This window comes from Mustela nivalis (assembly GCF_964662115.1).
Source record: "Mustela nivalis genome assembly, chromosome: 1".
Taxonomy (NCBI): Eukaryota; Metazoa; Chordata; class Mammalia; order Carnivora; family Mustelidae; genus Mustela; species Mustela nivalis.
This window is the reverse complement of record NC_139020.1, coordinates 147146583-147290761: the sequence shown is the minus strand read 5'-3', so window position 1 is coordinate 147290761 and position 144179 is coordinate 147146583. Positions and strand designations below refer to the sequence as shown.

General features: G+C 41.7%; 2 long non-coding RNA genes across 4 annotated transcripts; both read left to right on the top strand.

Annotated features, from left to right (window-relative positions):
* Positions 1-6238: 6238 nt before the first annotated feature.
* On the top strand, positions 6239-7027 carry LOC309862007. The gene is made up of 2 exons (XR_014310277.1): positions 6239-6398; positions 6828-7027. It is a non-coding gene; the product is annotated as an uncharacterized lncRNA (long non-coding RNA).
* Positions 7028-25422: 18395 nt separating this feature from the next.
* Positions 25423-138079, top strand: LOC309861987. Of its 3 annotated transcripts, XR_014310270.1 has the most exons (5): positions 25423-25510; positions 37594-37765; positions 59359-59678; positions 70371-70525; positions 136460-138079. It is a non-coding gene; the product is annotated as an uncharacterized lncRNA (long non-coding RNA). The 3 variants fall into 3 exon arrangements; XR_014310269.1 differs by lacking the exon at positions 59359-59678; XR_014310271.1 differs by lacking the exons at positions 59359-59678; positions 136460-138079 and adding an exon at positions 87256-87553.
* The last annotated feature ends 6100 nt before the right edge of the window (positions 138080-144179 follow it).

Sequence of the window (144179 nt, the reverse complement as noted above, 5' to 3'; positions counted from 1 at the left end):
CTCCTTGCCACCCCCTATTATACTCCTTAACTGAAAAATTAAATCTCTGCCTTTAAGAATGGGCTACATAACTTTTATCTGTGTTCCCATAGCATTTGATTTTTGTTCTTATCATGAAATTTATTGCAATGACTTCCAATGATCCATTTACTTCATGATTATAAGTTCCTTGAATAGAAGGGTTAGTTTTTTGCTTGCTAAGGCATCCTGCCTGCTTCAGTGTCCAGAACAAAGAAAGATATTCAAGGTTACAGAGCTAGTGATTGACAATGCCATTCTTCAAACCCAAGTCAATGCCAACCCCATTCTAGAATAGGCTCTGTCTCTAATTATCAAAGAGATTTCTTTAGACCAGTGCTTCTCAGACTTTAACGTGTGTGCTCATCACCAGAGCATCTCATTAAAAGGTAAATTCTGATTCAGCAGGTATAAGATGGGGTGTAAGGTCTGCACTTCTAACAAGCTTCCAGGCAATGCTACTATTGCTGGGTCCCACCTAAAAGTAAGGGTCCAGTGATATAAAAACAAAATGCTTTCATAGAATATATCAGAGAGAGTCTCCCTCACCCAGTGTAAGCTCAGACCCCAAACACAATGTGAGAGGGACTGAGAAGGGGTCCCTTTGCCTTCTGTTTTCTTTCTCCAGTCTCAGAGCACCTGCTCCCTGTCAGCCATGATTCCTTCCTGTGCAGTTACACATTTCAACTCACACTGCAGTTCTTGACTGTGTTTCTCGCTCTAGGAAAGATTCCAATTTGACAGTGGAGGATGAGATAAATCCCGAGTTATCAAATTGTATTTCCTGAATCTGTCTAAACAAATTCCCTTAAAACTTGCTGAGGAAATGGTTCCACTATTTCCCCAGTAATCTGGGTAGAGTTGATGTCATTCAAAGCCCAGAGATCAGCTAGGGCCATTCCCTTCTCTTTCTTTAAGGTGCATCACTCTAAGGAGAACTTCTCGCTTTCCTCTATAAGAAATTGAAGAGACAGTGCCTGTGAGCCAACTGAGCAAGGGATCACCCCTCCACAGTGGAGAAGGCAACTGGATGTCACAGTGGGCTACCGTGTGTTGGGTATCAAAGTCACTGATTGTGGGTCACTTCTACTATGTACACCTAGCTCTCTATTTCTAATTGAATTAAACATAAGCCCTTCTTTCCAACTTAGTAGCCACCATTACGTTACTCTACTATACCTACTCAACTTTCTTAATATTACTTTAACTTATTTATGTATATCCTATCAATATACAAAAAAGGAGCACTGATGAGCTGAAAATTTAATAAAAAACAAAAACACATAGGTATGATGATGCAAATGGGAGCAATGAAAAAAGTCATTAAAACAAGAGGAAATTAACAAAAGCTAAGTCTCTAGAACCTCAGGAGACTTTAGTTTCCAAATATATTATCAATTTCTTTCTATTCCAAAGTTGTCTAGGAAAACCTAAACCATAGCCAGCTGTCTTGCAAAAATCTAAATTTGTACCAGTGCTCAAAAAGGAGACAGGAAGATATGCAAAGCTGGATTAGCTTAAACCCTCCCTTCTATCAAGAAAACCTCCCATGTGTGCTCCCTTAGTGAGGGTAGGGTCAATGACAATGTGTTTGTCACATGTGCTTGCTTTCCTTCCCAGCTAAAATGTACATTTCTGCACAAAGGTATGTGTCTCTCTTCTGAATGCAAACTTCTTATGAAAACTTCAAATATTACCACTCCCCCAGAGCACCTTAAACTCTCATTTCAATAAGCTCCACTGAGACTTTCATATAAACTCTTGCATAGAAAGTCTACAATTTTTCCCCTCTTCATATCCACGCCCCTTTCCAGTGTGGTTTAGTTGCTCTTCCAATCAAGAAGTGGAATTACTCCCCCACTCCTAAAGGCTGAGCTGGCCAAATGACTTTCTTTGACTAACACAATATGGCAGAAATAATATGTGGGAGTTTCAAACCTAGACTTCAAGAGACCTTGTATGCTTCTGCTTGCTCCCTGGGGCCCTTGGCTTCTGCCATGGGAACAAGTACAGACTAGCCAAATGGAGGATGAAAGACAACATGAGGTAGAGTCAACCCAGCTCTCCCAGCATAGGTACCAGACATATAAGGGAGAACAGCCAAGATGAGCAAAGTCAGCCCCAAGCAACCCACCAGCTGACCACAGGTATATGAGTGAGTCCACCCATGATCACCCTAGTCTGGCCAAGATAAGAAGAAATATCCAGTTGAGGTTCACAAATATTTTGATAAAACCTCAGTGTTTATATTTACCAGATTGTGTTAACTCATGGAAATAAACACAAAATTGATGGTGCATTCCCAGAAGAATTCCTTGATTTGTAAATAATATTCAATCATGTCATTTTGAAAACTTTCATGAATGTGTGGCCAGAGCCAGAGAGCTAGCTTCCCTACCTCACCACCCCTTCCATTATAAGCCATGTGGCCAACACAGAGCTAAGCACATAGTAGGACTTCAATGTAAATGGGATGAATACATACAGCTTCACATCTGTCTTACAGAAAAACTGAAATTGATCATTAAGAATCCTGCAGACCAAGATCAGCTCTAAATAAGATTACTTCTTCCTGGTCCCAGGGGGACAACTGTCCTACCTGGACAAGTTTTCCAGGTAGGAAAATGTCTATTTTTCTGGCCCAGTAGGCTAGGAGTTCTCAACTTTTTTTTTTTTTTTTCTCCTGCTCTCACACCTTGAGGGACACACACTGTCTTAGATAATGGTAGCTCACCACAGAATTGTGCCGGGCCCTTCCTCCCGTGGTGAGATGTGGTACTTATCAGAGTAACAGTGCATGTGTGTTGTTTGAAAATGCCTTCCAAGTAATTCTGATCTGCCCCCCTCCATCTACATGGAGAATCACAAGGGCTGTTATCTCAGAGTGGATAACAATCTGTTTTCAAGTCTTCCCTGAACTATATAAGCTTCTAGTCCTCTGCTGTGCAATATGGCCTCTAGGCATCTATAGCTGTTCCAATTTAAATTAATTATAATTAAATAACATGAAAACTTCAGTTCATCAATGACACATTTTAAGCACTCCACAGCCTCTTGTGAGCAGAACAACACAGAGAATATTGTCACCACAGGACCTTCTACCAGACAATGCTATTCTAGTCTGCCTGGGAACCCCCTTAGGCTCCTACAACCTCTCTGTCCCACAGTAACTCATCTTGTTGTCCAGTCCTCAGTTTCTCTGCTCCCTTTGCATTGCCTTTTTATTGATCTTTTCTACCTTTTACCCATTGTGCCCCTTCTCCCCCTGAAGTCAGGAGTCACCCAGAGCACCTTCCCCCAGGTCCTGGATGTCAGCAGCTTCAGTATTTTCCTTCCTCTAGGAGCACATTGAAAACCCACATTTACATTTAAATGAAGGTCCTACTTCAACCAGACAGAGGTATGACTCGAAATAAATCCATATATTTCAGGTAAGGGAGTTATCTTCATTCTCGTAATGTAACCTGTCTGGACTCCATTGGAAATTATTACAAACCCGCCGTTCCCAGTGCCTTCAGGAACAGAGTGCCGATGTGGTCTGTCGGCTAGGAATCCAGGTTGCAAACCTTTGCTGAGGGCTGGCTTCCACTTTTTCTTTGGCTGTGCTGTCTCTAAAATAACCGATAGCAGTTTAAAGCTGAGCAATAAGTCATGCTGCTATAATTGGACATGGAGCAGAAAAAGACCTCGAGCTGTAATGGGAGGTATGTTTGCTAAAGGTGATCCATCTTTCCCTCCTTCAGGAATCTGCTCCTGCTGGCCATTTCCAAATCTAAGAAGGATCATCTTGACCTCTTAATGATCCTGGCAATGAGAGGAATAAATAAGAGTACCCATGCTGATGTTGGGTTCCTCTGGAAGCAGATCTGGAAACAAGGATTTTAATACAAATAGTTTATGTAGGAGGTTATCCCAGGAAGCACAGTTTGGGGTGATCAGATGAGGGGGAAGGGAAGCAAGCCAATGTGGGAAGCATTGATTACAGCTATAACCAACTGTGGCTCTATCCACTAGGGTCCCCCGGAGATAGTGTAGACCATGTTTTGGTGTTGTTGAGATGGGGCATTTATTTTTCAACTACCAATTTGTTGATTTTTGTTCCTGGGGACATTAACTACCTATACCACCTATGAACACATCAAACACAATCCTGTGGTGAGAGGCAGCCCTCAGAGTAATTGCAGGGATTATCAACAAGGATGGGAATGGTAACATCAAGGGGCTACACATGGGGCACCAATGGCTCTGCTACACCCCTCTTCTTAATAGATAGGGATTTCATCCATTTTCATAAGCAAGCAGGAGGTTTGTTATTCTATCACCTGGACCATTTCAAAAACCATCTCCCCTCATGATGCATGGTGAGAACCATATCATGGTTCTTTATCCTAGAATATGGAAGTCAACCTGGACTCTGAGAAGTTATAATGGGTACCACAGATTTGCTGCATTGGCCTGCTCAGTTTTATTTTTGCCATCCTGCATGACTGTGATGGAGGGGTCTAAGGATCACAAAAACCTGCCTGCCTTCCAGCTGCAGAGGAGGACGCATGCCCAGGGCCAGGCTAATCATAGTCCTCTTATGGCTATTAAATGTTCAAAGGGCTCACCTGGGCCTCAAGCAGTGTCAATTGGAATCCTTTAGCAAGATTTCATATATGGATGCTGGGAGAGTGAGCTTCTCAAGGGCCGTGTAAGCTTGGAAGTGCCAAGGACCAACTTGCCGTCCACAGAAAGAGAATATCTGGAAAATGAAGCCATACTGGGGAAAGTGAGACCAAGGAACTGATAGACAGAGACTGAGTTATGATGACAATGTGAGCACCTGGATCCAGCTTTGCCTGAAGTCAGTCCACTCCTAACTTTCAAAGCGCACAAGTCAACAAATGTCACTAGCTATTAAGGTTAATTTTAAGCTGGGCTCCTGTCACTTAATTGAAAGAATCCTTTCCAAACAATGTGCCCCCAGAATATCATACTCTTTGTTGTTTTGAGAGCAGACTCTTCATCCATTAGACTATACAGTGAGAAGATAGGCCACTGCATTCACCACTGGGGTGTCAGCATCACCTTTGTGTGCCCTCCCTTTTCTCCAAGGTCCGTGGAGGAAGACCCACTTTGCTTGAGATTTTCTTGACTCATAGACATTGTAAGTTGTATAACTGATCAGTTTCCTTCCTCACATTGGCTGCTAAGAACACCTGAGGGAAAATGTGTTCTGTTTCTCCTCCCATCATTGCCCAAATTCTTCACATCTTTTATGCTTTGAATTATAGGTATTTTTGTACACCACCAAAAATCCATTTTATTTTTCTTTTGAATAAGAAGAATTGCAGCAGCTGTGTTCACACTATTCAACTTTAGCTTGTAGCTACAGTGGACTAATACTTGTGTGCAACAGCAACCCTACTCACTGAACTTGTTTTTTTGGTTGTTGTTGTTTTTTTGTTTTGTTTTGTTTTGTTTTTTGCCTCGGAGCTTCTCCAAAGCAACCAGGGCTTACTCAGTCCACACAAGCACCACCCAAAAGGCAAAAGGTTGGGGGATCGATATCTTCAGGAGAAACCCTCTATCGAAGGAGGATGAGGATTAGTACAAAAATGCCTCAGCTTCCTATTGGCTAAGAGGACTCTTTTGAGGTGTATTTTACACTATTCCTTAGGGACCCCTTCCCTCTCCCCCCCAAATTGTGCTCAGGTGCCCATGGAAATAACCAGCTTTTATTTGCTTTAAGAGCTCATCACTGAGGTACCTGGGTGGTTCTGACAGTTAAGCATCTTCCTTTGGCTCGAGTCATGATCTCAGGGTCCTAAGATCATGCCCTTGCTCTCTACTCAGTGGGGAGCCTGCTTCTCTCTCTTCCTCTGAGTCCTTCCTTCACTTGTTCTTTCTCTCAAATAAATAAAAAAAATCTTAAAAAAAAAAAAAGAATTCACCACTTACTAGCTTTTCTTCTTCCTATTATCTCACTCCCCCCATTTCCTTATGTTATATCCTGGAATCACCTGCAAAAAACTGCAGGCACCCTTCCACAGGTCGTTGTCAGGCTCTGTTTTCAGTAGAACCCAAACCAAAAGAGAAATAAGTAAGTTAAATTAAAATAAACAAATAAATTAGTTAACAACCTTTTTTCCCCCCACACCTCATTTGTAAAGATGCTAACTGAAACAGCAATTGTGCAAAAAATAGTGCAAATTCAATATGTTTGGCTGAAAATGGCATAGAAAGTGTCTGAGAAAGGTCCCCCCACCAAGCATGAGGATCATATTCCCTTGGCAGGGAGGGCTGTGACGAGATTCTGGAGGGAAGCCAAACAATCACAAGACTCAGTCGGACACTCCGCTGCCTGCTGGTTGCAGAATGAAAGAAAAATCACTGAGGTGAGGATCTCCTTCTAGTCTGCAGGCTTGCAGACACATTTATATATACATACCATGCCATTATACTAAAGAGAATTACACTAAAATAAATGGAAAAGAAACAAATACAAAACTTGAAACTTGAAAGAAAAATAAATTAGCTAATTATTTCCACATCTAACCATTTGGTACAAATGTCTGGCAGGATGTAACATTTCCCTCCCTTTTCTGTGAAGAAAATTTCCACAGCATTTGTTCCCAACCATGTAATGTATTTCCTGTTGTGATCTGTGAGCTGTTCACGCCAACCTGATGGCTCGCTTCTGTTAAACCTTCCCCTTACAGCAGGCAGAAGTGATGATGTTCTCTGGGATGGGAGGGGATGGCTGCCCCATAGCCTGGGGACTCCCCTGCTCTGAGACCATTCTAAATCCCTTCTCCCTGGTTTAGTCCCATGAACCTTTGAGGCTCAGCCTCAAAGAAAATTCAGCCAACACCCTGAGGCCTACTCACTACTGCATGCTGGTGTGCGAGGGACAAGGCCCTACTCCTTCGGAAGTCCAGAACATAGCTGCTACCAGGACCAAGCCCAGAATTCTCCGGAATACACAGCCAGGGCAGCTTTCCACATGAATAAAACACAAACTAAACGTAGCCAACAGAGTTTGACTCCACATCAATCTCTACAAAAACCATTAAAAAAAAAAAACCGAAACAAACAAACCAACAAAACAAAACAAAACAAGGGAAATTGGAGCTGAGAGAAAGAAGAAGGAGATGGTATGGAACCACCATGAGCTGTGCTGGAACCACAGGGTGCTGTGAGGCAGGAAGGGTCTCTCTGGCCAGCGGAGACCTGGGCTCTGTCCCGGCCTCAGTGGCTTCACCTGTCAAAGCCAGGCTTTACACCAGCTGCTTGGGGTCCTCAAGAGACCCTCCAGGCCCCAACATGTAGAGTTAGCTGAATCTAGGGTCACTGAAGGGTCTTTGATTGTGGCCCCGGGAGGTCCCAGGGCTGCTCCCCCCCACAAACCCCCATATCTCCAGGAAGCGTAGAGGAGGCCTGGTTGACCACAGGGCCCATTAGGAAGGGCCTCACTGGTGACTTTGTCTGGCAAGCCTCCCCCTGGATTCCCTTGGGGACTCTCTGACTCAGCAACCTCCCAGGAGAGCCTTGGCCTCGAAGAGATCCGAAGCAAGGATTGTAAAAATAGTGCCAAGAGACTGGGATTACAGAGGAACTGTTTCAATCCATCAAAGACTCAGGCTTTTAATGCTTCACACTGAGGCTCAGGCTTGTGTGGAATGAGAGTGGACCTGGGCCTTTGTTCCCGCCCTTGGCTGGAGCCAGGCTGGTGTCCCTGGAGGGAAACTCGAGCAGACTCCCAGACTCCTGAGCCACAGCCATTTTCCTAGCAGAAGCGACCATGCACTCCAGGCCAGGTGCAAGTGGTAGGGAGAGGGTCTTAACTTCAGGAGGGTCAGGACAGCAGTCTCAAGGGCTAGAAAATTCCCCAGCAGAAACACTTGCTAGGCCTTATAATCTGCAGCAGCTTGAGGACAGGGCAGGGTAACAAGGAGGGCTATTTAGGGGGTGAGATTTTGTTCCAGGGAACAAGGCACCATGTGGCTTGGAGTGAATGGTCTCCCGTAGAAAAAAGACAGAGAGGGCTATTGGTTCACCTGGAAACAGGAAAGGGAGGTATAAAACTCCCAGGCACTACTGTTGGTCATGCTCTGTGACCTTAGGAAAGCTGGTCGCCATTCCGGGCCCCTGAGATTTCTCACCTCCTGTCAAAGCTCAGTGAATGCATCTGAAGAAAAGGGAATGGCAGTGGACCATATGACTGCCAATGTGCAAAGGAGCCCCCCGGTACCCCAAAGATGCAGGGCAGCTGGCATGAAGGGTAGGTGGAGGAAAGGCATGGTACTCCTGCCCCCCCCCACTTCTACCCTGCAGAAGCTTCCAGCCAGCAGAGGTCACCCCCCACCCCACCATACTGCTCAGAGAAGGAGCCCAGGCCCACAGGAGGTTACACAGCCCGGTGCTCACAGGGAGCTGTTTCTCTGTAAGCGCTTGGCACCACTGCTTGTGGGCACTGGGTCTGCTCTTTTCTGGGAAAAACCAAGAAAAGAATCGAGGAGGGATCATTCTGCCCCAGAAAGAATGGCCCATTTCTCTTCCCCTCTGGGGCTGCTGAGCTCAGTGCTTAACAGCTGGGGTGCTGGGTTCAGGCTGCTGTACGTTCCAGTGCAGGCTCTGAGACAGCATCTTCCACCTCTTTCAGTCTTGTTGCCTGACTCGTCAAATAGAGGGATCAAAGGTAACAACCTTGAAGCATTAGCAGGATGATGTTCTTGTTTGTCAAAACCTAGCAAATAATAATGGGTTAATAAATGCTGGTTATTTTAACTCTTGAACTCTGAGGCACTGTTGTCCAACACATGAGAGTCTCCATAAGCCAGGTGGTAACCTCTAGGAGGCTGTTGCCCTGAGTCCTTGATGAGGGGAAAGGAAGGGACTTATGCATTAAAATTCTCCAGCTTGGGCCTCCCTCCAACCATCTGGCTTCCCTTGTGATCCAGCCTGACCAACCATGTTAGCTCAGAGGCATAAAGAGATGGCCTTCCTAGACCTAGATCTCTAGCTGCAGATGGAAGAGGAGGGGAGGGACTTCTAAAACCTTCAAAAGCAAAAAAAGATTGAGGAAATCATGACAACATTGAGACCATGGAGTTGGAACCCTAGGTTTGCAGATTTCGGTTCAATCATTTCTACCTTATGTAACCTTGAGAAATGGAGATACTCACCTTTAACTTGGGAATTACTATGAAGATTAAATGAGATCATGTATGGATAGCTCCAAGACATGTTTTTTTTTTTTTTTTTTAATTCCCACATTTTATTTATTTATTTATTTATTTATTTATTTACATTTATTTTTTTTTTAGTACTCTCTACCCTCAACGTGGGGCTCAAATTCACAACCTAGCGATCAAGAGTTGCATACTCTTCTGACGAGCCAGCCAGGCACCCTCCTCGGAAATGTCTAATAAGTGTTAGTTTCCTTTTGTTTGGAGGATAGCTCCATGAAATCTCTGTCTCATTCTCTGTTGTGTCTTGGTTCACTCTGCACGGAATCCATCACCAGACTTCTAAAGCAAAGATCCCGTTACGCTCTGTGTCAAACCCTGCTCTACGCAAAACTGCATGCTCACACATGCACATGTACACACCTGGCCCTTTGAAAAAGAAATGTACTTCTTACAACCAATCACACTCAGGAGGAATGAAGCAACTATGATAAGAACTGTGAATTCAACCTCAGTGTCCCTGTCCCTTCTCTCACCAAGTCCCTGAGCCCTCTAATGACATCTGGAGGCTTTCTGCCCAGCATTTGAACTGAAAAAACATCGTTTTGTCCCTCCCTCGGAAGGTGAAGCTTTGCAGAGCTCCTATGCACCATCCCAGTCACATTCCCTGGAAAACATCTGGGGTCACTGCCAGAGTCACACATTATGCTTTCTGGATAGAAGAGAGGTTTCCAACCTCAGGATTACAGTTACTTGAACTTCTTGGTTTACAGTCCCACATGCATGATGCAAAAATCCACCTCTAATTCCTATTTTAAGGAATAGCCAGCCATAGTCCCCCAAATCAAGACACAGACAGTCCTGTTTGAGTCAGCCCCCACATACCCATCAGTTACTCACTCAACAAACAACTCCGTTGAGCAGCTGCTCTTACCAGGTACCAGGCAAACAAGCCCTGTCAGTTCTATCATGTCTCCTCTCCATCCCAGGGTTACCACACAAACCCAAAACACCACTGTCTTGTACTGGTCCGGGACAACAGTCTCCTAACAGACCACCCACTCTGCTCTCCCTCCAGGAACAGTATTGGACTCTGTCTGGGTCTGCCTCCTATTGCAGCCTCAATTTTGGAGCTCCTGTTCATACCCTCACTGTTTCCCTGAAAGTAACTTCCTATAGTTCCCTGTTTTCTCTGCCTAGAAGGAACATCTGGTTTCCTCACCCTTCTCCCATCTGCCTGGGGAACTAGGACTTCCTGAAAGATTGACCCCAACACTCATGTCTTTTGATAACCTCCCTAATAACCCTGACAGAATGAGTCACCCTGTCTTCCAGGCTGTTTGTTGTACCTTTATCATGGTATAGTATAAACAAATCGTGTTTGCCTTCCCCACCTGACTCTGAGCAACTCAAGGCCAGAAACTCGGCCTTAGTCATCTTTACAGACTAACCCTGGCACTGAGGAAGGGCTCTGCCACAACTAAATGTTTGTGTCCCCCTCCTCCCAAAGTCTCTGTGGACCAGGAATTTGGGAGTGGCTTAGCTGAGTGGTTCTGACTTGGAGGTCTCTCAAGAAGTTGCCGTCAAGATTCCAGCCTTGACTACAACAGCCACAGGCTTGACTGGGGTTGGAGGATCCACTTCTAAGATCACTCACATGTGATTGATCATGTGATCAATCTAAGATCAATCATATGTGATTGAGTGATAAGATCACTCAATCACATGTGATTCACTCACATGGCTGCCAGTTGGAGGGTGGCTGTTGATGTCCAGAGAGTCTTCATTCATTTCCATCAGGTAGGGTGCCAGGTAAATACAGGATACTCCATTAAATTTTAATTTCAAATAAATAAAGACAAATTTTAGTATAACTATGTCACAAATATATATTTAAGATTTTTATTTATCTATTTGACAGAGAGAGAGGCAGGCAGAGTGAGAGGGAGAAGCAGGCTTCCCGCTGATCAGAGAGCTCAACATGGGGCTTGATCTCAGGATTCTAGGATTGCGATCTGAACTGAAGGCAGATGCTTAACCAATTGGCTCACCCAAGCACCTTTCAAATTATATTTTTATTTGTTAAATCTGGCTACCCTAACATCAGGGCCTCCCTACAGGATTGAATAAGAGTCCTCACATGATGGGGTCTAGCTTACCCTAGAGTGAATGATCCCAAAGCAGAAGCTGCAATACATGTTGTGACCTATCTTCAAAAGCCACACTGTATCACTTTCTCCATAATCTCCTGGTCGTATAGGCCAGACCTGATTCAGTAAGCAGGTGCCACATGAGGGCATTAATATTAATGGGGCCATCCTGGAGGTTGGCTTTTATATGGAGTAGATTCTCCAATGGCTGAATTCTATATCTAACATCTCTTGTTATTCTCAGGATGCTAATTGAAACTTCCACTACCCACCTTCCCTACACACACACCACACTGTTGTGGGAATGCAAACTGGCAAAGTCACCGTGGGAAACAGTATGGAGGTTCCTCAAAAGGTTAAAAATAGAATTACCCTACAACCCAGAAATTGCATTTCTAGAAATTCATCCAAAGGATACAAACATACTGATTTGAAGAGGCACAGGCTCCCCAATGTTTATAGCTGCAATGCCCACAATAGTTGAACTATGGAATGAGCCTAGATGTCCATTGACAGATGAATGGGTAATGAAGATGCTGTATATACAATGAAATATTACTCAGTCATCAAAAAGAATGGAATCTTGCCATTTGCAACAATATAGCTGGAACTAGAGTGTATTGTGCTAAGAGAAATAAGTCAAAGAAAGAAAAATACCATATGATTTCACTCAAATGTGGAATAAGAAACAAAACAGATGAACATAGGGGAAGGGAAGGAAAAAATACAATATGATGAAAACAGACAGGGAGACAAACCATAGGGACTCTTAACTATAGGGAACAAATAGGGTTGCTGGAGGGGTGGTGGGTGGAGGGAGTGGTAACTGGGTGATGGGCGTTAATGAGGGCACTTGATGGAATGAGTACTGGGTGTTATATGCAACTAATGAATCACTATAAATTTTACCCCCGAAAATAAATTGAATTTAAATTAAAAATTTTTTAAAAAGAAACATTTGGTTCCCCATCTTTAAAGTGGGAAGCATAGCCAGTCCTGCTGGGTGCTTCTTTTAGACCAGATCCCTGAAGATGTGAACCAGCCACTCTTAAATGTTTGCTTTAGTGGAAGGAGGTTAAAACTTGAGCAATCCCAAACCAAGTGTGTAATCTAAAAACCCTCCAGCTAAAACCCTCCCGCTACTCATATGGGAATTATAAACCTAAATACACACAACATCCTTCTCAATTCCCCTACCCCATACATTTCTCCCTTATTCCAGACTCCTCCTCTTCTACATCTAGAAGCCACCATCACTTACCAAAGGAAAGCTGACTGTATTGAAACGTATTGCAAAGTATTCAAACAATAGGATGGTCCTCATCAACTTCTGGAAAATAGATAATCCAGAATTGACTTTACCCCTGCAACAGATAAACTATAAGACTCATCCTTGGACCCACTTCAACATTTAGACCTGCCATTGCCTGTATCTGTAAGTTCTCCATGACCCTCCTGATTCCCCTTCCTGAGAACCTAGCTCCCTCCTGTCATCATTCAGGGCTCTGCTCAAATGTCACCTCCTCAGAGAGGACTTTCCTAACCAGCCTATGTAATACAAACCACCACCTTCCTAACCTGGTCAATTTCTTGCCCCTTCACATTCTTTGTTTTCTTCATACCACTCGCCACTTTATGAAGTTTAATTTTTTACTGTTTACATGTATGTCTGTTTCTTCTACTTAGAATGTAAGTGCCAAGAGGACAGGAGCTTTGTGCCCTGCTGTGTCCCCAACAAATTCAATGGTGTCTGGTACAGATTAGGCAAACAATATGGATTTGCATAATGAACAAATGAATGAATGAATGATTCTGAGCAGATGTATTGTTTATACTAGAATTTTTTCCCTTCAAGTTCATTCATTAATTCACTCATCCACTGAACAAATATATATTGTGTGCAGGTGCTATTTCATTTACAAAGTAATCAGAATAAACAAGGTCATATCCATAATCTTTTTCAAGATGAGTCTCTATAGACTTAATCATTGCTATTTTGGGTATGTAATTTGCTGTAAGCCAATGCCTTTAAAATTCCTGGAAGCCCTCACGTCTAGTTGAGTGGACTTATCAGAAACTATCTTAATTCTTTCAGCATCTCATAACTGCATCCATGATTTCATATTACCTTGATGCCATGTCTTAATTTGATCTTTTCCTTGCTCAAGAGGCTAGAGATGAAAAAGATTTTTATTTTTCAAATCAAGTATTGGTATATTCCCTCTAAAGTTGGCCTGCAAACTTTTGAGAGAGTCCATTTCTTCTTGCAGTAGGTTATCATAAACAGCTAGTTAAGAGCCAGCTGACACTTTCAACCTTCTAACTTGGAGATGCTTTGGACATGTTCAAAATTCCATTTGATACTTTTTCTGTCTTCCACATTTGCACAGATAACTGGCTGTTGGCTGATCAGAATGATCTTGGCTGGTGCAACTTGCTTTTGTACCAACTATCTTTCATTCTCCAGTAGGCTAGCCAAGGCATGTTCTCATGGCAGTCAGAGACCAAAACCGAAACCAAAACAAGAACATTAACTCACTTTTTATGTGGCTCGAAGCCATAATTTATCATTACCTCTCATTACTGGGCAGATTGGCTGGAACCAGCTGGGCAGTGCTCACTTGGGCTCTCTCATGCAGTTGTAGTCACATGGTGGCTATAGTTGAAGTCATCTGAAGACTTGATTGGGCCTACATCCAACATGGCTTACATCCTACATCCAAGATGGCTTAGTCACATGCTCAGAGACTCAGCTAGGACAACTGGAAGAGTGGGGTCTGCTCAGCATCTTTCCATAAGGCTAGTTTAGGCTTCTCCACACCATAGCAGTCTCAGACTAGCTGGAGATCTTACATGATAGCTGGCTTCTCCCAGTTGCATTCTAAGAGCTCTATATCATTTTAAAACCCTTCAAAATTACTTACACCTTTACTTCTCACTGCATTTCTCATGGGCAAAACGTTGGCCACAAGTGGAATGAGAGGGTTCCACTTGCCATCTAAAACAAAGGAACAAGTCTACCCACTGGTGGGCAGCAATTACAGGGTAAACATTCAGGTGCCTGAGAGGGTTGACATGAGCTCAGAGTGTATGAGTTCTTTGTTGATAAATGTGGACTTCTGAAGTTGGGGCCTCCTATTTTTAGAGTTTCTGGGACATCTGACTGGCAATCTCATTTGATATCAGAACATTTGACACCTTCATTGTTCTTCTGATATCAGAACAAAATCCACTTGTCTCCTTCCTATCTTATCAAAATGACTTCATGTTTTTATCTTAGCTGGAGTTTCTCTGAAAGTGGGGTCTGAGATAAGAACTTAAGAATATTTATTTGGGAGGTGACCCCAGGAGGCAGAAGGGAGAGAGTGGGAGACTGAGATTGGGGAAAGGGAAGAGCTAAGAAAGGGCATTGAGAAATGAGGCACCACTGTGCACAACTGGGCTCAGTTCCAGTGGGACCTCCAAGGAGTCATAAAAAATTTCTCCTGGAGCTATCCATCCAAAGGATGGACATTTATCCAGTCAGGCTTTTAGGCACAAGCTTACCCCTCATTGGGGGTTGCCCCTGCAGGACTCACTGTACACTCAAGCACAAGCAGAGAGAGAGTGAGCCTGGCCTGGCAGAAGCCTTAGGGCAGAAAGTGGAAGGGCCTATACTATGGCAAGACGCTGTCAGCTCAAGTGAGTCTGAGCCTGCCCAGCACTGTGTTCTGTAGCTATGCTTGACAGCTGTGAACTGGCCACTAGAGGCATCTCCAGGAGTTTCCAGCAGCCACTTTCCTCTAGCCAGAGGCAAAGGTTTTCATCTCAATGCTTGTTCTTGCAGTTCACAGGAAGCCATTTCACCAGCTTATCACCAAATGCTGAGGAAAGAGCCAGGAAATTCCCATCCTGATTCCACTCAATCACATTTGCTTTTTCCCCTGAGAGAAATATTTGTGTAGGGTTTTACCTTTTCTTTGCTTTGAGGCACACACACTGTTTTGGTAAGGTTTTTATTTCTGCATCACATTCTTCTCAGAAAAGGGTACATGAGGTACTGGGAAGCCAAAGGAATAGCTCCACATGCTCCAGGGAATGAGATTAACACTCACTCACTCAGAGGTATCATTGTTACCTGAATCCCAGCTGGCATCCGAGATCCTCTTTACACATGGAGGGCTGAGGAAATCACTTTGAAATGATATTCCTATTTCCTCCAGGCCAATTCTACCTCCACAAAGAGCCTAGAACCCTCTCCCAGACTTCTAATTCTTGGGAGTTTCTGTGCTTCTAGGTCCACTGCCTCACAGGCTCCAACTTCATGGGATATTTTATAACACGTCAATCCCAATGAGAAACACAAGTTCAGTTTCGTTCCAACAACAAACAATGGTTCACATCCAGCCTATGTGTATTTGGTGAATTTCACTAAGGACTGGGGAGACCAGATCTCAAGAAGGGGGTCTCACCCCATTTCACACAGAATTCAAACCCCTTATTGCTTCCTTCTGTCTCTTCCTCCCATGGTTTGCCACCATAAATAACTTGAAGAATGTGTGGGAACTCAAAAATATTCTCCTTCTGTTATGCTCGCTGCCCTCAGCAAACCTATCTAGCAGAGACTCTGAACATCAATGGGCTTTTAAATTTTCCCCGTGTCCTTATTAAAACTTCGTTTTGTTTTTTAACAACAAAGATAGTTCTCTAAGTAAGAGAAGTTTGGTTCCAGCTACTAAGATAATGTTACCCTATTCATTTTACTATTAATGTTCACTGATGTGTTGTTACCTGAAATTCTGGGCCAGCTGCTAAGATACTCCCACCCTCCCCACTTCCTTACTGGCTTATTTGCCAACACTCCCTCCACGTACAACCTTTGCCTGGTGATGAGAGGCCATCCATACAACTCATACCTTGGGTGTGACCTGCAGGCTGTGGTATGAGCCTGTGGTATGAAGTCATTAGTTAATTATAAGAACTTACTGGAAGAGGGGCGCCTGGGTGGCTTAGTGGGTTAAAGCCTCTGCCTTCGGCTTAGGTCATGATCCCAGGGTTCTGGGATCGAGCCCCACATTGGGCTTTCTGCTCTGTGGGGAGCCTGCATCCCCCTCTCTGCCTTTCTCTCTGCCTACTTGTGATCTCTCTGTCTGCCAAATAAATAAATAAAATCTTAAAAAAAAAAAAAAAAAGAACTTACTGGAAGAATGCTAAAGTGGCTCATGGAATCCAAGAAACCAGGGAAAGTCCTAGCTCCATGAAGACTGGAATCAGAGCTGCGTGGAGGACATAGCAGCGTAAGTCTGGAGTTTCAGGGCTATCTCTCTAAGTGTCTCCCATTAATGTGACTCTGCATGAAAGACTGCCAGTCCATATTTGTGTATGTTCCAGATTTCAAATTCCCAGGATAGAGACTCTGATTCGCTCAGCTTGGGTAAAACATCTACATGTGGACCTCTGAAGAATAGTTAAGGGCAGAAGAAGGTGAAGACGGGTAGAGACATGGCCCATTTCCACAGGCAGGGTCAGGGAGGTGACCAGGGGAGTAGGTGGGGTTATTGAACAAGGTAACTCCCCTCTCCCCCAGAAGGTCTGCTGCAGCCATTATCTCATTCATATTGGGTGGGTCCTCAGTTCTAATATCATCACCCTGAGGGCCCCAGACCCTGAAGCCTACTTGATATTGATGGCATTGATTTTTTTTTAAACAGAGTGTAAGCTCTGGACTCCGGGGAAATTCTAGGCTTTAAGGCTTTGAGGCCTCTGAAACATATTCCAGCTTTTTCTAACACTGCCAGGTGGGCTGTGATTTACCATTGGTGGTTGTATTTCATGGCTCTTGCTGTGTTTATCCTCCCTGTACTGTGCAGCCTGTTTATTGGCCTTTTCTAGAAATGCTCTACTCAACTTCTCAAACACGATCTTTCTACTTGTTGCTTTTCTGATTTTTCCTGACTCTTCCTCCTCTAACCATTCAATGAAGGCAGTCCCCTGACTTGTATTATCCACGATCCTATTTTTTCTCAGTGCAAGAAAGACATTTTATAAGGAAATCTGAATTAAAACCAGAAATAAAACCAGGTAGCTTAAGCTACAGAACCCAGATATCTATTTCTTTAGAATTTTGCATTGTCATGGGTTCCTTCAAAGTTTAGTATTATGTTGTATGGTTAAATTTACTTGTTTCAAAAATAAAATTATTTCTATTTTAAGTGGTTTGGTAAAAAAAGGATAGAAAAACATGAAGATTCTCAATCAATCAAATCAGTGATTCGAAGGGGGCCTGGGTGGCTCAGAAAGTTAAGCTTCTGCCTTCAGCTCAGGCCATATTCTCAGGGTCCTGGGATCGAGTTCTGCATCGGACTCCCTGCTCAGTGAGAAGTCTGCTTCTCCCTCTCCCTCTGCCCTACTCCACCCCACTCATGCACTCTCTCTCTCTCTCTCTCTCTCTCTCTCTCAAATAAATAAATAAATAATCTTTAAAAAATTCAAAGCAGTGTTTCTAGTCTTGCTCATTTAGACTTTGGGATTGTGACACTTCTGTCACCTACTGCAGAGTACTCAAATTGCTGGTTGAACACTATGATGTGTGCCTAATAACTGTTATTGACATTTTTCAATTATTTTCTATGTGATAAGCACTCTGTTGACTTCTCTGCATAGTGTATTAGCTTTCTTGGGCTGCCATAACAAATGACCATAAACTTGGTGGTATCAAATAATGGAATTCTATTCTCTTATGGTTTTGGAGGCCAGAAGTCCAAAACCAAGGAGTTGGCAGGGCTGTGATCCCTCCACAGGTTCTAGGGGATGATCCATCCTTGACCCTTTGAGCTTCTTGTGGCTCCTGGAGTTTCTATGCTTGTGACAACATAACACCAACCTCTGCCTCCTGGGCTTCACCTTTGTCTCTCTGTGTCTTCTCCTCTTATCAGAATATCAGTTATTGGACTTAGGGTCCAACTTAATCCAGTATGATCTTGTCCTGATTGTTAACTAATTGCCTTTTCATAGACCCTATTTCTAAGTAAGATCACATTCTGAGGTTCTGAATGGAAGTGAATTACGGAGGGGGCAGTATTCAACACATGGGGATTATTACACAATATTGTTTCCATTCTATCAGTAAGAAAGCTGAGATCCAGCAGGGGAGGCCACATACCCTGTTGCTCATCTGCCTGCTGGCAGAGCTAAGTTGTAGGCTCAGCTCAGACTGATGACAAATCCATGCTTTTTCTTTTCTTTTTAAATATTTTATTTATTTATTTATTTATTAGAGAGAGAGAGAGCAAGAATGAGAGAGCATGAGCAAGGGGAGCTGCAGGCAGAGAGAGAAGCAGACTCCCCACTGAGTAGGGATCCCAATGTGGTGCTCGATTCCAGGACCCTGAGATCATGACCTGAGCTGAAGACAGACGCTTAACCAATTGAGCCACCCAGGTGCCCCCATGCCTTTTCTACTACACCATGCTGCTTGTAGAAAACCCATCTGCAAACTCAAGCCTAGAAAGTAATGACATCAATGGTCATCTACCATTTGGCCCCCAGATTATACTACTGGAGGCGAAAGGTCAGAGGGGTCTGTGAAAATTTGGTTTTCATTTCAGGCATGATGTTAGATCTAGAAGGATGATGAACTCATCATTCTTTTAAAAGTGGAAGCAGTCATTTTGTGTACTGCATTCTGTGCAACCAAGATGGACCTATCCAACCATCACACAAGGGTGGGAATGCCAGGGTCCACTCTCCTCTGTGCTCCTAGTTGTAAGTGGCCAAGTGACCTTAAGCAGGTCCTTTTTCCAGTCCTCTGTAACAGAAGGGCCTAGCCCTGAACAACGCCTTCACTGCAGGTGTTTCTCAAGTGTATACAACATACTTGTATAGTCACAGGAAAGTGTTCTTGCCCATATATGTTAATATTTGCTGGAGTGTGGGCAGGGTAGTACAAAGAATGTACATTGACTTTTCACCCCAAAGTTAATAGTTAACTTTGTCTCTTTGTTTGACTACATTGCTTGTTAGCTTTGATCAGAAAGAAAAATTCTGAAACATGGGATGGAACTGTTTGAACATTTACCTTTCTTCACCTTTACTCAGTACAGTTTATTTTTGTTAAGTCAGGTCAGGATAGCTTTTCAAAAATATAATATTTCAAAAACATAATATACCACTATGCTATTTACCATATAAATCTTGGAACAGATGTGAAGTGTTCAGAATAGGAGAATTTTCTTTATAAGCTTGTGCTGTTTTTAAAGGTTAGAGACATCTATTGCAGCGATCTAGAAAAATCCTTCTTTGTAGGTGGCTCAGTAAAGGTCTGTGGTAGCTCTGTGTGGTATGAGCACCATGAATTTTGGGGTCACACACACCTGGGTTCAAATTCAAGTTCTGTGACCGATTAGCTATGTGACCTTGGGCAGGTCACATAACCTCCAAATCTCAGTCTTCCCCCTGACTGTGCCTTGCAACAATCACTTCATAAAATTATTATGACTTTTAAAGAAACATATGCAAAAGTCTGCACAAAGTATGAGGTCAAAAAATGTCACTCACTCTCTTCCTCCTTTCTGTCAGCTGTTCAGCTGGTTAAGGTCCGCCATTTTGAAAATGTGATTAGGACCTTACCATGAAATTCTCTTCTCTTCCAAGTTTATTAATGAAATTAAAAAGATGATCTATTTTTCTTATTCAGATTAGGCCTCAGGGCTATATTCTGGAGAAAACCCAAGCAGCATGGAACGCTTCTTTCAGGGAAGTGTCTATGTCCAAAACTGTAAGTCTAACCTGCCATTCTGCCTCACCAATGGATTTTACCTATTGAGCCCCGAAAAGAAAAGGAACACGGTGGACCCAGCAACAGGCTCACTTGATAAATCATTGTTTTAACTAGAGAGAATTTTGTTGTGGAGGTGACAAGAGACCACAGCCTGCTTTGGTGCCCGGCCCAGATAAAATGTGGCTGAAGTTCAGAATTGTTTACTGTTCAGTGATGTGGCACATTTCCTGTTGGCCCTGCACAGAAGGGACAGATGCCCATGGTCATGTACCAGAGCTTGGTCTGCCAGGGGAGCTTGTGTAGAAGTGACTAGACCATGGAGAAAAAGCCATCATGGGGATGAGGAGGAATGGGTAAGGTTGCTATGTGTAGAATCCAAGACAATGATGCCAGGAGCAAGGGAATGTGTCAAATCATCTTGGCAGGCCTTCCCAGGTCCAATGACAGGCAGGTAATAAGCCTCAGTGGACTTTCTTCATGTGCCATCCAGCCCCTGTGCCCTCCAGCTGGAGGAATGAGGAGAAATGAGAAACAGCTTCGGCTTTTGAGCTCCCCATTTAATGCAGAAGACAGCCTGGTAATCATTCAGCACAAGGAGGTAGAGCAGAGGCCCTTCCTTGGAAGAAGATGCACAGTTAGGAGCAAGGCCCCTAGAGCCCAGTGGCCTGGATTCAGATCCTGCCTGCGCCACACTTTGTTGTGTGATCTTGGGCAAGTTATCTGACCTCACTGAGCCTCAGTGGCCTCATCTGATGATAATAGTTCCTACTTGGTGGGGTTGTTAGAGGATTAAAAGAATATTTTTTAAGTGGTTGGCACATCATAGCACTTTGGGTTAAATTGCATATAATCCTTAAGGAATCCATTATGGGCTGAGACACCCCCTTTTCCAATCTGAAAATCAAGGCACTGAATATATAAGCAGATCTTTTCTGATATATAATCATAAATTCATGAAAAGTCTTACAGAAGGTGGAAACATTAAAGCATATTTGTATTTAACAGACCACCTTTCACAAAGAGAATCCAAGTGTTTGATATTAGCACAGTATCTGTTTTTGCCACTGATTCTTTCTAGCAAAGGCTTAAGGGGCCCTTTCTATCTTGGGGAAAGCTGGAAGCAGCCCCAAGTCTTCCGTATACCTCCTTAGTTGTAAGACTAGTGCAAGAAAGAACTGCATGCGATGAATCTTGGGAACAAAACAGAAAGACTTAGTGAAGCAGAGCCAGCTGGGGCAGAAACAAGTGCTTTCCCAGGCGAGCTGTCTTAGTGGTATATCTGCTTTCTGTTTCCAATAGTCCCCTGTTTTCATTCTACCCATCCTTGATCCCATCCTAGCATTGAACACACCCTGAGCATGTGTGTGTGTGTTAGCATGTACACATGCTCATGGGCACACACACACACACACAAACACACGCGTGCACACACATGACCATAGACATGCCAGAATTAGCTTTCTAATCTCTCCTGAGCTCTGACATTGCTTCTGACTGTATCTAAACAGGCCCAATAATACATCCACATAGGCCCTGCGATCTGGGAACCAGATGTGTCTTCCACACACCACTCGTCTACTGCCTGTTTGTCTTTTGACCTTGTTAGCATGTCCTTGTTTCCAGCCCAACACGCTCCTCTCTGACTTGGAAACAGAATTTGGCCATCAGGCTCCATAGGACACAGCCTGCTGTGACCTTCTGGCTCAGTCCTGGGAACTCAACCAAATCACTTCCAGTCACTGGGATCTTACCCAGTAGGATCTTAGACAGTCAGGCAGCCTTGAACACCTGTTCAGGTGAAGAGGTGTCCCTCTGTCCCTCTGCTGCTGCAGCCTCTTCCAATCCCCACATTCTACTGTTTTTCTCTGACCTAGTTTGTAAACAGCACTTTTCCCACTCTAAGGAAGCATCATGATGGAGTGCAGGGAAGAGTGAATGGACCTTGAGTCAAAGGCTGTTCTGGTTGTAATATTTGTGTATGTGCTGGGAAGGAGGTTCCCTTTTCATCTGGGCTTTGATTTCTCTCTCCCATATTTTAAGCATAGCATAAAGTTGCATAAGTGGAAACCCTGTAAATTTCTAAGGGAAACCAGCCTTTCTTCCCCTCTCTGCTTTCAGATCTGCTCTTTCCAATTTTGGCCCTCACACCACCCTCTCTGTATCAGAAACAATTTTTTTCATCATTGTCAGATTCTTTGGCCACCTTTTTCTGGCTACTGATTCCATGTGATAGATTTACATAAATAATTGAAGACTGAGAATGTGAAGACTCTGAGTTTCTCAAGAGCAAGACTTGTCCCCAGCCCAGTGCCCAATTGAGTGACTAAATGAAAGGTGAATGAAAGGTGTGATGAGTTTGCTCCTTAGAATGGAAAGATGCCCTATGCCATGCAGACCATAGACTCGATCTACTAATGTCACTACAGGATCTCATGAAGATTTGCTCCACAGTAAAGACTAACATGGTCAAAGATGGTGTGCTAATAAGTGTCCCTGCTTCTGCTCTACCCACTCTGAACTTCCCTGTCCCCATCCCAGTCAGGACTCATCCCAGAGTTCACCGGCAGAGCACCCACATGCTCCAGTCAGAACAGACGTTCAACATCTCTCTCTCCTTCTCTCTCCCACCCACCATCATTGAGTCCTGGTGATCCCACACACCCAAATTTCTCTCTCTTGACTGCAACCGCTAATCTTAGCCATCATCATTTCTTGCCTTCTTTAGTATAGAATTTTAGACCTCCTCATTTGTTCAGGCAGAGTAATCATGGTGAAAATCAGGTCATATCATCTCCTTGCTTAAAAATCCTTCAGCGGCTTTCTACTACACTTAGAGCAAAACAGAATTCAAAATAAAATTTTTAGAGTAAAATCAGAACTCCATGGCTTGACCTATACATTAGATTAATGCTAGCCGCTATAAGAAATGGAAAAAAAAAAAACCATGTAACAATTGAGAAACAATAAAAGGTCACTTCTTAGATGCATAACTGTCCAGGGTAAGGGATCTTAGGCAGCTGACGGGTGTCCTTTAGGATTTTCTAATTCCCAGCCACTAAAAGTTAAGGCGCACAAGTAACATAAAATAAAGAAATTTTCGAGACGCCTCATTCTATATTTTTGAATAAGCAAAATATAGTCTAACTCTATTGGTGTTTCAGAAAAATGCACTAGAATAATTTGCCAACCCGAAGTCACTTAAAATTAAATATTAAAATAAAAATCAACATTCATCAAGTTACATACAGGCTCTGTGAAATTCTCTGTACTTTTGTTACATTTTTTTAAATTAATTTATTTATTTTCAGAAAAAACAGTATTCATTATTTTTTCACCAGACCCAGTACATTTTAATATAAATTTTGTTTAAAAACAACACAATTCCTGGTTTGAATAGATAGCTATTGCTGCTTCACAAAGAGCAACTACCATCATTTTGTAGGTTAGTGATCAGCAAAGAGTTAAAATTTTTAACTTCAACCTAGGTTATCTGTTTACATATAATTAGATAATGTAAGAAAATGCAGGGAAGCTTGTCATTGAAAAAATGATGGCATTTGACAATAACATAATTGAATACTTTAAATTTTAATATTATACATTGTGATATTATCTTATAAAGCAAAAACTACTATAATCTATTCAAATTAGAGTCAATGTATAAATGTCTACTATCTGCTTTTGTTAACATTTTTGAATCAAGGCCTTTGTTTTAATTGAAAAGTGAATATGAATCTGTAATATAATAATATGAATTACATTTTATAAAATAGCATTGATTGAAGGACCAAAAAATAAAAAATAAAATAAAATAATATATGTGAGCCCCAGATTTAAGGCACCTGGATGCTCTCAGTTGCCCTATGTGATGGGACTTTATTTAGAGCCTTCCTGCTTCATTAAAAATGTCAGAAAAAGCAGTGTTCATTTATTTAGATCCTAGATGAATGCAGTGGGCCAACCTGAATTATTTTGCATATGTTGGTTCTAAATAGAAAAGTTAAAGATAACCCAGGAAAGAAAACGTGATTTATTTAACATTATGCTGTATATATGCATGGGAAGAGGATCTCTGCTCTTCATCATGGATGGAAGAGAAGAAAGGCCACCTTTAATTTAATTGAAAGCCTAATATGAATCTGTAAAATAAGAATATGATTATATTTTAATAGAGAGCATTGATTGAAGGACCAAAAAATTAAAAATAAAATAATACATGTGAGCCCCAGATTTAACACACGGTGACCTCAACTGTTAGGGAACACAGCCCAGCTGCTATGCTGCTCCTCTCTGGGATGTGGGACAGGAGTGCAGAGCAAGGACAAAATGAGAAGGGATACTAGAGCTTCAGGGGGCACTGCCAGTTTTAGCATGCAAGAAACTCATCCACTTAACAGTTCCAATGAGCTGTGACTTTAATAGAAAAAATGGGGCACTAAGATCCAGATCATGCTAGAACATACACATTTCTCCTTATTTGCTCATGTATATCTCCTTCTGCCAACTCTCTTCAGAATGACTGTTCTCTGTAAAGGGCACATATCTGTTGGAACGTACACCTATTTGGGGAGATTTGTGTCAGATAATATGGTTCATATTATGCAACAGCTTGGCTGGGCTATGGTGCCCAGTTGTATGGTAAAACACCCGTCTAGATGTTGCTGTGAAGGTATTTTTTAAGATGTGATTAACATTAACAATCATTTGATTTTTGAGTAAAGAGTAACACTTAAATCAATAGATCTTTCTAAAAAGATTTATTTATTTTTAGAGAGAGAGAGTGACGATGATAGACATAGGAAGAGAATCTCAAGCATAAAGTTTAATGCAGGGCTCAATCTCACAACCTTGAGATCACAACCTGAGCCAAAATCAAGAGTCATACACTTAACCAACGGAACCACTTAGGACCCCCTAAATCAGTAGACTTGAAGTAAAGTACACTATCCTCCCTAATGTAGGTGGGCTTATCCAGTTATTTGTAGACCTTACAAGGGAAGACTAAGTTTCCCTGAGAAAGAAGGCATTCCCCTTAAGACTGCACAATATAGAAATATTGCCTGTTCCCAGCCTTTGAATTCAACACTGTAACATTAACTCTTGCCTGAATTGGCAGGCTGCCAGTATAGCCTACAAAATTTGGACTTGCTAGCCCCCATAATCGTGTGAGACAATTCCTTAAAATAAACCTCTCCTCTCTCCTTCCCTCCCACTCCACATGTATATTCTATTGGTTCTGTTTCTTTGGAGAACCCTAAGACAACATTCTTCTGAAAAGGAAGTCTAGAACATCACAAACAACCGCTGTCACAATAGGACTCTAGACCAATCAAGCTGGTCAGAGTGAAGTGTGCCAACCTGACTAGAAGGTCCTGGTGCTGATTCTAGCAAGCAGAGGAAAATGGCCAAGGGTAAATTCAGCTTTCTAGGGCCCCTGGTTTACCAGCTTGTTCTGCCGAAATTCATAGACCTGTTCCTAAGCACCCATAGAAATGGCTGCTTCAGTTGAATGAGGTAGGCAGTCCAGGCGAGATTTCAGGTACTCATTGGTAAAGTCCCATTTATCTGCTGGAATTGTGATGATGAGGATAATTTGTAGTAGTTATAAGTGTTTGTCTGAAAATTGTCACAGGGCAAAAGATCACATCCACTTTTGGTCAAGGGCCCAGGACCTTCTTCTTTCTCTACCAGCAACTCCATTAGCGTAGGGCACAAATGCACTTTCTGAGCAGCTTCCTGCAGACTGTTGGCTCCAGAAAACATGCTAGTTCATCATTACCAAAGATCCTTCACCTAAAGCAAATCTTCTTTCCTCAGTAATTCCCTAACACTCAAATAGCATTATGAAACACATCCTCCAAGGGAAAGGCTCTTACTGCAATAAGAGTCATCCTGGGGACAACTCCTGGTCAACATTCTTCAGGAAAGAGCTCTAGAGGTAGCTGCAGATTTTGAGTCCTCTCATCCTTTTGTCTTTTAGTCAGTTCAGAAGCTGGAATTGAGGTTTGCAGTGGAATGCCAACCCCAAGAATTCATGTTATATTCCCTTAGAAAGGACAGCTGAAGACCAGAGACCCAGCTGAATGCTCCTGTCAATGGCCACCAAAGGTCTAAGGATTGCATTCTACAGAGAATGGCTGGACACATAGGAGTGGACACACACGGGGCACATTTTACACTTAAGAAGCTGATGGTTTCATCAGAAACTATATGCCCCATATGCCCCCTCCAGAGGGAATGTGGATATATGTCAGAATTCATTTCTTAGTTTACAAACAGGTGTCAAGTGTCAATGAAGTGCCCGACATGTCTCTGGGTGCTTGTATCCAATGCTCAGTTTCCCAGAAATCATAGTAAATGGTCTGGTTATATCACTTGTCTTCATACTCTCTGGCTACAGGAGAGATGTATGAGACTCTTGAGCTCAGCATTTGTATATGAGCCGTACTTGTGGCCACAGTGGGATAGAATACCCTTTGTTGGCCATGTTCCAGAAAATGTGTACCATAGGCCATAAGTCAGATGTCTGATCACACTCCTTGATGTAAACTCTCCCAACTTCCTCTCCTATAACCTGTCTGATGAGGAATTTGAAAAGATGAAATAGCAAAGACACAGATGTGAGCAGACCACAGCCAGGCAAAGCGGCCACCAAAGACCCTGGGAATTTTCAAACTGGATTTTTACTATAAAATATAGTTTTTTTTGTTTGTTTTTTTAAATTTTTAAAAATTTTTTTATAAACATATAATGTATTTTTATCCCCAGGGGTACATGTCTGTGAATCACCAGGTTTACATACTTCACAGCACTCACCATAGCACATACCCTCCCCAATGTCCATAACCCCAACCCCCTCTCCCAAACACCCTTTCTCCAGCAACCCTCAGTTTATTTTGTGAGATTAAGAGTGACTTATGGTTTGTCTCCCTCCCAATCCCATCTTGGTTCATTCATTCTTCATTCATTCTTCACCTACCCCCATGTTGCATCTCCACTTCCTCATATCAGGGAGATCATATGATGGTTGTCTTTCTCCGACTAACTTATTTCGCTAAGCATGATACCCTTTAGTTCCATCCACATCGTCGCAAATGGCAAGATTTTATTTCTTTTGATGGCTGCATAGTATTCCAGTGTGTATATATACACCACATCTTCTTTATCCATTCATCTGTTGATGGACATCTAGGTTTTTTCCATAGTTTGGCTATTGTAGACAGTGCTGCTATAAACATTCGGGTGCACGTGCCCCTTCGGATCACTACGTTTGTATCTTTAGGGCAAATACCCAGTGGTACAATTGCTGGGTCGTAGGGTAGTTCCATTTTCATCATTTAGAGGAACCTCCAAGCTGTTTTCCACAGTGGTTGCACCAGCCTGCATTCCCATCAACAGTGTAGGAGGGTTCCCCTTTCTCCACATCCTCGCCAGCATCTGTCATTTCCTGACTTGCTAATTTTAGCCATTCTGACTGGTGTGGGGTGATATATCATTGTGGTTTTGATTTGTATTTCCCTGATGCCGAGTGATGTAGAGTACTTTATCATGTGTCTGTTGGCCATCTGGATGTCTTCTTTGCAGAAATGTCTGTTCATATCTTCTGCCCATTTCTTGATTGGATTATTTGTTCTTTGGGTGTTGAGTTTGTTAGTTCTTTATAGATTTTGGACACTAGTCCTTTATCTGATATGTCGTTTGCAAATATCTTCTCCCATTCTGTCAGTTGTCTTTTGGTTTTGTTAACTGTTTCCTTTGCTCTGCAAAAGCTTTTGATCTTGATGAAATTCCAATAGTTCATTTTTGTCCTTGCTTCCCTTGCCTTTGGCGATGTTTCTAGGAAGATGTTGCTGCGGCTGAGATCGAAGAGGTTGCTGCCTGTGTTCTCCTCAAGGATTTTGATGAATTCCTTTCGCACATTGAGGTCCTTCATCCATTTTGAGTCTATTTTCATGTGTGGTGTAAAGAAATGGTGCAATTTCATTTTTCTGCATGTGGCTGTCCAATTTTCCCAACACCATTTATTGAAGAGACTGTCTTTGTTCCATTGGACATTCTTCCCTGCTTTGTCAAAGATTAGTTGACCATAGAGTCGAGGGTCTTTCTGGACTCTCTATTCTGTTCCATTGATCTATGTGTCTGTTTTTGTGCCAATACCATGCTGTCTTGATGATGACAGCTTTGTAATAGAGCTTGAAGTCCAGAATTGTGATGCCACCAATTTTGGCTTTCTTTTTCAATATTCCTTTGGCTATTCGAGGTCTTTTCTGGTTCCATATAAATTTTAGGGTTATTTGTTTCATTTCTTTGAAAAAAAATGGATGGTATTTTGACAGGAATTGCATTAAATATGTAGATTGCTTTAGGTAGCATAGACATTTTCACAATATTTGTTCTTCCAATCCAGGTGCATGGAACCTTTTTCCATTTCTTTGTGTCTTCCTCAATTTCTCTCATGAGTACTTTATAGTTTTCTGAGTGTAGATTCTTAGCCTCTTTGGTTAGGTTTATTCCTAGGTATCTTATAGATTTGGGTGCAATTGTAAAGGGGATTGACTCCTTAATTTATTTTTCTTCTATCTTGTTGTTGGTGTAGAGAAATGCAACTGATTTCTGTGCATTGATTTTATATCCTGACACTTTACTGAATTCCTGTATAAGTTCTAGCAGTTTTGGAGTGCAGTCTTTTGGGTTTTCCACATATAGTATCATATCATCTGCGAAGAGTGATAGTTTAACTTCTTTGCCGATTTGGATGCCTTTAATTTCTTTTTGTTGTCTGATTGCTGAGGCTAAGACTTCTAGTACTATGTTGAATAGCAGTGGTGATAATGGACATCCCTGCCATGTTCCTGCCCTTAGTGGAAAAGCTTTCAGTTTTTCTCCATTGAGAATGATATTTGCAGTGGTTTTTTTTTTAATATTTTATTTATTTGACAGAGAGAGGGAGATCACAAGTAGGCATAGAGGCAGGCAGAGAGAGAGGAAGGGAAGCAGGCTCCCTGCTGAGCAGAGAGCCGGAAGTGGGGCTTGATCCCAGGACCCTGGGATCATGACCTGAGCGGAAGGCAGAGGCTTTAACCCACTGAGCCACCCAGGCGCCCCTGCAGTGGGTTTTTCATAGATGGCTCTGATAATATTGAGGTATGTGCCCTCTATCCCTACACTTTGAAGAGTTTTGATCAGGAAGCACTGCTGTACTTTGTCAAATGCTTTTTCAGCATCTATTGAAAAAATTATATGGGTTTTGTTCTTTCTTTTATTAATATATTGTATCACATTGATTGATTTGTGGATGTTGAACCAGCCCTGGAATAAATCCCACTTGGTCATGGTGAATAATCCTTTTAATGTACTGTTGAATCCTATGGGCTAGTATTTTGGTGAGAATTTTTGCATCTGTGTTCATCAAGGATAATGGTCTGTAGTTCTCTTTTTTGATAGGATCCTTGTCTGGTTTGGGGATCAAGGTGATGCTGGCCTCATAAAATGAGTTTGGAAGTTTTCCTTCCATTTCTATTTTTTGGAACAGTTTCAGGAGAACAGGAATTAGTTCTTCTTTAAATGTTTGGTAGAATTCCCCTGAGAAGCTGTCTGACCCTAGGCTTTTGTTTGTTTGGAGATTTTTGATGACTCTTTCAATCTCCTTACTGGTTATGGGTCTGTTCAGGTTTTCTATTTCTTCCTGTTTCAGTTGTGGTAGTTTATATGTCTCTAGAAATGCATCCATTTCTTCCAGATTGTCAAATTTTTTGGTGTAGAGTTGCTCATATTATGTTCTTATAATTGTTTGTATTTCTTTGTTGTTAGTTGTGATCTCTCCTCTTTCATTTATTATTTTGTTTATTTGGGTCCTTTCTCTTTTCTTTTTGATAAGTCTGGCTAGGGGTTTATCAATCTTATTAATTCTTTCAAAGAACCAGTTCATAGTTTTGTAGATTTGTTCTATTGTTTTTTTGGTTTCTATTTCATTGATTTCTGCTCTGATCTTTATGATTTCTCTTCTCCTGCTGGGTTTAGGGTTTCTTTCTTGTTCTTTCTCCAGCTCCTTTAGGTGTAGGGTTAGGCTGTATACTTGAGACCTTTCTTGTTTCTCGAGAAAGGCTTGTACCTCTATACATTTTCCCCTCAGGAGTGCCTTTGCTGTGTCCTACAGATTTTGAACCATTGTGTTTTCATTATCATTTGTTTCCATGAATTTTTTCAGTTCTTCTTTAAATTCCTGGTTGACCCATTCATTCTTTAGAAGGATGCTGTTTAGTCTCCATGTATTTGGGTTCTTTCCAAATTTCCTTTGGTGATTGAGTTCTAGCTTCAGAGCATTATGGTCTGAATATATGCAGGGAATTATCCCAATCTTTTGATACCAGTTGAGACCTGATTTAAGACCCAGGATGTGATCTATTCTGCAGAATGTTCCATGTGCACCAGAGAAGAATGTGTATTCTGTTGCTTTGTGATGAAATGTTCTGAATATATCTGTGATGTCCATCTGGTCCAGCGTGTCATTTAAGGCCTTTATTTTCTTGTTGATCTTTTGCTTGGATGATCTGTCCATTTCAGTGAGGGGAGTGTTAAAGTCCCCTACTATTATTGTATTATTGTTGATGTGTTTCTTTGATTTTGTTATTAATTGGTTTATATAGTTGGCTGCTCCCATGTTAGGGGCATAGATATTTAAAATCATTAGATCTTCTTGTTGGACAGATCCTTTGAGCATGATATAGTGTCCTTCCTCGTCTCTTATTATAGTCTTTGGCTTAAAATATATTTGATCTGATATAAGGATTGCCACTCCTGCTTTCTTCTGATGTCCATTAGCATGGTAAATTCTTTTCCACTCCCTCACTTTAAATCTGGAAGTGTCTTCGGGTCTGAAATGAGTTTCTTGTAGGCAATATATAGATGGGTTTTGTTTTTTATCCATTCTGATACCCTGTGTCTTTTGATTGGGGGATTTATCCCATTAACATTCAGGGTAACTATTGAGAGATATGAATTTAGTGCCATGGTATTGCCTGTAAGGTGACTGTTACTGTATATGGTCTCTGTTCCTTTCTGATCTACTACTTTTAGGCTCTCTCTTTGCTTAGAGGACCCCTTTCAATATTTCCTGTAGAGCTGGTTTGGTGTTTGCAAATTCTTTCAGCTTTTGTTTGTCCTGGAAGCTTTTTATCTCTCCTTCTATTTTCAATGATAGCCCAGCTGGATATAGTATTCTTGGCTGCATGTTTTTCTCGTTTAGTGCTCTGAAAATATCATGCCAGTTCTTTCTGGCCTGCCAGGTCTCTGTGGATAAGTCAGCTGCCAATATAATATTTTTACCATTGTATGTTACAGACTTCCTGTCCTGGGCTGCTTTCAGGATTTTCTCTTTGTCACTAAGACTTGTAAATTTTACTATTAGGTGACAGGTTGTGGACTTATTCTTGTTGATTTTGAGGGGGGTTCTCTGCTCCTCCTGGATTTTGATGCTTGTTCCCTTTGCCATATTAGGGAAATTCTCTCCAATAATTCTCTCCAATATATTTTCTGCTCCCCCCTCTCTTTCTTCTTCTTCTGGAATCCCAATTATTCTAATGTTGTTTCGTCTTATGGTGTCACTTATCTCTCGAATTCTCCCCTTGTGGTCCAGTAACTGTTTGTCCCTTGCTCAGCTTCTGTATTCTCTGTCATTTGGTCTTCTATATCACTAATTCTTTCTTCTGCCTCATTTATCGTAGCAATGAGAGCCTCCATTTTTTATTGCACCTCATTAATAGCTTTTTGATTTCAACTTGGTTAGATTTTAGTTTTTTTATTTCTCCAGAAATGGCTTTTATATCTCCCAAGAGGGTTTCACTAATATCTTCCGTGCCTTTTTCGAGCCCGGCTAGAACCTTGAGACTCGTCATTCTGAACTCTAGATCTGACATATTACCAATGTCTGTATTGATTAGGTCCCTAGCCTTTGGTACTGCCTCTTGTTCTATTTTTAGTGGTGAATTTTTCTGCCTTGTCATTTTGTCCAGATAAGATATGAAGGAGCAAGTAAAATACTAAAAGGGTGGCAAAGACCCCAGGAAAATACGCTTTAATCAAATCAGAACAGACCCTAAATTGTGAGGTGGAGAAAGGGGATGAAAAGAGGTTTAAAAAATGAAAACAAATAAAGAAAAAATATAAAAAAGAAAATATATATATATTACATAAACTAGTTAAAAAAGAAAAGGGTAAAAGTTAAAAAAATTAGCTGAAGAAAAAAATTAAAAAAAAATTTAAATTAACTGCAAAGCTAATGAATCATGGGGAGAAAGCCATCAGTTCTATGCTTTGCTTTCTCCTCCTCTTGAATTCTGCTGCTCTCCTTGGTATTGAACCTGCACTCCTTGGTAGGTGAACTTGGTCCTGGCTGGATTTCTTGTTGATCTTCTGGGGCCTGTTGTAGTGATTTTCAAGTGTCTTTGCCCCAGGCAGAGTTGCACTGCCCTTACCAGGGGCCGGGCTGAGTAATCCGCTCGGGTTCACTTTTGGGAGCTTTTGTTCCCTGACCGCTTTCCGTAGAGTTCCAGAGGATGGGAATGAATATAGCAGCCTACCAGTCTCCAGCCCAGAGGAGCCGGGAGCTCAGGGCCCCACTCCTCACTGAGCCCTCAGAGAATAGCACCCAATAACTCCTGTCTCCCTGGCATCGAGCCACGCTCTGAGCTCACCCAGGCTGCAACCGGTTCAAGGTAACCCTGAGCTGAGAGCTCACTCCTCGGCTCTGTCTCTGTAGCCAGCTTCCCCATTCTAATACCTGCAAGCTCTGCAACACTCAGACACCCCCGATCCTTCTGTGGCCTTAAGGGACCTGAGGCCACCCTGACCCCACGTGGGCTTCACCCCAGTTTAGCCTCTGGAGCAATGTCCCTCAGCAGAACAGACTTTATAAGTCCCGATTTTGTGCTCCGTTGCTCCGCCACTTGCCGGACCTTCCCCCCCGGCGGTCTATCTTCCCGTTGCTTTGGATTCACTTCTCCACCAGTCCTCCCTTTCAGAAAGTCATTGATTTTCTGTTTCTAGAATTGCTGTTCTTCTTCTCTTCGATCTCCTGTTGTATTTGTAGGTGTTTGCAATGTTTAGATAAGTTCTCTAGCTGATCTCCTGCTACCTGATGTAGCCTCAGCCTGCTACTTCTCCGCCATCTTGGCTCCTCCCCTGAAATATAGTTTAATCAATTACTAGGTTAAACAGTCCAAAAAAAAATAAATAAATAAAGGAGGGCACACTCAAATGGGGTAGTTAACAAGAATGTAAAAAAGAGATATTTCTGAGAATATGGAGAGGGTGGGAAGCCAAGGGGGCAGGTGAAGTACTTGTGTCTAGCAACTATGGAATCCTGAGGTGGCAAAGGGAGAAAGAAATCATCTGCACAAGAGCTTTAGCCTTTGCAGGAGAAGCCCAGCACTCCCACACATGCCACCACATCAGCCAGTGCCTCCCATAGCTAAACAGAAAACAGGGATGCCAGGGATCCCTGACATTAGGATCTGCCTGCTGGGAAAAGCAAATATAAACTATCCAGCATAATGGCTGATGAACAACACCACCATGAAAGAAGGGGGCATCGTTGATCTCTTCCTGTGCACCAGGCACTGTGCTAGGCACTGGAAAATCCATTCCCTCTTTTTACCTTCAGATAAAATGGTTGAGTCACATGAGCTTCTCCTGACTAAGAATCAGATCTCAAAACTCTTGGAGCACCACAAACAATACCAGTGTTGTGTCCAAGGGGGGATGGGGAAGCAGAAAAAAATATCCTTGTGAAGCTCTTTGGAAAGAAAAGGAGCTTCAGAACAGAATTTGAGGGTGAGGGGAGGACACTATTAACAGCGAGGTATCCCCAAGTCCCAGGCACAACTCTGGCCCAAGTCCTGGATTCAGGGCTCCAGTCCTGTCACCAATAAATCAGACAACCTTCTGTAAATTATCTCCCTGATGCTCTAAGAGTTTCCGAACCCCCATCTCCCTGCCCACCTAAAGGAACACTCAGTTCCCAGCAGTTCATTTCTGTAGACACAGAGTGAATGGGAATGAATTACTTTTTACTTCCCAGTTTGAAGTTTCTAAAATTATCATGCTGTCACAGAACAAAATTAGTCAAAGCCCAAGTGAGCCATTAAATTAACACCCCATGAACTTACCTCTTCTTATTTGATTCATAAGGCAGTTTACAATTTCAAACACTGTTCTTACTGAGGAAAAATGAAAGGATAGCTTGTCTGGAACTTTCTAGATTGCTTCCCGGGATCACCCAACTGATCCACATATTCTGATGTTTTTAACACATTGCCCCATTCACTGACCCTATTGTCAGCTGAGCAATTTGTGGTGGAAGTGAAGGTGACTTTTAGGAGCTGGAATTCCTATGCCTACATGGTATGAGAATGTGGTTAACCAGTGCCTCTGGCACCAGGTCTTTGAAGCAGTAAAAAGCTAGAACTCAAATTCAGAGAGAGAGAGAGAAAGAGAGAGCACTCAACCTGCTCCCAGAGGCCACCAGCCTTGGGAGTTTACAACTTGTGTTAAGTGATCAGACTCCTATCCCTTGGCCCACAGACTTGCTCTCATAAGGAGTGGGTGCTGCAGGCATGGGGCTCACCAGGTAACAACTCATGAGCTAGGCAGTTGGGAGGCCAGAGGTCTGCTCCTGATCTGCTCCTGATCTGCTGTTTATCTAGTGTGCCTGATGGGGAAAGTCACTCCTGGCTTAAAGACCAATGAATGTTTCCCATTGTTCTTCAGTGGGAGTCTAGCATTCTATCTGGCTTAGCTGACCTTGCTTGGTCCCACCTTCCATTGCCCTGCTCTGTGCTGGGAATCTGGCCTTGGCTCACAGAGCCCTCCCCTGCTCTGCTCTGTGCCAGAGTATCCACCATGCCTACTCCACATACCAGGATTTCTGCCCTCCCTTTTCTGCTTTGAGTCATGTCTCTGGTGGTGACTGCGTCTTATTTGTGGGTGCAGCTCACATCTGGGCTCCGGCAACACCACCACCTTTGTTCCCCCGGCCCTAGATGATAGCAATTGCCCACTGTTGCCAATCTCAGGATGATCCCACTGTTCCCCCAGTATCATTTCAGCTTTTTCTCTTACCTCTATTCCCCTGCACCAACTTCCTGGCATGGGCTCTGTCTTCCGGTCAGCACCCCTGATACAATGGCTTTCTTTTTGTTACATAAATGGACTACGCTATTTGCTATTTCTACCATCCTCTGCTAAGATCCAAAATGCAGCTACACTTTTCACCAAGACGTCCTCCCTTCTGGGGCCTGGTCACCCCAGAGCCGCCTCTGCTTCAGATTCCTGGAGTGGGGTTTCTTTACCAAGCAGGCCAGACCCTGGAGCTTGAACTCGAGGTTGTCCGCCACTGACTCAGTTCTACCTTCTCAAATTCTGAAAAAGCCCAGAGATACCAGTGCTTGCACAAAAGGTCACTGCTCATTTTAATCAAACCACATTGCTCTGCATGGCTGGGCTGTGGCCTTCAGTCAAGATTTCCTGTGTGGCAGATTTTCTCTCCTCTTGGATAACAGTGATATTTGCTGCAAGCATCTAATAGAGCTTGAAATTACCCTGGCAAGTTGTTTACTCTTCTCCAGAGTGGCACTAGGCTCCATGCAGTGTTTATCCAGCACTGTCAATGTTTTTAAGTAAGCCCTTGCACATCCAAAGTGTGCCATAGGCTCTGTAAATATTTTATTAGCCTTTGTAATTAGTCCTTACATCTCACAGCCCTTCTGGGAAGTGGGTCAGTGTGGTAGTTCCTATTTTACAATGGGGGTGATAAAAAGTCACCCAGAGATGGGAAGGGGATCTTGAATCTGAGGCGGAGGATACAGCAAATCCTTCCAACAAAGAGCAGGGACGTTGCTTGCTCCTGTTGATGGAGATCTGAGTCCAAACAGGGAATGATGAGAATGAGGAATGGTAAGAATAACCAGCAATCACTCCCAAAATGTCTGGCATTTTGGGAGTGCTCTATAGGGCTGTGTTCAGAACTGAAGGAGAAAATAGAGAAAAGGTTGGGGGCACACAGGTGTGTCAGCACATGGTAGGCACTGGATAACACTAGTTCCCTTTGCTCCACCCCCAACTCTGCCCCTGCTCACTACCATCCTGAGGCTTGATCCATGCACCCTCCCAGGACCAGATGGGAAGGGACAAAAATGACTTCTATGAGGGGCGTAGGAATGTGGTTCCAAAATGAGACCAGTGAAGCCCCTTATTGGAGAGAGTCTGTTCTCTTTGAAGTCAAGTAAGTGTTGATTTTTAAACATGCTTTCTAGGGCAGAAAAAAAAAATTCTTGTAGAGTCTTTGCTGGTTTTGTCTTCCTCAAGGATTGTATCTTTAATAAGAAAAATATAATTCTTTTCTTCACTTAATTGTTCAGGTCTTGAATTATCTTTACATTGAAATATTACCTTTCTTGTTTTTCAATGTTTCACATTTTGCTGGTATAGCATTGAGTATTAAAATAAACATTTCCTCATTAGTATTTATTTTTAGACATGTTTCTTAGAAACTGCATGTAGATGAAAATTTCATTTTGTTTTTTTAACCCGAGGGCCTACATTTTTAAAGGAAGAATTCAGACCATTTATGATTACTGGCTTATGGGACATATTTTTAGTTCTTTTCTTTTTTTTTTATATTTTTTAACTCATTAATTGTTGGTCCTGGTTTATCTACTTTTTTCCTTGCATATGGCCTGGCCAAAATTTTTTTTTTTTCCTATATTATCTCCCTTGCCACCATTCACCTACAGCTGTTACTGTGTTCCATTCTGATGGTGGGTAAATATTATCATATTTAATCCTCTATCTTCCAGTGCTACATGAAATTAAATAATGGCCACTCCGTCTCCACAAGACATTTTACCAGCTCAGCTCCCATGATGAAGGAAACATTAGAATATTTCTTTACTTGTTATTTCCTTCCCCCTTCAACTTTGAATTTTGCTGAGACTGCCCATAATTATAGATTCCAAACCATCAGCTTTCCCTTTCAAGTATTTACCTTTGGTTTCAAAAACCCAAATTAACACTTTGCATTTCCTTGTTACATTATTATGTTCTGTATAGATATATTTTTAAAAATTAACTATTTGATTCATTTTCGTTTCTTTTGGGCTTTATTTAAGAGCTTTTAATCGGTGTTGTCCTCACTGCTGTTTGCAGGAAAGGAAAGCCTGAGACCAAGGCAAACTGGGATTTGACCCCAGGGACGGGATAAGTGACAGGAAGTGAGGCAGGGAAGGCAGGAGAGCAGTTCAAAGATCTCGGCCATGACTGCAGGTGACCAGTTTTTCTATCAGGGGGGTAACCTGGACAGCTGCAGGAATATGTCTCTGCTCTGTCCACCCATGGGAAGAAAGAGGGAAGGATGCTTCCAGCAGCTCGGGATCCGTCCCCCCACCAGCAGTTGGTCAAAGATGTGACTCAGCGGGTATTAATTCCATTCTATTTCCAGGTTGAACATCCATCAGAAGCGAGGTGGCTCTTGCCTGGGGCTTCGCAGAGAAGCCCAAGGGGGAAGAAAGAAGATACGCATGGGCCCTAGGCCAGCTACTTTCAGGCAGCACCTGCAGGAAGCTGGCCAGATTGTGTAAGACTTGGAGCTGCAGTCAAGATTTCAGTAACAGGTGAGGATGGGATCATCTGAAGCAGTGGAAGAGGGAGACAAAAAAGTAAAAGACTCTTAATCTCACAAAACAGAGGGTTTCTGGGGGGTTAGGGGAGAAGGATGGGGTGGCTGGTTATGGACATCGGGGAGGGTATGTGCTATGGTGAGTGCTGTGAATTGTGTAAGACTGATGATTCATAGACCTGTACCTCAGAAGCAAATAATACATTATATGTTAATGAAAATAATTTAAAAAAAAGAAAGTGTAGCACGGGCAAATCATCTCACAATTACATTGTGACAATAGATTTAGAAGACTAGCCCCCCACAATCCCAACCCTTCTTCAAGCCTGCTCCCAGTATCTTGAACTGCTTTCTCCCAATATTAGCCTGGAGGTTTCTAAATATTTTCATATCCCTATGTCCTAATTCCCCAGTTTTTAGAACTTATCTATTAATATCCTATTAAAATGAGCCAAAATTTCATTGTGATGCCCCCAAAACCCACTTCCCAGCTCCTATCCTTCCAAAAACGTTTATAGAATTATTTTTTGTATTGTTGGGTAGCAGTCAGTATTTACATATTGTGGCTATAAAAATAATGCTCATTGGGGTGGCAAGGAGGTGGTTTTATTTTTTCCCTGCACAATTTTTTTTTCATTTTTCTGAAATTAGTGGTTGCCTGGTTTTTATGGACCTGAATCTTACCCAAACACAGAATCTGATCTACCAAAAGGCAAGCAGTGTTTTCTTTTGTAGTGCTCCTTCGTATCAGATAAACTTCCTGTAAACAGTTCCCTTCATTCTCTTTGTTTGGCTTTCTCTGTTGGAGCCTGTGTTCTCTAATCCAGCTCCCGTGACCTGCTACAAATTCTTCAGCCAGAGATTCTTCTGGATTGGAGCACATTTCTTAGGCCCTATGCTACGCCTTCCTCTTCTTTGGTTTACTCCTTTAATTTGCTGGTGCTCATCCATTAGCCGTTTCCCAGGAAAGTGTGATTTGCAGGGTGTTTTTTAGTCCATGTATTTATTTTCTCCTTTATACCTGAATAAGACTTGGGCTGGCAATAGACTCCTAGGCGGTTTACTTTCTCTCAGATTCATGAAGGTGATCCTCCCGCATCTCAAAACCAAAGTTGCTCTTCAGAAGACCCATGCCAGTCTGACTTTTAATCTCTCTGACTTTGTTTCCCGGAAGAGTTTGAGAGCTCTGAAAAATCATGTTTTGCTTTTGGTAGGCTCTTTTTTCACTTTTGCTTCATGTAGTCTTTAAATAAGGAAACTCAGGTCTTTACATGTTTGAGAATTTTCATTGAAGTATTCTTTTACATTTTAGCTTCAATGATTTTTTCTCTTTCTGGAACTCATCATTTTGATGCTGAATGTCTTAAACTGATCCTTTAGGTCTCATCTTTTATTCTATTTTTTCTTATCATCTCTTTTCACAGTGTTCTATTCTTGTTTTGTAGCTATAACATTTTATTTTATCTCTTATCCAGTTTTTCATAGTAGCCTTTTAAAAGGCACCCTATAGATATTGGTAAATGAATGCACCTCTGGGGATAATATAATTATTTGAATTATTTTGAGTTTTTGTCCATTCCTGGCACTATTTTTGATCTCCAGATTCCTGTTTATTTGTTGGTTTCATTTGGTATCTTTCTTCAAGTTGAGTCAGTTAGAATTGGGCTTGACTGAAAGCAACAGAAAGCCACCTGTGGTCATTTAATTAAATAAGGATTATTCTCTCACAAGAAAGTCTAAGGGCTTGTAACTTCTCCATAAGATGATCAAGCATCCAGCCTCCTTCTAACTGCTTGCCCTACCTTACTAGGCTGCAAGATGTCTCCTTCATCCCTGGGCATCACATCCACATTCCAGAAAGAGCTAGAACAGAGGAAAAATTAAACGGCAAAATGTGGATGTAGTTTAGTATACTCTCAAAGACCTTTCTTAGAAACCCCATGCAGGAAAATATGGTGTTATATCTCATTTACTAAGCATGTGCCACATGACCAACTCTATCTGCAGGAAGTCTGGGAAGGGAAGTGTAGGTACATGGCTACCCAAACAGAACCTACTTATCAAAGAAGGGAGAATGGGTGGTAGCAACTGGCAAGGTCTAGTGATCATTTGCTGACTTTATATTTAGAAATAAAACACTAAAAGTCTGATTATCCATGTGCAGGATTGTTCACTAGAGAGTTTCCCTATAGATCAGTTGGATAACCTGATGATTCTGACAAAATCTGCCAAACATTACGTTTTCTAGTGTCCTCAAGAATGGCTTTTTTTTTTTTTAGATTTATTTATTTATTTGAGAGAGAGATAGAGCACTCTAGCACATAGAGGGGAGGGGTAGAGGGACGGGGAGAGAAAGAATCTCAAGCAGACTCTGTGCTGAAAGTAGAGCCAGACTTGGGGCTCAATCTCATGACACTGAGATCATGACTTGAGCTGAAATCAAGAGTCAGATGCTTAACTGACTAAGTCACCCAGGTGTTCAAGAATGGCTTTATTCATAGAAAATATCACTTAGAGATTTTTCATTTTTGTTAAGAATTTTGTTTTCATTTTTGTTAAATACCTAGTAGTGTCATTACTGGATCATAAAGTAGGTCCATTTTTTAGTTTTTTGAGGAATCTTCATACTGTCTTCCCCAGTGGTTGCATCAGTTTGCAATTCCAGAACCACTCTAACCCTTGTGGTTTTGATTTTAACCATTCTGACAAGTTTGAGGTGATATCTCATTGCAGTTTTGATTTGCATTTCCATAATGATCAGTGATGTTGAACATCTTTTCATGTTTCTGTTGGCCGTCTGGATGTCTTTTTTGGAGAAATGTCTCTTCATGTCTTCTGCCCATTTTTTAATTGGATTATTTGTGGGGTTTTGGTGTTGAGTTGTATAAGTTCTTTATATATTTTGGATACTAACCCTTTATCAGATAGTCATTTGCAAATATATTCTCCCATTCAGTAGGTTGTATTTTGGCTTTGTTGATTGTTTTCCTTGCTGTGCAGAAGCTTTTTATTTTGATGCAGTCCCAATAGTTCATCTTTGCTTTTGTTTCCTTTGCCTTAGGAGACATATCTAGAAAAATGTTGCTATAGATGGCATCAGAGAAATTGCTCAACTCAGAGAGTTGACAGATGTATTGGCAGGAGACTGGTAAGGACTCCCTACCAGAAGGTCTCCTCCTTCAAGGACAGCTGTCCACCATCAGGCCCATGTCTAAAGTTCTGTTCCTTTGTTCATCCTCTGCCCTCTATTCTCCACATATGCAGCAGCATCTGTTACTTCCACAGTGGACCTTGAAGAGCTATTAAGACCACATCTCAGATCATCAGTAAACAAAAATAATTTTCTCCCTTCCTAGAGGACAGGGAGGGCTCTATCATCAAACACTCCACGGAGATGAAAAGAAATAGATTGCTCAATGACTTCTAGAATAGACTTCATTGAACCTTCGGAATATAGACACACATTCTTAATAAGAAGGGGGAAGAAAAGAAACATTAGCATTTCCTCATTAGAAATGTTGAAGATGCATGCCCTGCTGCAACTCCCTTACCTGTAACCTACTCTCGAGGTGTCTACCTGAATGGCACTGTGGCTGGGAGACAGAGCCCCAGAAAATTAACCACAATAGCTGCAGGCCTCCCATACTCACATAGCCAAAATTCACAGTTGTGACATGGCACAGAGAGGGGCAGGCTTCCCCAGGGCACAGGCATACCAAATACTCCTGGTAGAGTAAGTGTATCTGTATATTTAACTTGTTCTTTGTGTCTATATGTATCTTCTTAAAGAAATTTGGAAGCCCTTGGAAGCAGAGATATTGTTGATACTGCTAGGTATCAACTAGCAGGTGATCTGCTGATTTGTTGCAGATCTGTTGATCTGCTAGGTATCCCACAGTGCCCTGCATGATTTAGTGACCAGTAAATCTTTTCTGAACTGAGTGAGTAAAAGTCAATAGAAAGGAAGCACAAATAATGTGATACCATATAGTTGAAAAGTAAGAAGAGTGCATAAGGTCAAACTTGTATAAGCCTAAAGATTTTGGGAAACTAGACATAATATTATGTGTAAAATCATCTTTCTCACATGAATCTTCAGCTAGGGCATTCTGTGAGGGGTGATGGTCATTGTCGAATATGAATATGATGACCTTCTCTAGATTGCTCTTAGATTCTGGCATGGATTTTAAGTCTCTGACACACTCAGAACTGTTCAATTTTGACCAAGTAAATCTGCAAGAAAAGAGGAGCATTTGTGAATACAGAATGCTATACTAAAAGACAACAAGAAATGCAATCAACAAACACATTTGTGTTTCTCATATTGAGATTCTGATTAAAACAAAACAAAAAACAGCACACAAGTGCTGGGTGCCTGGGTGACTCAGTTGGTTAAGCAACTGTCTTTGGCTAAAGTCATGATCCTGGAGTCTCAGGATTGAGTCCGCCATTGGGCTTCCTGCTCAGTGGGAAGTCTGCTTCTCCTTCTGACTTCTCCATTCTCATGCCATTCTCTCTCTCTAAAATAAATACATGAAAATTTTTTAAAAACCACACAAGTGCTCAGGAAACTGGGATGCAGTCCTCAGACTACATAGTCATTAAAACAACTGTTGTTCCTACTTCATTATATTCTGCTTGGAGAGATGGAGACTTCTTGAGAGCAGATGTGTGGAAAAGTGGAGACAGGAGTGCTGGTGTGAGTAGGGAGGTATGGTCCCCGCATGGAATGCTGCTGGTGGGAATGGTGACTGGGATGGAAGGGGGTTGTGTTTCATGTACGCTATCTCTCCATAGTCTTGGCTCAGGCCCCACCCCAACAAATTCTGTGTTGGGGATGGACATCAACATGTTTTAATCTTCCTAGGTAGATGAGGGTAAACATAGCTTGTGGTCAAGGTTGAGAACCACTAATTTATGAGTTGTCATTATTAACCCACTGCCAGATTTCAGGTCTGAGGAGACTAGAGGAATGGGACAGAAAGACAAAATCAAGCACTGTGGAATATAAGATCAATTATCGGGAGAGCAAGCCTGAGAAGTTGTCTCGTGAGGTTCAGAAATGACCTTTGAGGTTGGAGTTGGTATAAATCTCAGTATTCTTACTTACCAAACAAACAAACACAATTTCTGCTCTGCTATCCCTTCATGGTCCTTGCCCCCAGCCCCAATCCAGCCCTAGGAGCCAACAATGCAGAAAATCACATCCATAATGTGGAAGATGTGTTTGGCAAGTGCTTTCAAAACACAGAATTAAGAGAAAAGATGAAAATGCTAAGAGGAACAGTAGCAATCCAGGATACAGAACTAAAATCCGTGGTAAGAATCTTGATTTCCCTGGGGTGGAAAACCAAGGCAAAAACTGAACTCATAACTAAAGACAACTTTCCTGATTTCTGCTGATATGAACACAAAGATTCAAAGAGCATCCCATGCCACATTTTAAATAAACGAAAAAATAAATGAAAAGAGATCCATACCAATATATGTTCTGTCAGTTTTGCTGAGTTACCTTGATGATGAAAAAGTGTCCAACAAACACCTATACACTAAATACAGGCTGTTCAATCCCCACTTCATTCAGGGTGGTACCCACGGTACTCAACAGCTTGTTCAGATGGAACTTACTGCCCCAGATACAACATCTGTATGCACACCTTGTACACCTGGAAATGCAGCTTCTTCAGCTTAAAGTCCTCTCCCCCATCCCTCTTCTCAAATCCTCTTGGGTTCACTCATCCTTCAAGGCCTGGCTCAGACTGTATCCTGTATCCTCAGCCAGCTCCTGTCCATTCCAGTTATTGGAACGAGTCTCCTACTTGCCTTGCTCCCCCGCCAGACCCCACATTCTGATTAGAGTCGCAGTCTGCTTTCTTGCTGGACTGTGATCCCCTCTGAAGGGCCAAAAGGACTGCCCACCCACTACACACACCCCTTGCACCTACCTGACAAAAATCATCCTTGCTTATTAGTTTGAATTTTGGCCCCTTTGTGTCCCCTACAGTTTCTTAGAATGGGCTTTGGCTCTATTCTCCAGAGAACAAAGAACACTGGATCATCTGTCAGTGAAATTGCTCAGGAATCACTCATTGCCTGGACAGTCGGAGTGAATGGCTGCCTCATCTGGTGGGTGATTCTAGCCTCCAACAGAGCCAGCCATCTGGGACCCATCTCTCTTGAGAAGGGACTCTCACAAGAACTCTGTTGACCCTGAGAACTTGTGAAGTGCTTGAGCATTCAGTGCTGTGATTTGGAGTTGGTAACTGAGCATTGAGGCAAGTGAGGCACCTGAGACTCACAGAGGTAAAGCGTCCCACCCAGAGTCACATAGTCCCACCACACGAGGACTGGCATTCACAATCTGGGTCTCTGCCATCCCAGGCTGCTTCCAAGATGGGTGATAGGAAGCCGAAGCAGAGGCTATAGTTTCTAATTTGCCCCATCCCTATACTTCTCTGTGGTGGTTACACGTTTCCAAAGCACAGAGACCATGATCTTTCTCTCTCCTGCCCTTCACTGCCATACTGGTTTCTCATGGGTTGCATGTTGATTTAGAGATGTTAGGCCTTGGACTAGCTGACCCAAGGAAGAAAATTTAAGTATGACACATTCTGGAGAATTTGCTTCAATCCTCAGTTTCAGAAATTAAAATCTTCTAATCTGAGATTTTGCTTTTGACCTCTGACAAGGAGAGTAAGTAAGCAAACCTGGACAACATAAGCCCTGCACAGAGTCATGGAAGCACAGTCTAGCATTTTAGCAATTAGGAGTACTTGGCCATAAAACACTTAAAAATCCATTTAGACTGTCCAAGTCGGTTCAAGCTCTTTAATCTTGGATAAAGTAAATAAGACTGTTTTTAAGTTGTTGGTTTTTTTTTCTTGTTTTGGTTGTTTTTGGGTCCCCCCCCCCCATTTTAAAGCAAGAATATTAGGAGAGAAAAAAAATAAGACATTCAAGGCCAGACCTTTGTACCCCGGTAATGTAAAACAGCTGCAGAGGCTGGTCAGACCTTTTGGTGTTATTTTCAGTCTGCCAATGCCAACTCACCCTTCTGTAAATTGAAAACAACTCATGTCCTTGAAGCCCATTTTCCTTCTCCTGTAGGGCTTGGAAATTCCTTAAGAGCAGACCCAAACCTTATTCTGCACTCTACCAGAAGTACAGCTCAGCCGGTGGGGTCTCAGCAGATACTTGCTACCAGACTGACCCTCAGAGTAGCAGGTTGTCTTCACTGTTCATTGCAATGAACATGTCTCACCACAATCCACAGGCACCACTTCTCCAACCACCAGCCCACTTCCAGTTCTTCAGAGCTTCGAACTCCTCCTTGCCCTTTGTCAAACATTGGTTCTCCACCTGGAGCACAGTTCCATTCTTCTGAGTCCATCACGGGTCTCTCCACTGAAGGGACACCTCCAGAGGAGCTTCTCCCAGTCTCCTTGGAACTTGCATGGTTTATTTTTCTGCTATCCCTTCTCTTGGCAGTAACTTCCAGAAGGCATGGGGTGCTACATATTTCTCTGGGATTATTTGCTTACTGTCTGTTTTCCCTACCCAGTTCCATGAAGGCAGGACAGTAAGTGCCTTATCCACTTCTGCATCCCATTGCCTAGCATGTAGCCTGCCAGCATGGGGACTGAGTGTGGACAGCAAGACCACCAGGTACACAATTTTTTTTTTTTTAAGATTTATTTATTTATTTGACAGAGAGGGAGAGAGAGACACAGTGAGAGAGGAAACCCAAGCCGGGGGAGTGGGAGAGGGAGGCTTCACCACTTAGCAGGAAGCCTGATAAGGGGCTCGATCCCAGGACCCCTGGGATCATGACCTGAACTGAAGGCAGATGCCCAACAGCTGAGCCACCCAGGCGCCCCCCAGATACACAATTCTTAATTTTTTTTTAAAGATTTTATTTATTTATTTGACAGAGAGAAATCACAAGTAGATGGAGAGGCAGGCAGAGAGAGAGGGAAGCAGGCTCCCTGCTGAGCAGAGAGCCCAATGCGGGGCTCGATCCCAGGAATCTGAGATCATGACCTGAGCCGAAGGCAGCGGCTTAACCCACTGAGCCACCCAGGCGCCCCCACAATTCTTAATTTATTCTCCCTTTCAGTTAAAGGGTTTAAAGTATAGTGTGCCCTGTAGCCAGCAGGGCTCAGCCAACAGATGACTTACCTAAAGCCCAACAAAACTCCCAAGTTTATAGGGTGTGACAGACCAAGGTGTGGCTTGGAGAAACTCTGGGAAGCTTATCTGAACCAGGTGCACCTACGAGAGAATTCTCCGAGTGTAGAAGGTGGAATATGGCCAGAGGCTGGAAAGCAGAGCTTATTTCCACTGGGAGATGTTGTTCAAAGAAGCTGCTGTCATGCCTTCACTTTCCTTGTTTCTTGTTCTACTGGAAATTGTTCTTCTCATACATGAGGAATTTCCTCAACAGGGGGGGGGGGTCCCCAAGAGGTCATCCAGTCTGCCCCTGAGTGTCCAGACAGGTGTGGCATTGTGTATGCTGAACTTCGGACCCCACTGGGGACCAAACACTTCAAAGCTGCTTGGAGCCTTAGGAATACAAACAAAGCATCCATTTAATCTTGAGTCCCTGACACTTGCGCAAGGCGCCACACTTCAATCCACAATGAAGAGATGTTGCAAACAAAGCACAGAGGCTAAGAATACCAACCCTTTTGGTTTCTTGTAGACTTAAGTTTGAATGATGTTTTTTAAACTTTTTAATGAAATAATTATGGTTTTACAGGAAGTTGCAGAGGTAGTAGGGAGAGGTGCTGCGTACCCTTTACCTGTTTCCCCCAAGGGCTACATCTTAATAATTGTAGTACAATGTCCAAACCAGGAAACTGACATTGGTACAATGTATATGTATAGTCTTATGTCCTTTCATCACCCATGTAAATTTCTATAAGCACAGCCACAATCAAGATACAGAAATGTTCCATTCCCTGCGAAGATCACCATCCTACTGCCCTGTATAGTCACCCCCACCATACCTTCCACCATCCTTACCCCTGGAAACCACTAATCTGTTTTCTCTCTCTCTAATTTTGTCATTAGGGAATAATACATAAATGGAGTCATACAATATATAATATTTTGAGGTTGGCCTTTTCCATTTGCATAATGCTCTCGAGATTTGCCCTGCTTGCTGTGTGTATTAATATTTTATCCCTTTTTATTGATGATGGGTCTGTGGTGGTTGTTTACCAGAGTTAACCGCTCCCTCACTGAGGGGCATTTTGGTTATTTCTCATTTTTACCTATTACAAATAAATAGCTATGTTATGAACTATCTTGTAGAGGATTTTGTGTAGACATAAGCTATCATTTCTCTGGAAGTGCAATTTCTGCTAAGTGCATGTTTAGTTTTTTAAGACACTTTCAAACTATTTTCCCGAGTGACAGTATCATTTTCCATTCCCAGGGGCTATGTATGAGATCCAGTGTCTCCACATCTTTGCTGACATCTGGTATTATCACCATTTTTTGGTTTACCTAGCTCAATTTTTGTGTAGTGATAAATCGTCATGTTCTTAAAATGCATTTCCCTAACAGTTAGTGATGTTGAACACTTTTCTTGTGTTGATTTGCCTCTTTGATGAAATACCTTGTGTCTTTTGCCCATTTTATTTTTTTAAGATTTATTTTATTTATTTGTCAGACAGAAAGAGAGAAGAAAAACAGGGGGAATAGCAGGCAGAGGGAGAGCAGGCTCCCTGCTGAGCAAGGAGTTTGATGCGGGCAGAACTTGATCCCAGGACCCTAGGATCATGTACCGAGCCGAAGGCAGACTCTTAACCCACTGAGCCATAGAGGTATCTTGCTTTTGTCCATTTAATTAGGATTTTTTTTTTACTGTTGACATGAGAGGATTCTTCATGTATTCTAGCTATGAGTCTTATGTCAGCTATGTGGTTGCAAATATTTTCTCCCACTTGGTCACTTGTCTTTTCTTCTTAATGGAATATTTTATAATATTTTTAATTTTGATAAAGTCTAATTTGTTGGTTTTTTTTTTTTTCTTTTATGGAGCACTAATTGGTGTCATGTCTGAGAAGTCTTCACCAATACCTGGGTCCTAAAGACTTTTTCTTATATTACCTTCTTAAAGTTTATGGCTTTACATTTTATTTACATTTAAATATATAATTGATTTTCAGTTAATTTTTACATAAAGTGAAGTGTTTAAGTCTAAGGTTTATATTTGTTGTTTTGGTTTGGTTATTTGTCTATGGATACCCAATTGTTACAGCTCCATTTATTGGAAAGACTGTCTTTTGGTCATTGAATTGTTTTTGCCCCTTTGTCCAAAATCTGTTGCTTCTACTTGTGTGGGGTTATTTCTGGCCTCTCTAGCTCATTCCATTCATATATCTATCATTTCACCAATGTCACACAGTCTTGAGCACTTAACTATACCTATATGATAAGCCTTAAAACTGGATGGGGTGATTCATCCCACTTTTTTCTTCCTTTTTAAACCTGAGGGTTGCTGGAGGGCGGGGGGTGGGGGCAGTGAGAGGATGGGGTAATTGGGTGATAGGCATTAAAGAGGGCTTGATGAAAGAACACTGGGTATTATATGCAACAGATAAATCACTAAATTCTACCCCTGAAGCTAATAATACACTATATGTTAATTGAGTTGAATTTGAATACAAAAAAAATTTTTTAAAGAATTTGTCAGAACACATGAAAAAAAATTGGTTTAACTGTCTGGTTCCTTTGCCTTTGCATATAAAGCTTAGAATAATTTTGTCAATGTCTAGAAAAAAGATTCACTTGGATTTGGTAGTTAAGCCTGCATACCAATTTGGGAACGTTGGCATCTTTATTCTGCTGAACCTCTCAATTAATGAACACACTATGACTTTTCATTTACTTAGATCTTCTTGAATTTCTTTCTGGTTTTTGGTATTTTTCTGTAAACAAGTCCCATGTATGTTTTGTTAGATGGACAACTGAGTATTTTCATTTTTTTAAAACTTAAATGGTATTGTTTTTAATTTCAGTTTCTATGTGTTTCTTACTAGCATATAGAAATGCACTTGATTTTTTAAAAAGGTTTTTAGAGATTTGTGTTTTTAATTTAACTTTTTAAAAGATTTTATTTATTTGCCAGAGAGAAAGAGAGAGCACAAGCAGGGGAGTAGTAGGCCTAGGGAGAAGCAGGCTCCCCACTGAGCAAGGAGGTTGATGTGGGACTCTATCCCAGGACCAGAGCTGGGAGCATGACCTGAGCTGAAGGCAGATGCTTAACTGACTGAGCCACCCAGGCATCCCCAAATTTCTTTCTTTATTTATTTTAGAGAGCAAAAGACAGTGTGCTCATGAGTCAGGGGAGGGGCAGAAGGAGGGAATCTTTAAGCAGACTCCACACTGAACGTGCAGCCCTCCACAAGACTTGAACTCATGACCCAGGAGATCATGACGTGAGCTGAAACCAGGAGTCAGATCCCCAGTCACAAACAGGGCAGAGGGAGAGAAAGAGGGAGAAGCAGGCTCCCTACTGAGAAGGGAGCCCCAGGTGGGGCTGGATCCCAAAACCCTGAGACTGTGATGTGAGCCAAAGGCAGATGCTTAACCGACTCAGTCACCTAGGTGCCCCTTTGTTGGGCATTTTAAAATCATTAACTTAATTTTCATAATTGTTATAACTGTTATGGGCTACTCAAATAATATACTTCGTGTGGGATGAGACTGTACTTTTCAAGGAAATTGTTTTTTCATCAAATTGTCAAATTCATGTGTGTAGATGTGTTCATAGTGTTCTCTTGTCATTCTTTTATATCTCCAGTTTCTACATTAATAGTCCTGTATTTCGTTCCTGTTACTAGTAATTTGCATCTTCCCCCTTTTTTTTCTATGATATTCTTGCTAGAGGTTTGTCAGTTTTATTGATCTATTCAAAGAATCAGGTTCCTGTTTTATTGATTTTCTCTAATGTCTTTCTGCTTTTGATTTCATTAATTTCTGCTTTTATTTTTTTTTAAAGATTTTATTTATTTATTTGACAGATAGAGATCACAAGTAGGCAGAGAGGCAGGCAGAGAGAGAGGAAGGGAAGCAGGCTCTCCGCTGAGCAGAGAGCCCCATGTGGGTATCAATCCCAAGACCCTGGGATCATGACCTGAGCTGAAGGCAGAGGCTTAACCCACTGAGCCACCCAGGCGCCCCATGATTTCTGCTTTTAACTTTCTTTTTCCTTCCTTCTGCTACCTTTGGGTTTATTTGCTCTTATTCATTTCTCCTGGTGGGGATGTAAATTACTGTTTTGAGATTTCTCTTATTTAATGTGAGCATTTACTGCTGTAAATTTCCCTCTCAGTGCAGCTTTAGCTGATAATTTTAATATGTTGTATTTTCATTTTCATTCAGTTCAATGTATTTTAACATTTTTCTTAATATTTACTTTTTGACCCCAAATTGAGGTATGGTCCCTTGAGGTCAGAAAATATAGTCTGTATTATATCTATTTTTAGGAATTTGTTGAGGTTTATTTTTCATTCCTGTGACTTACTTATTTTATAACTGAAGTTTTGTACCTCTTAAACCCCTTCTCCTAGTTTGTTCTTCCCTCCACCACCCTCCTTTCTGGCAAACACCAGTTTGCTCTTTGTATTTATGAGTTTGTTTCTGGATTGTTTGTTTTGTTTTGTTTTGTTTTTTAGATTCCACATATACATTAAATCATGTGGTATTTGTCTATCTCTATCTGATTTGTTATTTCCCTTAGCATAATCTCCTCTAGGTCTATCCACGCTGTTCCAAATGGGATTACGTTGGGTTTATATTTTTTTTTTATGTATCACAGTATGATCTCTTTTGGTATGTTTTCTCTGAGCATAAAATGTGCATTCTGCCATTGCTGGGTGAAGTGTTTCATGTGTGTCAATTAAATCCAGTTGGATGATGGTGCTGTTGAGTTCTATATTCTTGCTGATTTTATGTATGGTTTTTAAGGGATGCTGAAGCCTCTGACTAAAACTATGGATTTGTCTATTTCCCTTTTCAGCTCTGTTGGTTTTTGCTTTACATATTTGGTTGCTCAGGTGTTTGAAGCATATACGTTTAGAATTGGTCTCTATTCTTGGTAGCTTGACTTATCATTATGTAATGTTCTTCTCTATCTATAATAATTATCTTTGTTTTTTTAAAGTCTACTTTTTCTGGTAAATTTATATAACAATTCCTGATTTGTTTTTTATTTTGAAAGATTTTGTTTATTTGAGAAAGAAGGAAAGAGAGAGAGAGAGAGAGCTAAAGAACACAGGTAGGGCCGGGGCAGAGGGAGAAGCAGACTCTCTACTGAGCAGGGAGCCAGACATGGGGCTCAATCCCAGGACACTGAGATCATGACCTGAGCTCAGGCAGACATCTAGCAGATGAGCCACCCAGGCAACCCCCCATTTTCTTTTGATTAATGTTTGCATGGCATATCTTTTTCCATCTTTTCAACATATCTATACCATCATATTTGAAGTCAGTTTCTTATAGACAGTATATACATATATATTTTTTTAATTTTTAAATTTTTTTTACAAACATATAATGTATTATTAGCCCCACGGGTACAGGTCTGCAATTCGCCAGGTTTACACACTTCACAGCACTCACATAGCACATACCCTCCCCAAAGTCTATAATCCCACCACTCTCTCCCTACCCCAGCAACCCTCAGTTTGTTTTGTGAGATTAAGAGTCTCTTATGGTTTGTCTTCATCCTGATCCCATCTTGTTTCATTTATTATTTTCCTACCCCCCAAACCCCCCACATTTAATCTCTACTTCCTCATATCAGGGAGATTGTATGATAGTTTAGACAGTATATATTAATTCAACATTTTTTTAAAAGATCTAGTCCACCAAATTCTTTTAATTGTTGTGTATGTTCATTTAAATTTTTAAAAGATCTTATTTTCATTTATTTATTTACTTTAGAGAGAGAGAGAGAGAGAGAGAGAAGAGAAGTAGCAGAGGGGGAAGGAAAGGGAGGGGGAAAGAATTTCAAGCAGATTCCACAGCCTGCTGCAGGGCTTGATCTCATGACCCTGAGATCATGCCCTGAGAGGAAATCAAGAATCAGAAGCTTAACTGACTGAGCCCCCAGGCATCCCTATTCATTTACATTAAAGTAACTATTAATATGTTAGGACTTAAGTCTACCATTTTATTTTTTTCTGTTTATTCTGTTTTTCTTTTGCTCTGGTTTATTTTTCTTGCCATCCTGAGGGATAATTGAGCATTTCTTTAGCATTCCATTTTGACTTTTCTATAGTGTTTTTGAGTGTATCTCTCTGAATACTTTTTTGGGCAATTGCTCTAGGTATTTCATTATATATGCGTAACTCACATTCTGCTGATGTTGACATTTTGCCGGTTCAAGTGAAGTGTATAAAACGTACTCCTCACTTCATGTCACATTACTCTCTCCCATTTGTATTATAATTTCCTTCAATATTTCATCTGTATATTTTGAGAACTACATTAGATGATGCTATAATTTTTGCTTCAACCATCAAACATAATTTAGAAAGCATAAGAAGAGAAAGGAAGCCTCTTTACCAATATTTTTTCCTTATTATGTTATTCCTTTCCTCCTGATGTTCCAAGATTTCTTCTTTTATTGTTTTCCTCCTTTTTATCGAACTACATTTAGCCATTTTGTTAGAGTAGGTCCACAGGTGACAAATTCTCTTAGCTTTCTCTCATCTGAGAATGTCTTGATCTCCCCTTTATTCCTAAAGGCTATTTCCTCTGAATATAAAATTCAGTGGTAGCAGTTCTTTTCTTTCAGCACTTGAAAAATATTGTGCCACTTTCTTCTGACCTCCATGGTTTCTGATGAGAAAGCCACTGTCATTTGAATTGTTTCCCCTCCAGGTAACACCTCATTTCTCTCTGGCTGCTTTCAAGATTTCTTAGTCTTTAGCTTTCAGAAATCTTGGCACAGATTTCTTTGGGTTTATCCCATTAGAGATTTGCTCAGTTTCTTAATTATATAGGTTTATGTCTTTTGCTAAAGTTGGGAAATTTTCAGTTGTTTCATTTTTCAAATACTTTTCCAGCTCCACTCTTTTTCTCCTCTCTTTTTGGGCTCTAACACTGCAAAAGCAAGAACTAGTTTTTTTCCTCATAGTACCACATGTCAATGAGGCTTTATTCATTTTTTACTAGATTCCCTGGGTTTTCTGTATGAACGATCATGTCATTTGCAAATAAAATGGTTTTACTTCTTTTCTTTCAATATGGATACCTTCTATTTTTTTGTCCATATCTCATTGTCCTGAGTAGAACCTGCAGTACAAAGTTGAGGAACAATGGTAAGAACCACTTGTTCTTGATTTTAGGAGGAAAGCATTCAATCCTTCACCATTAAGTATGTTAGATATGGGTTTTTCATAGATGTCCTTTACCAGGTTAAGAAAGTTTCCTTCTATTCTTTTTTGAGTGTTTTTATCATGAAGGGGTATTGAATTCCTTCAGCTGCTTTTTCTGCATCTGCTGAGATGATCATGTGAATTTTGTCATCAGTCTATTTCTTCTCTATGGTTTAGATTCTTAATTTCTATTGTTTTACCTTTCAGTTTATTGATCCTTTTCTCTATCCTCTCTGTTCTCCTGTTGAACTTACCCACTGAGTTTTTATTCTGGTTATTGTATATTTTAGTTCTCAAATTTTCATTTGGCTCTTTTCTATATCTTCTCTTTATTAGCTAAGATTTTCTGGGTTGTTTTTTTTTTAGATTTTCTAATTTTTAATTTGTTCAAGTATATTCATAATTTCTCACACATGTTTATATTGGCTGTTCTTAAATTTGGGTCAGATAATTCTAACATGTGTCATCTTGGTGTTGGTGTTGGTATTGCATTTGGTATTTGTATTGATATCTTGTGTTGATATTTGTATTCAGTATTTGGTATAATAGTTATTCAAGTTGAGATCTTCCTGTTCCTGGTATGAGAGTTGATTTTCAGTTGAAACCTGGACATTTGGTGTACTGTAATAAGACTCTAGATCTCATTTAAATTATGTATTTTAGAAAGATTCTTCTCACTCTGCTCTCATGGGGAAAGGGGAATATCACTTCATTACTGCCGGTGGGGGTAGAAGTCAAAACAGGAGGAGGGAGGAATCTCTTTTTTGCTTCTGGTCAGGAGTAGGAGTTCGGTCTCAGCACTGGGCCTCTGCTGTTATCCTGAGTGAGGGGATGGGGGTGGCACTTTGTTACTGTCCCCCATCATCTCCCACTGTGCAGGGGTGAACTCATTACTGCTGAGCCGGGGCAGAAGTCCTGACTCTCCACCAGGTTTTTTCTGACACTCCCCAGTGAGGAGGGGGAGGGGCACCTCATTATCGACCAGTGGAAGTGGAAATCTAGGCTTCTCGAATGATCTCCACTGACAGAGGGTGGGGGTGGGCAGTGTCTTTACCTCAGAGATGAAAGTCTCAACTCCCTAACTTCTGTGGCACCACTCTGTCAGGAGGGTTGAAGTGCCTTGTGACAGCCTGGTGAGGGTGGAAATCTAGACTCTCCACTTGGCCTTTGCTAGAAGAGGTGGAGTGATGCTACGGTGCTTTCTGTGATGTTTGACTGGAAGAAGACAGTTCTTGCCTAAAAGTTTTCTGTCTTTAAGACTGTCGCTTTCCTACTCCTTTGGCTGGAAAGAGCACAATTTTCTTAGGGCTTCTTTTTGTCTGCAACCATTGACATTTCTGAGTTGCTGGCTTCTTTTGTCCCCAGTCTGGGATCTTTGAGGCCAAAGGACACCCAAGAAAACATCACCTTGTCTTTCCTTGAGGTTCCCCAGCCAGGGTCCACATTTCAGAGTCTCCTTATGTTTCTCTTATATGTCATGCCAGAGATTTTAGCTAGACTTAGTAGGAGGATTATAATAGAAAGCTCCATATTTCCAATGTTTCCAGAAACACCTCCCACTTGGATTTTAAAAACTGGCATAGCTAGTGCTCCTGGAACCCTCAAGTAAGCTGCTTCATGGTGCTGGTGTATTCACAGCATGATCAATGCTTTGGGACGGGGACTTCAAGGGTCTCAGTTTTAATGGAACACTGTGAACAAGCTCCAAGAACTCCATTTACATCCTGTCGCATACTTCCGGTAATTTAATTGTTTGAGGGAGTCTGAAAAATTAGAACACATTTACTAAAAATTTAGGCTGGGTTAACCATTAGAAGTCACCACCGTTGTACAGTTGGTTAACAAAAGTTGATGAATAAGAAAAGAAGTTAAATCAAGATTCAATTCCATTTATCTAATAAACTTGAATATAAAAATGGCCCCAAATTAATGGCCTCTAAGGTGATGCAGAAGATGAGTGAGCTCAGTAAGATCCCACAAAATCTCTATTTCTTTACCTTTTGGGGGGCATGAATCAGCTGGCACATGTTCCCTTGGTAACTCTCATCACCTCACTAAGTCTCTGTTTCTTATCTCCAGGAAAAAGCAAACAAACAAGGAAAACTGAAACCTCATCCAGACCCACTCTGTAAGAAATTCAGCTGCCTCCTGAATATTTCTAGAGGTGAAGAATTACAGATGCATCTTCTCACTCTAAACTGCTTCCAGCTTTGTCTTACTGACTTCTGACCCTCTACTCTCTGCTTCTGCTGGCTATTGTGTTCTCTTGGCATTACTTTGCCCAGACGCTGACGTGGCTGCTTTCTCTGCCTTCATTTCCCTGCTAATACAGTGCTCTGTGGGTAATGGGATTCACTGAAGGTTTGAGAATAACAAAGAGAAATTATTGCACAAGACAAAAAAACAACTCAAAACTGACCATCCCTGTCTTGGGTGTATCCTACTGCTGGCACTCTAACTTCTGACTTGAACTCACCAGGGAAAAATTTAAAGTCTCTTAATATTAAGCGATCTAAGCAAAGTAACTTCCCTCTTTTTGCTGTGACAAGAGCCAGGGAGCTTATTTATAACCAAAGAGCCATTAAAGGATTTCCTTAAAGAAAAGAATTATTTTCTCCCTGAGAATAAATACCACGTTCTCAAACACAAAATTGATTGAAAAAAAAATTTTTAAAGATTTTCATTTATTTATTTGACAGACAGAGATCACAATAGGCAGAGAGAGAGGAGGAAGCAGTCTCCCTGCTGAGCAGAGAGACCGATGCGGGGCTTGATCCCAGGACCCTGGGATCATGACCCGAGCTGAAGGCAGAGGCTTTAACCCACTGAGCCACCCAGGCGCCCCGAAATTGGTTTTTTAACAACATTTATACTAATGCTTTAAAACGAACATGATTTTAACCAAAAGGCAATTCATATGGTCTGACAAGTTTTTTCTGCAATGTAGGAATAGATCCATATGAAAAACCTTTCAAAGTTTTATTTTTTTTTTAATTTTTTAAAAGATTTTATTTATTTATTTGACAGACAGAGATCACAAGCAGACAGAGAGAGAGGAAGGGAAGCAGGCTCCCTGCTGAGCAGAGAGCCCAATGCAGGGCTGGATCCCAGAACCCTGGGATCATGACCTGAGCCGAAGGCAGAGACTTTAACCCACTGAGCCACCCAGGCGCCCCAACCTTTCAAAGTTTTAAAACTGAATCATATCATAGTGCATGCCTAACAGCTTTCTTGTCCAAAGAACTGGACAATATCACATATATTCAGAGCTGTTGTGTTGTAAATGTCTCACAAAACATGTGAATACTGTCTCTAACACACAAACACACTTAACATGTTAGCTGGCCCTTTAATGAACAGAGTAAAATGAAAAGAAATATTTGGGTGGGAGTTACCACACCTTACCAAATACATGAGTCTCTCTCCATCTGTGATGTATTTACTTTCTGCAATAGAAAGAATTTCAATAGGGTATATAAAGATCAAAAGTGACTCAGAAGATTAAAGGAATCTTAAGAATGCCTCTTCCCCAAATAATCTTTGTCTTTTGTACATCAGCCCATTATCTCAGTACATTATCTTGAAATTAAAGACATGAAAAATTAATTGACTATTAACTTTTATTTTCAATTTTCAAGGTTTAAATTCCACTGTTATTTTCTTAATTTAATGTGCTTTTATGAATGTAAAGTTTTTATAAACGTTTTTAGGTTCACATTACAACTTTACTCTCCCCAGTCTTTTCTCAGCCATTCACCATTCTAGAACTGTGGATTTTTTTAAAAAATGGAACCATATGACTGAGGAAAAAAACAATAATATCCAGCAGCTTTCTCCTGAGGAAAACTAGAATTTCTTGTCACATGATAAATTGAGTCACCCCATCAATTCCCCTGACTAGGTCCTCTGAGCTTTCTGTGTCACTAAGTCTTTTTCACAGCCTGACTTGACAACAGCAATTTCCTGTGGCGTAGAGGGGTTTCAAAGCTGGTTTTGGAACTCTCCTCCTCTCTGGTTTAGGTATAAGTGGCAATACCAAAATGTAAGAGATTGCATTCCCAAGAAGCTGATACAAGACCTTTAAGCACCTTTCATTTCAAATCCTCAGATGTTAATGCCATTTCTGTCTTAGTTTGGACTCCCCCGGAAGCAGAGCCTGAGACGGGACTGGTTTATTTGGGAGGAGATCCCAGGAAGTAGGGGTGTCGGGAAAGGCGGTGAGCAAGCCCAGGATTGAGGAAAAGCTGCTCTATGTGTATTATCAGGGTTGTTTGTGGGCAACAGGGTCTCAATTCTGGGACATCTGGCAAGTGTACAGAATTCCTTCCAGAATGTTCCAACCAAATGATCAGAGGCTCTCCTTCTCCACTAGCTGATGGTGACTCCTGGGGTGTTACCTCCCCACATTTCCATGCTGTGCTTGTGTGAGGGTTGAGTGGTCTCCAGCTTTAGACATAGATGGCTCTGAGGCAGAAAAACAGGAAGGCTCATCTCATGTTTGAGGTGGACATTTTCAAGTGAGCCCACATTTGAGCTTACCACCAGAACTATAGTTGAATTCGTAGGTGGGCTGAGGGGATATGTCACAAGGTACAAAAACCATTGTCTGTAAGCATATTGCCTCCCTTCTGCATCTTCTGGTCCCCACTGTGCCCACGGGGGTGTCCTCCCACCAAGGGATCATCAAAAGAACACTAATGAGTCTAGTTCCAATGACACTGGCTTGGAAGGGCACTGTTATTAGTGCCCCCTATGGGTGTACGGGCCCTAAGAAAAGGATGGCTCTCCTCCATCTCCAACCCATACCTTTGTCTGTACTTCCTCCTGCAAGGTACTTTGATGGGTCTGTGAGGAGCTGTGCAGCCTCTGTGGGTCCCAGGGGTAAAGGAAAGCTGCTGCTTATGGGAGCATGTCACTTGACCATGAAAGAGGGAGGCAAAGAATCATCTGATCCTTCCTAGGAAGTCTCCCCTCAGCAGCTCACCTGGCCTGTTCACACCTGTGCCCAGGACCATCTCCAGGCTGAGTTCTATGCCCTGTGCTTCCTTTTCCCCCTTGAAATCATTCCATCTACCTTCCTGGGTCTACTGGTCTGTCCTCCCATGTGCACCAGGCAGCACACCATGTCCTCATTTCTCCACCCAAACCTACTTACAGAAGGAAAAGGGAGGGAGGAGGGAAGCCTGTTTCTGGGAGACAAAATGATTTGCTTATATCACAGTTGCCAATGAGAAGTCATCTGACACATGTGGGGAATTCCCAGAGCTAACCATTGAAAGCACTACTTAGATGAAATGTCCTGCAAAATGCAGTAGTTACTTAGGCACTTACTTTTGCCTGTATTTTTTTTTTTTTTTTTTTAGGAAAGAGATGCTCCAATAGCCAATGACTCAGACCACCAGGTGTCTTGGCTGTGGTTTCTTATGAGTCAGGCCTACCCAGACAGCTGAGGACAGAGGTGAAAAGGAAACAAGCTGAAAAAAAAAAAAAAAAAAAAAAACCCAGAAACATAGTCGACACAGACAGACATGGAAGAGGCTTCTGGAGGCTTCTGCAACCCTTTCAGGCCAAAGGGCACAGGGACTCCCAGACACTCACAAGTACATGCAGCTGAAATCAGTTTGAGTCAAGAGCAGGTCATAAAGATCCTGGGGTGAGGACGACTTCAAGTGGGCTCTTATTTGCTCATTAGGTTTAAAACCAAAAAAACAACCCAAGACGTGGGTACTCATACTTCCATAAACTGTGAGTTTTCCCTCCTTTTTTCTCTGCATCCTCTCTCCCTACTGCCATCTTGACAATCTTAATATTTTCCCATTACACAGAATATACACCAATTAGCATCCCTAGGTGAATCGAGAGAAATTTAAAGAAAAAAAAAAAGTTGACCGCTTCTCCTTGAAAACACAAAAGCCTAGAAAAATGAGACGTCTTTGAACAGAAGCTGCTACAACCCTGTGCCCCTCACAGCCTCTAGCAGCTGCCTGGGCTTGTCTAATCTAGTCCTTGGTCTGTTCATCATCAAAAGCATTGACTGCTACAGAAACATAGGACTCTAATTACCCAAATTGCTAAGTGTTGTGCACAGGAAATCACATACTACATTTGTAATTCTATTTACAGTGTGCAAAGCACCTTCCCCATATTCCCTATAATCTAATGACAATCCTGAAATTATTATCACTCTTTACAGATGCAGAAACTGAGGCACACCGAGGTTGAGTGACATGCCCTACTTCAAAGCAGTCAGATCCCAGCACTGAACTCAGGTTGTCTGGGCTTAAACCAAACTGTTTCTAAGACACCGTGTCAAACTCCCACCAGCTTGGTTACTTCCAACCTCCCCGGTCCTACCTCTGTCTCCTGACCAAAGGTGTTTACCCCACAGTCACAGTACATGAGTGACCATCACAAATAATGTGCACCTTGAAGAAACAGCTGCTGCATCCCCAAAGACATCCTGGTTCTGATAGCTCTGTTTAACATCTGGAAGAAAGAGAGTTAACATTTAAGGTGAATGTTTAGATGAAGTTAGAAACTTTGAGGGAGTTGAGCAGTGCTCAAGGGCCTTTGAACATGCAAGGCTGTAACTAGAAAAAGAAAATCAAGAAGATGAGAGCTCTTGCAGAGTTAGGAGGCTACAGGAGGTAAGGTCAAGGATGGAGAAGGGAGGGGTGGGGATGGGGCCGAAATGGCACAAAGATCCATGTGTGCCACACTGGGCACACTACCCTTACATTCACCCAATTCTGCCCTTGCCTTTCCAGCCCTTAGTCCTCATGGACAATGCTCCCCATCCCTTAGGGCCCTTCTAAGAAGAAAGTTGTCCTACCTCAGGGCTCTGGTGCTAGCCGTATTGGACTGTCCCTGCTCACCAAGACTTCTGTAGAACAGAGGTGGTTGGGTTTGCTCCCAGGTCCATCCCACTGTGGTAGGCATCATGAAGGTATTCTGGGGTCTGCAGGCAGCCAGACTCTATCAAGATTTGCAGTCAGTTAGTACAAGAAGGAGAGCCCAAGGATGGTGTGTTGATTAGACACATGGTTTTAAACCTTATGCTCCTTCCCACAGAAGCCACTGCTCTCTCCATTTCTGCATATTTCGCTGCTCTACCCAAAGAAAAAGGAGCAGAGAGAACAGGCCACTTGACTTGCCCACACTCTGATCAGAGTGGTATGGCCAAAGGGACAAGACACTCCCAGAGCAGCCCCTATTGCTCTTCCATTGCAAGAGTGGCTCTGGAAAGCCATGGGGCTGGGGACAGGATGGGCTTAGGACTGAGACCGATGCCCCCTTAATTCAGAGCTTTGTCCACAAGCTGGGTGGCCTTGTGCCATGTACTCAATTCTCTAAGCCTCTGGTACTACCAAGAACTCTTTGAGCCTCTGGTACCATTAAGGAGGTTCCTGGTATCAACTTCATGGGGCTTTTTTGGGGGATTCAATAAGACCACAGAAGGAAAGCCCTTAATATAGGGGTCAGCACATGGTAGGTCCCTGTTGGTAGGTTTAGAATTTCCAACTTCCTGCCTACTGGGTTCTCAGGAGGAGGCACTATAATTAGTCTATTCTGCTGTGGAATTCCTCAGAGCCTCGTGCCTCTCTTTTTTTCCTTCTATTGTCTGTCCCTTCCTCTCCCACCCATAACTTGAAGCTGACTGTTCTGTCTGCAGGAAATGTGTTAAATGAGACAATGTTTATGTTTGCGCCTCCTTCCATGAGCTTTGCTGGTGTGTCCCACTGTTCTGGTCCTTGGGGAGCATCTGAAATGTGGTCAGGTGTGCCCACTAGCAGTCTCACAGGTACAGTGCACACAGTTACTAGAAGAGAAATTTCATTCATGGAAAAGAATATGAGAGTAATATATTCAAGTGGGCATGAATTTTAGAAACCAGCTCTGGGTTCACATCCCAGCACTGTTATTAGCACTGTTACTGACTGTGAGTGTGGCTATGTGGCTACTATCTCTAGTGGTCAGTGTCCCCATGCATGAGACTTTCAGAATCTGATCAAAATAATTATGGGCAGTGTTCTGAAACATCTGGACAAATGTCAGGCACATTGTAGATGCTTAACAAATGAGTATCTAACACAATGGTTGGCATCTAAAATAGCTGGCCATAGGCCCAATCTAACCAACTTAACTGTTTCTGTAAATAAAGTTTTATTGAGACACAGCCATACCCATTTGTTTAACATATTATCTATGGCTACTTTTGTGCTACAATATAAGAGTTCAGTAATTGCCATTCACTGTTAATTCCTTCTTTCTCTTCTAGAAACTAGAGGGCTGCTGTAGACTCTGGGGTATGAAGTGCAATGGCTCTGGGGTATTCCCAGCAGCTGCCCATTTAGTTTATCACCTGGGATTAAATTCAGTTGCATGAACAGAGAACTTAAATAAAAATGGCTTAAACGAGATAGAGACTGACTTGTCTCTTGTACAAAAGTCTGGAGGTGGGCAAATCTAGGGCTGTTCTTGCCTGCAAACACCTCAAAGACACAGGTTCTTTCACCTTGCCACTTTTTGTCCCTAGGATAAGGCTTTCATCTTCACAGATCAAGATGCTGGCTAAAGCTCCAACCATCACATTCTCATTCCAAGTGCCTACATGAAGATGGGGATGAAGCAAAAGGAGCAAAATATATAAACCAATTCTTTTTTTTTCTTTTTTTCTTTTTTTTTTAATTTTTTATTTTTTATAAACATATATTTTTATCCCCAGGGGTACAGGTCTGTGAATCGCCAGGTTTACACACTTCACAGCACTCACCAAAGCACATACCCTCCCCAATGTCCATAACCCCACCCCCCTTCTCCCAACCCCCCTCCCCCCAGCAACCCTCAGTTTGTTTTATGAGATTGTCACTTATGGTTTGTCTCCCTCCCAATCCCATCTTGTTTCATTGATTCTTCTCCTACCCACTTAAGCCCCCATGTTGCATCACCACTTCCTCATATCAGGGAGATCATATGATAGTTGTCTTTTTCTACTTGACTTATTTCGCTAAGCATGATACGCTCTAGTTCCATCAACAGATGAGTGGATAAAGAAGATGTGGTATATATACACAATGGAATACTATGAACCAATTCTTTTTAAGGATGCTTTCCAATGGCTCTCATCTGACACAATCTGCTAAAATCTCATTGGTCACATGGGCATACTTAGTTAAAATGGAGACTGGGAAATGGGGCATTAATTCAGGTGACCATATTCCCAGAAGAAAATGGTGATAGTGATGGGGGAGGGGTGTTGTTTTACATACTAAGGAAGATGGAGAGAACACATATTGGAAAATCAGTAGGTGTTCATCTCAGAATTGTTTTAGCTACAAATAGTAAAAGCCCAGGCTGCAGTGGTTTAGGCCACCAGGACTTTTATTATTTAACCATCAAAAATCCAAAGGAAGGTAGTCCAAGCCTAGTACCCATGCTTCCCCTCTGCCTCACATTTCCCCAGGCTGTGGTTTGGTGTCAAGATAGCTGCTGCACCCTCAAACATCAAATCCCCATCCTGCTCCAAAATTAAGACTAAGGAAGTGGCAGGGTAGGGTTTCTTCATGTACTGCTCTTCTTCTGTATTCTTGCAGAAGTCTCTAGAAGCATCTCCTTCCATCTCCTTTGCCAACCCTGGCTCCCATGCTGGCTTCCTGGCAAAAAGGACTGGGATTGCCAAGACTGGCTTTCATGATTTGCTGCCTGAACAAAATGAGGATTCTGTCAGCAAGGAAGAAAAGGAAAGCAACCTGTGAGTGGAATACAATTGAAAGTCCACTATTAGCAGAGAGGGGAAGAAATGGCCGCTGCCTCAAGGAACAGGATACTTAGATTCTTTCTGGATAAAAGGCAGGGAGTGGATTGAATTTGTACCATATTCTCAAGCCTCTTATGGCTGCTATTTATTATCAACATGTTTTGTATCATTACAAAATCTGGAATTAGAGGTAAAATCTTCTCCATAAATCTTTAGGCTTGAACTTTTAGTTCAGTACTCTGCAAGGTGCAGCCTCCACAATGTTCAGAGCTATTTTCAGGTGAATGTTCTGGACAAAATAAAAAGACAGCTTCCTAAAAATAATTTTGCAGTGGCAATCATACATCTCCCGGAAATGATGCACCTTATCTTGTTGATAGGGTCTGAAATCTATGGCAGAACCATCAGCCCTAAATGGACTGCTGGTGGTAATGAGATTAAATTACTCTCCACCAAAAATAGTCCTCATCTTCCTGCACAGCCCAAACAGCACTTTGCAACTTTATCCAGCAAGCTGGATGTTTAAGAAGAGCAATGGGCTTCCCACATCTGGATTTGCAACATAGAGCTGGAAGCCTAACATAATAGGCAGCTCGCCTCACTCAGATTTCATCCAGACCTTTCCCCTAGAAGAGAAAAAGGAAAGTGGTGTTCCTTGGGTGTCTTCCATGTGTTAGGTGTTTTATATATATTCTTTATCAAAGCCCTGCATTTGTAAATTAAGGTGGTCTTCTTCTTGTCTGTAAATAGGCTGGACATGTATGAGACTCTGGCTGGCTGAATTTGGGACTGGTCTTGGGCTCTGAATTTAGATATCCAGAATTGGAAAAAACCAAAGGGTGTACACAAGATAGATTCCTCAGCAAACACCAAGGGTCCAAGTCTAATAACCGAACAGTACTGCAAAGAAAGAAGAGGAAAGGTGGTAATAAGTCATAGAAAGACTTGATGGGTTTTCACAAATAAAGTTCAAGGGTACGTATGGTGTAGGAGTAGCCTTAAGGTTTTCAAATGTTGAGTAACAGTGTTGAGTGACAAAACAAGTGGGAGAAACATCTTTTGTTTGTGATGGATGATCTTTTTTATATGTTGCTAGATTCATCTTGTTAGTATTCTTTTGAGGGTTTTTGCTGCTATGTTCATGAGGGATATTGGTCTGTAATTTTCTTGAAAGTTTTTGTCTCATTTGGCTTTAGAGTAAGGCTGGCTTTGTAGAGTCAGTTGCAAAGTATTCCATTCTCTGCAATTTTCTGAAAGAGTTTGTATAGAATTGGTAATATTCTGTTCTTATATGTGGGATAGAATTCCCAGTGAATTCTTCTGGGTTAGGAGTTTCCTTTAGGGAAATGTTTTCAAGTATAAACTTAATTTTTAAAATATATTTAGGGCTGTTAATATGTATTTCTTCCTGAGCAAGCTTTAGTTGTTTTATCCTTTGTTCCTTTCATCTCATCTAAGTTGTCAAACTTTTCAACATAAAGTGAATTATAATATTTATTTATTATGTTTTAATACTGTAGAACATGAAGTGATGGCAGCTCCCTCATTCTTACTATTGGTAATTCAAACTAATTATTGTTTAATCGATCTTCTTCATTTTTTGGTGTTTTCTACTTCATAGATTTTTCACTCCATTTTTTCTTCTGCCTATTTTGGGTCTCAAGTTGCTCTCATTTTTCTAGTTTCTTAATGTGGAAGCTAAGTCAATAATTTAAAACCTTTCTTCTTTTCAAACGTAGGCACTTAGTGTATAAATTTATAAGTATGGCTTTAATGGCTTGCACAAATTTTGGTATGCTATTGTTTTTATTTTCATTAAATTAAAATGCTTTCCAATTTCCCTTTTGGCTTCTTCTTTGACCCATGGGTTATTTAGATGTGTGTTACTTAGTTTCCAAAGATATCTTCCAGATATCTTTCTGTTATTGATTTCTAATTTAATTTTAATGTGATCAAAAAATATTGCATCTGCTTTGAATCTCTTAAAATTTAATGAAACTTCTTTTATGGTCCAGAATATTGTCCATCTTTTTTTTTTTTTTTAATTTTATTTATTTGCCAGAGACAGAGAAATCACAAGTAGGCAAGAGGCAGGCAGAGAGGTGGGGGAAAGCAGGCACCCTGCTGAGCACAGAGCCCAATGCAGGGCTCCATCCCAGGACCCTGAGATCATGACCTGAGCCGAAGACAGAGGCTTAACCCACTGAGCCATCTGGGCGCCCCCAGAATATTGTCCATCTTATAAATTTTCTGTGTGTACTTGAAAAAGTGTATTCCATTGTTGAGTGGAATGTTCTATAAGTGTGTCAAATAGGTAAAGCTCATTGGTAGTGTTGTTCAAGTCTCCTATATATTACTAATTTTCTATTTGTTTGTTCTATCAATTATTTAGTTATTAAGATCTCCAACTATAATGGTGAATTGTATCATTTATATCCTTGAAATTCTATTTGAGGCTCTGTTGTAAGGTTCATGAACATTTAGGTTTGTGAATGACCTTTATGAATGACTCCTTTATCATTATGAAGTAGTCTTTGTTCTGAAATTGATTTTTTCTAACATTTAATATAGCCATTCCAATCTTTTCTGAGGGGAGATAGGGAGGTAGTGTTAACATGATATAATTTTTTCTTTCTTTTATTTTTAACCTGTTTGTATCTTTATATTTAAAATGCACTTATTTTAAGCTGAATTTAGTTGTATCTTCATCTTTTTATCCAAACAAAGTCACTGCCTTTAATGGGAGGGTTTAAGCCATTACATTTAATTATATTATAACTAGTTGTTTTTAGATTTAGGTCTGTCATCTTGCTGCTTGTTTTCTAAAACAGTGTCCATGAGGAGGGTGTACTGCTACAATAGACCTTCAACAGTAATAGAGGATTGGTATTATATAAAGAAATAATTAAGGGAAAATTCACTCTTAATTTAAAATCTACAGTCAGCTAAATGTCATTCAAGAAAGGGACAAAAATAACATATTTAGACCATAATCGAGAGGATTCTACCAGAAAGAAGTATGTACTTTAGGATGAAGAAAATTGAATCCAGAAGGAAAAAATATAGATACAAGAAGCAATAGAGTTGGAATTAATAATTGCAGTATGTAAACATCTACTTGATTTTGGTAGTAGGTGTATGGGTGTGTAAACTTTCTATGCTTTTTGTGGGTTTTAAATATTGTAGAATAAAAATAAAGCATCCTGGAGAGCATGCTATCATGGAAACCAACCTAGGAGAGTGCTACTGTGTAAAATGCTGCTGAGAAGTAAAGTAGTATGAAAATAGAAAATTACCTGTAGTTTTTCAGGATGAAACCTATGGATGAACTTGACAGAAGCAGATCAGTGGCATGTTGGATGACAAGCTCGGACTGGCCAATGAGATGTCGGGTAGAAGTCCTGTGACCAATATCATAAGCATCACTGTCTGACCAGAGGATCAGACCTTCTCTGATCACCCTCCAACTTTATCAACATGAAACCACCTAACTACAGCCCATCTGTGGCTCCTTTTTGCCTGCAAGATGAAGCTTAGATTTCATGGCCTAACATACAGAGTAAGATCTGACTCCTGCCCACCCTTGGAGAGTAAACGTAGACCTACATATCTAAATTGATCTCTAGGGTTGGCAATGCTCCTTGCCTGCTCAGACTTATCTAGCTCTTTTTAATTTCTGGATGCTCATTTTAGCTCCCATTTTTTCTACTTTAATCCATCTTGGATCTTTTGGTATTAGATTTGATTGTACCCATGATCCCTTATATTCAATCCCATTTTCTTTTTGAAAGAGAACCTGACTTCCTACTTATGATACCATTCCCATACAGACTGTATGCCACATACATTTTGTGTTTTGCAAGAATCCCAAACCTGATGTTTCTGGCACATTTACATTCTTGTATAATCAAAACCCTAGCCAGGGGTGCCTGGGTGGCTCAGTGGGTTAAGCCGCTGCCTTCAGCCCAGGTCATGCTCTCACGGTCCTGGGATCGAGTCCCGCATCGGGCTCTCTGCTCAGCAGGGAGCCTGCTTCCTCCTCTCTCTCTGCCTGCCTCTCTGCCTACTTGTGATCTCTCTCTGTCAAATAAATAAATTAAATCTTTAAAAAAAAAAAAACCTAGCCAAATAGAATTCTCCCTTCTATATCTCTGATGGCTATTTGTTCAGACTATTCTTGAATATCTGTAATAGTAGGGGGGCCCTCATACTTAAAGGTGCCATGTTTCACTTGGGATAACTCTGGTTGATAGAATATTGTTTTTTATTTTGAGGGAAAGAGGTCGTCCCCCCTGTATCCACCCCACCACCAACGAAGTCTTAATCTAAGCTCTAGAGTGACAGTGTTCCCAGTATTTGAAATTAGAGGGCTGCCAGTTGTATGAGTTAGACTATTAGATTAGAATTCCAGCTCCCACACTTAAGCTACTACTCTGAGCCTCAATTAACTCATCTATAAATTAAGGATAATAGTGCTCACTTTAGGGGATCATGTGAAGATCATGTAAGATAATTCACACAATATCTTTAGTGAAACACAATGACTGACACAGAATGAATACTCTAAAAATGTTAGCTCTTACAGAGTATCAAAGGAAGATATTTTACACTATAGGACTTTTCTCCCCATCAGAAAAGTTAAGCCCTTCAGGATTCTGAACCAGAGGATGGCCCCTTGATTTAGGGTGGGGTACTTTGGAAACTTCACTCAGGCCCAGTACTTACTCGAAAATACCTGCATTAGTATTAAGGTGAGAAAAGCAGGTGCTCTGAGGTGGTCAAAGAGCACAACTCTACCCTTTGCTGGCACCAGAACTTACAGGCAAGCTGCCAGTGCTCATCATGTTATAAGCTCCAGTGTTATCCATAGTGGTTATGTAGTAGATATAATCATATTTTATAGAACTCTACAGTTCTAAAAAGATTTTCATCTAAATTATTACTTATCTCCATAGGACCCCAGTGAAATTTGTATTATCATTCTCACTTTATAAACGAAAAAAATCAAAGCTCAGATCAATGAAGGAACTTGGCCAGCATCATAAAAGACAGAGTAATTGCCATCTGTTGATTGACAGTTCTGTGATACATATTTTACCAGGTGATCTTGCATATTTTATCTCATTTTATTAAAAAGTAAAACACCAACATGCTCATGAATAGGTACTCATTGTTAGGTAAAGAAAATGAGATTCAGAGAGGTTAAGAAACTTCTCCAAAGTCACACAGTTATAATAAGCCCATTAACAGCAAACTCCATGTGCTTTTTACATTCCCCTCATGGCCAAGGAGAATTACATAGAACAGTCTTTTTTTTTTTTTTAAGATTTTATTTATTTATTTGACAGAGGAAGAGAGAGAGAGAGATCACAAGTAGGCAGAGCCGGGGAGGAAGCAGGCTCCCCATGGAGTGGAGAACCTGACATGGGGCTCGATCCCAGGACCCTGAGATCATGACCTGAGCTGAAGGCAGAGGCTTAACCCACTGAGCCACTCAGGCACCCCTACACAGAACATTCTGAACAGATTCATGTGGAATGGAAATCACAAATAGCTACACTGACTTGGATCACATTTTCTATCAGTCATGTTATAAATCTTGCTCATGAAAGAGGTTCTATCCTGTTCTTAATTCTGCTTCCTTAGCAAGGAGGAGTTACATTCCTTGAGGGAGAAAACTAGTGGGTGCATTTGGGGATCTATCTACAGACTTAGAAGCCCATTTTCACCAGCCTAATGGGAGGCCCTCAACAATATGGAATACCTAGGGTAAATCACTCTTCCTATTACCAAAGAAATGGAAAATGATGGTGGAGACTCTATTCAGAGCATGCTCCTTCTGCAGCAGTTACAAAGGTTTTGAACCTTGTCTAGGATATATGAGAAAGCTACTGAAGTCAGAGATAGAGCACACCAGCTTGGTGTGCTCTCTCAGAGACTAGGCCTTTGAAGTCTCTTGTGTTTTCAAAGCAAAAACCCCTACCTCACACCATTAATAAATTTGACCTCAAAAGAGGAGGGGAAAGTGGGTTCTCATTCCAAAGAGTGTTATGGTAGCACCAGCAACAGCCCCAGGGGCCCTTGTAGATGGATAGTTCTCATCCAGAGGCAGTTTTTCTCCCATGTAATATTTGGTGATGTCTGAGACATTTTTTGTTATTATAGCTTGAGGGGAGAGGGGGATGCTATTGTCATCTAGTGGGTAGAGGACCAGGGATACTACTAAACATCCTATAATGCATAGCACAGTTCCCCAAAACAAAGAATTGTCTGTCTCAAAGAAGAGAAACCTGGTGTCAATGAAGAGAGACTCCAAGAGCTAAAAATTTCAATAGTAGCTTTATAGGTTTTCAAAAAGATGGATGAGGACAGTCTTTAACAGGTCCTCCAAGGGCAAAGTACTAAGGTGAGAGGCATCCTAATGCTGGTGTTCATGGGCCAACTCTTTCATTCCCTGTAAAAGGGTCTACTAGTCATGAGGTTGCTTTCTGCCAGGAAACCAAAACAAAGGGAGGAAGTTGGTTGGTAGGAATAGCCAGATCTGCATGAGGCAGATACACCTGTTTTAGTTGGATTCCCCAGAAGTAAATGCTGAGATGAGAATCTGACAAGAGAGTTGGGGCAATGCAATATCCAGAAGGTCGGGAGACAAACACAGGGAGATTTCAGGCAAGGTCCCATGAAAGATACTTTCAACCTGATCCTGAGGGGAATTCTGGAGTATAAGTTTTGCTCTGAGGTACAGTTACACCTCCGAAAGGGAATGGACTTGAATCTTCTTGCACCCGTTAGCCAGTGGCTATGGGCCATGATGGAGAAGTAAGTTCCCTGGAACTCCTAGCCTTTCTTTCCAGTGCACTGGGTGGGCTCTACCAGTCTGAAGGGAACTTCAGGAAATCACTGCAGGCTCTCGCTATAGGCAGTGGAATCACAGGGAAGACATAGAAGTGGTAGGAGCACCCAGAAGGGGTAGAAAGGGATTTGAAGGGGTCTGGGCCAAGCGCTGACATGGTGCTGCACACTTACTTCAACTGAGGGCACAGGCCCAACCTGAGTGCCGCTCATTTATGGGGATCTCCGTATGCAGCCCAGCTACCAGGGACCCAAACTTTTCATCTGTGGCTCTTTACTCTGCCATCCCTGGGAATGAATGCCATGATTGAGCTTTGTGCCTGTGTTTGTTACATTCTAGTCCTCAACTTCTGCTGTAGTCTGGTGTTTGGGTTCCCCAAATCTCCATGGTAGTGCATTCACTGGTGTAAGTCCGCTGTTAGGAAATCTGAGTCAGACCTCTACACCTGTACCCCTGTAGAACAACAAAGACCTTCTCAGTGTTGCTGCAAATGCTGGGGCCCTGCTAATAGTCTCCCTCACAGCTGGAGTTTGCTTTAAGTATCTCACCATTCATCCATTCAGACATAAAAACAAGCTCCTTTACCCATTTCTAGAAAGAGCCCATGGGCACCCAGCATTCAACAGGACTTATGGCTACCTGGACTGACCTTGCTTGGAGCACAGGAAGACGGTAACAGAGCAGAGCACAGCCCACTGGCAGCCTGCTGGTTCCTTGCCTTCTCTCTCTACCTGTGTCTGAGGATCACAGGTAAGTCCTCTACAGGGTTCTACACAAGAGTTTAGTGAGCACATTCTGGAACCTAAACTTGCCCTTGGGCTCCCAATGCCACGACAGTGGCTCATCAATACATTTCTTCCACATAAATGTGATGCTTTTGCTAAAATGAACTATGGGGTGAGGTGCCTGCATGGCTTAGTAAGTTAAGTGGCCAACTCTTGGTTTGGGCTCAGGTCATAATCTCGGGGTCCTGAGACTGAGTCCCATGTTGGGCTCCAAGTACAGTGCAGAGTCTGCTTGAGGACTCTCTCCCTTTCTGCCCCTCTACCTGCTTGCCATTGTGTGCTCTCTCCCTTTTCCTCTAAAATAAATAAATAAATAAAATCTTTAGGAAAAATAAAAGGAACAAGCCTTTCTTCCCTTTAAAATATTTTAGAGATTTTATTTATTTGTCAGAAAATGAGAGAGAGAGAGAGAGACAGGGAGAGAGAGAGCGTGAGCACAAGCAAGTGGAGCAACAGGCAAAGGGAGAAGCAGGCTACTGGCTGAGCAAGGAGCCCAATGTGGGACTCGATCCCAGGACCCTGAAATCATGACATGAGCTGAAGACAGATGCTTAACCAACTGAGCCACCAAGGCATCCCCCTACCTTGTGTTTTAACCAGATGATTTTATTTGTGTGTCATACCCTGGTGTATTCTTGCACCTTCATTTATTTGTCTATTTATTTATTTACTTACTAACTCATTTTAGTTTCTCTGTCATTGTCTTAGATGTGTTTCTTAGGAATAATCCACATTTAGATCCAATCTGGGGATCTTTGTTTTGATTTGTTTCCACGATAGACATAGGTGGTCTTACTGCTTTCATTGTAGTTTCTGCAAACTGTTTGTAAGGCATTTTTCTTATTTCCCATCTTTTGCCAAGTGGCTTGTTTGTTTGTTCTTGTTTACCCAAGTGATTTGAACATTATGAATTCTATTTTTCCTAGGTTAATGGTTACCCTTACATTTCAAAAAATAATTGATCCTGTATTCTTTTATCAATGTCAAGAATGAGAAAGGACCTACTGGCCCTTTCCACAGACAATGGGTGACCTAATACACTTTCTTTTTTTCCCCACCCATATCTATCTCCAACTTCCCAAGGTTTTTGTTTTTTTGGTATAATCTTGGTTTTTAAACCCAAGTTAATTGTTTAACTGTCAATCTCTTTCTTTTTCTTTTTAAGATTTTATTTATTTGACAGAGAGAGAGATCACAAGTAGACAGAGAGGAAGGCAGAGAGAGAGGGGACTCAATCACAGAACCCTGAGATCATGACCTGAGCTGAAGGCAGAGGCTTAACCCACTGAGCCACCCAGATGCCCCTGTCATTATCTTTCTTTTCATGATTATTTTTATATTAGCATTGTTTCCTTACAAAATTAAAAATTTAACAATTTAAATTCAAAGTCATTTTTGTAGTTTAAATTCATTATTTAGAGAATAATTTCACTTTAAACTCTATTACTGCTCACCTTGTTTCTTTCATATTGTGTTTTCCTCATACTGGGTTCTCTGTTGTGATTTGTTTCTAAGATCACTGGGCTATTTTGGGGGAAAGCAGAATGAAGAAGAGACGTGAACTGTTGTATTCCCCCTGAAACTTTGTTTGGATCTTCTCTATTTTTCTTGCCTCAAATGTGTTCAATGGCCATCTATAATATTGCCCCTTTTCCTTTGATCTTTAGAGTCTCAGGAAAAAGGTGAGCTGTGAATTCCATCATTTTGTTCGTTTTATCTCCATGGTTGCTTGTAAGATTTTTCCCCTTTATTCTTAAATTAAAACAAAATTTTCCCAAGGCATTCCTAAGTGTGTATTCTTTCTTTCTATTAATTTCTCCAATACTTGGTAAGCCAATTTTTATCTAAAGATTTTAGTCTTTTCAGCTCTGGAAAATGGCTTTTATAACACCTCCTGAATCAATTTTTCATGACTCTTATCTTTTGCTCATGATCTCAATCTTTTTACACTTATAGGAAATCTTTTTACATTTCTGAACTAATCAGATAATTTATCAAACCATCCTTCAAAATCAATGAGTCTCTTTTCTGCCTTATCCACTATGTTATTCATGCTGTCCAGGATGGTTTTCTAAATTAGGGAATTCATGTTTTCATCAGAAAGCAATCTATCTGATTTCAAATTTCTCCCTTTTCATCAGTGCCATGTCATCTTGAATCTTGCTGAGAATACAAATTAGAGGGATTTGTTTCCTGTTCCCAGGTTGCTTCCAAGGTTGTGACTTGCCCGGAAGCTGGCAGTCTCCATCCCCTGTGGAGGTGTTGGTGTCAGTCAGGGCTGCCACTGTCCACAAGAGATGGGGAGAACCTACTGGGGAGAGAACCAGGCAGTGGGAAGATTCACTGTGAGCTGAAAGCCTCTCTTCACAACACTTCAGCAACCAGGTTGCTGGAGCCCTGCAGTCCTTTCTTAGGACCACCGACAATTTTAGGCAGTCTCACTTCATTAACTGTGTTGACCATGCTACATGTGGGCTGGTGGTGAGCACTATTGACAGTCATTCCATATGGTAGACACACGTACAGCTCATTCATTCATTCATTCATTCATTAAATATCTCTTGAGTTCCTCTGTACAGAAGCTGTTTATACACATTGGAGATATGACGGCACAGTTAGTACTATCTCCATAATGTTTTTATTATAGTGGGGAGACAGTATATCATAAATTGAAGATATAGTATCAAGGAATTATAAGTGTTATAAAAAATAAATCCAAGGTAAAAGGCTAGATAAAGGAAACATGCAATTTTAGTAAAAATGGTCTAAAAAGACCTTCCTTAAGTTCATTTGAGCTGAAACCAGAATAGAGTAGATGAGTGAGCCAAGAGGATGTGTGGAAGAAAAGTAGTCAAGCAGAGGGGATTGCAAGTAGAAAGGCCCTGAAGCGGGAAGTTGTTGAACTTGTAAAGGAAAAACAAAGAGGTGGGTGTGTCTGAGGTTGCACGCAGGAGCAGAGCAAGGCAGGGACAAGTCTGAGGGCTAGCATATTGTGCTGTCCTTGCTTCACCAGACATCCCTATGTGCATCTGGGCCATAATTGGGCTTCTTATGTAAAGCCTGAATCATTCAAGTTGCAGACCAAGTCAGTGACATACCTTTTAGCAAATTCCATCTCAGCAGCCCAGCCCCAATATGTGGAGTTGGAATGACTCCTGCTGAGCCACAATACTTTCTATGATGAGTCCTCAGGCCACCAAAGTGCTCCCTGAATCAACCTTGCTCTCATACCCATGGTGTTGGGCCAGCTTCCCATCTTCTCTTGTCTACAAGCCTGGTGCTAATCTTCAGTCTTCTTAACCTGAGGCCTGAAGCTGCTGAAGGCCCACCATATCCTCATTCCAGAGGGGAATGAGATGGCCCAATGCGGGTTCAGCAGGGTCCATTAATCTGATTAGTGAACTCATCTCCAAGTGGGCTCAGCACTACTGAGAGGACCACCTACTGCTTCTGCTGTTTGGGACTCTCCTAATAACATCTGCCAAAATCTGGTCACCCTGGAAGCCTCTACCCTAAAGTCCTATCCTTTACCTCAGCCTTCATTCTTCTCATATGTCCCTGAATATCTCTGTTTCCTACAAGCTTATGTTTCTGAGGTATCCCTGTATCCCACCCCAAGCCTGTCTAAATTTTTACAAGTGGGTACTCACCACTTTCACCCTGCTCTGTATCCAGCCTGGATGACATAAAAGGATGAAATCACATCCAGATTTTTATAAGCAAAGAAACTTATAATTAAGGGAAAACAAAAGGTTGTTTTTCAAAGGAGAGCTGGTAGGATTGAGCAACCATCTGCTTCCCTCTGTCCCAGTTGACCCAGCCTCTGAATGACCTTTTTTAAGGGACTGAGTTTTTCTGAAAGTTTTGGCTTGTGCAATACAGTCCTCATACACACTGACAAATTTTGTTAACTCTAAATATTTGCTTGAGACTACTGTTTTAACAAGAATTACATCCTTTCTCTACAAGGATGGTTAAATATATATCAATTGTTATCAAGATAAATTTATACCAAGAAATTCTTCCATTCTTCCCTTGCACACGTTTTGCAGAATACTATATGGAAATTTTTTGACCAGTCATGCTAAATGTTAGGCTCTATTCTAAACTACCTGGCAGTAGTATTGGATGAGCAATGCCTGGATGAGTATCACAAAAAATTACCTTCTATAGTAATACAACATTTTCTCTTACAAGTCATTTCCAGAAGATTAGTTTCTACAACTTATGAATAAACTGAATTGCTGAGACAAGTTTCATTACTTTCCACCCATCCATACCTATAAAGGCACCTGCCAATTAACACAGTCTGTGCTGGGAAGCAACACAGTTAATGGCATTCATCGATGATCGTGTAAGCTGTGTCTTGGAGAAGATAGCCCAATGCAATATGGGACCAGCATGGCAGGTGGCTTGGTGACATTTGATCCACATGAGCTAGTTGACCTCTACTATGCCTGACATTCTGATATTTGTTAGTGGTAAGAATGCAGTGCACTTGCAGAGAATCAGTATGTCTTCAAGGACTGTCTCAACCTTAAATCACTTTTCAGACAGTCTGGTCTTCATAAAGAGTCTATTTAACTTGAACTGATTCAGCAATGATTGCTATTTGTGAAAGAAAAAGACCTGAATCAAGCATCACCAGATAGGCTTGAAACTTGTCGTTGGAGCCAGTCTATTATGGATTATGAAAACTTAACCTTTGATGTTGTGAACAGCAGCTGCTTTGACCAGTTAACTTTAGAAGATGAATTGACCCAGGATGTTCTAAAATTTACAACATAAGCAGTCATTTCTCAAAACTCTTCTTGGTAGTGGAGGGGCACAAATTATTAATATCCTACTTAAATGGCAGTAGTTCACAGGGCACAGATTCCATTTGTGAAATTTAAATCTCTGAGCAGTGACTGACGGTGCTTGGGAAAAGTGCCTCTTCAGTAAGCCCACAAGTTCAGCTGTCCTAGTCTAATTTAAAGCAGGGACTGTGAGAAACTCTCATAAGGCATGTGGCTCTGTCCCACCGATGGCAATGTGAGTAAAGCGGGGATCCCAAACACAAGTAATAATTCACATTTCAGTGGCACAAGCCTACACCTCATCAAAATCTGCACACCACCTACTCTTTCAAACTGCAAGGGTCCCACATAGACTCATGAGCAGTTGTCCTTTTGTTGCCTGGTCCTTTGATTGGTACTCGCCAATCAGGAAGCCACCCATGTCACTACTGCCTTTATTCCAGAATGACCTCATTGTCTTAGTTTGGTTTCCACCTGAGGCAAACCACAAGACAAGGATTTGAGCAGAATTGCCTTATTTGAGACATAATCCCAGACATAATCCCTTATTTGAGACATAATCCAAGCAGGGAAGAAAAGGAAGTAAGTAAGAGATGTGTTACTAAACCAGTCATTATGTTTGATCATTGAAAGTTAATCCTGATGAGGAATTCTGGGAATCAATGTAGAAATGATACCTCTGAGAGAAAAGGGGTATTTGTATACTAGCTCCTAGAAGTCATTATTTGAAGATTGCTGGGGTAGGGGTCTTCAAGTCACAACAAGCCCTGGAGCAACTGGAAGACTGGCTGGTGTACACTAATAGTATGACCTCAGGGAAGATGAGTGGGGTGGTCACTTGTCTCCCCAAGTACCCACATCAGGGATGGCATTTCTTGGTTGTCTCAAGATGAGGAGATACCAGGTAAACTGCATTTCCCATAGGCCTTACTCTATCCAAGCATGTCTGTAGGATACATTCTCAGAGGCAGAACTGCCTGTTTTAAGTAGTGCATGTTTTTAAGATATATTGCTAAATTGCTGTCCAAGAAGTGCTCATTAACTGATACTCTGGCTAATAGCACCTCTGAATTCCCTTTACTCTGCTTTGTGGGATACTGATGTTCCCTATTACAGTGAATTTGGTTATGCTGTGGTCTTCAACTTTTTTGGAGGGAGGGTGAAATTTACTACATGTAACTTTATCAAACAGTTCTGTGAAATTTAACACAGGCATACAGTCATGTAACTACCACCAGGATTAAGATAAAAACAGTTTCATCAATGCCAACAATACATACATGCCCCTTTGTACTCAACTCTTCCCCCACGCCAAGCCGCTGACAACTATTAGTATATTTCCTATGTCTATAGTTTTGCCTCTTCCAAGTTGCCATGGAATCATGGAATATGTAACTTTTTGAGTCTGGCTTTTTAAATGCACTTGGCTTTCATCCATGTTATTGGGTATCAACAATTCATTTCATTTTATTACTGAGTTGAAAGTACTGCAGTTTATTCAACCAGTGAAGAACATATGTGTTCTTTCTAGTTTTTGATGATTGTGAATAAACATCTGTGTAGAGGTCAACATAGCTTTCATTTCACTTAGGTAAACATGGTATTTAATTTTATAAGAAACTGCCAAACTATCTTCCAAATTGACTATATAATTTTTGCATTCCTCCAGGCCACAGAAGGGGAGTTCAGTTTCTCCATATCCTCATTAGCACTTGGTATTAATGGTGTTTCTTCTTTCTCTTTTTTCTTTGTTTTTTTTTTTTCTCCTTCTGATTGGTGAGTAGGGGTATCTCATGATTTTAATTTTTATTTCCCTAATGACTAATAATACCATGCCTTTCATGTGCATATTTGCTATCTATATATTTACTTTTGTAAAACATCTGTTCAATTCTTGTGTGTATTTTAAACTGGGCCAAGGTTTTTTGTTTCTTATTTCTTTGCATATGAATGCAAAGATTACCTTGGATCCAAGTAAATTGCCTTTGTAATTGTGGTCAAAACCAAACAAGCATATATGTGGATCTATTTCTAGACTTTCTATTCTGTTTCATTGATCTTTGTGTCTAACCTTTTACAAATAACACACTCTTTATCACTGTAGTTTTATAATAAGTCTTGAAATCCAGTAGTGTGAGTTCTCCAAACTTGTTCTTTTCCAAAATTGGTTTGGTTTTTCTAGTTCCTTTGCCTTTCTATATATATTTTAGAATCAGTTTGCCAATGTCTTAAAAAAAAAATCCTGCTGGGATTTTGGTTGGAATTGCATTGAATCTAGAAGTCAGCTTAGAGATAATTGACATCTAAGCCATAACAACTCTTCTGATTCACAAACATGATATGACTTTATTTACTTGGGTCTTCTTTTATTTCTTTCACCAGTGTTTTGTATTTTTCAGCACACCTATTCTGAACATATTTTGTAAAATTTGTACCTAAGCATTTCATGGTTTTGGGTGCTATTAGCATGATACTTTTTAAAAAAAGATTTTATATATTTATTTGAGAGAGTATGCAAGCAGGGGCAGAGGGAGAAAGAGAGGGAGAAGCTGACTCCCCAGCTGAGCAGGAAGCACAACATGGGGCTCGATCCTTGGGAGTCTGGGATAATGACCTGAGCCAACTGAGCTACCGAGGTACTCCAGCATGATACTTTTATAAATTTCAAATTTCAATTGTTCATTGCTAGCATATGGAAATAAGATTGATTTTTTAATTAACTTTGTATTCTACAATAATGTTAAGCTCACTTACTATTTCTAGTAGTTCTTTGTAGATTATTTTGGATATTCTATGCAATCATGCCATCTGTCAGTATAGACGGTTTATCATTTCTCCTTTCTGTTAGAGAGGAACTGTTGCACTGGCTAGGATCTCCAGTACAATGTGAATGGGAGAGATGAGAGCAGAGATATTTGTCTTGTTCCAAACTTAGGGGAAAATATTCAGTCTTTACTAGTGAGTACACATTAGCTAAGAGGTTTTTGTGCAGATGTCTTTGATCAGGTTGAGGTAATTCCTAGTTTGCTGAGAGCTCTTGCCTATGAATCAATATTGAATTTTGTTAAATGTTTTTCTTGCATCTATAGAGATTATCATATGGTAAATCTTATTTAGCCTGTTGACATGGTAAATTACAGTGATTGATTTTTTTAAAGATTTTATTCATTTATTTGAGAGAGAAAGAGAGCACAAATGGGGGGTGAGGAAGGGAGAGAGAGAGAGGGAGAAGCAGACTCCCCACTGAGCAGGAAGCCCAATGCGAGTCTCCATTCCAAGGATCATAACCTGATCTGAAGATCATGACCTGAGCTGAAGGCAGATGCTTAACCAAGTGAGCCACCCAGGCACCCCCAGTGATTGATTTTTATTTTTTAATTTTATTTATTTTTTTTAAGATTTTATTTATTTATTTGACAGACAGAGATCACAAGTAGACAGAAAGGCAGGCAGAGAGAGGGGGAAGCAGGCTCCCTGCTGAGTGGAGAGCCCAATGCGGGGCTTGATCCCAGGACCCTGAGATCATGACCTGAGCTGAAGGCAGAGGCTTAACCCACTGAGCCACCTACGTGCCCCAGTGATTGATTTTTAAATATTGAATCAAACTTAACATTCCAAGGATGGATCCTTGTCAGACATAGTGTATTATTGCTTTATATATTCCTGGGTTTATTTTACTTGTATTTTTTTGAGGATTTTCATATCTATGAGCATGAGGGATATTGTTCTATAATGCTCTTTTCTTACTAAATCTTTGTCTAGTTTGTTATTCAGGGTAATACAGGACTCATAAAATAAGTTGAGAAGTATTCCTTCCTTTACTATGTTCTCTAAGGATTAGTGTACAGTTGATATTATTTCTTCTTTAAATGTTTGGTGGAATTCACCAGTGAAGACATACGGGCTGGGAGTTCTCTTTTTTAGAAGGCCTTTAACTAATACTAATTCAATTTTTTAATAAAGTGTTGGATAATTTATGTTATCTATTTCTTCTTGAGTGAGCTTTGCTAGTTTGTGTCTCTCAAAAAATTTGTTTATTTCATCTAAGTTATCAAATTTATGGGCAGAATGTCATTCATAATATTCTCTTATGTTCTTAGAATATTTGCAGAGTCTATAGTGATATCACCTCTTCTTTTCCTGGTATTTGTAATTTATGTCTTCCAAACTTTATCTTGGTCAGTCTGGTTAGAAGGTTATCAGTGTTATTAAACTTTTCAAAGAGCCAGAGTTTAGTTTCATTGACATTTTCTTTTATTTTTTATTTTCAATTACACTGATTTCTGTTTTTAATCTTTATTTTTTCTTTCCTTCTGCTTGTCTTGGGTTTACTTTGCTCTACTTTTTCTAGTTTCTCAAAGTGGAAACTTAGAACCACACCATCTTTGGATTATCCTTCCCGTGTTTGAAGATATAATAATGAGTCCCTTGTCCTATTACAGAAATCAAGTGTTGCTTTCTCAGCCTCATTGTATCTAAGCTGCTGGTATGTGACATATATTCCACCAATCAGAAATGGGCATTCAAGTCTTCTGTTCAGAAGTGGGAAATGTGAAAAAAATAGGTGAACATGAAATCCTTCTTTTGACAAGGTTGGTTGTGAAGCTGTCTAGATCTACAGGAGTTTCAGAGGCAGAGTTGGTGGCATCTGGGGCCTAACATCACCTGTGCAAGTTGCAAAGTCTGAATCAAGTGTGGGCAGCAGGGATATCTTAGCCAGAATGGCCCCCATAGTGTGATCTGGTGTGTTCCAGCATTGCATCCTACAATTTTATCTCTAGCGAATATCTTTCCCTCACAGGAATTTCTTTCCTGCTTAAACTCTCTGGTTTGAATTCTCTTGGCAACTAAGAACCTCTACTGATAGGTCCATCTTTTAAACTTTTTCAAATCTATGTGTGTCAAATTGTATCTCATCTTTATTGTTTAATTATGACTTCAGTCTAGAGCATTTTCATATATATTTGACCATTTGTATATCTGCATCTAAAGTGTCCATTCATATCGCTTGTCTATTTTTCCACCCTAAGAGTTTTTTTTTTTAAAGATTTTATTTATTTATTTGACAGAGAGAAATCACAAGTAGGCAGAGAGGCAGGCAGAGAGAGAGAGAGAGGAGGAAGCAGGCTCCCTGCTGAGCAGAGAGCCCGATGCAGGACTCGATCCCAGGACCCTGAGATCATGACCTGAGCCGAAGGCAGCGGCTTAACCACTGAGCCACCCAGGCGCCCCTAAGAGTTTTTCTTATTGATTTGTAACACATAATCTCACACACACACACACACACACACACACACACACACACACTCCATTCTACCTAATAATCCCTTTGTATTAAATATATTGCAAATATTTCTTTGGCCTATAACTTTCCATCTAACTTTGCCTATGGTATTTTTTATTATTTACAAGTTTTTCATTTTTATCACATAAAATTTCTTAACTTTCCTCTTATATGGCTTTTGGGGGTTTGTTTCTTAGGAAGCCCACATGCAAACTTTTTTTTTTAAATGAACTATCCTGTGTTTTATTCTAATACCCTTATACTTTTATTGTTAACTTCTTAATACTCTTTTAGTGTATTTGTGTATCATATGGTATAGAAGTATATCATTTCTTTTTAATATCTTTTATTGAATGGTCCAATCATTTCTCCACTTTTCTGCAAATCCTATTACAGAAAGATTCAAATATGAGTGTATACTACACACAGCAAACCCTTGAATGTGGAATATTTGCAAACTATTCTGAACATACACTCCATATACAAACATTAATATATTAACATGTAACTAACATTGTGTAATTATTTCTTCATTTATTTCTCACCCTATTCCTGATGGGATTGTGCATACGGTTGTGCCATTCTTTCAGCATTAGAAGTGACCAGTGAAATATACTAGATGGACTAACTTTGCATTATCTTTGTCTCATTGGCAGAGCTCTTATGCATCAGGTATTCCCAGAGGCCCTGCACTAGTGGGACTTTAATTGGACAGGCTCTTGCTGCAAGAGCTTTCTGCTTGGGCTCCTAGTGTATTTAGTATGTGCATGGAACAAGCACAGAAAAAGAGCAAAAATGTTTCCTTGGATATCATTGGGTAAAGCAAGTAGGGGAAGGAAGAGGGATCAGCAATTTTTCTTTTCATTTTGCCACATGGAACTCTGAAGGGGAAAAAAAAGTCTCAGAGCATGTCACACTAATCCAGGAGGCAAAAAAGGAAAGCCTGACACTGGGCAGAGCCCCTCCTGGTTAGGGGTGAAGAATAGCTGAGGAATACTTTTCCAGCCTAGGGCCAGCTGCACCTGCTATATTTGGGGTCAGTCTCCTTAAGGCAATGCCTCTGCAGGAGTCACCCAGGGAATTCCTGGGAATTTCCACCCACTTCCACCCCCTCCAAATGGCAGCAAGTGGCTTTTCACTCTGACAGCATTTATGTTTGTATTTGGGTTTAGGAGAAATTGTCAACTCACTCAGGCTTCTTGGAGAATCTACAACAACCAGCGTCTTTTTAGGAATACAAATGAAATTTTCTTCTATGTGTTACTCTGTGCGTATGCTATTTTCTTTGTTTATAATATTTTAAAAATATTATGTTGAATTTTTAAAAAGATTTATTTACATAATCTCTATACACAGTATGGGGTTCCAGTTCACGTCCCGGAGGTCAAGAGTCATATGCTCTTCCCACTGATTTAGGACAATGATTTAAATACTAATTAAAGGCACATAGGAAAGGAAGAAATAGTCATGCAGAAACATGCATGTAATAGATGAGACTGGCAGTTCTTTGGTGAAAGTGTACCCCGTACAGCTCAAATGGAGAGGGGGATGCCTTCAGTTTCACCTAGGGAAGAGAAGTGGGGGTCAGAAAGGTGTCTCTGAGGAGGTGATCGTGTCATGCGTCTCACTTCTCCTGTCTCTGTCCAGGGAAGGTAATCACCTTCTACTTTCTGCCTTTCCTGAATATTCACCTTTTGTCCCAAGACTCACAAGCAGACCTTATCCATACTCTTCTGTGGCCCTCTGGGACATTTGAACCAGCCTCCAGAGTGCCCCTACTCTCCTAAGCCTACCAGATAAAAGAGGGAGGTGGTTCTGCAAGAGATGAGGGAAACCAACCCTGATCTCACCACTTTAAGGACTCTTTGGCAACAGTGGAGGAGCCTAAGCTCCATGGGCAGATGCTGACCAGGAGCTCAACAGGAGGGTCAGTAATATGGGCAGAAGGGAGGGGCTCAGGGGACTGCTATTCCATAATCTCACTGGCTGGCTCTGAATTAAAGACCATTCAGAATCCAAAACAAGTAGTAAGTAAGTTTACAATCAAAACATTGTGCCAGAAACTCTGTTAATTCCCACAACACTCCCATGCAATTTGCATTTTCATTGTCATTTCATAGATGGTGAAACAGGTATAGAGAAACTCAGTGTTTAGTCAGTTCTGAATTCAGACCGATATCTTCTCTCCACGAGCCCCTCCCACTCTCCTGCACCTGCGGATCCAGAGGTATATTTTGAACCAGCAGTTCTCAGCCTTGCTTCTACCTCCACGTCATCTGCCTTCCAATGTTTGCCCAACAGTTACTTCCCAGATTCCCACAGGGATTCTTCACCAGGAAGGCAGGGAGGAGGTCCTATCTCAACCCCCAACCCTCTGCAAGGGGAACCTGCCAGATTCAGTGGAGGAAGTCTGTCTGGTTAGAAAGAAGCTCCTCAGAAATCCTAAAGCCCTCTCCAGGCCACTTGAGAATCACTGATTAAATTAAACTAATAGATACAGGCCAAGGTCACATAATTTTCTTTCTGCCCACATAACTGCCATTTCCATTCCCAGGCAAAATTTCCGATTAACATTTGACACTCCCCCTGCTAACTTTTATTCCTTAGTTCTTCTTAATGTGGAAGTTTATCAAAAAACTACATTTTTCATCTAAAACGCTCACATCCAGAGCCAGTGTGGAGGTACAGATAGTGGGATTACAGGAGATGGGGGCTCTGGGGTTGCCTGGGAACAGAGCGGGGAATTCAAAGACTGGAAAAGGGATGGGTACAAAAAGCTGGGGCAGCAGAAGAACAGAAAGGACCCAGCAGCACATGCTAATAATGTCCCGGCCACATCCCCCCAGCCGGCCCTGGAGGATTCCTGCTGCCAGCTGATGTCCGCATTGTTGATGGATGCCTGAGGTCATCCTCTGGCCACGAGCACATGTTGTGTCCACAGACCAGTCAGGTTGGAAGGACTAAGGAGTAAAATGCCTCAGAAAGTCTCTCAGCCAATGAGGATGGGAGCTAGTGAGCAGAGGCATCACACACCAGTGAGATTTCTGAAGTATGTTCTTCTCTGGTTCTCCGAGACCCAGCAGGTCCAAGTCCCAGATGCCCGTAGTGAGCCTATGCTCACTAACACCCTTCACATTGTTCTCCTTTCCTCCACCTGCACCCAGGGTTCCTCAGGATCTGCTTTGAAGAGACCCAAATGAAGACAGACGCCCAAATAAACGCTCTCAATCCAGCTCTTGGGCTTCCAGACCATGCAGCAGTTAGTTGCCAGCAGGACACCTCCATCACACCTCCACCCGACTCCTCATTTGAGTGTGAACTTGCTTCTCCTCCCTCCTCCCTCCATATCAACTAATGGTATGGGGATTCTCTTGTAAGATATCACCTCCCCCAGCCTCAGGGATTGATTCAAGTGGCCCAAGTTAGAGGAAATGAAAGCCAAGATCAAGCCTTCTGCTCACATACTGGGGGAGAAAAATCTCTCCATTTCCAGCCCCAAGAAATGGCTGTTACTTGTGAGTGGGAAGGCAGAGCCTGCTAAGAATGGAGACGAGGCCGGGGCTGTAAGAGCCCCGCCATTATCCATGGGGCCTTACACTTGAGGGTACCAGTCGCTCCCAACTACATCTCTGTCTATGGGTTTTCTCAAAAATCCCAAAGACTGTGTTCCCTGAGTGCACCGCAGCCAGAAGTGCCTGGGAATTACTTCTGACGCAGCTCGCCACTAGTGCATCATCCCTGGAGCAGGGAGCATGGATGCCTACGCTTACATGGTTTCCCAGAGCTTCACACTGGGATCAAGCTCAGGGCATAGAGATTTCCTGGCTGCTTCCTTTCTCTCCCTCCTCCGCAATGCCCCCCACCCCCGACTGGTACTTCCTGCATGTCCCAAATTATAGTCAGATTCTTGCCTTGAGATCCACTTTGGGGGAACCCAAACTAAAAGGTAACAATTTCAAGGATAAAGATAAAATAACAGGAGGGAGAAAACCTATTCTTAGCCATCATTTGAGCCAGAGATCAAGCAATGCCTGGGGCAATATGTTGCTTTTTATTTATTTATTTTTTGCTTAAAGACATCTGATTTTTTTTCCCCCCAGTTGCAATACAGAGTTTTAAAAGATGTATCTAAAATCCCACAACAGCCACCTACTCTGCCATTCCACAGGGTGCACCAGCGGTCCCAGCCTGAGGTTCTCCAGCACTCCCTCCCCACCTTCCCCCATCTCCAGACAGGGACCAGACAGGGCTTCTCGTGATTGCTAAAGCCCTCCAGGCTCTTTCTTTCGCTCAAGGGTTCCCCCCGCCCCTTGGCACACCTGCCCCTTTCTCTTTTTAACCCAACACTGCCTGTCTTGCAGGGTACAGTTCTGAAGTCTGCTTTTCTCCTTCTTGCCAGAACAAAGTATCTAGCCTCTCCTTCTGGTAGGGCATTGCTCCCCCTTCATGGCACTTTCTATGTTCCTCTCTTGCATTTGTAACACGAAGAAAAATTTGCTATTTAAATTGCCAACTGTCTTAGGGGCTCTAAGATGTTGTTTTGTTCCTTAGTTTGGACTCTGGTTATGCAGGTGTGTTTTCTTTGTGCACATTTATCAAATGGTATGCTTCTCGTGTGTACACTCTGCCGGGATATTGTCTGTCAATAAAAGAGTTTATTTAAAGATAAAATATCAACTGCCTTTAAAGTCCTGGTGGCAAAGAGAAAGTTCTTTCTTCCTCTGAGCACCGTGGTATATGTGGTTGTATAGCTTTGGGGTTAGAAACTAACTGGGTGAACAACTCACCCTAAAAGAGGAAGAGAAGCGTTGGAGCTTCCCTGAGTGGAGAAGGTGTGAGGGGCAGAGAGATGGGGCCGGGGCGGCCACACTCCGATAATGCCACTGCTCCTCTGTGACTCTCCACTTGGCGATGCCTTATCTAAACTCACAAAATGCCCGAGTGAATTTTTCTTCTGGATTGTGGTGCAGTGGCTTAGTTCCACATGTCCACTAGCACAGAATGAAATGTTGTTAGCACACTGAATTCAGGAACTGGCGGTAAAGAGCCTCAAGAGAGTGAACTCTAGAATTGGTCTTCATTGCTGAGAAGATGTGAGTCTTTACAGGGCCAAGAAATCAGGTGTTGAAGCAAATTTAGCTTCTACCAAAGGGGCCTGCATGTGATACAGTTTTCTCAGTATGTCTTTTCTCCTTTATTGGTCTGTAAGTTTCTTGAGGCTGAAGACAGCAATTGGGTACACGGATGGATGGATGGAAGGATGGATGGATGGATGATGATGATAGATAGATAGATAGATGGATGGATGGATGTTATTCTTGTAGCTGTCCCCTTTCCTCAACATAAAGAAGGTGTTTGATAAATTTCTTTTTGTGTGAATTAACAAGAAATGAAAAGAGATGAGGGACTTGGGGTTTCTTGGATAACCAAGAATTCTCCTGCCTATAGAAGGAGCCTAACAGTACATACAGAATATAATTGTTTTAGTTAAAGAATCAGGTTGGAATCTCAATTTTACCACTTCCTGGTCATACAATTTTGGAAAGTCACAATCCCTTTGAACTTCAGTTTCTTCAGTACAAAACAGGTACATGAGGGAAAAAGTACTTTTGTCAACTATAAACTGCTTTTCAGGCCTCTTTTGGGGGGGGCGGCTCATTTTGACCTGCATTCTAAGATGACAGAATTTACCTGAACAATGTGACCGCTCTGCTCCCAAATGCCCCTCCCCCCACGTGTTTGTTACCTTCAGCTTAGTAGCTGTGACAGCCATCTAGAGTGTAGAAATGCAAATGCTCATTGACTTATTTATTTTTTTATTATGTTATGTTAGTCACCATAAAGTACATTATTAGTTTTTAATGTAGTGTTCCATGATTCATTGTTTGCGTATAACACCCAGGGCTCCATGTTCATTGATTTAAATTCACGCAGACTGTATGTGATTCCTGATAGACTCTCATTCAGGAAGAGCAGGTTTTCTTTGGTAGCGGATCTTGGGAATTTCAGTGGGGTTGGGGAGAGGATATGAGAGAAGGGACTGGGGCCTCCAGTGGCTTTAATCTCAAACCCCATTAAGGAAAGGCACTCATATCCGCCTTGCTGTATTGTCACTCCTGGGAGCTATCGTCACTTAGGTTCTTATCCTGTTAGAGTGGACAGATGTTATAGGAACTTTGGAAAGGCATAAAGCAGGTGTGGAATGTGTCTTCTCAGAAGTAACACCTGCAGAAGGAGCTCCCCCTCCAAGCACTCATATTGGGGACGTGATACTTGCCAGATGCACCATCCTAGCATCCCTGCAGGGCCCTACCCCGTAGTGGCCCATTACAGTTATCCTGTAGCTCAAGCCTTCTGACTTATCTATGGTTAAGAATTCCCTGACAGTTTTATCCAAATGCTGAGTCTAGTTCATCAGGGTCGAGGTGAGCCTGGGATCTGAATTTCTGACAAGCTCCCCCTGGCTCTCATCTTCTCACAAGATGATACTGACACTGTGGGCCACGGCCCACCCTTTGAGGAGTAAGGCTATATAGATCCTTGTTAGATTAACAAATGAATGAATGAATAATAAATTATTTATTAAATTTCTGTTATGTGTATCACCTCCAGCTCCAGCTCTTTCATCTATCAAGAGACTCTTACCTGTCTGCCCCTCCCAGGAAATTGCAGCCTGTTATTTACAGCCAGCTGTCTGACAGGAAGCCAGGATCTATCTTCAGCCATAGGGCCCCATCTCTGCTTTGAGCAGCAGCTGCCTACCCTCAGCCCCCCTCCCCCAGTCTGTGCCCTGTAACTCACCAGGTAGCATTTGATGTGAAGATGAAAGGACCAGCACACCTGGGTGTCTGCCCCACTCTTCAAGCTCCACTTCCTCGACATCAATCACTTCAACCCTCTCATGGATCCAAATTAAAAGCTGGGCTACCAAGTTCTTGCTGCAGCAAATTCTTGTTCACAGCCGACCCCAAGGCCAGCTCTGTCTAGCCCAAAAGAGACAAAGGGACAGTCAGATGGTCCCTTTTCTCACTCAACCTCTGGGGACCAAGTCAATGTCCAGTTGACCCTCATTCTCTTCCTGACCTCCCAAGTGCTGCATAGGAAATACCTGGGAATTGGTGGTAGAGGACCCTGTGCACCTTCAGGTTGTGCCTAAGAGCACACAGTCTGCCAGTTAGTCAGCCTCAGAGCAGTCTACTGGCAGAAGTTCTGCTACATATCCATACTAATAGGATAGGCTATGTATGGAGTGTTATCAGATACAAAGAGCTTGGCCTCCTGTGTTTGTGGCTTCTCACTGCACAAGAGCCTTCCTCAGAATGAATTACTGAGAATAAGAGTGCCTCCTCATCTCCAACATCACCCAGATTTTCATCTTTCGAATTCCTTCTGACACACCCCTTTGGACATGGGGAGCACTCTTTCTTGGGAAGACTCTTGATCCTTCTGAACACTACTGATGACCCTTGAGAACATTTGAGAGTTAGCACATTCAACCCAGATTTATTGAGCAGCTAATAAATCCCAGGAACAATCCATACTGCTGAGTACTCGGTGCCCAACAAAACACAGAGGCCCCTGCTCTCCTAGAGCACAATTCTACTAGGTGAGGAAAGAAAACAATAAGTCAATAAATAATGAAGATATTTCCAGATAATGACAATGCTGTAAAGTCAATTAAACAAGGCAATGTAATACAAGGATTTCAAAGCATCAGGGAACAGCTTCACAGAGAGGTGACATTTGAATTGATACCTGACTAGTGAGAAGGAGCCAGCTGCAGGGAAACTCAGGGGCAAAACAGAGCATGTCACCAGCACAAAGTCCCAAGAGAATAAAGACATTTGAATGCTTCAGGAAGGGAGAGAAGGGCAGCATGGTTGAAGCATGGGAGAAAAGGAGGGGGTGGGATTGAAGATCTAGGGCAGATCAGGTAGGACCTTGTAGTTTGCTCTAAGGCAGTGAGACTCCCTAGAAGGATTTTGGGTGGGGGCAGACATGATGTGACTTACATTGTATGTATTTTTTATTTTTTCTTTCAAGTGACTTACACTTGAAAGAACACACTGGCTCTTACATACAGAAAGAATGGAGGAGGAGGGGCACAAGTCAAAGTGAGAACAAGAAGACCAATGAAAAGGCCATTCACTAGAGAGTTGATGGTGCCTGGACTGAGGAAAGTGGCTAGATTTGGAAATTATGACAAAGAAACCTCCACTGGTTGGCATCTTTACCACCCCACCCCTACAAACTCCTGCAACGTTGCCTTTGTGCACATGTCATCAGTTGTGGTCCACACTCCCTAGAAGCTGGAAGTTCTGCCAAGCATCCTGACACCATGACAACGCCCCCCTCCAACTGAGCATAAAAAATCTGACTTCTGACCACAATCCACCTTTCTCCTGATGTGTGCTATTCAAAGCAGGAGCAACCAATCAATAAGCAGCAAACTGCATTATTAGTGCTGAGTATTTTGTCTCAACCTTAAATAGCCTTAAAATTTGTTCTGAATGGGAATCTTCTATTCCCTAAAATGTGTTCATTCCAGTTTTCCTAGGTCTTCCTTCAGGGTGAAATTTCTGAGTAGAGAGCTGCTTCATCATCTTCATTCTTTCATTGGTCCATGTGATCCAAGGCCAGTGTTTGGTGACAGCATATCATCTCTGCCCTGCCCTTCATGACTCTTGGGCTCAGCAACGTGTGGTCACTTACAGAGACCCAACCCCATTCCGAGCTTCTCTGGCAGAGCACTAATTGTGAAAGATAGGAAAGTAGCAGGAGCTACCTATAGCCATTGGCCTTGCTAAGGTCCCTAAAAACTTTTTTTCTTGCTATTTTAGGATAAGGTCTGAAGGCTAGGGAGATAAAAAGCCACAAAACAGTCATTGTGGCACCCACACAAGGAAGAATGGAAGTATTTAAAACTATGGAAACCTTATCTGAACTGTGGTTAAATCACTTGAATATTGATAAAAGAATTATTGAGGAAGATGGGATTTCCTGAAATTCTTGACACTTTTCCTCTATTTTATAGACTCTTACAGCTGGAAGGAATGAATAAACCAAATTCTCTCATTTCAATGAAGAGGAAACAGAAGTCCAGCAAACGAAAGGAACTTGCCCCTAAATAAAACAAATTGGTGCTAATCTTCACCTAGTTTGTTTCCAAAAGCAGAGCCCGGGACCAGGGCTTGCATGCCAGTGGCACATTTGGGGAAACTATCCTAAGTAATAGGAGTAGAGCACTGGGAAAGGCAAGTGGAGAAGGAGAGAAAGCCAGCTTCTATCTCCCTAATGGTCAAGGTTTTCTCCATGGCATAGCCTGGACAGTGGGTATCAAAATGGCGGTGCCATTTGATACACTGATACACATTTGATACACCTGAGCAGGTGCCCCAGGCTGATCTAGGGTAGACGAGAGAGAGATGCACAGTGCTACTGAGGTGAGCCGCTTTGGTCTTTTTCTACCACCTCTGGCCATTGGAGGCCATGGCCACTGGACATGTGCAAAGTGTGAAAGGCAGGTTAGAATATGAAATTCAAATTCACAAGTATTAATGCTTATTATGAAATACTGCCTTTCAAATAAGACTGCCAGAATTCCAGATTACTAAAAGATAAGATACACATTTAGCCATTAATACGAAAATCAGAATGAAATATATTGGCAGTGACTTACCCAGTGTCTAATCACTTCCTTTCACAAATTCTTGGGCATGCTGTCCTTGGTTAGCACTTCAGATACCAGAATAGATGAATTCTTATTCATCCCTTCCATTGGTTCACTCCAAGTAGGAGGCTGAGCTCCAAGTGAGCTGTAGCAGAGTCAAATAGGAGTCCTCGAACTTTCTTTGCTCACAGCCCCCTTCGTTAGCATACAGGATTCCTATCTGCCACCTCAGAAAAATCCAAACAGAATAAATGAGGATAATGAGACTCTGAGAGTCTCTCATGCCCTTCCCCCCAAATGTCCACACTGTTATAATATCTTCATGAAATTCCTTTTTTTAATCTTTGTGAAATTCTTAAGCATTCAGAATTTGTCATCTTTAATTCATAGTTGTAGACTAGGAATATCTGTAAACATTTTAGCACTGGTAGTATCTTCTTTTTTCACGGCTGATGGAGTCTTTGTTTTTGCCAGCCAGAGGACACAGCTGATCACACTAACATTCTCAATTTTATTTGTCTCAAGACCTAAAATAACAACAAATAAGCCATTCCATCTTTGGCAGGCTTTGACCCTGAGAAAGTTTCTTTCCATTACTGATCCCAGCCTAACGGCTTGCTTCTGACTCTTGGGGCCACACAGAAAAAGTCTGGTCATTTTCCCCTGTGGTAGTCATTTTTATGTCTGAAGACAACTTCCATGTTCCTTGTCTTCCTACAGACTCACCTTCCTCTCTTTCTTCTTCTTCTTCTCCTTCTTCTTCTTCTTCTTCTTCTTTTAAAGATCTTATTTATTTGAGAGACAGAGATCACACATAGGCAGAGAGGCAGGCAGAAAGAGAGGAAAGCAGGCTCCCTGGAGAGCAGAGAGCCCGATGCAGGGCTCGATTCCAGGGCCCTGAGACCATGACCTGAGCCGAAGGCAGAGGCTCAGAGGCACCTGAGCCACCCAGGTGCCCCACAGACTCACCTTCTGACAAAACAACAGCCTTCCTTGGTACGCACCTCTCCTAGAAACTGAACACTGGAATTATTTCAAAGAAACATAAAGTTTAATGAAGGTGACCATAAATATATTATAAATATGAATTCTGAGAGAAACTTCCTACATCCTTACTGCACCTCCCTACTTCAATGGCAAGGGAGACGTGGAATGTCATTGTGTTGACATTGCATGATAAATTGTTTAAGCAGCTGGTTTATGGATTGTGGTGCTTTACAATGCAGTTTTGAATAATGCAGTTAATCCTAAAATGTTAATAAAATATCAGATTAGCCTCTGTGATAGTACAAGGTGAGCTGGTCAGTTGTGGTGGCACAAAATCCTGAATGCAAAAAAAAGAAGGCTTTCTACGACAACCATGCAAGGGGTCTGTATCAAATTCTTCTCTTTCTTCTAGGATGTGTCAAATTTACTTACTTATTTACTTACCTAGGCCTTGCCCAATTATTAGAAAAAGTTTTTTAGTCACTTATACAAATATATGCATGATTTCAAGTAATGTCAGTGAAAAGTGGGGACAAAGGAAAAATCAGAATAAGCCAAGGGTGGGTCAGTTCATAAAATAAGAGTCAAAAGTCTATACGTGAATTGCTCAAATGTGGATGCCATTATCTTGAGGTTAGAAAAAAAGGGAACTGCAGTCATTTGGAATGTCACAGGCATCCCTAAGGAAAACATATGAAGCCAAGGGATAAAAAGTCCCACACAGTGGCTTGAGTTTAGCAGGTTAGAAACTTCTCAAGTCAAAGAACTATTTTCTGAAGCAAACTATATTCTTATTTTCTAGGTGCATAATGTTTCTAAAGTGTTATAAAGCATGAAAAACAAAAGTACATATTACTTAGGGATATATATGTGTGTGTGTGTGTATATATATACTCTAATATATATATTAGATATATATATTTTATATATACTATATTTATATATATATTTAAAAAGAATATATATACAGTATATATATAAATGTACTGTATAAAGTATATATATATTAGAGTATAAAGATATAAATATATATTCATATATATATACACTCATATATATATATATTAGGGTGTGTGTATATATATATACACACAGTATATATATATATATAGAGAGAGAGAGAGAAAGAGTATATATATACTCATATATATACTTTATACATATATATATATTAGAGTATAAAGATATAAATACATGTGTGGAAATAATAGCTACCAAATTAAAAGGGACAGTAACTCCCAGACAGGGGAGTAAGAGAGGATATCATGGAGGCTTCAACTATCTCAGTAGTATTTTATTTCTTATGTTGAATTATGGTTATGTGGAAGTTACTTTTCTCTAGACCTAAAACATTTCAGTCTTTATTTTATTCTGACTGTTATGGAGACAAGGGTGAGATAGTAAGATAATTAAGGAGGCTATTAAAATTATTAAAGTTGTTTGGGGAGAGAGGAAGGTAAATTGGACTAAAATGATAGAGGGTGGTGACATGTTGTACTACAGGGATGACCTAGAGGGTGGAGGCTAGTATGGGGGAGAATATTATAGCCATCTTTTTGAATACATGAAGTAGGAGATGTTTGATAGGCAAACAAGTGAAAACATTGTGTAGATGGTGGAATACATACGTCTAAAACTCAGAGGAAAGATCTGGTTGCTATTTAAACTTTGAGTCATATATGTATATATACCTGAGACTATAGGACACCACCCATAGTGTCTAGATAGAGAAAAGGGCCAAGTAAAGAAACTTGGGCATCATAGCATTTCAAGATCTAGCACAGAAGCAGCAGCCAACTAAAGAGTCTGAGGAAGCATGGGCAGTGGGGCAGAGAGGGAAAAAAAAGAAGAATGTGTTATCTCAGAATCAGATGAAGTAGTGTTTCAAAGATGTGAAGGGTCCATTGGATCAGATGCCACTGAGAAGTCAGATGGGAACAGAAAACTGACCTTCAGCTTTGTCAAGATGTAGGTCAAAGGCAACCTTAAGAAAAGCCCTGTCAGTGTGGATTGAATGTGGCTGGAGTAACTGGTGTGAAAATTGTAGGCAAGGAATTTGAAAGATTTGCTTATATTTACATGTTTTGATGAATTAGCCATGACTGAGAACAGGGAAATCGGAAAGCTAGAAGGAGATTTTAGATGAAAAGGATCTTATTTAAGATGGGAGATATTAAAGTATGTGTGTCTGAGATGACCTAGTTGAAAGGGAAAAAGTATTGATAGAGGACAGAAAGGAGATAATGGGAATAGGGAATCCTTGAGTTGAGAGAGGGAACCAGGGTGAAACGCAGACCTCAAACAGGACATGGTGCAAATCTTCCATTATAAATTGGGGTACAAATGCAGGCAGAATGTCAGACAAAAGGTAGAAGGACAAGGTCACTCTCCTTCTAATTAATTGATTTTCTCTATGAAGTTGGAGTTAAGGTCTTAGCTGAGATTATGAGGTGAGAGGATATTGGAGGCTTAAGGGTAGAAGAGAAGTGAAATAGCTGTTTGAGAGGGTAGAAGGATAACCTTATTGGGGGAGAATAGTAGGCATGTCTGATGTGTTGAGTGTCCACGTGAGATCTAAAGCCACAAATTTGAAGTAATTTAATGTCATTTTCCCAGTATTATTCAGCTTCTTGGGTACAAACATGGAGAAAGCAGAAAACTAGGGTTTAACAGGGTTGTTTTTCCAGGAGTAATTATGAAGGGAGAGAGGGACAAAGGGTGTTTACAAGAAGATAGTTATACTGCATTGTCTCTATAATCTAAAGGGAGCAGGGAGGGAAATAGACAGTGAAGGACGATGATAAAAGATAAAGTCAAAGATTTGAAAGCTTCAGTAAAATCAGATATCTTCTTCCAAGACAGAACCAGAGTAATGACATAGAAGGAAAGGCAATTATGTTCAGATACTGGGATATTTAAATTAGAGAATTAGGTACTGATTCATTTATTATGGATGGCAAAGTCTAGACTAGACAATGACCATGTGAGTGATGGCTGGGGTGGGGGAGGCAGTGAAAAAAGAATGGTGGCAAAAAAAATGAAGAAAATTCACAGCCACCTAAAAAAGGCATTGATTACTTAACAAAAATAATAATAATTAAGATTAAAGATAAAATGCTAAATGGTCTTAACAAGGGAAGTTACTGCAGTGGGGGCAGTAGGGAGTTGGTGGAGAGACTAGAAAAATAAAAACATGCTAAGGTCATGTTTTATTCGGAAAGGTTATATAGACCCTTATTAACTTTAAGTGTGAATAGAAAAATGTGTTTTCAAGTATTTATTTAGAAGTTAAAGATAACTGCCAGAAGACAAAAAATATTCTCTAAATTCTTACATCATTAAGAAGGAAAAGGATTAAAGAAAATGTAGTCAATTTGCTAAAAAGCAACCTGCAGGGAATGAGACCATGAAGTGTGGTAAATATAAAACTAAAATAAGATAGCAGGAATAACTTTGCATTTGTATAAATAACTGAAATAAATGCAAATGGTGGAGGTGGGAGAAAGACTTCCAAAACAGCTGAAGAATAAACTTGGAAAATCCTTTCACCAAAAAGAAGTAATAAAACTGAACAAAATTTTAATAAACAACCTTTAATGATTCTGAAGATTGACCAAAGCATACAACAAATTGGATGTGCTTATAGAAATGGGAGGAATCTTTTAGTTTTCAGCAGTTCCCATTTCCCCCAACTCCAGTCCTGTAGCACAGGGATTCTATCTCAGTGGGACAGGCCACAAGACTGGCAGATCTCCTGCTGAAAGGGATTGACATTATTTGCAACAGAAGGCAAAGATGTCCATGCCCAGGAAATACTTTTAATGTTAAATGTTTAAATATTAAATAGCGTAATACTATGAACACTTGTATGCCAGCAAATTAGACAGCTTAGTTGAAATGGAGAGGTACCTAGAAAAGCAAAAATTTAACAAAATGACTCAAGAAGTTAAAAAAAAATTGACTAGATTTAAAGAGAAGTAAAGACATTGAAGTAGTAATTGGAAGTTTTCCAACAAGTGAAAGTAACAACCCAGGTGGCTTCAGTGGTAAATTCTACCAAACATCTAAAGAAGAATTAATACTAATCCTTCAGAAACTCTTACACAGAAAATAAAGGAGGAGAAAAAAACTTTCTAATTCATTCTGTCAGACTAAGATTATCCTGATAGTAAAGCCAATATCCCTTATGAATGTACAATGCAAAAAAATCTCAAGAAATTATTAGCAAACTGAATGCAGCAACATGTAAAAAATAATATAGCACAACCAAACAGGATTTATCCAATATTTCAAGGTTGGTTTAACACCCCCCAAAATTCCACAATTAATGTAATACACCATGTTAATAGAATGAGAGACCAAAACTGTTTGGCCATTTCAACAGATGCAGAAAAACATTTCACAAAATCCAGCACCCATGAATGATAAAACTCTCAGCAAACTCAGAATAGAAAGAAATTTCTCCAAAAGACTGACATTATTCCCTGCATATTCTCAGATCACAGTGCTTTGAAACTGGAGCTCAATCACAAGGAAAAGTTTGGAAGGAACTCAAACACCTGGAAGCTAAAGACCACCTTGTTTAAGAATGCTTGGATCAACCAGAAGATCAAAGAAGAACTTAAACAATTCATGGAAACCAAAAAGAATGAAGACACTTCGGTCCAAAACCTATGGGATACAGCAAAGGCAGTCCTAAGGGGGAAATACATAGCCATCCAAGCCTCCCTCAAAAAAATCAAAAAATCCAGAATACACCAGCTGGCTCTACACCTTAAAGAGCTGGAGAACCAACAACAGATCAAACCAACTCCACACATAAGAAGGGAAGTAATCAAGATTAGAGCAGAGATCAATGAGGTAGAAACCAGAAGTACAGTAGAACGTATCAATGAATCTAGAAGCTGATTTTTTGAAAGAATCAATAAGATCGGTAAACCATTGGCCACACTAATCCAAAAGAAAAGAGAGAAAGCCCAAATTCATAAAATTATGAATGAAAAGGGAAAGATCACAACTAACACCAAGGAAGTAGAAACAATCATCAGAAGTTATTATCAACAATTATATGCCAATAAGCTAAGCAACCTAGATGAATGGATGCATTCCTGGAAAACTATAAACTTCCAAAATTGAACCAGGAAGAAATTGACAACCTGAATAGACCAATATCTACTAACGAGATTGAAGCAGTGATCAAAAACCTCCCAAAAAACAAGAGCCCAGGACCTGACAAATTCCCTGGGAAGTTCTATCAAACTTTCAAAGAAGAAATAACACCTATTCTCCTGAAGCTGTTTCAAACAATTTAAGCAGAAGGAAAACTTCCAGACTCTTTTTATGAAGCCAGCATTACCCTGATCCCCAAACCAGGCAAAGACCCTACCAAAAAAGAATTTCAGACCAATATCATTGATGAATATGGATGCTAAGATTCTCAACAAGATCCTAACAAACAGGATCCAACAGTACATTAAAAAGATTATCCACCATGACCAGATGGGATTCATCCCTGGGTTATAAGGATGGTTCAACATTCACAAATCAATCAATATGATAGAACAAATCAATAAGAGAAGAGAAAAGAACTACATGGTCCTCTCAATTGATGCAGAAAAAGCATTTAACAAAATCCGGCATTCGTTCCTGATTAAAACGCTTCAAAATACAGGGATAGAGGAAACATTCCTGAACTTCATCAAATCTGTCTATAAAAGATCCACAGCAAATATCATCCTCAATGGGAAAAAGCTTGCAGCCTTCCCGTTGAGATCAGGAACACAACAAGGATGCCCACTCTCACCACTCTTGTTCAACGTAGTATTAGAAGTCCTAGCAACAGCAATCAGACAACAAAGAGAAATAAAAGGTATCCAAATTGGCAATGAAGAAGTCAAACTCTCTCTCTTCACAGATGACATGATTCTTTATATGGAAAACCCAAAAGACACCACCCCAAAACTACTAGAACTCATACAGCAGTTCAGTAACGTGGCAGGATACAAAGTCAATGTACAGAAATCAGTGGCTTTCTTATACACTAACAATGAAAATACAGAAAGGGAAATTAGAAAATCGATTCCATTTACTCTAGCACCAAGAACCATAAGATACCTTGGAATAAACCTAACCAAAGAAGTAAAGGATCTGTACTCAAGGAATACAGAACACTCATGAAAGATATTGAAGAAGAAACAAAAGTATGGAAGACCATTCCATGCTCTTGGATTGGAAGAATAAACATTGTTAAAATGTCGATACTGCCTAGAGCAATCTATACTTTTAATGCCATTCCAATCAAAATTTTACCGGTATTTTTCAAAGAGCTGGAGCAAATAATCCTAAAATTTGTATGGAATCAGAAGACCCCAAATTGCTAAGGAAATGCTGAAAAACAAAAAATAAAACTGGGGGCATCACATTACCTGATTTCAAGCTTTACTACAAAGCTGTGATCACCAAGACAGCATGGTACTGGCATAAAAACAGACACATAGACCAGTGGAACAGAGTAGAGAGCCCATATATGGACCCTCAGCTTTATGGTCAAATAATCTTCAACAAAACAGGAAAAAATATACAGTGGAAAAAAGACAGTCTCTTCAATAAATGGTGCTGGGAAAACTGGGCAGCTATAGGTAGAAGAATGAAACTCAACCATTCTCTTACACAGTACACAAAGATAAACTTGAAATGGATAAAAGACCTCAACGTGAGACAGGAATCCATCAGAACCCTAGAGGAGAACATAGGCAGTAACCTCGATATCAGCTACAGCAACTTCTTTCAAGATATGTCTCCAAAGGCAAAGGAAACAAAAGTGAAAATGAACTTTTGGAACTTCATCAAGATCAAAAGCTTCTGCTCAGCAAAGGAAACAGTCAACAAAACAAAGAGGCAATCCACGGAATGGGAGAAGATATTTGCAAATGACAGTACAGACAAAAGGTTGACAAAAGGTTGGATCTATAAAGAACTCCTCAAAGTCAACACACACAAAACAGATAATCATATCAAAAAATGAGCAGAAGATATGAACAGACACTTCTCCAATGAAGACATACAAATAGCTATCAGACACATGAAAAAATGTTCATCATCACTAGCCATCAGGGAGATTCAGATTAAAACCACTTTGAGATACCACTTTACACCAGTTAGAAGGGCCAAAATTAGCAAGACAGGAAACAACATGTGTTGGAGAGGATGTGGAGAAAGGGAAACCCTATTACACTGTTGGTGGGAATGCAAGTTAGTGCAGCCACCTTGAAGAACAGTGTGGAGATTCCTCAAGAAATTAAAAATAGAGCTTCCTTATGACCCTGCAATTTCACTACTGGGTATTTACCCCAAAGATACAGATATAGTGCAACGAAGGGCCATCTGTACCTCAATGTTTATAGCAGCAATGGCCATAGTCGCCAAACTGTGGAAAGAACCAAGATGCTCTTCAACGGATGAATGGGTAAGAAAGATGTGGTCCACATACATTATGGAGTATTATGCCTCTATCAGAAAGGATGAATACCCAACTTTTGTATCAACATGGACGGGACTGGAAGAGATTATGCTGAGTGAAATAAGTCAAGCAGAGAGAGTCAATTATCATATGGTTTCAGTTATTTGTGGAGCATAACAAATAACATGGAGGACATGGGGAGATGAAGAGGAGAAGGGAATTGAGGGAAATTGGAAGGAGAGATAAACCATGAGAGACTATGGACTCTGAAAAACAACCTGAAGGTCTTAAAGGGGCAGGGGGTGGGAGGTTGGGGGAACAAGGCGGTGGGTATTGGAGAGGGCACGGATTGCATGGAGCACTGGGTGTGGTGCAAAAACAATGAATACTGTTGCTGAAAAAAAGAAATTAAAAAAAAAAAAGAAAGGAAGAAATTTCTTCAACCTGAAGGACATCTATGAAAAATCTACATCCAATACCATATTTAATGATAAGAGACTATATTCTTTCCCCTAACATTGGGGCAAAAACAAGGATGCCTGTTTTCATCACATCTATTCAGCCTTATACTGGAGGTTTTACTTAGTACAATTAGATTAAAAAATAATAATAAGTATCCAAATTGGAAAATAGAATTAAAATAGTTTTAATTCACAGACAACATAATCCTATATATAGAAAATCAAAAGAGTAGAACTAATCAACAAGTTCAGCAACTAATAACAAGTTAAATATACAAAAATTAATTGTATTTGTGTATATTCACAATGAATGACCCAAGAATAAAATTAAGAAAATAATTCCATGCACAATAACATCAAAAAGCATTACAATTTTAGAAATAAATTTTACAAAATAAGTACAAGATTGTGCACAGAAAACTGCTAAAAATGTTGCTCAGAGAAACTAAAAAAAATTCAAATAAATAAATATTTTTGTTCTATTCATGGACTGAAAGATCAAAAATGATTGTAATTATCCCAAATTAATTTATAGATTCATTGTAATTTCTGTCAAAATTTTAACTGTTTTCTTGGGGGGAATTGTCAAGATGTTCTTAAAATTTATCTGAAAAGTTAAATCAGAAGGATCTTGAAGGAGAAGAATAAAATTGAAGGGGTTTAAAATCACAATTTTAAAACTTACTATAAAGTTATGGTAGTCAAGACAGTATAGTGCAAACATAAGTGTAGACACAAACAGAATTAATACATACAAAACATCATACAAAAACAAACCCTTACATTTATGTTGATATTTGCATAATGTGTCACAGTAGTGAATAGATTTTTTTAAACATATAATTCTGTCACGATTGGATAACCATATGCAAGATGATTTTAGATCCTTATCCCAAACCATGAACAAAAATTAATAAAAAATAAATCATTGACGTAAATGTCAGAGCTAAAACTATAAAACTTTTAGAGAAAAGCATAAGAGAAAATGTTCATGTCTTTGGGTTAGGCAAAGATTACTTAGATATGATACCAACAGAACTATCCATTTTTTAAATTATAATTTGACTCCATCAACATGAAAAATGTTTGCACTACAAAGACACCATTAAGAAAATGAAAAGACAAGCTACAGATTAAGAGAAAATACTTGCAAATCATGTATCTGATAAAAAAAAAACTTGTTCAGAATATGTAAAGAACATTTACGACTCAATAATAAAAGATAGACAATCCAATTTTAATTATTTCAATGATATTTTAGGTTTTTTTTTTAAAAAAAGATTTTATTTACTTATCAAGTGAGAGAGAGAGAGAGCATAAGCAGAGTGAATGGCATAGAGAAAGGGAGAAGCAGACTCCCCACTGAACAGGAAGCCTGATGCGGGGCTTGATCCCAGGACCTTGTGACCATGTCCTAAACCCAAGACAGATGTTTAACTAACTGAGCCATGCAGGCATACCAACCATACTTTATACTTTTAAATTCATTTTGATGTTATTGTAAGTGGAATTGTTTTCTTAGTTTTATTTTTGCATTTTTCATTGCAAGTATATAAGGATACAATTGATTTTTAAAATTTTGATCTTACACTTGCAACCTGTTCAACTTGTTTATTCATTCTAACAGTTCTTCAGTGGATTCCTTAGGATTTTATATACAAGATCATGTCATCTGCAAATAAAGGTAGTATTACTTCTCTCTTTCCAATCTAGATGCCCTCCTCCCCCATCCATGTTCTTGCCTGATTGCCTATCAAAAGCTCTAGTACAATGTTGAATATAAATGGCAAGAGCAGACATCCTTGTCTTGTTCTTGATCTTAGAGGAAACGCTTTTAGTCCTTCACCACTGAGTATTGTTAATTATGGTTTTTCACAGATATGCTTTATCAGGTTAAGAAAATTCGCTTCTATTGTTACTTTGGTAATTGTTGTTGTTGTTGTTGTTGTTATAAAAATGTGTTGAATTTTATCAAATACCATTTCTACATCTATTGAGAGGATCATGTGGCTTGTGTCCTGTTTTCTATCTATATGGTATGTTACATTAATAGATTTTTGGATTTGAGCAATCTTGCATTCCCAGGATAAATTCTATTTAGTCATGGTGTATAATTATTTTTATATGTTGCTGCATTCAATTTGCTAGTGTTTTATTGAGGATTATTGTGTCTATATTCATAAGAGATATTGACTGATAGTTTAATTTTTCTCATGATGTCTTTGTCTGCTTTGGTATCAGGAAAATACTGACTAATAGAAGGAGTTAGAAAATGTTCAACCCAATTTTAAAATGGGCAAAATATTTAAGTATTGACATTCTACTACTGGTAGTTATACACCAACAATCAGATTAAACTAGAAGAAATGGATACTTTCATAGAAATATATAACTAAGCAAGACTGAATCAAGAAAAAATAGAAAATCTGAACAGACCAGTAACAAATAAAGATTGAGTCAGCAATCAAAAACTTCACAACACAGAAAGCCCAGAACTAGATGGTTTCCCTGGTGAATTCTACCAAACATTTAAAGAAGAATTAATGCCAATCGTTCTCAAACTCTTTTAAAAAATTGAAGTGATGGGAACACTCCCAAATTCATTTTATAGGACCAGCATTACCCTGAATCCAAAGTCAGGAAAAGATACTACAAGGAAGGAAAACTACAAACCAATATCCCTAAAGAATATGGATGCAAAAATTCTTGACAAAATATTAGCAAACCAAATCTAACAGTACACTAAAAGTATCATATACCTTAAGTGAGATTTATCTTGAGATGCAAGGATTGGTAAACATACACAAAACAATAATGTGATATACCACATTAACCGGTATACCTCCAGGCAGTTGAGGCAGCTGTACTGTACCTCCAAGCCCATATCACCAGCCACAGCCTGCCTGGTGGCTATCTCTAATAAACCAAAGCCGCCAGACTTCAGAACATCATCTCCCAGGGGCTAGTCCTGTTGCTGCCTACCATTCCAGTGCCGGCCTGGCCTTCCTATGTGCAGACATTTTTCAATAAATATACCTACAGTATTCTGAGTGTATTTTCTCTTCCTTATGATTTTCTTAAAAACATTTTCTTTTCTCCAGCTTACTTTATTGTAAGAATACAATATAAATATATATATAACATATAAAAATATATTAATCATTATGGTTCAGTAAAATTTCTGGTCAACAGTAAACTACTAGTAGTTAAGTTTTGGGGTAGTCAGCTTATACATGGATTTTCGACCACATGGAGATTGGTGCCCATAACTCCTACCTTGTTCAAGAGTCAGCTGTAAGTAGAATTGCATCAAACTTCTGCACAGCAAAAGAAATGACCAACAAAATCAACTAAATGAAAAGGCAAATTGTGGAAGGGAAAAATATTTGTAAATCATGTATCTGACAAAGAGCTAATATCCAAAATATATAAAGAACTTATACAAATCAATAGCAAAAAACCCAAACAATCTAATTTAAAAATGGGCAAAGGACTTGAATAGACATTTTTCAAAGAAGATACACAAATGGCCATGAGGTACATGATGAAAAATACTCAACATTGCTTCATAATAAGGGAATTATAAATCAAAACCACAATGAGATATCACCTCAGAACTGTTAGAATGGCCATCATCAAGAAAGACAAGAGGGGCGCCTGGGTGGCTCAGTGGGTTAAAGCCTCTGCCTTCGGCTCAGGTCATGATCTCAGGGTCCTGGGATCGAGTCCCACATCGGGCTCTATGCTCAGCAGGGAGCCTGCTTCCTCCTCTCTCTCTCTGCCTCTCTGCCTACTTGTGATCTCTGTCTGTCAAATAAATAAAATAAAATCTTTAAAAAAAAAAAAGAAAGAAAGAAAGACAAGAGATAACAAACGCTGGCAAGGGTGTGGAATAAAGGAAGCACTTCTGTACTGCCAGTGGGAATGTAAATTGGTGTAGCCACTAGAGAAAACATCATGAAGTTTCCTCAGAAAATTAAAACTAGAACTACTGTATGATCCAGCAATACTACTTCTGGTTATATATCCAAAGTAAATGAAAACAGAAACTCAAAGAGATGTCTGCACCTCCATGTTCATTGCAACATTATTCACAATAGCCAAGGTAGGCGAACAACCTAAGTGCTAATGGATGAATGGATGAAGATGTGATATGTGATGGAATTTAGTATTCAGCCATGAGAAAGAAGGAAATTCTGCCATTTGCAACAACCTGGATGAAACTTGAGGGCATTATGCTGAGTGAGATGAATCATGCAGTGAAAGACAAATACTGTATGATCTCATTTATATGTGGAATCTAAAACAGCCAAACTCATAGAAACAGAAAGTAGAATGGTAATTACCGTGGATGGGAGGTGGGGGAAATGGGGAGATATTGGCCAAAGGGCACAAACTTGCAGCTATAAAATTAACAAGTTCTGGGGATCTGATGTACAGCATGGTGATGATTACAGCTAATGATACTGTACTATACACTTGAAAGTTGCTAAGAGACTAGATCTTAAATATTCTCACCACAAAAAATGGTAATTATGATGGAAGTGTTAGCTAATGTTATTACGGTAATCATTTTGCAACATAAAACTGTATCAGATGTGTAAGTGTATCAAATCAAATCATATCATATCAAATGAAACCATACACCTTGAACTTATACAACACTATGTCAATATATCTCAATAAAGCTGAAGGAGAGTGGGAAAGAGGGAAGATTTGTTTATCCCTCTCATTAAATAACCCAAACCTTCAAGACATAGGGATTTTGTATGCCATAATAATAAACTTGATGAGAGAGAGAGACAGAAAGAGAAAAAGCGTTCTTTTCTAACCAACATGAAATTTCCACAAATTTTACCATATATTAAGTCATTCACCCAAATACACACACACACACACACACACCTTATACAAATAAACTCTAGAAAAAAATATTCCCTGAAGCAGAAGTCATACAAGCTATATTCTCAGACTACAATGCTATAAACTAAGAAATTAGCTTCATAAGGATAGCCAAAAAAAGACTCTGTCTGTTTAGAAATATTAAGATGTTTCTAAATATAAGAAAGACAATACTGTATAATTTCACTCATGTAGAATTTAAGAAACAAAATGGGTGAAATAGGTGATTGGGATTAAGGAGTGTAATTGTGATGAACACGGGTATTGTATGTAAGCATTGAATCAGTATATTGTACACCTGAAACTAATATCACTCTGTCTGCTAACTAACTGGAGTTTAAATAAAAACTTCTAAAAATTTCCAAACATAATTTTTAGATAAAAAAATTAGAATGGAAATTATTATTTAAAAGTGAACAAAAATGAGAATACAATACATCAAAAGCTGTTCTCAAGGGAAAACTTTCAACTTTAGATGCACATATTAGAAAACTAAAAATCTTTAAATGAATTAAACATACTACCAGAAAAATTATACAAAAGCTCTTCAGAATAGTTCCAAAGATGTAGGGGCATTTAATAATGATAAAAGAAATTAACAGGCCAGAAAACCAAAGAGAGAATAATTAACAAGAATTAAACTCATTCTTTGAAAAGACCAACAAACAGATTAACCTCTGGCAAATCTAATCAAGAGAAAATACAGAATAGAGCACCTGGGTGGCTCAGTTGGTTAAGCCTCTGACTTCAGCTCGGGTCATGATCTCAGTCAGGGTCCTTGGGATGAAAGCCCAAATCCCGCTCCCTGTTCAGCAGGGAGCCTGCTTCTCCCTCTACCCCTCCCCTCTGCTTATGATCTCTCTCATGCTCTTTCTCTCTCAAATAAATAAATAAAATTAATTTTAAAAGGGCTAAATAGAAAGCATAATTACCAGGAAATATGAAAATTTAAATGTAATAGATGATTTCCAGGGGAAAAAAAACAAATCTTAAAAACTTACTAAAGAAGAGGCCAAACCTGAATAGACCAAAATCAATTGGAGAAGAAATGAAAAGCTAATTGAATAACTTCCCTGCAGCAGGCAGCAAATTAGGCCATACCTGAGAAATACATGTGCCCTCTGTTCTAGCAATTCCATTTCTAGGGATCTGCCCTAAAGAAATACTCATATATGCTCAAAGAGTTATGCACAAAGGTGTTTCTTACTTTGAGGTTTATGATAGCCAACTAAAGTGGAAGCAGCCTACATTTCCTATCAGTTATGAAGTAGTTAAGGGAACATGGAAATCCATATAATGGAATACAATGCAGCCTTTAAAAAAATGAATTTGACCTCCATACACGCAGCAAAAAGATCTCCAAAACATACTGGTCAGTGAGAAAATAAATTAAAAACATTGTACTTGGCATGATCCCATAATATAGCAATAGGAAAATAGATTCATGAACATATATCCATTTTTATATGAATGTAAACAGTTGGGGGTTAGGAAGATGTGGACAAAGGCTGCCTTTGCAAGGGTGGGTGAGGGCGCCATGGCTCCAAGAGGCAATGCTGCTCTTGTAGGACTGCTTTCCCAGGAGAATATATTCAGGTTTTGCTTGTGTCCATAAAACAATAACTATAAAAATAAAATGAAGCACTCAAGTGGATGAGAGATTTCTCACAAGACAACCTTTAAGACCCTTTGCAGATGTAAACTGCCAACATTCAATCCTGTCATGGAGCCTTCCAGACCAGACCCTTACAGAGCAACAGCTGTTCGCATTTACCATTCTATCCCCTGACCAGGCTGGAGCAAATTCTTACTCCTAATGGGGTGCCCTTGAGAGCTAGAAGACATTGGAAATTCTGAGTAGGTCCTCTCCAAAGACGTTTTTCTTCCCTCTGTCATTGTTCCCACTTGGACTCTAAACTCCAGAAATTAAGCACCCTTGTGGTAAGATTCAGCAGCTGTCTTATAAAACTTTAAGTTCCTTTCAGACTCCAGAACAAAACCCTGTCTGTTGCTTTGCCCAGAATAGGAGTCAAGGAACTATGTATCTGCCCAGCGAGAAAATCAGGGGAGATTGGGGCTTTGCGGGCACACCAACAGCTGGCTATCAGTTGGGCTCAGCTCTGAACTCACTGGTGACACCCATCCACTTCTCCATCCTCCCCAGTCCACTTCTTGGGTGACCTATGACCCAGAGACCTGTCTCCATTCCCTGTTGTTTTGCATATTTATTTACCTCTCCCACCTCCTTGTCTGCTGAGCTGTGCATGAAGGTCAGGAGCAGGAATAACTGGTCCTCTCCTGCCAATGACCCAGTTTTGCCGCAAAGCAAACTATCCCCAAATCTTGCAACTTAAAACCACGGCTGTTTATGTAGTTTACCATGTGAGTCCCCTTCATTGGGCCAAGGTTGGCTGGGCAGTTATTCTAGTCTCAGCTGGGATCCTTCATGGGCCTGCAGACAGTCCCAAGTCATGCCTGTGGTTCTTCTTTGCAATATGGGCTTGCTATTAGCTAGGTGACAGGGGTGGCTGGGACACGTGTCTTTCATCCTGCAGCTGGCTAGCCTGGGCATGTTCACATGGTGGTGGCACCTGTACAAGGTGGTTAATAGGCCATTTCCAGTTACTAAATTCTCAAGTAAAGAGAAAGAAGAAACCGCACCCTATAATTTGCCATCCTGTGCAATGTCTCCAGACAAGCTTATGGTTTGAAGGGGTTGTCATGCATACCATGGATTCCTAGCTCCTCAGAATCACCTAGTCCAACTCTCCTTTCCGTCTTTGTTGCCAGCCAGGAAACTCACTGCTAAAGAGGACAAAGGTTTTGTCCAAAGGGACACAGATTTTCTGAGGGACCTAAAGATCTTCCTCAGACAGATCCTTTGCAATACATTACACAGACTTTGGATGCTCCTACCCTCCTCAATCCCCAGACCCCAATAACTACGTGGAATTCTGTCCTGTTGGGAGACCAGGAGAGCTTGGAGGAATCAGAAAATAACTTTCATTCAGGCCCAGGTAATGGCAGAGCAGCATGTCCTGCTGGTGTGGGATAGTTGCTTTCACTTACTATAGGTGCTGTGATCAGGATTCTCCTTCCATAGAACCTGAGCTGTCAAGTATAGATGCTGACTACAAATACTGGACATTAACATTCAGGTCTGCCTTCGTGGCTGGTAACCTCCATTCTTCAGCTAAATCCAAAGACCTAAAGATTTTGAGATACCTAGTATGGTAAAATATGAAAATTCCCCTCAAATATATCACTCTATCCCTTTCTTCTCCTCAGACAACATCACCATGATTTTTCAAAATGCCTAGGCCCATCTTTGGGAGGTAAGAGGAAAAGGAGCACCAAGAATGTCCTTTGTTGGTATCTCTGTTCTTTAGCCCTAAGTGTCAGAATTGGCTTTTGGAATTGTATGATCTGCCTCTGGCTCCAAGAACTGATCATTCATTTAAGTGATGGGCATAGAGGAAAAAAAAATTAGGTTATATCCTAGCCATGTTAATCCTGCACTGCTGCTGGCATTACAAAAATAGAGAGGCAAAGCCTTTGAGTTCTGGATACTCATGGTCTAGTAAAGACAATAAACAGATTTCTACTATTTGTAAAGCAATGAGATAACTTCTATAATGAAGTATGGCAAAGTAAGAGCAAAGAGATGAAACTGGAAAGAGAAAGTAGGTGTAAAGATTCAGAGGTGAAAAATCAACAAATAAAAAGACAACCTACAGAATGGGAGAAAATATTTGCACACCATATAGCTCATAAGGGGTTAACATCCAAAATATATGAGAAACTCATAAAATTCAAAAGCAAAAACATATGTAATCCAATTTAAAAATGGGCAGAGAGGGTGCCTGGGTGGCTCAGTGGGTTAAGCCGCTGCCTTCGGCTCAGGTTGTGATCTCAGGGTCCTGGGATTGAGTCCCGCATCGGGCTCTCTGCTCGGCAGGGAGCCTGCTTCCCTCTCTCTCTCTCTGTGCCTGCCTCTCTGCCTACTTGTGATCTCTCTCTGTCAAATAAATAAATAAAATCTTTAAAAAAAAAATAAAATAAAATAAAAAATAAAAATGGGCAGAGAATCTAAATTGACACTTTTCCAAAGACATACAAATGGCCAACAGACACATGAAAAGATGCTCAAAATCACTCATCATCAGGGAAATGCAAATCAAAACCATAATGAGCTATTACCTCACACCTGTTAGGATGGGTAGCAAGTGTGTTCAAAGACAAGATAGTACATGTTGGTGAGAATGTGGAGAGATGAGAATCCTGGTGTTCTGTTTGTGGTGATGTGAGTTCTGTTTGTGGTGATGTGAGTTTTCTCAAAATATTAGAAGTAGATACATTCTATGATCCAGCAATTCCACTTTGAAGTATTTATCCAAAGGAACTGAAGTCAGAATCTCAATAAAATACCTACCTGCCTGTATTCACTGAAGTATTATTCACAATAGCCAAAATAAGGAAAAAACCTAGATATCTACTGACAAATGAATGGAGAAAGAAAATGTGGTTTATACACACAATGGAATAGTATTTGGCCACGAAAAAGGAAGAAATCCTGTCATTTACAACAACATCAATGGACCTAGAGATCACTATTCTACATGAAGTAAGCCAAATGCAGGAGGATAAATACTGTATAATCTCACTTACATCTGGAATCTAAAACTATCAGACTCATAAGAACCAAAAGTAGAATGGTGATTTCAGGGCTTGTGGTAAGGGAAATAGGAAGACATTGGTCAAAGGGTACAAAGTCGCAGTCATGCAGGGTGAATAAGTTCTGGAGATCTAACGAACAGTATGGCGACTATTGTAAAAACACGGTACTGTATATTCAAAATTGGCTAAGAGAGTAGGCCCCGAGTGTCCTCATCACACACCACACACCACACACACTACTACATACACACAGCACACACAATGTAACTATGGAAGGTGATGGATATAGGAATTAACTTGATTGTGGTGATTATTTAGCAATGTACAATTATCAAGTTGTACACCTTAAATATATGTAATTTTTTTAAGTTAAAAAAGAGGTTCAGAGGCGAGAGAGAGCGTGGCTGATTCTTCCTGGGACACCTGGCTCACTATTGCTGGGGCAACATCAAAGAAGATACAAAGGAAGAAAAACAGACATGAGAGAAGCCTGGCATAAACAATAAACGTGATTTGGCAGCTGAAAGAGAAGGGAAGGAGTCAGAACTCTCGAGGATGTGTTTACTTGGGCCTCAGGACAGGTGATGGTGTTGCTGGCCAACTTAGGGAATACCAGAGGACCAGCAGGTGCTGGGATGGGTTTGGATGGAGATAGCAAGTGCAGGTCCATCGGCACACTGAGCTGATCTTGACCCCTATGGGGGAAGGGAGAACAAGCTTTGATCATACAGTGCTGGGGTAGCTGGGGGAAAAGGGTCTGGCTGCATAAAGGGACTTGAAAATGAGGCTCCAGAGAATGCTGGAGAGGGGGCCTGAAGGAAGTAAGGAAAGAGCAAAGAATGGAGCCCTTGGGAACACACAGTTTGCAAGCCCAGAGGAAAGGCGAGCTGGAAAGGGAGGAGGCACAGAGGGGGAGCAGCCATCAGTGTCATCTGCTACTGAGAAACTGGGGCGATAAAGCGTGAAAGCGGGCACTGTACTGGCCTCATGGAGGTCACTGGTGACGTCAGCGGGAGCTTTTGCAGTCAGGCAGGGCTTCGTTCCAGTGAGATAGGAATGACAGAGAGGTCAGAGGGTGCAGGCAGCTGGTACAGATGGCACTTTGAATGGAATGAAAGAGCATAACGGCATTAGGTGGAAGGGAATACAGCATCTAGGAAGGGCAATGCTTTAAATAAAGGAGACTATATTTAAATGTCATCTGGAAAGTGGGATAATAATAGTACCCGCATTGGACTTTTATAAGGATTAAACTAGAGCATGTATTTTAGGTGTTCAGCAAAGTGCCTGGAACTTAGTAAGTATCCAGTAAATAGTCACTATAATAATATTATTATGAATAATGACAATAATGATAGTAGAATGCAAAATACCATGGGGAGACTGAATAATTGATGGCATGAGGAGGCAGGGAGAGAAAAGATCCAGATTGCAGGTGAATGGACTAATTTTTGTACAGAAAAGGATTCATTCATTCAACACACACCAGGCTCCTACTATGTGTCAGGCATTCCACCAAGGATTGAAAATATAAAAAAGAATGAGCGAAACAGTATTTCTGCCCCCCAAGGAGCTCACAATCTAGAAAATGAGATAAACAGTGACTCAACCACTATAGTGTGATATGATGGAGTTAAAATTGAGGTGGTGTAGAAATGCCTGGTGTGGGCCAGTGGGTGTGGGAGGATCAGAGGAAGACTTCCTGGAAGAAATGAGGCCTAGTCTTTGCCCTGGTTTCTGTAGACAGAAGACATGTTGCAGGTTGGTGAAAGAGGGAGAAGGAGGAGACAAAACACCCAGCAAATGAGGAAGAGAGGGGAGGAATTTCCTTCTGTGCTAATGCAGTCTACTGGAGGCTCGAGAATGGTTTTGGGATAGCTGCAGAGGAAGGGAAGAAGGAACTAGGGACATCAGAGAAATGCTGATCTGTGTTGAGGGCCCACGGAACAGAGATGTGTAACTGCCCCTGGCAGCACTCATGGACTTGACAAAAATCCTCACTTGGGGGCACCTGGGTGGCTCAGTGGGTTAAAGCCTCTGCTTTGGGCTCAGGTCATGGTCCCAGGGTCCTGGGATAGAGCCCCACATCGGGCTCTCTGCTCGGTGGGGAGCCTGCTTCCCTCTCTGCCTGCTTCTCTGCCTACTTGCAATCTCTGTCTGTCAAATAAATAAAATCTTTAAAAAAAAAAAATCCTCACCTGACCATATTTCAGTCAGGCTCCTCTAAGCCCTCTTCTCAGCCTTTGACCTTGGCCTCCACCCTTGCTGGGTCTGTGTAGCCCAGTTTTGACAAGAAGCCTGCTAAGTCAGTTTAGAGAGGAAGCCCCCTACCCTTGATATCTGATCAAATTCCCACCCCCACCATCCCCCCAGTGATGCCTGATCACCCTTGTCTGGCTTCAGCAAGAATCCTGTTAGGTCAGTTTAGCAAGAATTCCCCTACCCTTGATGCTTTCTCTAGTATAATTTCCATCCACCAACCCTCTCAAAATGCCCCTCAGCTATCAAGCCCCACTTGTTCTTTCTCTCTTTTGACTGAGCCCCGTTCTATACGGAGGCCTCTTTTCTGTTGCAATAGTTCCTGAATAAAGTCTGTTTTTCCTGCTTTAACCTCAGTCTGGCTCAATTCTCTTTAACAGACCAGTGAAGTATTGAAAAGGTAGAATTGTTTTGTGGAGCATGGGGCGGGCTGAAGGTGGGGGAGTTAGCCAAAGAAAGGATGATGTGATGCCCTCTGAGATTAGTGGAGTCTATAGAGTATGATGCTTGGAAAAGAAGGCACATGGAGTCCAAGAGTGGTAGTGGTAGGAATTGGGGATCAGGAAGCCTGGGTGAACAAGAGGCCAAGATCAGAGAGGGAAACACGGAGTGGCCAGCAGCTCCAGGTTGGCAAAACTGAGCAGGTGCCACAGGAATGGAGGGGAGGGGACACGCATGAGATGTGAGCAGGTCAGTGAACCATAGGACACTAGGATGATTACCCAGGAGGACCTAGTATAGGAAGTGGTCCCATCTCCATCACCCTGATGAATGTGGGGGAATGACCAGGGTTGGGTCTTAGAGCTATGGGGCTATTAGCTCCATAGCCTGCCTGAGGACAAGGGCACCACATTCTGGATTTACAACCATTTTCTCCCATTGTTCCCATAAGTACTTCGGACAGCTTATGCCCTGGCTTTCTTTTTCTTTCTTTCTTTTTTTTTTTTAAATTTAAAAATACAGTCTATGAGTATGAAGAGTGACCTATTTTCTTCCATCTGCAAATTACATTCTGATGTTCACCCTGGGGCTGTTCCTTTGTTGCCAAGTAAGTAAGGCCAGCAAGTACAAATTTACCACTTGATTAAGGTGCCATGATTTGCTTTTAAGTAGTATTATTCGATGACTTCAAACTCTCAGACCTAGAGGTCTTCATTCACCCTCATCACTAGACAAGTAAAAGGCAATTACAAAATAGTGTGTGAAATGATGTAGTAGGAGTCCACAGGAACACACTAGATGGGCCCAGTCTGGTCTTGAGGCTGTCAGGATAGATGTTTGGGGCCCAAGGGTAATACCTGCCTTCCTTGTGTCCCTCCCCACCATGTCCAATCAGAAGTACACACAAGACATTAACCACGTAAAAGTCAAGCAGACAAGGGCTATTTTCTATTTTCTCTTATGCTCTTTGGAGCAGTAGAGATGGGGAAAGGACACTGGCCTTATTTTGGATTCATCAAGAAAATTACTATCAAAAGCTTGAAAGGCATGTTCCTAAACTCTAATCTGCATCAGATTTTGAGGGGGGCAGTGGCCACATGAACGAGGATGCCACTCCTCCCATTCTAGAGAAAGGATCCCAGGTACCACCTTTCTTTAATGTGGACCCACCTGGCTCCTCAGTCTCCTGGCTCCATGTCTCCAAGGCAACAAATTCCCAGATAAGTCAAATGCTGGCCATTGAGTTGTACTTTCCTGAAATAAACCAACCTAGAAGAGAGATGCGGCTACAGGCCCAAGCAGACAGCTGTCTGGATCCCCAAAGGCCATTGGTGGTTGAGCCCCAATGTACATGTGAAGAAGCTGACTGAAGACTAGCCAAAGACAGGAGGCCATCTTCTTAGGAAAGTACAGAGGCCTATGGGAGGGACATTCAAGATTGAGACAAGGATTTGGACACAGGTAGTTAATTAAGGACTGCTCACAGATGAGATTGGTATGAAAGGCAGGGAAGAAGTACAAAGAAGAGGAGAAAGTCAAGCTATGTTGTGATTTCAGGTGTAGCCCCTCCAAAGGCAGCTTTAGCCTGATCCCTTGGGAAGTTCTGTCCTATTACACCTCGAAACTGGCCTTCCCTCAGGCAAAGTAGCCTAGCTCTCCTATTCCTTCTCCAGCCAGTCATTGTTTACTGGCTGCCCTTGGAGGTATAACTCCGTAACTCTCCCAACTCTTCATATGCAAATAAACTCTCAGAACTGTAGGGCCATTCTGTGGAGAAAAGCAGAACTTAGTAGCTGTTGTAAGCAAAAATTCACCAAAGTCAAGGAAAGACACACGGATATGGTAAAGGGGAGTGGATCTGGGCAGAGTACAATGTCCACTTCAGTTACTAATATTCGTGAAGGTATAGGAATGGTCAAAAGAAACACTATGGATTTGCATGCCTGTTTCCTTTGTGGAAATTCCAAGTCCAGGGGACTTCTAAGGGATGACGCCAATTGGGAGGGGTGCAGAGGAGGGGCTGCCCATATCAGGATCTCCAAGAAGAGCAGCTCACCCTTCCTTCCTTTTACATATTGACCTCCCATATGCAATGTTATCCTTCCTCCCTTTTACATATTGACCTCCCAAAGCAAAGACTTCCTCTGCTAAACAGAAGTTTGAGAATTATCCTAAATGGCTCTTCAACCCCTCCATGTGCAAGCAGAACAGAGTAAATCAAGATGATAATTAAGCATGGTGCCCATGGGAGAAGTCATCTACCCTACATTAGGATAGCAGCAATCCCAGCCACTGATGCATACCCTCCCTCTTAGCCCCTGTGTAACCCCCAAACTGAAGACCTTAAGTCTCAGCAGCTCTGGCTAAGCTGTCACAGAATTCTGCGGAGGATCCTAAGAATAAGTATACGTAAAACATGCTTCAGTTTTCAGTGCATAGCAATAAGATGGTGCCCAGACATGAACAAAGGACAGAACTGAAAGAAGGGAGCTTTGGCAACTGGTAAATAAAGTTCTTGGAAATGAAAAATGCACCCCCCCACCCCAGATACAAAGAAGAGGCCCAAAGCGAGATTTGTGGTCCCAGAGAAGCTTTGCTCTCCATCTGGTTAAACAGGTTCCTGAAAAATAGCTTTAATTTCATTCCAAGAGGAGAGAGATACAAACTAAAAGAGTTGCTGGGGGAAAGAAGCATCTGGATTCCTAACTTTGCAATCATTCAACAAATATTATGTGCCAGGAAAACTCCTTGATCATCAGCCCTTGAGGGAGGGCGGGGGAGGGGAGAGGTGGGAAGAAAGGCCATAATTACCAAAAGCCAAGCAGGACCCCAGGAAAAATAAAACCTGGGAACCCAAAGGAGAAAGGATTTAATGCAGGTCACTGAAATCCCAAATTGTCCACAATTGCCACGGAAATGTTACCAACTGAAGCTATCATATGCTTTAGAGAGAAACACCACCAGCTTTCAGGTTACATAGCTGGTTTTGGAGAAACTGCAGAAATGCCCTAAAGCAGAAGCATAAGCTGGCTGACCAGATCCATTTGGATTCATTGTCAAAGTCATAAAATTGAGAGTTTTTACATAAAAGCCCCAACGTCCATTTTTTTGCTTTTGTTTTTTTCTGAAAATTGAATTTGACAAGGCTGGGCCCAGGATCCTGAACAATCACTGTGGGTGGTAGCTGGATGGTGCCATTGAGATCGTGACACTTTCACATTTCTTTGTAGGGAGGTGTCCTTGCAGCATGAAGAATAGGATATGCAACACCTAGGTAGACATTGTGATGAAGTTGGATGGGAAAGTCATCACTGCTGAGGATAGCCCTGTTCTGAGTTCCATCTCTTTGCACTAAGCCCTGTTATCACATATCTGACTCAACTAAACACAAGTCAGATCTGATGGTATTAATTAGATGGTATTAATCCCATCCTGACTGATGGACATGCCAAATCCTCAATCAGGATGTGCAAATGAATAGGGTCTAAAAATGTCCATTTCTGAGGAGATGATCATCTTCATCCCACTTGCTGAGTGTGGTTTTAAGTGCTTGTTACATGGTATTGCCTCACATCCTCATGACAGCCCTGTGAGCTAGGTCACATTGCCAATGGTCTTTTATAGATGAGGGAGCTAATGCTCACAAGTTGTAGGATCAAGATTTGAACTGTTGGGGTTTTGCTGTATTTGGCAAGCTGAAGTCATGAGAGAGGGAACCCCAGGCTGAGAGTAGCCCAGCTCAGTGGAGACAATGGTGTGAACATGTTCCCTAGACCGAAATAGAAGCGAGTCCAGATCTTGGTCAGTCTACTTGCAAGGGCAGGACACTTGGGAAATGAGAAGTAGCAGCAGAATACTGGCTTTATGATTGTCAGCGGGCTGGGATCCCAGCCAAGAGGGCAGATAATAGCAATAGCTAATATTTATTGAGTTGGCTGAAGGGTGCAGAGCGGTCCATACATGTAAATCATTTCATCTCAACAGCCATATGAACCAGGTACTATTATTAGCCTCATTGTACAAATAGGGAAACTGATGGACAAAGAGAGGTTCAGAAACTTGCCCAGCATCACAGTTAGGAACTGGTGGAACTGATTACAGAGTCTGTAATCATAAACCTTACATTTGCTACCTCAGACAGCCAAGGTACAACCAGGCAAACAGGATAAAGGTTTAGATGAAAATCCTTCGAAGATGCAACAGCAGGTGTCAGGAGGCAAAGTTTGGACAAACAGGGTCAGGGACCTGATATCGGGAGGCTAAACTCAGAGGGAAAAATCCAATATCAAACCCAGATGTCTTGGAGGTATGGTAAAGTACAGATTCTCCCATCCTGCAGAGGATCATATAGGGCTCACTGAACAGAGAATTTGTCTGAATCTGTGAATTCATAGTGGACTTCCTTAGAGTCAGAAATTCTTCCTCTTCAGATTCACCCAGAGAAGCCCTGATCAGTTTCCTGTTGTGGATGGAGTGTTGTTTAAGGATGATGACCTCCCCACCATCCATAATAGCAAAGAGGGGCCAACCTAAGTGTCCATCCAGAGAGAATGGCTAAATTGATTGTAACCAACCCGTACTGGGGAATATTCTCCAAGAAAAAGCATACATACCTCTCCTGAAAAGATTCTAAGACCAACAAAGCAGCCATAGGCTTATAAGAGAGGACTTGCCAGTGGGCGGATGGCCTCCAGCAGCAGAGCTCTGGGAATTTACTGCAGCATTTGAATTAAGGGCATGGTTTTCCTGGGTATCCCCCAGTCAATGACAGAGCATGGTGGGATTCTAAGACTTCACCATATCTGCCAACTGAGAAGCTCCTTTAGGGGGCAGTCTCTGAGTTCCCCAATAGCTGGCAGAGACCCTATGAGATCCACATCTCTATGCTGTACCTCCCCAGGATGTCCCTCTAATCTTTCCTAGGTTTCACCCCCAATTCATCTCTTAAACTTCTGACTGCTCTCAGTGTCTGCCTCCCAGTGGACCCCAAACTGACATACTCATTGGCTAAGTGAAGACAGCAAATTTCAGGACGATGCATACACTAAGATACCATTTATGTGAGTAGACAAACAAGTACCTGCGTACATGAAGAACTATCTTTTTAAAGACAGAGGAGGAGAAAAAGAAAAATCAAGGAAGGAAGAACGGAACCTCACACACAAAAACCTGTATTTTTCTATGCATTCATATATATGCACAGATATGCACTGTAAAGTTCTATCAAAAGCCCACTCAAATGGCAACAATAGTTATTGCCTGGGGTAGAGGGAGGAAGTTGGGAAGTCATCCATGCATAGGACTTCAGATTGTGTATATTGCTATAATGTTCCTTTTACAAGGAGATCACATGCAGGTATTATGTAAATAAGAATTTTTGAGACGTATACCAGCCCTTGGAAATGCAGATCCCTTGGATTCAGACTGACTTTTTTCAAGGAGGCTACCCAGCATCTCAGCTGGACCCAAAGCCTTTAGAGTGGAGATCACAACTACATGCTAATGTTCCATCTTGCAGGAGTCTGCCCCTTCTGTCCTCCTCCCATTCCTTGCCTCTGCTGGAATAGCTAATGGCCTGGTGATACATCAGAAAGGTGTCCAGAAAGATCTATGGAGTGTTTTAAATTGCATGAGACTTTCGTGGCCTCCCTGGCTGCACCGTACAGAGATGCCATAACTCCCCAGCAAAGCTTCTCCGAGAATTGCACTTGTAAATCTTCCCCCCACACCACCTCATGTGGCATGGAGTACATCAGAGAATGATACCAAGTGATGCTAAATCTATTCAGCTGCATAGATGGTTCATGCAGGAGGAAACCACGTTTGTTACTTATCTGCCAAAACTACCTCTTTCACCTTTAAGCCGTCAGAGTCTTCTTTCTCTTTTTTCTCTTTCACTCTCTGCCTTTCTGGCTCTCCTCTCCACTTTTTCTCCTTCTTTCCCCAAGGCCCTTAACCAGGGCTGAAGGGGCAACTGGGAGGGGAAGAGTTCCAGCCTGGAGACTGCACCCTGAGCACAGGCTGGAAGCTTCCTCCTTGGACTGCTGGTCCCTGTTCTCTCCCCAGCCTCACTGACACTGACAGACTGGTGACAGGTCAGAGGTCTGCAATCTGGACACGGTGTCAATGGCTTTCACAGCATGCCTGGAGGAAGAGGGAGCATGCTGGCTGGGTCAGGCTATTACCGTTTAGGAAATTATGATTATTTTTATTTTTAGACACCAATAAAAATAACATCAGGGACCAGGGCAGATGAATGTTCCATTTAAAGAGAACCAGACATCTCCATTATGGCTGGGGTGCACAGCTAAATGTGGTAGGCTGGGGGGCTTCTGGGAGGAGATGCCCCTCTGGCACTGTGGGAATTTAATGGAGCCCAACTTGGGAAATGAGCTCGGCAGGTGTTTGAGAGGTCCCAAGATTGTCATCTTTAACAAGCTTGAAACTCCCAATGCCTGACCAAAGAGTGTCTTAAGTAAAGTATCATCTTCCAAGTGTTGTCTATAATGCCCCTGACTCTCTACTCACCAGATGCTCCCCGGAGCTTTGTGCAGAGGGTACCATCACCACCACTCCACTTCTAAGGAAAAGATAACACACCTGAGGTCACATAGCCAGTGGCTGTCAGGGCTGGGTTTGGTGCCTGGTTCTGTTGAAATTATCATGCTTTCCTTCCACCAACCCTCAGTGCCAAATTTCTAGCTCTCAGTGATGAACATCATCTAGACGGTCAGACCAGCCAGATCTTCATGGGCACCCATCCTAGAAAATGAGCAAGGGGAGGGAACAGGGCTCTCACCAGGCTAGTGTCAATCCTTGTAAACACATCCATCATGAACTTTATGAATGAGACATTGACAACGAGGTTATACCAAATGCTGGTGTCCCTCCCTGTGTGCTGACAGGAGGCTAGATTCCTACTCTATCACTTTTTTTTTTTTTAAACTAAAGTTTAGATTTATTTAATGTCTTTTTTTCTGTCCCAGGATCCTACCTGGGATACCACATTATTCTGAGTTGCCTTGTCTCTTTAGGTTCCCTCTGGCTATGACAGTTTCTCAGACTTTCCCTGGTTTTGATGACCTTGACAGTTTTGAAGAGTGCTGCTCAGATATTTTGTAGACTGTCCCTCTGCCTCACCACTTGGTACCTATGAAATCTTACTGGAAGGCAGGATTCATGCAACTTCACCAGGCATCTCTTGACTTTACAACCAGAGAATAATTGAGATGTTAGGACAGAGGCCTTTAAAACTCACGCATTCATTCATCCACTCATTCTACAATCACTGAGGCCTCCATATATGCAAACAAAACATTGAAGGAGGCCCAGAGGAGGGTGCAAGAGAAGTAAGAGACAAGGGTCGAGTGCCAGAAGCTTACAGCTCTCCAGTCAGTTGTCCTGCCAGCCCTTTCCCTCTGGCTTGCAGCTCTCATTTGTGGAGGAAGGGCTGCAGCAGACCAGCGCTCCCCAGACTAACACAGAGGAACTCCTATATTGTAATCCCAGAGGTTCTTGTTAAAAATGCAAGCTTTCAACCTTACTTCAGATTCACTGAATCCTATGCTCTGGTTGGGAATCCACTTTGGGGTGCAGGGGGAGATAAAAAGACTGCAGTTGATTCTGAGTTGATTCTGAGGCTCAGGCAAATTTGAGGACTATTATGAAAGATAACACTGTCCTGGTGGGATATGTAGAACCCCAGGGCAGATAGATGAAAGCAGGTAGGTGACATTACATGAGGGCATTGCACTAGGTTGCAGGAAGAACAGTGAAGAAAGGGAGGGACGGGGACCCAGAGAAAGATCTAGATGGCTGCGCATGGTGTCAGGGGATAGAGAGCACTGCCTAGGCCCGGGGTTGGCTGGCAGCATGTAGGTAGAGAATGGGGAATCTGGAATCCAAGGTCGCTTGTAGATGTCAACATATAGGGAATCTATAAGACAGAGAAGGTGTACAGGAGGATGAAGGAAAAGTGAGTTTGGTTTATAGACATACAGCATTCAAAGTCTTAATGAAATACATAAGCAGACACAGCCTCTAGGTGGTTGGGAATCCCAAACTGGCATCCATGTGGTGGGGAGTGCCCTAGACACTCATGAGCTTTAGTATCATCACAGCTGGGTTTGAGCTGCCTACTCTCATCATCCTCCAACTAAGTGGCTTCGGCCAGGTCAGAGGACTCCTCTCAACTTCAAAGTGAGTGCAGCATTGACCTTTCAGGGTTATGTTGAGGGTTTAATGAGATACCCTATGTAAAGTCCCCCGAGCACTCTTGGAAAAATCGATATTAATTCACATTCAGGATCAATGTTAACATTAAAAGCGTGAGCCAGACTGTGTGTAATAAAGAAGAAGAGATTAAGGCCTGAGCCTTGAGGAAAACAACAGTAAAGGGGCAGTAGAAGGAACAAAAGCCACAACAAAAGAGAGATCCTTAACGTCCGAGGAAGAACAACAGCATCATGCAGTAAGAGGTAGCACTGACCTGGGAAGTACTGGCAATCAGGTCCCCCATATCAAGGTTCAAATCCCTGTTCTTCCACTTCCTTTCTGGGAACTGAGACTTGCTGAAACTGTTTCCTCACATGTAAATCTGGGGTGACAGTATTCACCATGTCTGTCTGTTGTGAGAAACGGTTAAGATGCTCTATGTAAAACTTATGTCCTGAAGGAGGAACTCAGTGAATGCTAATCAGCATTATAATTACTAGAGGCAAGGACAGCAAGTGTTTTGACTAAGAGCAGTAAGGTTGTCCAACGCTACAGACAGATTAAGAAAAATGAGAACTTGAGGGGGAAAAAAACAAAAAACAAAAAAACACCTGGATTTGTGATTTCCCTGAGCAGAAATAGGTAGAAGCCAAATGGGAGGGTTAGGGAACAGGCTCAAAATAACAAAGACAACTGGTATGGACTCCTGTCTGAAGGTGTCCCAACCTTTCACAAGTCATAGCACACATCAGGCAATTATTATACAACACATTGAGATAAACCATGGAGGCTGTTCAAAATCACAGAAGACCTGCCCAGGAATTCCACCTGCCCTATCCGGTATCTGGCTGACCCGGGAGTTACAGGGATCAACATGCCAGTTTTTTGTAACCATCCCAGCCCCAAGGCGCCACAAAGCACCATACCAGGTAAGCACCTGTCCTCACTGGCAAATAAAGCAAAGAGGACAGCAACAAGAGGTTTATGATGATTATCTAAATGACCCACTTGCTTTAAACAAGGGTCAGCAAATTTTTTCTGTAAGTGGTCAGCTATTCTGTAACTAGCCAACTGGCTAACTGGGCTTTGTGGGCCATGCGTTCTCTGTTGCATATCAATTTGGCTATGTTGGTGCAAAAGTAGCGATAGACTTACAGAAATGAATGAGCATAGTTGTGTTTCAATAAAACTTTATTTACAAAAACAGTCAGCAGACTGGATTTAGCCTGCTGGCCCTATATGCCAATCTCTGACTTGGAGCTTCAAAATCTAGCAATATACTTCCACCAGAATCACCAAACACACAAGACTGATTAAAATTAAAAGAACTGATATTACCAAATTTTGGTGAGGATGTGGATAAACTGAAACTTTAACACATTGCTAGTGGGGGTATAAATTAGTGTAATCACTTTGAGAAATGTTGACAGTCCCTACTACAACTAAACCTACATGGCCTTCCACCCAGCAATTCCACTTTTGGGTATAAACCCCACTAAAATAATTGTGTATATCTACCAAAACACATGTTCGAGGATGTTTATAGTGAATTTATCCATAATAGCCACAAGTTGGAAAATGTTCAAATGTCCTGCAACACTAGAATGGATAAATAAATTCTGGTACATCTGGTATGATGGAAGACCATACAGGAATGAAAAAGAATACACTCTGTTATATGTAACCGTGTGGGTGCAACTCACAGACCTAATACTGAGCGAGAGAAGCTCTGGTGTTGACTTATCTTCCTGTGTCCTCCTTCAGTCACCAACATCTATAGACCCCTACTAGGCTCTAGATGTTTTGCCAGATTATTTTGTAGATCTGTTCTGTACAACACAATAGTCATAGCCACATGTAACTATTTAAATGTCTAATTTTCATTAATTAAAGTTAATGAAAATTTAAAATTTATTTCTTCAGTTTCTCTGGTCACATTTCAAACGCTGAACAGCCATGCGTTTGGTGGCTACTATATTGGAGAGTATAGATACAGCACATCCACCATCACAGAAATGTTCACTGGATATCGCTTTGTATAGACTCCTCCCCCCTTAGTCCTTACAATAGTACCCTGAAACGTTTATCAGTTAGAAAGCATTGGACTACGCATAACAGAAAACCTGGGCTCGAAATGACATTAAAAATAAATAAGATTGTATTTATTTATTTAACTTTTAGATAATAATTAAAAAATAAATAATACATTTATTTCTACTTGGAGACCAGAAGAAGGATGTCTCCAGCCACAGCTCGAGCCCAGCCTCCTTCTGTCTCAATACTTTGCCATTCTCACTACAGCCTTCACATCAGTCTAGTTCCTCATGTGGCTGCAAGATACCAACCAGTGGCCTTTGGGGAAAATATGCTTCTTTGTTCATACACACCAAAAGAAAGTTAAAATACATCTCCTCCAATCTGATTGGACCAACAAGGACATGCACCCTTCCCTGGACCAATAACGTTCGCCAAGGAGGGACTGCTTGGGATAAACGGAGATTCCTCTATGGAATTCAGGGTTGGGAAACCTGGACAAAATCAGGGTTCTTTTGGAAAGGAGGAGGAAGGGAAATGGGAAATGGATAACCATTAAATGCTACGTGGTTACTGCTGTGCCCATTCACACACAAGGAGACCGAGGCTCAAAGACATTACCGAAATAAACCAAGGTTAGAGAACACATACGCAACAGGAAGGAGGATTAGCCTAGGGTCTGTGCCCACATTCCACCTTGCGACACAACACTGGCATCATTCAATGCCACTCAAGTGGTTATCACCTCACTTCTGATTAGTAACAACATGATTAGCTAATAAGGCAAAGCAAAGCAGTAATGAACTTGCTCAGATCATCTTTCTGTGTAAGCAACTTCTGGTTATCTGTTGAATACAACACATTACGCTCCTTTCCTCGCCCAACCTTTCCTTTTATGTTAAATATATGATTTTTATCCTCAGAAGGGGGATTATCTCAGAGCAGAATTGGCAAGGTTAAACACTATCTATAAAACACATTCGGCTATGCCATGAAATGAATTACATAATATATCAGTCATCTACCTGGCTTTCAAAAACCAGCAAATGCATTTCTGTTCGGTATGGGTGAGTATTTTATATTTTGCCTCCCTTCCCATGAAGGTAAAAATGACCTTGGTTCTTAGGAAGTGAAGATATATTGAACGGGTTAGGATCAACACAGTTCCATTTCATTTAGTCTCCACTAAAATTGCAAGGAGTGAAAATAGAGCTGGAATTTATTTTACTATATATTGCCTCATTTGAACTTTAGTAAGGCATTAGCTTCTAAGGAAAACCCTCCCCCTTCCATAATCTCTTATTGATGGCATGTTAAGGAAATTGCCTTGACTTTATTGATTCTGAGCTATGAGGTACAATGTACCCTGTGGTGTGTTAAACTGAGAAAAATGTGCTGGGCTGACTATGGCTTCAGAGATGGACCCATCTGACAGCCAACACTCTGGCCCTGCCCAACACCCCCCACCATTCTCCCCAAAGAGCAAATTAATGGGATGCCAGCCACATCTGAGTTTTCCCTCCATGACCTTGCTTTAAAAGAGGGAGCCCTAGAAGGAAAGGAGCCTCATGTTCTGAAGAGGGAACAGCAGGGCAGGTTCCCCCCACCCTCACCCAAGCCACATGGGGTCCAGCCTTCCGAGTCTCCAACTTCCTGTGGGGCAAGAACCAGGTGGACCAGAAGGTGTATGTCTGGCCAGGTTGCTTGACTTCTGCGAGTCTGGGAGGATTCAACTGCAAAATAGTCTTGGCAAGGTATTGCTCTTTTGGCTGGCATCAGCCTCCCTCTGCTGAATTTGTTCAGGCAACTATTGTGATGGTCCACTTTGGGGGAGGGAGAGGCACCTGGAGAGTAGTCTAAAAGGAGACGGTGAAACATGCTCTGCACAAAAAAAAAAAAAAGAAACAAAAACAACCAACCCAGAAATTGCTGCTGGGAGAGAATTAGGTGAACAGGTACCAAGGCAGAGATGAAAAACAGCGATGGGAGGTGAAGATTGCAGGGCTGGTCTGGTGAATATAGGGTTGTTATGACCAAGAATATTCTGTATTATTTTAAGTCATTTGTAATTAAAAAAAAAATCTGCTGCCACCAGACTTTGATAAAGTCTACCACTCGTACAAAAATTAGTTCAGGGTTAGAATAGGAGGGAGGCAAGGCCTGGGCCAAAGAGGAAGTTCAGCACAGTGCAGAGGGAGGAAGCCACTCCGGGAAGCAAGTGGGGTTGACACCATTCAGAAGTGACCACCCATACCCCGGCTCAGGGCCTCATGGGTATCTCAGAGTCTGGCCCAGTGCTGGACACAGAGAAGACAGTCACCTGTCCCCAGCCATCCCAGCTGCTGAATGACCTTGTCTGCTTCTGATGACCCCCAAGCTGTAGATAAAAACCCTCTCAAGCCTAACAGAAGGGCAGTGTCCCTTCTTTTCTGAACATGATAATAAGTTTATTTTCTCAACAGTGAGGTCAGAGAACAGTGTAGGCGAAACAAAGAAACCTTTTTTCTTTCGCTGGTATTAACTGACTCATATCATGCGGTTGCATTCTGGGTATTATGCTAACCAAATCTCTCCCCATCCCCACCCCCAACTTAGCAAAAACAGTGCAGGTAGCTGAGGATGGGCGTGTCTGTGCTGGGGGTGGGAGACAATGAGATGGGTGAGGGAGAAAAGATTGTAAGGACAGCAGAGAGCCCAGCCTATCCAGTAAGTGGCCAGCAAATGCATGTGGAATGAATTTCAGCCTGAGATGACACTAGACATTATATAGGTCACGGGCCAACAGCTCAAATACCTCTAGACGGAACTGAGTGAAGAGAGATGGGTAATGAGGGGCTGCTGCTCCCAGGAGGGCTGGTGCCCTTTCTAAGAGCACTAGCTTCTTCTCAGCTCCAGATAATTATTGCCAAGCAGGTACGCAAGTCCCCTGTGTCTAGATCTTCTGATCCACCCCCACCCCCTCCCACCAAGAAAAGTCAGAAATGTGGATTTTCGTATAAAAATACCCATTTGAAACACTGGAAACCAGTTCAAACAATTTCAAACACTACCCCAGTCAATAAAAATGCATCTGTAGGCTGGATCCGGTCCCCTTGTTAAATGTAGAATAGTGGTTCTCAGACGCAAGTAGGCATTGCTGAAGTCTGCCACGGAACCTAGGAAAACAGGTCTACTGTCCTCCACCCCCAGAGTCTCTGATGGGGTGATGGGGTGAGGCCAGACCGGTGCCTGTCTAGCAAGTTCCCAGAGATGCTAATGTGGCTGACCCTGGATGACCCCGGGAGATCCACTGCTTTTAATGACCACCAGGCCCTCCAGCCTCTCTCTGCCCTGTCCAGGACTGCTGGGGTCTGCCCTCTCCTTCAGGGTCTCCTGTGAATAAAGTTCTGTGTGTATCTGCTCTCTATTTAGAGCCTGCCTTTGGGGCATGTTTTTAAAATAGAAGCACAGGCTCTAATTCTTGGGCTCTTTCATTTCCTGATGATATGTTCCTGTCAAGGTCTGGGCCCCAAGCACCACATTGTCTTCTCTGAGTCCCAAACCAGAAGATTCTTTCCTGGAGAATCAGGTGCCCCGGTGCCCAACTGCATTTGATCATGTTAATATTAGAAGAAATCCAGTATAAATCCTCTCAGTGTCAGGGGTTCTGCAAGGTTGCACTAATTGCCTGAAGCTTAAAACACATGTTTAACCTCTTCTGCCTTCAAAGTCAGTTCCAACAAGGCCAGGGGAGATGTCTACACCCTTGGGGTTCTCATTAGGGCAGGAGGGCACAGTTCTAATAACTCCGGGGGGGTCGGATGAAGTAGCGCATGCTTAATGTTCCCACAGAACGATCCTCACCCAGGATTTCCACTGTGACTTGTGTCTTTTCAAACCCAGAGTTATGGAGCTGACCAGATCTTGTCCTTAACACAGGCCCTGACTGGGAAGCTGTAAACCCCCTTCCTCCAATGTCCACAGAGAATGGAGCAGAGATTGCCAAAGACCAAGTTTGTAGGGTGGCTCAGAAAGCTAGAGATACAAGACTGTAGGGGCCCAGGGTGACCACGCACACATACCGCCATGAAGAGATCCAGGAGCTTAATCCCGAAAGTCCCCAGTGCTCCCTCTCACCTGAAATGCCTGCCTGTCTCGGCCTTGAAATATCCTGACATTTTCTCACTGATAAGATATAAAACTAGCAGGCAAGCCTTATAGTAACTATTCATGTCGCTGTTTGACATCCGGGAAAGGCCACCACCTAGGTCAGGATGTCACAGAGTAAGCGAGCTCAAGCAACTGGAAACAAGATGGTGACAAGGCCAGGGCTCTGAGTCTGGAGGGTTCCACTGAAGAAGCTTCTAACTCAGACAGCTCCTCTAGCTCAAGAGTGAGGTTCCTGGCCTGGACCTTCATGGGTGAAATCTAGCCTGGGAAGCTTGCCAAGATCCTGCTCTTGGAAGTCTGCCACTGGAGCCTAGGCTTCCCACATCCCTCACCTCTCCCCCTCTCCTGCTGTCTCTGGCCTCAGGTCTTTATCCCCTTTGATTGGGGTCTGGGGCTGTGTTTCTGCCACTGTGGACTGTGTTGAGTGGCCCCCCACTGCAGCTTACACCCACCTCCCCTGTCTGAAATCAGGAATCCTGGGCTTGGTAGACCCTAAGGAATTCTGCGTCCTGAGAATGTGTATAACGGTACCTGAGAACCAAATTGGACAGTAGCCTCGAAGTTCTTGGCAACCATGAGCACCTACCCATCAGAAGGGGGTGTCTGTGGACCCGCTTTTTCTCTCATTTCACCCAAGTGTTCCGGTTCCCTTCAGAGCATGCAGCAAAATCTGGGCATGGTTCTCTCCAGCAACGACGTGCCCAGGGAAGAATTGGAAAGAAGGAAATGTAATTTTGATAAGAGAAACTGGGCAAAGGTAAAACAAACAAACAAAAAACAAAAAACAAAACTCAGATTTTTAAAGGGAATCAGCTTTGAGTGCAGGAATCAGTTTGGAGGCAGGCAGAGTTTCCCTCTGTCCCTGCTCCCTTGAGCCTTCGAGGAGCCCACACAGCCTTACCTGTGTGGATGGCCCAAGGGCAGGGCCACAGAGAAGACCAGCTCCAAAGGCTCCTGCCATGTCCTGTTCATACCGAGGCCTCACTGGGAGGCACCAGATGAGAGGTCAAAGGCTGACTGTAAAGAGGCACTAGTAGTGGGCCCAAGGGCAAATCACATAAGCACACACTAAATGCCAGTCCCGGCCCTACTGTTACCAGCCATGGGTATTCAGCCAGTGACTTCTTTCTGAGCCTCAGTTTGTTCATTTGTCAAATTGGGATAAGGACATTCATCTCATGTTATCTTTGTGAGGATCCAGGATCCACCTGCATGAGCTTCTGCCTTAGAAGAGGTTCCCCAGAGGAAAAAGCAGAGCCTGAGACAGGGATTTGGGTATATATGGCTTATTAGAGGAATGCCTACAGGAGAAGAAGAACAAAGGAAACAGGATGGGCTAGGGGATTCTACTAAGCCAGGAAGTAGACCCAGCTTTAGTTTTATCCATAAGGAGTTCTAGAGCATTAATTGCCCCACAGCCTTGGCCCCTCCTAGAGGCCAAGGGCAATGGGCTTTTGTACTTTCATCTGTCAGTTGTTGGCTACAGGTTGTCCATAAGTAGAGAGGGAAGGGAAGCATGATAGGGTAGCCTTCTGAGGCAGCTGTGAACACCTTGGAAACAGTATGTATAGCAGCCGAAATGGGCACCTTTTAGTGAAAGAGATTCAGGTGGGCACCACCAGCATCCGCCACAGTTGCCTTAGTTCTTTTTAGTATTTCCATCAATAAACCACCTCGCTCAGTTGACTCAGAGGCACACCTGCCTCATCCTGACTCTGGTGCCATCCTGAGCTGCATCATAGCAAGACTTTAATGGTGCCCCATACTCACAGGCTCATATCAGTGCCATGGGTGTACGTGTCCCACTCTCCTGACCTCAGAAGGACAATGTCAGAGGGCAGGGTTGCTTTGCCAGGATGAGTGGTGGATTCACATGGACCAGCTACATCCTTGCCTTTCCACAATTCCTAACAGGTGGCTTTTCTCAAAAGGTTGAGATCATGGGATAGAGCCTTGCTTTCCAAAGATTAGCAGATGGAGCAGGAGCATGGGCATCTCCTGGGTACTTCCTTGGAACACAGATCCTGAAGCCCCGCTCCAGAGCTGCTGACCCAGAATCTGGTCTGACAAGCTCCCAAGGTGACCCACACTGAAACACAAGATGGCTGAGGTAGACACCTTCCTTCCCCCTCTTTCCACCACATCACTGGCTCACCTCTGCTGGTGAAGTGATTGCTTATTGCTTTTGCTGCAATTTTTACACTTGACTTTTTGTGTCCAAAAAACCAGAGGTGGGACGAAGTCAACCAGGAGTCTGGAGCCCTACAGATTTGGGTATGAAACCCAGCTTTGTCGCTGGCTGGCAAGTCGCCCACTACTTTTGAGACTTTATTTTCTCCCTAGGTAAAATGGAAAGGCTACTTTCCTATCACACTAAGTCATTGGGAACCAAAATGGTTAAAACATCTAACTCTGTCCCAAGCACATAGTAGGCAGGACAAAAAAGTCCCAAGGCTTAGCTTAGTGTTTATCATGTGGTAATATTGGGGAAATTTAACTGAAGTGAACTGAGTTGAAACAGGCTGACTTTCAGCCTCCAACAAGACAGAATGTCTGCAAGGAGGGGGAGGGCTTCAAAAACTTTGATCTCCCTGCTTGCTCTTGTTTCTCTTGCCCTTGACGGTTTTCACATCGTGTCTTCAGCTGTTGACAAGCGAAAGTATCTGTCCCTGCCTTGCAGTATTCAAGAGGTTGGATGGAGATTCATGGGAACAGGGATGACGGCCAGAGGCCAGGTGGCCTTAACAGAGCTCACAGACTGACCTCTAGACTTCAAAGCAAATGTAGCAAACTGATGGCATGTCAGATTCAACCCTGGCTTCTATTTTGTTTGGTCTATACAGTTTTTAATTTTTTTTAATTACTGGAAGGCTTTTATTTTTTTATTTTTTTTTAAGATTTTATTTATTTATTTGACAGAGAGAGACCACAAGTAGGCAGAGAGGCAGGCAGAGAGAGAGAGAGAGGAGGAAGCAGGCTCCCTGCTGAGCAGAGAGCCCGATGCGGGACTCGATCCCAGGACCCTGAGATCATGACCTGAGCCGAAGGCAGTGGCTTAACCCACTGAGCCACCCAGGCGCCCCACTGGAAGGCTTTTAAAAATCAAAAGAACTTAGGGGAAAAAAATCATTTGACTTTCTGCCTTTTTTTTTTAGTCATACAAACATCACTCAACCCCCACTGCCTGGCAACCAGTAGAAGCAGAGAGCAGCTGCTGTCATAGGCAGGGCCTACCCTCTGTCCTTTGCCACAATCCACACCTTTCCCTCTTGTCACCTCCTGTCACCACACTTGTTTGTTTACCCTCAATCCACCTGTCTTTTTGGCCTCTCCTTGACTGACACTTGGAAAAATGAGAAGACCCCAGAGAATTTGAGAAAGACTTGGGCCTTGTATAATCCATGGAATGAGGCTTTGGATGAATTGTGTCATCCTTTGATGTATCAGAGAGGCCTGTCAAGATCAATATTTTATGTCTCTCACTATTTGAACACTTAGGGTATGCCAAGATTGTCTAACTTTCATATTTTATTCTTACGATGGTTCTGTGAGGTGGGTTCAGTTTTATGGATGAGAAAAGAAGTACTGATAGAGGTAAGTTTGTTGCCCACAATCACACCAGAAGCCAGCAGCAGAGCCAGGATTTGTAGAAGAGAGGATCTGGCAGACCTCTGTGTCTCTAAGTCCTTGCCTATGGGCTTAGCTTCATATATGCGCACATACCAGATTGCAACAAGATAAAACCCCATGGAATAAGAAAAAAAAAAAAAAGAACCAACTAATTCCACTATCAATTATTTATAAGTTTTGAAACCAGTTGAAAAGAAAGGAAGAAAATCAATCAGTAACAAATGTTGGTAGATCCTTACTCTTTCATACACCCTTTATTTTGTAATCCACTCCCTTGAGCAAACTCTCCTCCTGATGTGTATGCAGAGGTAAGAATAGGCATCGCCTCGGGCCTACTGCACACCTGTCAGCAAGTGAAGAGTTGACAGAGGCCGTGAGCTGCCCACACCTTTACATGGGTCTTGCTGCTAGTGACCAGCTTCCTCCACCTAGTCTTACTCAGCCATGGAATCTATGGGCCCCCTTGTCACCCAATTCTGATGCCATTTGACATTCTCTTCACTGACACTCAGAATTCCTCCCCTACCTTCTCTAGCCTGGAACATTCCAAGAGTGTGGAGTGACTGAGACCAGCTAAGACTCCAAATCAGCTCTTCAGTCATAGTTTTATATTACATTATCACCCTCAAGTTGTGGAGCCTCTTTAGGAAACACTTCTCAGCTTTCCATCTGCTGTAGGGTCTTGCTGCTTTTACACACAGACAGAATGTTAACAGTGGAACAGGTTCTATTTCTGCATTCATATAGACCCATCTCCTCCCACGGGGATTCCTGTTTCAGTACCCCTGACAGAATGGTGACGCAGCCTATCCATATACTCTTGGAAATATGAAGCATATTACCTCAGGGGGGCATTCGGTTCTAAGTTTCAGAGCTCTGAGTTTTAATAAGCTCTCTTTCAACCTTCCTGAAATACACTTTATTTTTATACCACTCATCCATCAGCAAACTGTTAGTATAGATTCATTTTAGCAGATTCATAGATTTCATTTTGTATGACATGATTTTACAAGTGACAGAAACCCCAATCAAACTGACCTACCCCCCAAAAGGCATTTAAAAAAAAAAAAAAAAAAAGCACTTTAAAGTGACACTTATCCCAGAGTTTAAAAATGCCATAAAGGACCTGGTGGTGCTCCCATTAAAATTTGTCTGCCATTATTTTTGCCCCATGTGTCCTCAAGCAATCCTGGTAGCTCCTGGGTTATCCTTTTTTTTTTTTTTTAATTTTTTAAATTTCTTTTCAGCATAACAGAACTCATTGTTTATGCACCACACCCAGTGCTCCATGCAACACATGCCCCCCATAACACCCCCCAACCTCCCACCCACTGCTCCCCCAAAACCCTTAGATTGTTTTTCAGAGTCGATAGTCTCCCATGGTCCATCTCCCCTTCCAATTTCCCTCAACTCCCTTCTCCTCTCCATATGTCCTCCATGCTATTTGTTATGCTCCACAAATAAGTGAAACCATATGATAATTGAATTTCTCTGCTTAACTTATTTCACTCAGCATAATCGCTTCCAGTCCCGTCCATGTTGATACAAAAGTTGGGTATTCATCCTTTCTGATGGAGGCATAATACTCCATAGTGTATATAGAACACATCTTCTTTATCCATTCATCTGTTGAAGGGCATCTTGGTTCTTTCCACAGTTTGGCGACCGTGGCCATTGCTGCTATAAACATTGAGGTACAAATGGCCCTTCTTTTCACTACATCTGTATCTTTGGGGTAAATACCCAGTAGCGCAATTGCAGGGTCATAGGGAAGCTCTGTTTTTAATTTCTTAAGGAATCTCCACACTGTTCTCCAAATTGGCTGCACCAACTTGCATTCCCACCAACAGTGTAAGAGGGTTCCCCTTTTTCCACATCCTCTCCAATACACATTGTTTCCTGTCTTGCTAATTTTGGCCATTCTAACTGGTGTATGGTGGTATCTCAATGTGGTTTTAACTGGGTTATCCTTTTTAAAAGTAAAATGGTTGCTGTGGTTCCAGACCTCCTATCTTATCATCCAGAAGAACCAGGAGCAACTCTTTCATTAGATTTCTCAAAATTCTAAGACTCACTCTTACTGGCTCAAATTGAGTCATGTATGGATGTTAACTAGATTTATTGTGATGATCATTTCACAATGTACACAAATACTGAATCACCATGTTATACACCTGAATCTAATATAATGTTATATGTTGGTTATACTTAAATAAATTTTTTTTTAATTGAGACAGGCACCCTTATCTTGGACCAATCACTACAGCCAAAGGGATGAGATATGGAGTTGTGGTTGGAAAGGGGTATTGTCTATCTGACCCAAGCCAAAAAACCTGAAATGGAGGAAGAATAAATTCTCTAAAGGAAAGTGAAGATGCTTTTGGCAGGAGAAGCAGGGGGAATGGATCCTGGGGAGGCAGCCACAAACATCTCCCATAAGCCTCTGCTTAGTGACAGTCACTATGTTGGTTACTGAACATGGCAAGTTGAATAAAACCCAATCTAAGGACGCTAATAGTGTGTTAGAGTCACTCATTGTTACTTATAGAGTTCCCATCATTGCCCCATTCTGGAGTGGAGAGAACATATTCACCTTTAAATAAGGCACCTTCTGGGCATTTGAAGACACCTTGCCCATCTCTTCAAAATCTTCCCCAAGTTAAAACCCCAGGTTAGTCTGGTCATAAACCCTCTGACTACGTGCTCAAGACTCAGATTATGACAGCGCCCTCCTGTGGATGACATGAATACAGGGCACAGAATTGAACCTGAGCTCCAGAAATGATGGTATTGCCTTAGCTGGAAGAAACCCCCTCCTCCTTGCCGCAATAGATTCTGAGACTAGGACTGCAGTGCATGGAGTTTATCTGGGCAGTGGTCCCAGGAGATACCAGTAGGAAGGTAGGAAAGGCAGCCAATGCAGAGTGGCCACAGATTATCACTGTGGGCAACCAAAAGCCCAACCCTCCCAGGGAATTCTGGGAGACCACATAAGGCATGCTATCAACAGTCCCTCAAGGACAGGAGGCTGGGAGCTATCCCCCAACTCCCACTTGTCATGGGGTTAGACCTCTCCAAAGGTTCTCTTCCAAATTGTCAAGGCCTTGAAAAACAAGACTGAGAAACTGTCATAGATTAGAGAAAACTAAGAACACTTGAAGGCTAAATGCAACATAGTGGTCTAGATTAGATCTTGGAACAAAAAAAGAGCCTTAGCAGAAAAGTGGTAAAGTTTGAATGAAGTGCATAGTTTAATAAATAAGGTTGTATGGATGCTGATTGATTTCTTGGCTTTGATAAATGTGCCATGGTAATATAGGATGCTAATATCCAGGGAAACTTGTGTGAAAGGTACACTAGAACTCTCTGTACTATATTTGCAGCTCTCCTGTGAATCTAAACTTATTTCAAAATAAAAAGCCTTTTAAAAAAATGTTAGATACCTTTCAGTGCAATAAAAGTCTACAATATTTTTTTCATGACTGCTTAGCATTTCATTGTACAGAAATACCAAATTTTATTAATCAATGTCTAGTTTCCCCCCCCCCAAGTTTTTCTGTTTTAACCACATTGAAATAATAATTCTCTTAATTTCATTTTTGTGTACTTGCCTTTAGGATAAATTCCAAAAGGTAGAATTTCTGGTTTCATTTTAAATTCTTTTTTCCAGGGTTTGAGGGCTCTTGTGCCATTATTCTTGTGACTTGTGTCTTGTATGGAACTTGTGTCCAGTGCTATTCCTTGGACCACACCCCACATGTTAAACTCAGATCTCTAGAGGTATAGGTCAAGGAATCAACATTTTCACAAGCAACCCACTGACATTTGAAAAGGCTGATCTGATCTTGACTTGAAAAAAAAAAAAACAAAAAGAGAAAGAACTTAAAGGGGTTTGTAGGTACCTGGATTGGCCCACGGAGTCCACAAGGCCTGAAGCGACACCCCATATGCCACCTTGGTTTTTATGGCTGAAGAGGCTAACATCCCACAGGCGATGACACCACTCATGCACCCAGCAATTAGTTTTGGGGTGTAGACTCTGCAGAGCATTCTGGAGGAAACCCAGGGTTGCAGCTAGAGTGGAGGAGCTTTGTTCTAATCCAACAGCAGAGTGAAGTGGAAAAACGAGGGAGAAGCTGAACAGCCATTACCTCAGACTACCTCTCGTCTCTGCAAACCCAGGAGCTGCAGATGGACATCACCTTCACTGCCTGAATTTGAGGAGAGGAGAACAATGTTTCTTTTTGCCAGAAAAGCTATCCTTCCTGATTTTAGGGTGACCAATTCATCCTGATTTGCCAGGACTTTTCCAGTTTTCCCACTGAAAACCCCATGTGCTGGGAAATACGTCAGTCCCAACTTGTGATCACCCCAAGTGGCCTAGAGAGAACCCTCCCTTCACAACCATGTGGCTAGAACAAGTTCCAGACTCAGATGTTAAAGGAGGAGTCCAAGATGCTCCCTGAGTCCTCGATCTAACTTCTCTTCCAAAACGCCCCTCTCCTTTCTCCCAGTTCCTTCCTCCACCCAGGCAGCCTGCATCAGCTCTCTAGTTGCCTTCTAGGCACCAGGCAACTCTAATTCAAATATCAAAAGTCACCTCTTCCAGATAGACCTCCTGCCCTCTCCATAGGCTGAAATGACAAACCTTATGTTTGAAATGACAAACCTTATGTTCCCTGTGTCAGAGCACTCAATCCCTCACCAGAAGAGTTGGCTTGGGATGAAGTTTATAGAGGGGCCCCCAGCCACAGACGCCCACCTCACCAAAGTCCTATTCTCCCACTTAGCAACCATGTGACTCTGAGCAAGTAATTTAACCTCTTTAATCTTGCTCGTTTTATAAAATGGCTTAATAATGCTGCTTGCCTCATAAATGGAGTACTAGATTAGATTAACTCACCACATAGTAGATGCTCATTGAATGTTCTTTGAATAAATGAATGCATGGCTACATAGAGTTGAAAAATTCAACTCAGAGCCAAAAGCTAGCCATCTAGGCAACACTTTGTTCTTCTTTTCCTTATCCCATCTACTACCCTATTTCTCTAGACTTGTGACTTCCTTGACCATGGCTATTCTTAACCTTCCCAGTGCTATGGACCCCACTGGCACTCGGTCCCATAGATCTCTTCTCAGAGTAATTTTTCAGGTGAATTAAACAAAGTAACAGATTATAAAGAAAGCTAATTATGTTGAAATCATTATTAAAATATGAGATATAACGTGTGACACAGCAACTGTATAGCTTCTATATTAACACATTAAATAAAGTCTAGCGGTAGGTCTAGTCACTGTTATTTGAAGTAACAGTGAACGTAATGATATCTTAAGGGAACTTCAAAAACATTAATGATAAAAAAAAATCCGTGATTTTTCTTGCTGATAGTCCTGCTAATACTACACTTTGTTGCATATGTTGATAATTGATAGAAATGCTAAATTTTACCTAGAGGTTAGTAGAAATAAGGATGTAATGGTTCACCTAGCCAGGTTCGCAGACCCACTGACCTCTACCCTTCGGCCCTTGAGGGGATGTGTGTATTAGGCCCAGGTTATGAAGCCAGCAGACATAGCAGACACATGTGCTGTGGGGCCTAAGGCTCATACAACTCAGGGACCTCTCTTGAGGAAACAACACAAAATTACTAATACAAAATTAGGCATGACAACAAATACTGAAAATGAGAAAAGAAATAACAAATTATAAATACTGAAAGCTGGAAACACAAACATCACAAAATCCCAAAAAATAGCATTTTATTTTTAATAAATAACCACATGACTCTTGTCTACAATATTTTTTTCTGCATTTATGTATCTGCTTTCTTTCTGACTGCTTCATGACATGACAGCACTTTTATAATATTTTTCTACAGAGCCAATAGAAAGACCTTTAAGTTTTTTTCTCTAACATGGTAGAGCAGATTTCTTTTTTTTTTTAATCAACAGTTTATCAAGCTTTCTTGTAACTTTACAACATATTACTGATAAGGTCGCAGACATTTTTAGGATGATTATCAAACTTGAGGAATCTTCTCCAAGCTGGAAATCCTTCCAGGGTGTTTCAAGTTTTGTTGGGGCGGGGCTTGTTTTTTTAATACTTTATTTATTTATTTATTTATTTGAGAGAGAGAGAGCACACCCACAAGTGGGAGGGAGGAGGCAGAGGGAAAGAGAGAAGCAGACTCCCCTCCAGGACCCCGAGATCATGATCTGAGCCCAAGGCAGATGCTTAACCAACTGAGACACCCAGAAGCTTCCTCGATTTTCTTCTGTAGTGGCTCATCTTTATGCTCTGAGTTGGAGGCACTCATTAATGAGTCTGTCACCCACACCACCACCAAAGTGGCCTCCTGGGAGGCTGATGCCATCACATCTGAGGGAACTTCTGTTCTGATGAGGCATTGTAGAGAACGGAATCCTTCACTCATATGTATCTGGCAGGTGAAAGGAGTTTCCTCAGACTACATTTTGAATCTTCTTCCTCCTCTGCCCTCCACGTGGGTCTGGGCTGTGTACCCTGGTCCGTGTTCACACTGTGTGACAATCTCAGGCCCTGCACCTTTGAGATGCGGTGCCCCCGGTGAGTCAGCTAGTGGGTGGTAAGAGAATTCTTAGAAGTCGTTCCCACATGGTGTGATCCAGCATGACTTAAGCTAAACCCCAAAGTGACCATGTACCATGCCCTCCCACACCCAACTAAATGAGTGACCAACTCCTCTCTCCCTAGGCTGGGTCCTCAAACTGCCTTGGCCGCCTCAGCTGCACCCCACCCAGGGGCAGTGTAGGGTATGTGGTTAAACTGCCATGCTTTTGCAAGTTTTACAAAAACATGTCACCCGCAAGCACTTTGTGAGGTCCTTCCCCATCCTTGGAGGGGGCGTGTGTAAGTAAAACAACCTTAATAACAGAAACCTTCTGTTTCTTCAGCTTACAGAGATCAGCCCTGCTTCCAGCTGTGGGTGACAGAAAACAGCTTATTGCAGCTCCCAGAAGCAGAATTCTCGCCAGTGCACATACTAGAAGTCAGAAGTGGACAATTTGAAGGATCCATCCGGTAGTTTCCCCAGGGACCCGATTTCTCTCTGCCTTTCATCTCTGCTCTCTGTGTAACCAGCGTCATCTTATACCTGCATCCTCTCTGTTCTCAAGATGGCTCTCAGAGGCCACTGGCCATCAGCCTCCTCAGAGAACTTTCTTTGCACCTCCAGTACTCTCTCCTTGAGTCTGACTGGCCCAAAATGGGGTGTCCTTCTTGCCCTAAGCCAATCTCAGGCCAGGTCATTGCAATGACTTTCTACCCAATCAAGTTGGTCCCTGGAACTGAGGTCGAGATCCCAACCTTGCTGCTGCCTCTCCAGATGGTTAGAGGAATCAGACTGTTGTAGTCTCACAGGGACCAGAGGTCAGCTCTGGTCAGCGGCCTGCTGGGAACACAGAGTCATTTTCAACACTGTTTCTGTAGAAGGATGTGTTCAGAGCTCCAAGCCATCCATTCATTCTTCTGTTTATTCAGTAAGCTTGCAAGGGTGCCTAATGGGCCAGCCCTGGGCTAGGAACTGGGGCAATCAGAAGGGACTCACATGCTGTCCTCATCCTCCAGTGCTTGGGTCTACTGAGAAGTGGAAGTGAGCAGACCACCAGAATGGACAATAATGTTAAAAACAAAAGGAGTCAGGACAGTTCTGGAGGCAAGACTTCCAGGTTCATGCTCAGGGGGAAGGTGAGGAAGAGGCTGGTGCAGAAAGAATGATCCAAGGGTCAGAGGCCCCAGCGAGGGGAGGGGCGGGTCGCTCTGAGTTGCTGGAGAGCAAGGGAGTACTGGGTCAGAGCTACCTTGGCCTGCTGGCAGGCAGTGGGCGCCTGGCCAGGTCTTTACGTTGCCTTCAGGCCTAAGCTGGATCCTGAAGGTGATAATGCAGGTTCCTGAGAGAGGGTGACATAGTTAAATTCAGGTTTAGAAAAGACTGCTTAAGTAGCTGTGGAGCAGTGACAGGAGGGATGCCAGCCAGCAGCTGAGCAGAAATTACTTCAAATCCTGTGTAGTTGGCTGCCATGGCGTTCCCTCTGAAATAGCCCTACCCCCACCACCACACACACACACACACACACAGAGATTTACCAGCAATTCCTGAGAGAACCCAGAAAGTCACCAAAATCAGCTTGCATTCCAGTTTGGGGCCATTGTCAGTTGTCTCACAGTTGCTTTGCGTGTGTGTTTATGTGTTCAGTAGTGTATGTGCTTCTTCATGTGTGTGTGTATGCATGTTATGTATATGTGTGCATTTGTGTATGTGCATATGTGTTCGTATGTGTTCGTGTATATGTGTGTGTGTATTCATGTATGTGCGTGTGATTGTATGTGTGTTGGGTGTGGAGGTTGGTCAGATACCAGCCTTTCCCCTTCTTTACTTAATAGTCAAATACTTTGCAGAGATTTAGAGGCATGTATGAAAGAGAGAATTGAGCTCAGTGTCTCTGAGAAGCCCCTCTTCCCTTGAAAAGCATAAAATAGAGAAGGAAATGCTGGTCAAAGAGATAGCACCAGCTCTGCACTGAGTCAGGATACGACTGTGGGACAGATATTTTATGTTCCCAGGTCTCCTGTCTCCTCCCATGTAAAACAGGAAAGAGACTTCCCAGTTCTGCCTAATTCCTGGTAGATACAGTGGAATGGAGAGCATACGTTTTGGAAATAAAAGACTACTTCCTTTTCACAGGGCACCTGGGTAGCCCAGTCGGTTAAGCGTCAGACTCTGGACTTTGGCTCTGGTCATGATCTCAGGGTTGTGGGATTGGGTCCCACATTGGGCTCCACACTCTTCAGGGGATCTGCTTGAGAATTCTCTCTCCCTCTTCCTCTGCTTCTGCTCCTTACCTCACTCATGTGCGCTCTCTCACTCTCTCTCTCTTGTAAATAAATAAATCTCTTTAAAAAATGAGTTCCTTTCAGAATCATCTATGGAACAGTTACCACACTGGACTGTCAGCTGATCTAGACTTAGTAGTCTTGTGATGAATCAGTGCTCCCAAATTCAGACTGGAATGGCAAATGCCTTCCCCACACTCTGGGGAAAGACAAGAGGCTCAAAGTATCTTATACATACTTGGAGGAGATGAAGACTTAACCAGATCTGACTTTGGAAGATGAAGAGTAACTTCCAAACAAAAAACATATTCTCATCTTCAAATAAGACCGGGAGGGAAGAATAGAAAGCCCAGGGCACAGGCAATACTCAGTCCCTCTGAGGACAACAATACGGGGTGATGAGGCAGTTGCCAAGTGTACTGGGGGAAAATATGCAGACAGATCCAGACCAACCCGAGGTAAGTAATCAATCAGTAAACATTTATTGAATACTTAGTATATACCTGGATGAATACTATTCCACCGGTCCTTTGTGGGTTTTGTTTGTTTGTTTGTTTACTGTGGTTAAATATACATAACACAAAATGTGCCATTTTAACCATTTTTTCTGTGGCATTATATATATTCTCACTGATGTGTAGTCTTCACCATGCCCAGAACTCCTTCATTTTCCCCAGCTGAAACTCTGTCCCCATTAAATGTGAATTCCATGTGTATGAGTATCTACAATAGTCAAATTCACCAAATCCTTTAAGCAGATACCATTTTTTTACACTTAATTTTTTAAAAGATTTTATTTACTTATTTGAGAGAGAGAGCATGAGAGTGGGGAGGGTTAGAAGAAGCAGACCCTCCCCTGAGCATGGACTCCAACGCAAGACTCGATTCTGGGACTCCAGGAATCATGACCTGAGCTGAAGGCAGTCACTTAACCAACTGAGCCACCCAGGCACCTTTATATTTAATTTTTTAAGTAATAGGGAAATGGGTACAGCACTGACACTTGGATTCACTGATTCACTCATGTATTCAATTGAGCTAGTGTGCCTGAGTGTGAACAACAGAATAGTTGTCCTCTGTCGCTTGATACGAACTATAGAGAGACAGGAAAAACATAAAAACGCCTCAGTAACTTCTGAGCAGCATTTTTCAGAGGGCTGTGGGAGAGCTGGCAACAAGGAGAAAGGATGTATTTTTGAAAGGATAAAGCCCCCTTATTATGGCATTACACAAAATTCCTGCTGCTACAGTTTCCTTCAGGAAAACTCCAGGCGCGGCCAGTACCGGTGTGTGTGAAACAATGAAGACATTCTGAAGCTCTGTTTTCAAAGCCAAGAACGAGCTTCAGGAGTGCAAGGAAATGTCACCACAAAAGTCTGGGGAGATGGAGGCACCCCGCAGACCAAAATGATTCAGCTTTTCTCTGCACTATTGTTCCCTGGCACACCTTGCCTTGCTCTCCCTGAGTGTGGAAGGGGCAGCCTTGCAAAGGGAAAGCCTTTTGTTAGTCATTTCTTAAGCTCCAACTGCTGTTTGACTCTAGGTGACTGACAGCATTAAGGATCAGGAATGTATATTACCTCTTTCCGTGTGTGTGTGTGTGTGTGTGTGTGTGTGTGTGTGTGTGTGTGTGTAAATCAGAGAAGCCCATATCTGTTCTCTGGTTTTCCCCCAAGGAAGATGGAGCTACATGGTTGCCCCACTTGCTTACGTGATATCTCGGGGTAAGCTCTTTCCACCTCTGCACTGCTCACATTTTTGGCCAGATAATTCTTTATTGGGGGTAGGGGGGAGGCTGCCCCGTGTCATATACAAAGTTTAACAACATCCCTGGTCTCCACCCACTAAAGCCTAGAAGCACTGCCCCCTGACACACAGTTTGTGGTTATGACAACCCAAAATGCCTCCAATCATTGCCAGGTGTCCTCTGGGAGTAGGGTTGCCAGATTTAGAAGATAAAAAATTAAAAAGATGCCTGGTTAAATTTGAATTTCAGATAAGTAAGGAATCTGTTTATTATATTTGGGACATACATATACTAAAAATATTCATTTGGGGGGGCAAAGTCACCTCCATCTTGGGAGCAAAATTACCCCCAGTAGAGAACCACGGATCTAGGGTGACCAAACACCCCAGTTCACCCAGAACTATCCTGATTTTAGTGTTAAAAGTCCAGCATCCCAGAAAACCCTTGAGTACCGAGTGAAATGGGACCGTTGGCCACTGTAGAAGATCTACCCTCAATCCTGCATGCTGGTTTCAGATTTGGGGCTCCATACAGCTCCCCACAGCCCTTGGGAGGTGCTGACACTTTCAGTGCATGGAAAGTCTTCCTTGCAAGATTGACAGATAGGGCCTCCATGGGAACTACTAAATGGTCCTATTTTTTGCTGAATTGATTTGCAAACACAACCAAAACATTACCAATAATGGCTTGAGTCAGCCTTCAAAGTGGCCTATTGATTTTGAAGGCCTCAGAGCAGATTATTCTTCCCAGAAAAAAACATCCATATCCCAGATATTTCACCTTAAATAATCCAATACCAGAGCTAATGGGACTTCCCCACCAACAATGAGACTGTAAGTATGCTTTGGTTTTCCTATAAATCCTCAAGATGGATTTTTTTTTTTTTTTTGGTGGGTTGTTGTTGCCTTAATTCAGAATTGTATTGACTGGTCTCCCCCTGCATCCTAGGCCGTTACTAAGCAACAGCAGTGGTTTTTTTTATCCCCCTGTCATTTTATATTGGGCAGAACAGTAAAGTGAGGTGGATTGGAGGTTGAGGGTTCCAGAAGCTTCTTATGCACTAATGTTGTTATTGCTACCCATGGTTTTAGTCCACCACAGACGCCATACCATACTTTTTACATTTTTTTCCCATAGGACTTGACTTTTAGCAACATAAAAAGGAAATCTCTCTTGGGTTTCTTGAGCCCACCAAGTTTCCAGTCACTTAACGGCCACCTTATGCCTGTATTATTTGGTAGTGTATGGGGCTAAAAATACAATGTTCTCCAAGAACTTGGAAATGAGGCTTTTCCCCAAGAATTAAACTGAAAAATTTCACAGACGATGGCTGTGACTAATTTGGTAAATGTGCTATGAGAAGTCTGGGAACACCACATAATTCCCTTAGGGCATCTGGACATATCATAGCTGAGCACTAGAGACTGCCCACACCTGTTCTTTGCACCACTATACACACACCTAGTCCCACTGGTCGCTTGAAATTAGTCTTGGTGGGTATATTTATACCATGGAACTTGGCAAATACTATGAATCAGGATTTGTTTTGTTTTGTGTTGTTTCTGTTGTTTTTTTGTTTTTACTAGAGAAAAAGCATTTACTAGTCCACCATTGAATAGGCCTAACCAGTTGAGTGTGACCATGTCATAAAAAGGACTGTATAAACAGCCCAGGATTGAAACAGGAGCCCTGAGACTTGGCATTTTTCTATGATAGGCAGGGGCACAAGGCCCAGCCCTAGGAGACCCCGTCCCAGAGTCAAGGGTGTCCTGTGTGTTGATTGGCTTCAAGCTCCCTCCAGGACCTTTAGAATGTAATTTAGCTTCCCAAACTTTGGGTTATAATGCTGGCCAGTTCTCTTTCTCATCATGCATTAGTAAATCAGCATTCCAGGCTTACATACCCATCTTGGGAGCATGATGTAGTAGTTACTGGCTCAGATGTTAAAGGAGTCACATCCTGAGTTTGGACCTTAGCCCTGCTACCTTCCAGCAGTGTAATCTGGAGCACATTGCTGTTAGTGTCCTCACCTTTGTCCTTCTCCCTGATTGATGATCCAGCTCAGCTCTCCCCATCTCCACAGAGCTTTTACCTACTCTAGCATGCACTGATCATGTCCTTCTCTAAACCATTTATTTTGTTTTATTTCTAGTCTTCTCTCCACCAACTAAGTTTTACGATGCTTGAAGACAAGGACGGTGCTTTATATGACTCCTTTATTCCCAGAAAGACCTGTCCCTGTACTGTCCATGTGGCAAGTGCCTGCTACAATTTCATTGAGAGTTAGTTAATTAATACAGATTCTTGGGGACATTCCAGGTGGGCTACAAGGCATGTTTCATACCAACCTATTAAAAGTGTCTAGCCCCCCACTGCCCACTCTGTGCTCTTCCCTGATTTCTTATCTTAGTGGGTGTTTTTGTCTCAAGGACATCACTCCAACCTTATCAGTTAGGTGCTTTGGGGTACAAACAACAGAGGATTCCAATGCACAGTTGGCTTCAACAATAAGCAAGTCCAGAGGCAATATAATCTGAAGGTGGATACAGATCAACAGACAGGTGATACAGTCCTTGGAGACCTAGTAACCTTCCATCCTACCATTTAACCATCTTTGATGCTGGCCTGTCTTTTGGATGATAGGAAGATGGCATAGCAATCTCAGGCACTTATGGCAAAGTCCACAGGAAGAAGGGTTACCATCTCTCTCTGGGTTTCCTTCTTAGGAGAGCATAAACCTTCCTGGCACACCTCCTCCTCCACTGCACACAGGCTTTCCCTTGTGTCTCACTGGCCAGGAGAGGACCACATACCCTTTACTTAAGCAATCACTGGGCACAAATGATCCTCTCACCAAACATCGTTACTGCTCCTCCAGGTTCTGCTGACTCCCCCATCAAAACAGGGGAGTAACTTTTCCCTTTTTTATAAATCTAATAAATTAATACAAAAATTCCTTTAAATTTTAGTGAAAAGAATTGTAGCAGAGGCGATCAGTGCCCTGCCAGTATTCCTCGGACTTTATTATTATGATATGCAACAACCAACTCCAAACCCAAGTGTTTCTATCTCTGAGCTTGAGGCCTTTATCCAGAACCTGGGAAAGCAGCTTTGTTCCCAGGAAGCAGGCCAGAAGTGCTGGGGCATTATCATCCCAGCCCCCAGAAGTCCTCAATCTGTGATTCTCTGAGACCATGTATAAACACTAGCTCCCTCACACCTGGAGTTGGGGAAGAGGAGGACAGATAACCTGAGGTGTGTTTTTATGCTGTTTCCCAGATTTCCCCATTTCTTTAAACTTCAGGCACCCTCTGGCTCACCCTCTGGCCCTACCTCCTCAGAATCCCCTCACCTTCTGGAAGCCTCATCTTGGGGTTTGCTTTTGAAGGAACATGAGCTAAGACTTCCAGTTAAATCTACATCCTTGTCTCCCCTTGGAACCCAGACATAAGAGAACTAAACGATCTAGAAGAGAGACACCAAGTTTGTGTTCAAAACATCCTCTCTGCCCATTCCATGTGGAAGTGCCCAGTACCCAGTAGATGCTTCTTGTGCATTGACTCCTTCTCCTCCTTCTTATCCCCAGAATCACATTCTCAGTAGAAGCAGAACTAGAAGCAGAGCAAGGTGCTCTGAATTTGTAATTCAGGCTTTCAATTTCTCTTTGATTACCTAACGAGACTTATTGTCACGTAATTTAAGAGAGCTGCTCTCTCACAAACAAAAAAAAGTGGAGGGGCAAAGTTCAGAAGTGGGGCAAAGAAAAGAGGGGACAAGGAAAGACAAAGACCTCAAAATATTATCTGCAAAAGGCCTTGGTCATTCTGGGGGGGGTTCAGCTATTAAAGGGGATGCTGAACTAATGGGTGTAGATTACAGAAAGCATGGTTTTTCTTATCTTTTTGATGGAGGGGATGTCAGTATGACTGTCCTTAAGAAGTCCTGGTACTGTAATTATTCTAAAGAACCAAGTGATATTTAACTCAGGCTGCAGCTAACCCTGTTCCCTGCACGGATCACCTCTCCCAGGTCAT